Genomic DNA, 144,179 nt, shown 5'->3' on the forward strand with positions numbered 1-144,179 from the left:
GTTTGGCTACGACCCTTGAGTCTATTACTCCGCCTAAGTTCTACACTGTCTTGAGATGAAGAATTATCGGATTGTTTTTCGATACTGTCTGTCTGTGTGTCATTAAGGGCGTTGCCTATGCCTCGAAGAGCAAACAGATACTCACGATTTTCCTTCTCATTTCCTCATTTTTGAAGATAATTAGGTTCTTAGGGGGTCATTTTGAAGGTAAAGGATAGATCTGTGTCGCCTTTTTTGCCGAATTTTCAATTTCGCTTTCAGATTTGCGTAAAACGTACTTGAAGGTACGTTATGTTTGAAGTGAAACACAGCGGACAGTGAATTTTTTTTCGCAATTCGGCGAAAAAGGCAACACAGATCTATTCTTTATCTTCAAAATGACTCTCTAAGAACCTAAGTATCTTCAAAAATGAGGAAACGAGAAGGAAAATCACGAAGCATAAAACAGTAAATTTTTCGCGCAAAAGGCGGGCGGCTGCTAGCGCCACGACTGCGTTGGCGGGTGACCATGCGAATTACAGGCGAGGAGAGTAGACTCAACACCCCCCACTACAATTCCCCTCCTTCGAATCCTCGTCACTCGGCACGTGGATAGTGTTCCGCGCTTTTATTTTTGCTTGTGTTTTTCTACAGTGTTTTTTATTATTTCGAATCAGTATTTAATCCCGCGATGGCTAAGAAGAGAGGGAATGTGTCTTTGAAGAAGAAGAAACGACTCGGCTTAAAGATTTTGGCTAAATTTCAGGAAAAAATGAGGTAAATCGAATTATTTATATGATTGATGGTGCACCCTCTCTGACTTCGAGATTCAATCACTTGAGTACGAACAATCGCAGGGCTTTAATTTAAGAAGGTACTTTCAAGAGCCGATAGTGCTGTTCATAATAGCAGTATACATTCATTCTCTAGTTTTTTTATACATACGAAAATATAAACTAGAATGCATTGTGACGTGTGGTACTAGCCCGGTTTGCATTAGTCGCTAAAATATGTCATCAATTTGTTACGTGTTCAGGTTAAATGATCGAAATCGATATTCGGCAATTAGCATGAGTGTTTACACTTTGTCGATCATAAGGAATATTCTTATCACTTATTGTGACTACCTAAGTATCCAAGGTAAAATTACAATGTACCTGGCCGAATTTTTCATACAAAGTAAATACGGCGCGTACGTATTAGGCCACTAAAATACGCTCGTTTTGTTTTTAGAAATAAACTTGACGTAATTCTGGGGTAATCATACATGCACACATTACTTACAAATCAGCCACCTACAAAACTGTCATCAAATCAGATACTACTGCCAAGTATAATTTATTTAGAAACTAATGATGATTTTGATATACTATAACTAATGATGACAAAAAAAAAAAAAAAATTGAAATCCAAATTGGAATTCTAAAAAAAAAAAACATGAATTTTGATAAAAAAAAAAAAAAAAATTGGAGTACGTGGTACTTGGCGGGCCCATGTTTATATTGCCATTACAACATTGATATAGCTCGACTTGTATTTTCCTGTGCTTGTTTTAAAAAAGCCCGCCTTTACCACTATCTCCAATTTTTTTTTTTTCAATAAAAATTATTTTTTTTTCCAATTTCAATTTTGATTTCAATTTTTTTTTTTTGTCGTTATAGTATATCAAAATCATCATAAGCTTCTAAATAAATCATACTTGGCAGCAGTATCTGATTTGATGACAGTTTTGTAGGTGGCTGTTTTGTGGGTGGCTGTCACATTAATATACTTGGCGAAAGGTTTTTGCAACAGAGGTGCTTTTTGGGGATATCAGTACTTTTTGTGGGATTTCGCTTAAACATTTAAAAATTTTGCTCGCTCGCTGCGCTCGCTCGATAGATTTTTGGGATACAGAATTAATATTTGAGACGAAAATAATCCTTCTCATACAGATTTCGTGATTATGTTTATTAAGTTTAAACGAGTTCAATTTTACCTTTACCATTTTATATTATTTTTCATCATTTTGTATTTGTTTGGTGCAAACCCGATCATGGTTGGGAGGCAGGGACGGGTTAGGCGGGTCTCTGTTTGATAGCAACCTCCACGTGGTGAGACCTGGGAGATTGATGATATTTTCGTTGCTATATCATGAATTTGCTCACAGCTATTCGTTGCATTTTCAATTTAAAATGACCTGTGACGACGTCTGGCCGGTATTCGTAAATAGTTACGTATTATTTTCGAGACTGTATTAGGAACAGCTCTCAGCCGATCAAGCTATGCTTTGAGCTGCCTCAAGACAGTCCTCCAAATCGAACCTGACTATGAATACCGGCTATTAGACTATTACCAGTCACGTGATCGCATTGCGTAGAAATACGGACGCCGGTGAATATAATTTTCGTTGAAATATGAAGAATGTATATCTATATCAACATACGTATAAGGAATTCTACGTCACGTCAATCAAAAAATGACCTCGTATTTTTTCAATCTATTCATACTGTTTTTCACATGAAATAAAGGTAAAAAGAATCGACACGCATTTTGGTGTTCGTCCGAATTATGTTTGTTTTCGAAAGTTACAAGACAATCATTCAATTTTGATCCAAAAGGAGCTCGGATATATCCGGTTCTATTCGACGTAAAGACATCATTTACAGTGCATTCGGAAGGTGAACGAATAAGCTTTCATAAAAAAAATGCAATGTTGAACATTATTGAAAATCCCAATTTTTATAAACAATTCAAATGTTTGACGATTTTTACCTCATTAATGACAAGTTTTCGAATTATAAAAAAAATAGTTTCGGGTTCCTTATTAAATTCTGTATTACTAGTAAATTTTTCAAGTGGAATCTGAAAGGAGTCTACTTTTTTTTTCTGTTATTCATCAGGCGCTGCGTCGTGCCGAGCGCGATACACTGGGCTGTTTAAAAGCATTTGAAACCGAATGCCCGTGAGGGGTGGAAGAGGATAGCCGCGTCACCCGCCCCACTCCGGCGACAGCTCGGCTGCTCCGTCTCACTTGTTTCTTTACCCTCTCTCTCGCCACGGTTAACGCGGGAAGCGGAGTAGCCCGCGCTTTCTAGCTAGGCAACGCCCTTAAGTTGAGGTACTGTATTGTGTGAATTTTCAATACTACTATTACTATCCATCTTATTGTTGTCAAGTCTGGTACTTGGGTCGTCTACTGAGTTTAACTCATCGTTAGGGACTACAGTTTTTCTACCAGAATCGACCTCACCAAGTACTTTTATTTTGGGCCTTGACTCAATAAAATTTGTCTCATCTACAATTACATCTTTTACTACCACATATTTATCATTCTCCACTTCATACACTCTATACCCATTTGGTTCGTAACCTACCAGTATTCCCTTTGATGAATTTTCATCAAATTTATCTTTACTGGTTTTAATATGCGCATATACGGTTGAACCCAAAACCTTTAGGTATTTTAACTGTGGTTTCTTATTATACCACATTTCATATGCTCTATACCCATTTGGTTCGTAACCTACCAGTATTCCCTTTGATGACTTTTCATCAAATTTGTCTTTACTGGTTTTAACATGCGCATATACAGTTGAACCGAAAACCTTTAGGTATTTTAACTGTGGTTTCTTATTATACCACATTTTATATGGTGTTTTATTCGCATTCAATGATTTGTTGGTGTTATATTAATTAGATAAGTTGCAGTTCAAACTGCATCACCCCAAAATACTTCATCTAATTTTGCACCAGATATCATTGTTCGCGCTTTCTCTGTGATCGTCCTGACCATCCTCTCAGATACACCATTTAATTGTGGAGTTCGTGGTACTGTGAGATGATAACTGATACCTTTTTGTATACAATAATCCTTCATCTCATTAGATAGATACTCTCTACCATTATCAGTATATAGATTTATTATTTTTAAATTGAATGATAGTCGCGCTTGTTTACCGTTAATACAAGCTTCACATAAATAATTGTTAGGTATTATTTTACTTACCCGTTTTACGTCATCTACTAATTGCTTATTTCTTATTTTATTAAACTCTTTTCCTATATGGCCTAATCGCTGATGCCATAATTTGTATTCGGAATTAGATGCATTATTTGAATAATTGATAAAGCTTTTACTTACCGAAAATTCCAGAGTAAATAGATTGTTATTCGGCTTACCAGTCATTACCGTCTTACCATTTCGGCTTACTATCACTCCAGGTTTACTGAAATTGACTGAGTATCCTACTTGCTGCATCTTGTATACTGACAACAAATTATACGGTACATCAGGACTGTACAGTACATTCTCGATTTTCCCTTGAACTCCCATATTGCTTGTCACTCCGATGGTTCCCATCTTAGTTGCGGTGATGAAGGCTCCATTCTTCGCAATAGAAATTTTGATGGGTGTCTGTAGGTCAGCAAAGGTGTCGGCTAGGTCCTCTCGATTTATCAGATGGTCAGAGGCACCTGAATCGAGTAGGAAAGAAATTTTATTTCTTTCATTTAGTAACTGAAAGTTTCCAGTCATAAATGCAAATCCGTCTCCATTCAGTGGGTCAGCTTGGACGGACTGAACTGTCCTTGGTCTTTCTGCATTGGGTTGCTTCAAACTCTGCAGGTAGTAACGACATTCATTTTTATAATGTCCTCTCCTTCCGCAATGGTGGCACTTAACATGCATCTTATTATTTGCACCATTGTGCTTAGGCTTGACGATCCCACGATGATTTTTCCACGGCTTTCTGAACTCCTTATTATATCGTTTGACGTCATTGGTTTTCTGCTCCACATGAAGAACCTTTTTACTCGTGTCAAGATTTTCATTTACGAGTTTAACTTCATGATCTAATAATCTGGTTTTCACGAAACTTAACGTGATATTATCTTCCGATAAAGTCTCGATGGCTGTTATAACACCATTGTACGAAGGTGGTAAAGTAAGTAATAATTGAGCCACTTTATCAACCTCCGAGATGGTTGCCCCGGCTGATGCTAACTCCGATATCAAAGAATCGAACTGCATGAAGTGTTTACATAAATCTGTATCACCTTCTAATTTTAAACTAAATAATTTCTTTCGAGCTCCTAGTTGTTTTGCCACACTTTTCCGTTCGAAGATATTGTCTAGTGCAGCAAAAATTTCTTTTGTCGACGATTCCGGTTTCACGTAACTCAAATATGAATCGGACAAATACTCGATTAGCGCATTTTTCGCGGTTGATTCCGATTTCTTCCACTTGCTGTCAGGATTCGCCGGTTCCGGTTTATCGATGACATGAATCACTTCAAGTTCATTGAAAAGACTACGGATTCTAAACTTCCATATATTATAATTTTCACCATTGAAAGGTTGAATGTTTCTTTTAGATTTTATGTTTTCCATATTGTTTATTAAATAGTAAACTATTTTGATATTTGGAAACAATTGTTTTATCTACACTACGAAACACTAAACTACTTAGTTTTAGTTTACACTCGCTAACTTTCAATCGCACTTTAAATGTTATTTTCTTCCTTTTGATAAAATTTGAATTTTGATAATTTTAATTAATCAACAACGTAGCCTGGGCCCATAACCTGTTGGGATTATGGATGTTGGTGTGATTAATTTTAATCAAATAATCAAAGATTTATTTTAGGAAGATTGTTCTTTTTATTTGTAATGGAGTATCGAAGGTATGTCTTTCCAAACTGAAGGATCAGAGTGAACTGACGGAGTGGACTGGCTCCTTGGAGCCATACCACTGCAGCTGTACTGTTAAAAATATATATTTCAAGGGTCTATACCATGTACAAAATTATACCTGGTTATATGGCTCTGTTCGAGTGCTCCCATCCTTACTTCCAGAAAACCATAAAAGCAATCGCTACAGGGCCGACAATGTGTTTACCAGATGTTGCAAAAAGTGAAAACTTTCACTTTTAAACAAATAGACACAACTTAAATATGTTGAAATATAATATCACAAAAGAGAGAAACTTTTGTAGACGAACTCAATATTTCAACAAAGGTTAACAATTCTACCAAGCCAAAAGCATAACTTTTATCACGAGCAAGTTCGATCGGTGGGAAATATTGTGCCTCGAGTATCGAAGAGGTTCCCGAAATCGTTAACGTTAACGAATCATCCATGACTGCGAGTGGAAGACTGACATTGACGAATCACGCACCATGTTTATATAGCTCGCCACTTAGAAATTTCAGACACAAGTGTCCGCATTCAAATGTATCGTAATCCTGGTACCTCTCATGATTGTATTTGACGCTACCAACGCCGAGGTATTTTATGAGGTCTGAGGGTGGTTGAAGGTTGCCGAAACTGTCCAAGTAATCGATATTATTGTCGCGTTTCTTGTATGCAACCCAGTGTGTTCCCGGACCGTCTTTGTCGTCAAGGTTGATTATAGCTGACTCGTTTTTTCGTGGACCGTTTTCGGGCATTTCGTTTCGCATGAAAACACCGCGGAAATGCGGAACCCTCAAGATTTTTGCATATTTCAACAAGTCCCAATCAGTCAACGCTCGACGTGGTAGCATCGCATCTAGTTTTTTGAAAGATGGAGACCAAGACCTGTTTTGTACGGTTTCATGTGAAGCCCTTTGCCCAACGCGATAGCTTCCATAGTTTTGTTGTGTCGTTTGCTTTCCTCCAATTCTCGTTTAGCCGCGCTCGCATCGTTCACAGCTTTTGCTATACCTGCCGCACCACCGGCTAACGCACCCGTAGCGCTGAGACCGGCAAAAATAGGAATCAGAAACGGTAGAAAACCACCGACTTTCGAAGGTACCGGTAGGACGCGAGGTGTTCGCACTTTACATTTACCACCCGCTTTTTTAACGGCGTTCTCAGCCCCCTTCAGCGCAGATTCGACAGCTACTTTTGCATCGTTGCTTGGAACCATAGAACGTTTTGCAGCATTTACAATTTTTCTCAAGGTCACATTTTTTGACTTTCGCATTCCCATTCCGAGTTTTGATTTTACTTTCATTGTATTAGCTATTGCCCAAGCGGCTGCCTTCTCACCCAAATTTGCGTCCTTCGCGAGAACCCGTTTCCAAGCTTTCTCAGCCAACACCCTATCAGCCTCGTTTATAACCTCAAGGTTCTCACGATTTTTCGAATACGCTATATCGTGTTCCTTACACGCTGCATCGAGAGGATTGATACCGGAATCGCCTCTTGCGAGTCTTTTCGTCAACTTGGTGCCAGGACCGCAGTATTGGTAACCGGGAACATGCAACTCGATCGGAAGTTTGTTGATGATTCTATTCACCAGACCCTTGCCACGATGTTGCCGCCTGCTGCTTCGTTCACCTCTGTACGCGATCATGTTCGTGCGTTGACTAAAGAAAAGTGCTTTAAAACGGGGTATTTATAGCAAATCCGATCAGTCATGTCCGAGATGCGGTTTGAGAAACAACCCACCAAGCTTCCCGTGATGAATTTTGACAAACTTTCGGAGCAAAATGTCAAAAGGCACAAACGGCACGGTGAATTACTCCCGAACAGTGTACGTGCGATATTCTGTGGACCGTCGAATTGTGGTAAAACTAATGCGTTGCTCACACTTATAACCCATCCCAACGGACTCAGATTTGAAAATATCTACATCTACTCGAAATCTCTCAACCAACCTAAATACCAATTGTTGAAGCAATTGCTGGACCATGTTGAGAATACGGAGTATTTTGCGTTTACCGAGCGTGAGCAAGTGATTTCACCGGAAGAAGCACGGCCCGACTCGATAATCATATTTGACGATGTAGCGTGCGAGAAGCAGGACAATATTAGAGCCTACTTTTGCATGGGTAAACATCACGACGTTGACTGTTTCTATCTCTGTCAGACGTACGCGCGTATTCCCAAACATCTCGTGCGCGACAACGTAAACTTACTCGTGTTATTCAAACAAGACGATATGAACCTGAGACACGTATACAACGACCATGTAAACACCGATATGTCTTACACAGAGTTTAAAGACTTGTGTGCGGCATGCTGAAACGGTGACAAATACGCGTTTCTGGTGATCGACAGAGACAGTGAGCTCAACGAAGGACGATACAGGAGGGGATTCGATTCTTTTGTTAGCCTGGAGAAGGAATAAAATCTAGCAGTTTCGAGCGAGAGACGCAGTAGCGTTGCAGACTCAGTTGCGTCAACATGCAGAGCTCTGAAATTTCCAAGCAAAAAGATGTCCTACATCAGATCGCTCAAGCAAGTGCTGCGATCCGTCGAAAACACAGATTGCTCAAGTCGGGCAGGGAATCTACGACTCAGAAATTGAGTGACGTTTTCAAACCAGTAGTGACTCCGTTGCAAGAACTGGTGAATGTTACAAAAGATACCAAACATGTCAAACAAGAGGTGGAAGAAATTAAAGACGAAATAAAGGAGATGAAAAATGAAACGAAAAATGAAACTGTCTCGGAAATGGACGATTCCTTTGCTTCGGCGGGGGATGAAACAGTCGTAGAAACACCGGTCGAGGACGAGTATTTTGCACTGATGAGAGATGCGAAGACGAAAGGCGAATTGGACAACGTGTACGGTGTACGCAACCTCTCAAACGGATTGATGATTGGTGATTCGTTGATATCTTTTGAGAGTGACTACGTTCGTATTGGCGACACGCGTTACCCGAAAACGAAGGGTTTGCTGGAACTTTTGTTCAAAAAGAAGCCCGACGGTTCTTCTGTGAGCGTCGGAGATCGGGAAAATTTTAAAAACACAATCCTCGCAACGAACGCGCATAAGAAGTATTACTCATCCGATGGGGCTGTTCGAAACGATAACAGTTAAAAATTTAGAAATGTCATTGCCGAATTAATGGATTATTCCCCATCACCTCGCCGAAAGGGTGAAGGTCTACTTCCGCAAGTTATGATCACTCGACAAGGTGTTGAAACGGAATACGTCTTCTGGGATGATCCAAACGAGTTAGTGGAGCGTCTTCGTTTACTCCTGGCATCTCAGGCAGCGGGAAATCCGAGTCACAATAACGAAATAATCTCCATTATCGAAGAGCTACGCGAAGCAGAAATCATTTATTAAGCAGCTCCCGTCATTTTTGCATTCATTACCGAGATGAGCGTTGACGTGTTTGGACGTCAGCTGAATAAAAACACGACCGCGAGCACTTGCGGCCCTCCGGGTGTCGGGTTTCAAATAACAGAGGACGGGCATTACGATATACGGAACAAGAGACTGTGCAACGTCGCAGATCCCGCAGAGCCGAACAATGCTGTAACTTTAAAAACCTTGAGACGAAAATTCAACATGCTGCAAAAACAAATCGGCAACCTCGATCAAATGATCAAAGCTTTGGAGACCGCCACGAAGAAAGCCTTGGATACCTTCTATACAGACTTTAAAATAGGCAGAGACTTGTCGATTCGAAACGCGGAAATCATTCCCAAATTGGACACCAGACTAATAGCGTTGAAATATGAACGAGGAAAAGCAAGCACTGGTGACGGAACTGCATAAGCCTGCACGCCGGAATTACCCGCGTCGACGTGTAGACGTGCGCGGCATCGACGAGACCTGGCAGGCGGATCTTGTTGATATGACGTCGTACGCTGGACAAAACAAAGGCTACAAGTACATGCTCACAGTCATTGATATCTTTTTAAAGTATGCGTGGGCTATACCGATAAAGAGCAAGTCTGGAGATGATGTTACGAAGGCAATGGAATCTGTGCTTGTCCAAGGACGGGTACCGAAAAATTTACACGTCGACAGATGAACGGAATTTTACAACTCGAAATTCGAATCGCTTATGACAAGCTACGGAATCAAACTTTACTCCACGTACAGTAATTTGAAGGCTTCGATCTGTGAACGTTTCAATCGCACGCTGAAAGGTAAAATGTGGACACGGTTCAGCGTGCAAGGAAGCTACAAGTGGCTCGATATCTTATCCGATTTGGTTTCGGCTTACAACAACGTCAAACACCGAACCATAAGAATGAAACCGTCGGATGTCACCGTTGCAAACGAGAGGCTGTTATTACGCCAGGCGTACGGAGGGCTTCGAGCGATATCTACCGTATCGGCAAAGTTCAAATCCGGCGACAAAGTTCGAATCAGCAAATTCAAAAATGTCTTCGAGAAAGGTTACACTCCCAATTGGACGACTGAAATATTCACGATAAGTCGAGTGGAAAATACTCATCCTGTGACGTACAAGCTCAAAGACTACCGAGATCAACCCATCGCTGGTGGTTTCTACGAACAAGAGCTCCTCAAGGTTAAGCATCCGGATATCTATCTGGTGGAGAAGGTGCTCAAGAAGCGCGGAAGAAAAATATACGTTAAATGGTTAGGTTTTGACAGTACACACAACAGTTGGATAAACGAATCGGACATGTAACATTTTAATAAATAAATTTTTTCTAGAAACGTATGTCCCTCTTTATTTTATATCCGACACACAACAAGTATACGTCTTTATTTTTTAGACAATCGACAGACATGGTACAGTTATAGAGCTAAGGTGTAGGCTTGTAGCCCCACGGAAGCGTGTCGGTTGTATTTTGAAACACGATCCGCTTGTCGTCATTCCAGCTCAGTGCTACTTTCTGCTGTTCTACGGTGTATACCTCGTGCTTTCGACTCAATATCAAATGCTGATTTGACGATGGATTTTCACGTTTCAACGCACAGTCCAAATAATCGTTGAAGGTTATTTTTCTTAACGTTGATCCTCTAACACCTTTGGCACGTTTATTGTCTGTCTCATCTCCCAAGACTCGGAATGCGTACAATTCAGCTCGTAACCCTACAAATTCCAGCATGATTTTCCCGTTATTCTCGTCTTTCATCAAGCCGAGAACTTTTTTGTTCGCTAGAGGCATTCCATAAACGTTGTCAAGAGGATAATCAGACGTGTCGAATTTGTGCAAGTCCTCCTTAATGTGTTCGTATATGTCGGGGACAGTAAAATTGTAAATCAAACTGTCGGTATCCGTGTACAATAATTTTGCTCGGTTGCCGAATTTCTGCTTGATGTAATTGTAATGAAAATCGTAGATATATGTTTGAGCCAGATCCATGATGGAGAAACCTGCGTACAATGGTTCATTCAACTTGACTTTCGTCTTACTCATTTCAACGATAATTATATCTTTGTCGAAAACGGTGCAGCTGTGAAAATTGGGTTTGGCTATGGTAGCTCTAGCACCGTATCTTCCATCCCATTTCGTGATCAGCCTGACATCTCTATACTTTCGCACGTTTTCCATAGTTTTACCAAAAACTGCGTTGTTTATCAGTTTGTAAAAGTTTTTCTCAAATTCGTTGTGAGATTTTTTCCGCAAATCGTTATTTAAATCTATATAATTTTTGAGCCACCGGGTTTGTCTGAATTTGTGAACTCTATGAATTTCGAGTAATTTTAAGCCTAATTGTAAGCATTGTTTCAAAACGCGGTAGTGAACAACGTAGTTTTTCTTGGAAAATAGCGTGGGTGTCAATTTCGGTTGCTTACTATTCGAGATCGGAGGTATGTAGTGCTCCGGACACAGTGGTAAATCCTTATGAATTTCATGCAGTTCCTCAGGATATTCCAAATCCACCTCCAGTATGTAACCAAACTCCGCATCGTCCGAGATGGTAAGAACGTCGCATTGACCGAAGTCTGATAACCATTCGAAGGAACTGTATGGTAGAGCAAAGCTCATAGCAGCACCGTACAAATTATTAACGTCAAAGTACATGAGATAAGATTCTTCGACCTCAGGATCGAATTCCTCTCCCATATATCTATTGTTGGCCTTTGCGTATCTGTTCGAACACTGTGATACACCACCACGAATACCCTTTTCGATAAACATAACCATGTCTATGTCGGTGAGAAGCTCGAGTTCGATGCCTGTACATTTTAACATTGCATCAAACGACAGACCGGGCGCTGTGTAGTAATGTAACGGGTCCAGTTTGTACGTCGTCCAACAGCTCTGTCGAAAATTTTGAAAAACGTCGGCCAGTAAAAACACGTCCGTCTGTAAATACAAGTCCGAATACTCTCCCAAAGTTTGAACGTTAAAAGTTTGCCAAACTTTACATGCATGTGCATAGTCGTCGTCTGATATATCCTGATCATTTAATTTTGAGTAAAATTGTTGTTTGGATGGTAGCCGTCTGTCCTCGAGCTTCTCCCAACTGTCTATGTATTCGTACGGGAACACTCCTTTTCTGGTCAATAACTGAAATTTATCTGAGCTATGATAAAATTTTCGTGTTATTGTTTTTTGATCATCACCGAGATACGTTGCTAATTTCTCAAGACTACTGGGCATGAAACGGTACGAATCTACGAATCTAAACTTTATATCTGTCCCCTCGACATATTTTGTAAAAGAAATGTACTTTTCTTTGTTTACGGGTAGAAGCTCAATTCTGCCCTCGAACGATGTGGCCAGTGCTTTGATCAGAAAATGTGAATCGTAACCCGACAGATTGTGGAATATCACTGGGATAATGTGCGAATTTTGGTAATTTAGATTGCAACCTCGGTGAGCAGCACCACGGTACTTTCCCGTGAAATGGCAGTGATCACGATGTTTCACGTCTGCGAGTGTAAACGGTTTTTCACAAATGTGACACACTGTTGTTGAGTGAAATTCGTTGATTTGATTGAAATTGAGCGGTTCCATCGGTACAACAGTCTTGTAGTATCCCTCTAACGAATGTGCCGATTCCGCTAACTCGTTCACAAACCATTGAACGCAAGTCTCTCCACGATTAATTTTGAAATTCGAAAGCGAATCGTCAAACGCACAATGTAGATAGTAAGCTATACTATACGGAAGATGCTTCTGATAAATTGTTCTATTTTCCCCAAAACTTTCATGTGTGGGTTACAGTAAACATTCGAGATCCGCGTAAATGCAGAATGGAACGGTTTCTTTGTGCTTGAAATTTTTGAATTTCAGTATTTTTTCCTCATCTGTAGGTAGAATAACTTTGGTTTTGTTTAAATTCATGCAATCTACATTGTGCTTTGTTAAACACTCTTCAGAATGAAAGTAAGTCAAACATCTATCGCACAACCAAGTACGACCATTGCGTTTAGAAATTTGTGAACTTGTCAACCGCGATAAATTTCGAATCCATGCAAACTGAAAGATTCTATTTTTTTCAATATTTTCCATACTATCATCGTCATCGTCGTTTTCAGACTCTATTACTAAAAGATGGATCCCAGTAAACATGAGCCGGTTAAAATGTGGTTGAAGAAACGTTAAGGTCGTATAATTATGGTATAGGTAGAAAATATTACCGTGTTCGATATACGGTAATTTTTCAGTAAAATATTAATCGTTGTCTCTCCACAAATATTATACGATTTTCATCACACGTACATTTAAACAACGGTTTCTAGACTAATAATCAACGTTTTGTTTACTAGTTCAATTGCTAATTTAAATTCGTTAAAAACCGGTATATTTATAGATATTAAAATACAAATTTTCTACGTTTCATCGTCAACGTTTTGTTGTGGTAAGCGAGATTCGTAGTATAAACGTGTGGTAAAACCGTTTATATTTCTAGTCTTATGAACAGTTAATATACATGTTTTATTCCTTCACCGGTAACACAAGTTTAACGTTTCATTCACTGCTTTTCTACAACATTTAAACAACGGTTTCTAGACTAATAATCAACGTTTTGTTTACTAGCTCAATTGTCAATTTAAATTCGTTAAAAATCGGTATATTTGTAGGTATTAAAATACAAAATTTCTGCGTTCCATCATCAACGTTTTATTGTGGTAAGCGAGATCCGTAGTATAAACGTGTGGTAAAATCCATTATATTTCTAGTCTCATGAACAGCTAATATACATATTTTATTCCTTCACCAGTAACACAAGTTTAATTAAGTCAATACACTTTTGATCTACTGATCACATGTAATACGTGAAAATTACGTCGTACATAGACTTGTCATATCGATACACAGAATTATATACCTACTCGGGCCGAAACGTAAACAAGATTTGTTTCGTACCTTTCTGACCTTCATATCCAAGAATACTACCCTTTTCAACATAGTGAGGGCAGGAATCAAGTTTTACATCATTTACTTACATATTGCGATGTTTGAATTTGGAACTATAATCATTATATTCAAGTTTTTCTCATGTTAGCAGTGACTAAAATTCAACGTTTTGTTATCCTCCTCAGCACGTTTTTCTGATTACCTTAAATTTTGTAAACAACTGGTCATTCCATTTCCAATCTTTTTTTTCATTCGATAAACTAGTAAGTATCATCGAAAATATGAAAAAATTCAGGTGACGTAACACTAGAAGTGATAATTTCATTCTACGTAATATTGTAAAGTAGAACAATATGTTACCTCCATTTTTTCAAATTCTTTTCCTTGTGTTATTGTTAATTCCCCAACATAGGAAAAAAAGTTGAAAAATCGATGAACAGATTTTTTACAAAGGTCACCAAGAAATTATGTAGTTGAGCATATAAGTGCATCCCTTCGCGGCGTCTTTATTAATTGTAAAACATGCGTTTTCCTATACCATAATGTATATATTGGTATAACCCATGCTAGGAAAGCGAGTGGCCGTAGATGAAGCTCGTGTACCATGGATGTTACATATACGTATAATGAGCTTATGTGTCAAACGACAAGCGGTCGCGAAGAATCGAGAATGTCCTAGCGTGAAATACTCGCGCCTCTTCTTCTGCCTCTGATTGGCTCGCTAGGTCAGCGTGTTGTAACTCGTACGGTTCCTGCACGCTGAGAGCCGAGGACGACGCGCCAGAATGCCCCCCCCACCACCGTTCGCGAAGGCTCTCAGCTCACGCGATCAGTGAATCAGTCTAATTTGACCAACTTCCGAGGTCAGTGCACGTCCGTGTTTATGTGAGCCTTCATAAGCTGGTAAGTACAAATGTATTTTCTATTTGGAAAAATTTATCACGATGATTCAATACAGACGAAAATGACAATACAGGCGTAAATAACCTGACAATAAAAAGAAGAAACAAATACTTTGTGATTGCGTCGTACTTGCTTTTGAACGTCGCCGAAAGGATGTAGGCACAATAGAATTGCTTGTAGATAATGCTATAAGAAGCATGTCTATGGTATGGAATATATACTGATTGCAAATAGAAGCCGCAGATATTTATTGTTAGCTTCATTCTTACTTGTGCAGGCATCGTTTTTCTTTTATAAGGTTATCCAGTGAAATAGATCGCTAACACTTACGTATCATGTACGAATGAACGATCATTTAGTGGCTGCATCTTTTCCCAATAAACACACAGTGGTTGAAATGATATATAATAGACCTGTCAAGACACGTTGAGAGAACGTTGAAATGGCACATAAAGATTATTCTACCTAGAATACAGGTGTTAAATACTATGTATTTTCAGGTATTTGACGGATTAGCAGTGATATCGAGGAAGTGAATGCTCCAGCTGCGGTCGAATAATAATTAAAACTTATGCGTACTGCGTACCTAGACAACGCTTTCTATAGCGTCTGTGTTCTTTTTTGAAATAATGTGCCAATACTTTTTATTATTTTACTTTGTCAGGATTGTGATTTTTTACCTAGTCCCGAGATGAAAGTTAACAATTTTCCTCGTTAGGGTATATTCATTGTATGATTATTTTGTTTCATGTTTTATTTGTTATCAAACCTCTTGTATCGGATATAAGTTTTTGTTTGTTCATGTTTACTTAATTTTACTATTTGCTATACTTCTATACTCTTGTGAGTACATCTGTACAATTGAGGTATGCGTATATGTAAAAGACTGTATGTTTATTTATACATCCCAGTCAACATTCACACAGTTACATCGTTGGCATAATAAAATGTCCGCATCAACGATACAGACAAACTGGTATATAAAAAACTACTGTTATGTTTCTGATACATTGTTAAAGCGGATATTTCGATACGTGTGCAATGTAACTATTGTCATTGTTGCCTTGGATGAAAGTACCTTATAATAAATATATATCATGTTTCGCAAAGGTGTGTGCTTTATCTCATTTAGTTGTCCTGTATTTCTCATAAGAATACATAGGTGTGAATGTAAAATAATTAATATCATTTAATTGGTGCAAGTTACCATTACTGAAATAGCTAAGAATGTGAGCGTTGCTGTATCATCTAACCCCTGAGATAAGTCCATATTGACCATACAAGAAGCTTTTAACAGCTTGTGTATTAATATAGTACATGAAAAATTATACCGAAAACATATTCTCAAGTTGGTTGTTACACGTTTATCGGAACCGCGTGATATTCGATTAAGTGTATTCAATTAAACGTATAATAATTGTTTACGGATATCGTATTTACGTTAAATCAACACACATTAAGTACGTGTATTATTATAAAAAAAAGTTTCCAATGAACACGCTTATTAAACGTGTTTGAACCACGAAAAATGGTGGCTATAACAGGTATATATTAAACGTCTACGTTAACATTTAAATTGCGTTCTTTCATACTTGTTTCATTACGTTTCTGAAAACCGTAATTTCGACGTTTACTTCAACCGTGGAATATCCAGATCATAATCACTAACAGAAAACGTTGATGAGCGCAGTAGAAAAAACCTATATCAGGGCGGACATTTTTCACGAGAAAAAACGTATGTGCTGAACGATTATTCAACTATATACAACGTTATTTTTCGACGAATTTCTTACGATTTATTTACCAGCAATGTTTATTGGGATTGTAGGTTGATCAGACTTGTTTCGACTCGAATAAATGGGTACAATTTCACTGCGCTTTTCCGCACTATCTATACGATAAACGTTAATTGAAAGACCGTTAAGCTTCTCAAATTTTGAAATGGTGTTTTTGTCTAGAGACATAGGAAACTTTATACCATCATACCGTAGCACTGAGCTGAAATGTGAATACGAAGTAATTTTATTGGGATTTTTGTTGTTGGCTGGGAACAGAGCTGCGGTGACCGACCAGAGGAAGCAATACGCGTCTCTGTTACGGATGTTGACGACAGCCTTCTTATCTTGAATATCTTTGGGTAGTGGTGTGTATCTGAAGACACCGCCTCGTAGTGACACGTACTTGTTGATATTCACAGTCAAATTGATTATTTCAGTCAGCGACCAGCCTGAATCCTTTTCCTGGAAATCTTCCACCTTTTTCAACAAACGCTCCGTCGCGTTTTCGGTGAACCATTCGTTGATATCCGTTGTCTAGAGGATGATTTCATTTCTCGTATTAAAAAATTTGATCTCTTCCACCGTGCGATCATCCTTTCTAACTTCAAATTTACAAGCCAGGATAACGTTGGCTTTCAAGCTCCTGTCGTTCTTCAGAGCGTTTTTCAGTCTCGTCACAGCTAGTACCTTTGCGTCTTCTAGAAATCTCTCCAGATCTTTATGCTTCAAATTGACGATGGATCCAGTTCGAATTCTCCGCTCGAAAGCTGATTCCAAATCTTCCCACCGTACTCGATCGCTTCTTCGTCGGCTTCCTAATCCATCACCCACTTTCTGCAATTGTTGAAATTTGACTGTCAACGATTTTAGAATTCCAATTGTAGTCAAAATTCTTGTCTTCTTCCCGATCGTTGAGGCGTTGTTGCGTAAGATTTTGTTCAAAAGCCTGATATTTTGAGTTCCGAGTCGAATCCATTTTGCAATTTCTGCCGGCGACGATTTTTCCGATAAAATCTTGAACGCTGATTCCATAACATCGATCAATCTCAAACACTTCGCGGATTCCATCTTGAGCTCTTTCCTCACGTATGCTTGACAGCTTGTGACGTAATGATCGTTTGCAGTGATGAGCGTCCTTTTTATAGGGCAGCTGTACGGATGCGCGCGCACCTTTTGGCATTCCAACAGCGATGGTCACCCGACACCGCAGGCTCTGAATGTACCGCGACTATCGGTCGACCTTGGATATCAAACCGAGTAAGTGAAAAACAATTCTCGGAACCATTAATTTTGGAATGTCACGTGGTTGATAACGTGGGACAGGAATGTGAGGTGGTTGATAAGGTGGGAAAGGAATGTGAGGTGGTTGATGTTACACATCAGCAGTCCTACCGTGAGAAAGGAATTCGGAGTGGTTCATGTTACACATCAGCAAATTCTCGGAACCATTAATTTCGGAATGTCACGTGGTTGATAAGTGGTTAGACAAAACAATGCGTTCGACAAGTTTCGACGGCGAGCGGCACGCGGTCAAAGGATTTCGGTGCGACGTTGGGACAAACAATTCTCGGAACTATTAATTTTGAAATGTCACGGGGCTGATAAGGTGGGAAAGGAATGTGGGGTGGTTGATATTACACATCAGCAGTCCTATCGTGGGAGAAGAATGCGGGACGGTAAAACAGTTCTCGCCCCCACTGCGCCCTCTACCGTTGGTAGGCGAGCACTACAGACCTTCGGTCGGTAATATTGTCGGTAAAACAGCACGATTTGGACCCTCGATCGATACAACTGTCGGTAAGGTTGCACGGGGTCGGTAAGATTGTAGGTAAAACAGCACGATTTTGACCCTCGATCGCTACAACCGTCGGTAAGGTTGCACGGTTTTGAGCTTCGGTACGGCAGACTGTGACGTCATCGCGGAAAAGGGTTTGAGTCTGGGCTACGCGGAGCGGCGCGGTCGGTAAAGAAGGTGTTTGGACGCAGAACTCTCATAGCCATACTACTTGCGTAAGCATCCGCCTTTGAAATGGCCGCACGAATGTTAACCCCGTATGCATGGAGAGTTTACTCTAGTCTCCATGCCCGTACGCTTAACGTACACGGCGGTTATTATTATTTTGATTTCGGTGTGATTTGTGATTAAACATAAAAAAAAACGGTTTGGATTGTTAACAAGCTAAGAGGTGTATGCGCGCAATTCGATAAAGTATATCAGCAATTTCACAAGGATTGCCGAGATAAATTAGGATTCGTTTTCGTGTACGCGCGGCGTGGTTACATCACAAGATGGCTGACGATGATCAGTCAACAAGGACGGTATAAAAAGCGGTCGAGCGTGCCGTTACAGGCGTTGTGGCATTATTCAGAACAATGCTGGACGCGTCGGTACAGGAAATACGCGAAAGTGTCGCCGAAGATTATGAACAATGTGCGTGTTTAAGACTTTTTCAAGTTATGATTTTGATACGAGCTTAATAATTGAATTTCAACATATTTCATTTGATTATTCGTCACGTTGAGTTGTTTGTTGTTTGAAATGCCTGTACGGCGATATTTTTAGTTTAATGTGAAATGTTGCAAATCATATGGTAATCGAGAGACAACTGATAATAATATCGGAGAAATATATTATGTTATTGTACTTCTAATCAAATCTTTATAATTACGTTCAGTATTAATATCCGTACAAATTAACCTTATATGACGTTTTATATGTATTGTAAACAATTATTATGAGGGTTAATTGATAATGATGAGATTGGTTACCCTACGGCGCAGTGACTAACCTGAATAATTATATATTGAGAGATAATAAAAGAGAAAGATATGATTTTTGGGCGCCAGACGCACATGCGTCAGAAAATAGATAATTAGAGAAAAAGATATAGATACAGACAAGATCAGGTTCTACGACGGTTTTGCACAGCTTGCTCAGTATAGACAAGATAATGGTAGAGGGAAGGGGTTGAATCCAATAGATAAAATAAGAAACAGGTGAAGCAGAAATAGTATCGAATATATTGGCTAAAAAGCGATAAATCTTAATAACAAGCAAACAACTGAAGAGATTGAGATACAATTGAGATAGGTGAGATGATTAATCTACAGTCAGAGAAAAGTTAAGCGAGAGATTTAAGAAATGACAGAATCTTTTCCGAATAAACGAGAGATATGCGTAGGATCGCGATACTATGATTCGAAGTAATAATTAACACGGTTTTATAATAAATGGGCAGAACAGAAAAAGACATACGGTACTTAAATTAAGCATTGATCAAGCAACCCATAAAATATGAGAAGCGATTATAAGAAACATGCGAAATACTAAAATTGTAATAGTTATCACATTACCAGAATTATCAGAGATATAACAGAGGCAGGGAATTATTAATTGCGGGGTAAATTCAAGGAAACAGGTCAAGTAGAGAATGATTATAAGATATAGATACTAACAAATAATACGTAGTCTCTAGTTTGCGATACGTGCGAGAAGGAAGAAAGATAATATTCGGTACGGTAAAAGATAATTTCGGGATTCAGACAATTAATACTCAAGAGAATTAACACGCAACATACGACAAACCAAAGAGACTACGGAAAACTACGATCAGCGGTATTAGCGAAGAAAATAATGAAAAAGATGTTATTCGATACGGCGCGGCGCAATACTCCAAAGTCGAAAGAACGACGAGCGGGACCGCGTGGCGATGTGAGATCGCTCACGCGGTACACTTACTAAGATAAATTAATCAAAGATAATAGGTAAAGAAACAGTATGAATTAATCAGAGAAAGTATAACGAAATAGTAATGCTCAATAGCTAAGATAGGAATTGATCATTTAACAGAACACGCTGCTATACAGCGATATTAGATATTCAGGTATTCTAGAAGAAAGAGATAACAAGATAAAGCAATAGTCACTAACAATGCGTAAGTAAGAGTCAACCAGTCGCGAAGTTACTTGCAATAAGAAATAGAAAGGGAATAAGGTACGAGCCCAGGTGGCTCATGCAGACCAACTGCAAGATAGAGAGAGAGAGAGATAAAGATACAATATATTGCAAGTAATTTCGTGGCTTCACAAAATAGAAAAGGAACCTCACTTGCGTGATAAGAAGATATAACCGGCACCGAAGGTGCGGTAAGAAAGCGATAGACTGAACCTGTTGATAGCGGTAATAATACTAGATACTACGAGAGCACGTCTTTATTAATCGAGAACTGAACGTAGAGTGTCGAGACGAGCGATGATCCTGATTTTCATCGTGCTGCTGTCATGTGATTCTTCCTCAGATTTGCGTTATTCTAATTGGGCCAACAGGTTGCGTAGGTCTGGTCTACAGGTAGGCGGCGATAATCCCTCGCCGCTTGTTTTTCTTCTTCCTCGCTGACATGTATTGAGGTATCGGGACGTCGGAAGGTGGTCGGAAAAGTTTACCCTCAGTTGTGCTGTGTCGTTGGTGAGAGGGGAGGTCGTACCGCTCATGTGTTGCGATATTGAGGTGTGCGATAATATTATGTCACCGATCTTTTGGACTTGCGACCGACTGTACTTCACTCCTTGCTTTACTGGTACTCCCCGTTGTAGCTATTTCGTTGGCGCTGGATCCCGGCCCTCGCTCATTGAAACCCTCATGCCGGAACGATCTGGTGGTGATGATCCTCTATTTGATAGACAACGACTTAGTAGATGTCATGGTCGGTTCAGCTCCAGGCTGATGAGTATCGTCGACGGGGGGCTTTGTTGTGTTTTTAACGCACAGCCCTGTACGCCATCCGGCGATGCATCCGAGCGGTAGAAACATTGATTCGTGGTTCGGCTCCTGGCCGATAAGTCTCAAATAGTTGGAGGTACTGTTTGTGCATCACGCACGACCCTGTTCACAACTTAGATAGGCATCCATGGGGAGTGGTTTCAGCGGTATTCGTTCGTCTGTAGTCGGTGGTGGTCGGTGTTGAGCTGGTATATGACCCCTGTCAGGCAGTGTCCTGGTATCTTGAAGCGTAAGTCTCGTAGATGGTTCTCGTAGAGCGTTACAAAATTAGAAAACAGAATAGAATTAGCTTAATAGAGTTTCACTTAAAGATAACTAGTCGTTCGTTTTGGAGTATTGGCCTCAGACGTGCTTTCGTTATTTTTAGCGATATTCGTACGTAGGAAAGTGCAATAATTAAACCATGTGACGGGGTATGAAATATAACTTCACAATGTGTATAGTTTCGCACGGATCTATCGTATTGTTGAAGAACTATCTCTGTTTGATGATAGGTTGTCCTTACAGCAGTTCTATGCCCTCAGTTCTATCCTATGGTCAGTTCAATATGGGGGTGGTGGTAAACCCCTCAAGGTATTGCGTCTGTTTGTCCAGGTACCAGTTGCATATTACAGTCTTGCCAACTCAACGTCAATTTTTCAGTACAATGGAACTAACTTCATGTTTTTTACTACGTATTAGGCATTGTGGTATGGACCAACTCTTTGTAAGCCTCCCCATGCGAAGCTTATAATCGTTAAACGTGACGGTTTTCAACGTTGCACTTTCGGCATCCTTGACATGTTTGCTCACTTTGATGGTAAATGTGCGCAGTTTTACTTGAATCCTCGATGAATTCGGTCATAATTTTTCCATTATTCCCATCCTTGATCAGAACCCGAGGTGTGAAATGCTCGAGACAAAATAATCAAAATCTTTGTGATTCTTGTGAAGCTCTATAGGATATTCGGATATCTATCGGTTCAGGATGTAACCGATCGGTGGATCGTCCGAGTGAGTCGATATATCGATAGTATTATGCCACTACTCGAACGAACCGTATGGATTGTTTACGTCAAAATACATGTGATACGATTCCACGTTACTAGGATCAAAATCTTTCCCTATAAACCTGTTATTTACCCCAGCGTGTCGATCAGAATATTGTAAATTTACTCCCGCGTATTTGAGTATAGCATCGGAGGCAAGTCCCCGGCACTGTGCGGTAGTGCAACGGATGTAAATCACATGTTCTGAAACATCTGGTCAGATCGCCGTTTTGCATTTATCAATCTCTATAGTTCTCCATTGGTTCTAAATGGAATTCTTCCCAAACATTTTTAGCATGCTTGTAATCGTCGTTTGAAATATTTGCATTACATAGGTGTGAGCAGAAATGCTTCTTTACAGGTAGCTGAGTTTCATCGAGCTTCTCCCAGCAATCAACGTATTCATGGGGAAAACGTCGTTGCCAGTCATCAAACTGAAATGAGTCTGGTTATTGTAGAATTAACGCGTTGTATGTTTATCTGCATCATTCAAATATGTGGAAAGTTTATGGAAAGGATGTTGCTAGCCACAAAAATCAAAACGAATCGATGAATGTCAAGCACATTATTTTTCCATCAACGCATTCGCGAATGAGATATATTTTTCCTTATTTATGGGCAGCAGCGTGATTTTATGGGGGAAAAGTTGATGCTATGGATTTTAATGAAAATTGCGTATCCAATAGGGCTGATGAATTGTGTAAAACTGATGGAATTGTGAATCGTGTCAATGTTTATAACGGCCAGGAATATGAATATTTTTACATACGTTAATTCTAAATTAATCTGTCTTGAAAGACATGTCAGAAATCAAATTATTGCTTTACATAATGTCATCGTACTAAAACAATGCGGATTGGAAAATGTTGTGATGCATACCGCACTGTCGACAGCTCCGCTAGAATCTACTGGATTTGTATTTTCAAACATGAATAAGCCCGGTTACATCACCTATATTGCATGAGAAGTAGTACGTGTAAAAAAATGAGAACCAGTAGACGACAGAATAAGTAAAATGAGCGAATATTACCAAGAGCTTCCCCGTCTATAGAGGAAACGGAAATCTTTTCATGTTACCGGGAAACCTGCAAAAGATTAAATTGCATTAGGTTGGCTAGGTTGTACAATCTCGAGTTGGGCTAGGTTATATTAGGTTGGGTTGTAGTGTCTAGGGTCAAGTTAGGTTATGTCAAGTTGGAGTAGCCTTGACGTAGGTCAGGTTGTAGAAACCTCGAGGCCGTCGCGCCAACCGCGAATTGCTCAAGAATCATTGAACTATCGAAGTTAGCGCTCAAGCTTGATCGAATAAATCATTTCAGAAAGCATTTTATCAATTTAGGTTAGGTTGGGCAGTCTTGGATGAGGATAGGTTATATTAGGTTGGGCTGTAGTGTCTTGGATCAAGTTAGGTTACGTTAGGTCAAGTCCTACCGTCTTAGGTCAGGTTAGCTTTTACTTCGATGGGTTAGGTCGGGTTAGAGCTATGGATGATATAGGCAGGGAGGACTATCTCCTGGTACAAAAAGTGTCCGTAAAGCCGAGGCAAAGAAATTGAGATCGCATCGCTGCGTGAAAAATTGTATCCATTTTTCAAACTTCACTGAGTTGACGAGTTATAAAAGTACATAGTTAGAAAAGAAAAAAAAATGGTTCTCGAATTAGAGAAGATTCCTGTAAGTACCCAGTTTCATCATCTTGCTCATTATAAATGTTTTTATCGTAACATGTTTCAGAGTCTTTGAATCGTTCAATTATTTGTGTTTATATGTGCAAAGAAAAAGTAGTCAAGTTTTGGGAATTGTTCATTTTGATTTATTGTTTATTGTACATGATAGTGTTCTGCGGCACATGGTTTTAGCTCTTCTTATTCGAAGTGTTTGTGTAGCATTTTAATTTAAATTTGGTTATTTATTTTTGTTTACAGTATCTGCTGAGGACTCTAGAGTCCCTAGGGTGGGTCAGTATAAAGGATTTTAAGAAACGCCGTCAAGGTGGGGGGGAAATTCGAAGCAAAATTGCATATTTTCGAGGGCTAGCTGACGACTGCCGATGGCAGGGTGACGATTTCATAGACTTCTTCGGCATCAGATGGTTGATCGATGGGTGGTGGGGGCAACGCTGCCCCTTTCGATTATTGGGATCACCCGGTGTGTCACGCGCCGAAGGCATTGTGAGCGGTTTACCACCCGAATTACTAAACATCTCCCCCAAAGCCTCTTGTTTTAAATGTTTTAAAATAAAAACAAGGGTTATATATCGACCCGTTATATATCATATTTGATTGTGTCTATGAATTAAAACTCATTTCCTCTCCAAATAAATTGTAAGTTAGTTATAGATTATTTTCAGTTTTAGCTGTAAATTTTTTTAAGTATAGCGTCGTTTATCTTAGTTACATAACGTTGGTAAAATTTGGTTCGATGTTGTGTCGTGATCTTTTTGTTTGGGGATTCTTCTGAGAAATTTTTAATGGTATTTTGACTTACTGAAACGTTTGTGCTATTCGTAATACCGTTTATTGTTTGCATTTCCACGTCTTGATTTTGATCTAGTGCTCGTCTAGTATCGTTTGATAGACTCGGTATTTTTACAGGATCGTTAACTATGCATGTACGGAGATTCAATTATTGCTGTTGTTGTTGTTGTTGTTGTTGTTGTTGATATTGTTATTATTACTGTTATTATTATTATTGATGATGATACGTTACACCTGTATGCATAAGGGAAGAGAATGTGGAGATATTTTGTATAATTGAATATTTTATTGTAATTCTTAGACGATTCACAGTTTCCGTGTAAAAATTGTGCATGCATCGGGTTGCAAGCCGGTGTGTTTACCGATCCAGGATTGTGAGTGGGGAGAGGTTGTGAAATTGATCAATATGGCTGTTCATGTTGCTAATCAAAAATCAAAAACCTGAACACCCCTAACCATCGTTGGGTCATGCGATGGGGAAAAAATCGGTCATCGGAAAAGCAGGTAGAGGGCAGCGCGCAGTGGTGACTGGGTGGAAGGCTACAGTGATGGACCACTGCAGCCATGAAAGAATAAAAAAATTTATGACAAAACAAGTCTCAGCCTCTCTCGGATAGACGTGTTTGGAGTTGCTCCGTCAGGAAAGTAAATAAGTGTGCATTTTGCTGCGTAAAATACAAGCTATAATAATAGTATAGATCTTCACTTAATTACTGGTTGTTATTGAGGTGCTTTTCCATTTTTTCTGGGAAGTGGTATTCTTCGGAAACATTAAACAATAAACCCTTCGACCGGTGGAACGGCGTGCATCACCTGGGCTCATTGACAGTTTCATAGTTCGGCTCCTTAAGTACTCTCTTCAACACTTTCTATTGGACGTTAGACAATTTAGCAGGATCGCTCGTTGCCGTTAAGGTGTAACGGCTGACAGTTTGACTTCGGTCAGCTGACTCAATATCATTGGCGCCTAATATGGTGTGCTTGGACTGTTGTCTTGTGTTGACCTTCCTTCTCTTGCTGTGGGCGTAATACAGACTAGTCATCTCTCTGTGTGCTGGTGAACATTACACCTCACACCACTCATTGCTGCTCGACCATTATGAGTCTAGATCAAAATCGGTGTCCTACTTGTAAAAAGTTTACTTCACCGTCTGGCTCCTGCACTTCTTGCCAGAATAGAAACCGAATGCCTGGATCATTTTCTATGCGTAAATCCACGATGGCTGGCATTAGCTGTGGAGGATCGGACAGTGGGGCCAACTCGAATTTGCAGCCTTCGTTAGCGTTAGCCTTCGTTACATCATGAAGGCTATCCAGGCGAATACGGCGGCACTGCACGAGTACAAGGACAGTCAAAATCGACAAACAGCGGAGATTATAAAATCATTTGAAGCCTGCCACGAATCTGCTCAGGCTAACTCTAATAAAATCGCTGGATTGGAAGCCAGGCTGGTGGAATATGATGCACAAGGTAAATCCACTCGGGGTTCTCTGGCCGAACTAAAATTGCAGATGGACGCGCTGGAAGTCGAGAACAATAGGCTCCACCAAAAACTGGCCCTCAATTCGGTTGAGATTAGAGGGATTCTGGTGAAGTCCAATGAGAACCTCTTCAGTATCCTCTATTCAATTGGCAATGCACTTGGATCAACCCTCGATGCTGCAGATGTCAGCTCAATTTATCGGCTATCATCCAAAGATTCAGCTCGTCCACCTCCAATCACAGCCATTCTCACGTGTCATGATACAGCTGTGAACCTAGTAACTTCCATCCGGAAGCGAAGGGGTAAACTAACAACGCGAGACCTGCAATGGAAGGACAACGAGGTTCACGATATATTTTTCAGCGAAAGCCTAACTCCTTTATCGCGTAAGCTCTTTGTTGCGGCAAGGACAGCCAGGCGGGCGAAAACTGTCATGTATGCCTGGAGGAAGAATGGCAACGTCTACGTGAGAAAAAGGGATGGGGCACCACTTATACACGTCGTAAAAATTACAGATATACCTACTATATCTTCATAGAAAATAGTCCTACTCACTCCTGTTTCTGCCAACTTATTCGCTTACCTGATTGTATTAGGAAATGGGCTCTACCTGTTAAACTTTTTTTTTGTCTTGTATTTACATTACTTACGTTGCGCGTTAATCCTTTTAGTCCTTTTGGCTTCCGTCTTTGAGCTCTATATGTATATGTATGATCACTGTGTATACTTATGCCAGTCGGTCTAGCTGTGCTAGGTTGAGCTATGTCTCATCGATTTGTTTTGTTTTTCTTGCTAAGTATTATATTCTGAATGGCTATGTGTAAGTATATTGATATCTGTCACGTGAACGCCCAATCGTTGGTATCTCATACTGATGAGTTTCGGGGTTATTTCTCCTCAAAACAATATCATATCATTGACGTACCGGAATCCTGGCTGAAACCTCAAATAGCTGATCAGGCTGTTCACCTGCCGGATTACAATATTCTTCGTTGCGATCGCACTGGCATTGATGGAGGAGGTGTAGCGTTATATGTACATAGATCATTGAAGGCGAAAGTTCTTGTATGCTCCTCTTCTGCCTATTCTGCAGGGCCGGAGTTTTTAATTCTTTAATTCTTCAGCGTAGTGTATCGTCCGCCTAAGATTGGCTACATGTCAGCCTTTGAGGAAGCTTTCCTGCAGTACAGCCAAGCCTATAAAAGTAATATTGTCATGGGTGACCTTAATGCAGACTTTTGTTCGAATAGCTTTGATGCTAATAATCTTAAGTCATTCTTTTCAAGTGTGAGTATGGATATTGTTCCTTACCGCCCGACGCATCACACCGCTACAAGCAGTACATGGCTTGACGTCTGCGCGGTTAATGACCTCTCCAAAGTCTCGAGTTATTCACAATAACCTGTCGCCTTTTTATCGAGTCATGACCTGATTAGTGTCAGTTTTCTGTTTATTTCTGATAAGATTGAACCACGTGAAATCATATATAGAGACTTCAAGCTCCTTAACTCCCAAGCCTTTAAACTCGACATTGAAGCCTGTGACTGGTCGCAGGTATTTACTGCTACCTCGATTGGCGCCAAAGTTGACCTACTAAATACTTTCGTACTAGAGACAATAAATAAACATGCTCCAGTTCGTAGCGCCCAGCTAAGGAGTCCTCCAGCTCCTTGGCTGGATGACAATATTAAGACGCTCATGAGAGAGCGGGACGCTCTCTAAAAAGCATTCCGGAGAACTAGGTCACTTGTTGTCAGAGATAAATACCGAGCCCTGCGTGGTCGTGTCAAAGCCATGATTTTAGCTGCAAAAAGCAAACACTACATGTCGAAGTTTAGAGTACTCAAAGATCAGAAGTCAATATGGCGCGAACTTCGGAGTATTGGAATGGCCAAATCGAATGAATACAATATGTCTGAGAATATATCTCTAGAAGATCTGAACAACTTTTTCGCTGAACCTTTTGAACATGACAGGCATGCCAGTACTGTGGATAAACTAGCTACAATGACGTAGCGCCTTGTACCCTTCAGAGACGGTAACTTTTATTTTTATTCAGTAACTACGGAATGTCTTATGTGTAACTTGTTCAAGTCAAAATCTAATGCTAAGGGTATTGATGCTATTCCACTTGCCTTTCTGAAACTATGCATGCCTGCTATACTCTTTCCTATACTTAATACATTTAACTTCTCGTTGACAAACAGTGTCTATCCCACACTCTGGAAAAGCTCGCTTGTTCGGCCTGTTCCAAAGATTAAACACCCTGGGAGTAAGCAGGACTTTCGGCCTATATCCATTGGCTGCTCACTTTCCAAATCGCTCGAGCGAATAGTCTTCGACCAAGTTTCTGATTATCTTGACCTTTATGGTTATCGTGATCCGTATCAATCGGGATTCAGGAAGACGTATAGTGCGCTATCTGCACTTATTAGGGTCACTGACGATATAAGGCGTGCCATCGATGATAGGAAATGCACGCACAATTTCGATTTGGTAAACCATCCACTCCTTGTCACTATGCTTGCAGACCTTGGATTATCTAGCTCGGTCTTGAATTGGTTTCTCTCTTATCTATGCGACAGAAAACAGGCTACTGTAGGACATGACGGCAATCTCTCTTCATGGCAAGATGTCTCATGCGGTGTACCTCAGGGTACTGTTCTAGGGCCTCTCCTCTTCTCTATTTTTATTAAGGATATGCCCCTCGCGCTGAAGCACTGTAAGCATATGATGTATGCGGATGACTTACAGATATATTTACATTGTTATCCAGATGAGCTTCCTCAGGCTGTGGAGAGAGTTAACGAGGACGTTGCGATGATTCATGACTGGGTGCTGAAGAATATGCTATCACTCAATACCCCTAAAACGAAAGCACTCATAATTAGCAAGGCTCGATACCGCAGCTCAATTGAATCATCGTATGTTCCTCCTATCGGGGTTAAAGATGAGGTTATCCCGTACGTCGTCCAGGCCAAGAATCTGGGTGTTATCATTAACAATAATCTGACTTGGTCGGAACACGTGCTGTTTATCTCGCGGAGAGTGCATAATACTCTTTAGCAATTAAAATCCAATAAAGAACTTCTGCCAACTCGCTTGCGGTCCTCGTTGGTAAACTCGCTGATTTTACCTCTTTTCGATTACTGTGCATTAGTTTATTGCGATTTAACAGCTGGTCTGGAGTTTAAGCTAAAGCGCGCCCTCAATTCTTGCGTGCGATTCGTATTTGATGTGGACAAATCTGAGCATATCAGCCCATACTACCGTATGTTTGGATGGCTTGATTTGGCTGATAGGCGCAAGTACCTGTTGGGAACTTTTCTGTTCAATACTATGAGTCTCGCGTCACCTAGTTATATCTCTGATGAGTTGGTTTTCTTGTCAGCAATACGTCACCGATTCACTAGAGGTGACCCAAATGATCTGTTTGATCCTTTACACCGAACAACTGTATACCAAAGATCGTTTCTTGTATTGGCTTGTGTCCTCTGGAACTCTTTGCCTACCTCAATTCGTGAATAATCTTCCGTAAATGTCTTAAGGCTAAAGCCTAGGGAATATTTGGCCAGTAATACTGTCTAATTGCTAACTGATACCACCTTCGCCTAATATAATTTAATATGTTGATACTTAATGCATAACTCATACATATATATATATACATATGCTTTATAGGATTAGCTTTTAGCTGACCAGTTTTGGTAAGGCTCCTCTGATTAGTGTATTCTATTTAATAAGCGCAGATTTAATTTAGATATTTTTTTTTACATATTGTTACATGTTCATTTTTTATTTTTGTTTCATTTTGTTTCACTTTATTTTATTTATATTTCATTTTATTCTATTTTTATTTTATTTTATTTTATTTTTTGTTTTTCTTTCACCGAGAGCTGTACATGTTCAGTGCATTTGTGTTGTCCTTAGGGGGCACATTGCTTCCGGACATTTTGAATAAACGCTTCTCTCTCTCTCTCTCTCTCTCTCTCTCTCTCTCTCTCTCTCTCTCTCTCTTCCTCTCTCTCTCTCTCTTCCTCTCTCTCTCTCTCTTCCTCTCTCTCCCTCCCTCTCTCTGTTCCTATCTCTGGTAGTTAGACGTGTCACAGTGAGCTCCGCGTTTTATCTCACATATTAACCAAACTACGTATCAGAAAAATTCGCGGCGTGTACCATTCGGTGGTTGGAGTCTGTGTGTTTCAACTGCGTAGATTTCTTGACCCTACGCAGTGCAGTTTTACATAATTTCTGCAACTAAACATCTTCGTATAATTTGTGGCATTTTAACGGGCCATTGATGTTGTTACGACGCTGACTGTTTGTGTGTAGAAGACTATCCGATATAGGTGTGTTGTGTATTATTGTTTAGCCGTCTATTAACGGTCTGTGCTATAATAATCTACTGTTATACACATCTACACTATCTGACCGTCTCACTCCTATTTGAACTTTGGACTCGCTATATCTTATTTTCGTGCTTCTCTCTCTACGTGTGCGTTTGCCTCTCTGTTCGTGAGCTTCTGCCACTGTGAGTGTGTGCACCATACGTCTCGCTCGAGCCTCTCGCACTCCTCCGCTGTGTATACGCTTACCGCTGTGTGTATACAGCAATACGCCAGCTGTCAACTGTGGAATCTGCTTGAAGTTTTTTGGGACGGATAACATCGTACGTTTGTGCTTGGTGGAGACGCATGGCGTCCATGGGGAATGCCTTGGGTGCAAACTCGGGATCTCGTCCGTGTCTGTACTACCTCCGGCCTCCGGTGTTACCTGCTTTTCGTGCCGAAAACGGTCAACCAGTGTGTCTAGTGTCTCAGACGGTCCCCCTAATACACCCGAAGAGCGTGACATACCGGCTCTTAGTAATCAAATAGCTGTGTTCTCAAATCTAATCACCTCTCTCACTAATAAGCTTGTGGGCATTGAATCCACTATCACAGTCATTCCAAAATTATCGGAGAAGCTCGACAAAATCGAAAATGTTTTCGGGGATATAGCATCCATTAAAGAACAAGTTTCCGATTTCGACGAATTCCACTCCGATGTTCGCGATTGTCTGGTAAGACTGCATTCTGTCTCGAACCGACTAGATAACATCGAAGGAACTACAGCCTCACTGTCCGAATCAGTTGACACCTTGTCTCGGCGTGCAGGTGAAATTGAGCAGCGTCCTTCTCCCACAGGTGTACCGCCCCTGGATACCCGAGCTCTTGACCGTGTTACACAGCTGGAATGCGCTCTACACGCCTCTGATCTCATTATCACGGGTCTCCCTGAAGGTCATGTAAACGATCATGACCAGACTGTTCTGGACGTCGCGATTGACCGCACTCAAATTTTGGAAGTAAGGCGCATGCGTTCCACAAAAACCACAGAAGCTGAGCCTTTGCTATCGAAGCGTGAATTTATAAACCAAGCTCCCCTTATCGTCATCGATTGCTCCAAGCAGGACAAAACATTAAAAATTGGACCTGTGGACATTTGATTGGAATTTGACTCTAGCATCACGTTCCCACCACACACTTCTGCCACTGCATGATCTTGCATGACCGCATTGTTGAATATAATCCGATTAGTGGTACTGAAAAAAAATTGGTATAAGTCAGTTTTGGAATAATAATATGTTCAATTAATATGGATATTGAAAATATTATGTATGTATAATTTCACTCGTTAAAATTTAGAATAAGATAATTTGGAATAGAATAAGAAAACTAAGTGTAATTGATGTTGAATAAAAAACTTGTTAAAAGCATTCAAAACGCCATTTTAAACCTTCCTTCAGGGGTCATTTCCTGGAATTTTTTCAATAGATCTAGCGGGTTTTTACCCTATCCGATTTATGCACGGCTTTCCGGCGCCAAACAAATCTCGACAGGAATTATTTTGTGTGTGTGTGTGTCAAATCCTGGGGGGGGGTAGCGCCGCGGTTTTAGGGGAGGGGGTGGCTAGGGGGGGAGCTAGGAGGATGCGCGCCATTGTGTGGTCCAGAACTGTCATATATACACCACTCATACAAATGTTCAAGAATTTTCAGACGCTCGAGTTTGCTACCGAAAAATCTGAAAAAATCCTTGATATGTGCGCAGATATGTTCTGTTAGATTTACGATTTGTTTCATAATTTTCGGAGTTAAAACGGCTGATTTAACGTGAAAAGACTGAATTTCGATAAAAAAACAGTTTCGTTGAAAATTATCAGCAAATTTATATTGTTATAAACAATTAAAATGTTTAACTCGATTTTTAACAATTCATCCCACCACGTAGCGCGCTCTTAGTATAAACATCGTATTCCACGTAAAATTTTCGATCAAAAAGGCATTTTTAGTTGATGGATAAATTGTTATTACTATTGGAAAAAAATTAATTTATCTAGCGCGGCACGTCACATCGCCGCGCGGATTTCATTGCACGCCTCATTTTCTTGCTTCGTATCGTTTGTATATGCAATATAAATGCTAATTCTATATTTTTAATTAAACAATATTATTTATTAGCAAAGAAGAACAATATATAATATATATGTGGCTTTCCACGTCAGATTGACCTGCGGAAAAGTCTCTTCGAATCTGTTTAAAATTCGTGAAAACTTTCTGTTACTTATCGAGAGTGTTTGTGATTTTTTTTAGATTTTTACTCCACAACACTTATTATTAGACGTTAGTATTCGGTATAATATCTGCGGAAATCGGAAACGTCCGAAGAGTAATTAAGTATTACTCGTAAGCTATTGATTGTATAAAAAAAAGTTGCATATGAAAAAGTTTCAGTTTTGAGTGAACTTCAGCGCTAAATTATGCAAAAAGGTATCGTGGCCGCTGAAACCCCGTAAAAGCTCAAAGAATATTAGTTTCTGAGATTTCTCAAAAGCGGCATAATTTCTTTCGACAAAAATTTCAGAGCATATTCCTTTCTTACTGTTCAAAAACTTGTGTAAAATTCATCATGGGCCGGGATCTGGTTTTCAAGGTATGATTTTTTTTCAGAATTAAAAAGATAAAAAAAAAAATTGTCTTTATTTTTTTGTTCAATCTTTTATAAAGTCTTATTTACTAATAAATAATATTATTTTATCAACAATATAGAATAATCATTTATATTTATATTACAGAGAAAAACGATACGAGGCAAGAAAATGAGGCGTGCAATGGAATCCGCGCGCCGATGTAATGTGCCGCGGTAGATAAATTAATTTTTTTTCAACAGTAACAATAATTTCTCCATCATTCAAAAATGCTTTTTTGGTCAAGAATTTGACGTAGAATACGAAGGTTATACTAAGAACTCGCTACGAGGTGAGTTAAAGATCGACTTAAATATTTTAATTATTTATAACAATATGCATTTATTAATAATTTTCAATGAACCTATGTTTTTATTACATTTCATTCTTTTAGCTTTAAAATGAAAAAGAGAACTATCTAGCTCAAATAGAACTGGAGTTATGAATTTTTTAAAATGAGTCTCCCCGCCGAAAATCACCAGATTCTCAAATTTTCGACCCCCTCTATTTTCCGAAATATGTGAAAAAAAAATCCTCGAATACGTATCTCTTTTTTTTCGATGTAAAACCAGTAAAAAAAATTCAGCTAAATCAAAAATGTGTCGGTCAGAAAGGTGTTCGGTTTGCAAATAAATGTCTCAATGCTTAGGCAGATGTTGACCACGATGCAGTAGATAAGGGACGAAATTACTGCATTACGGTATCAAATGGCAGAGTTGGCAGAGTTCACCGAGAGGTCAGAAAGTTGAACAGAAACTGGACACATCACTCAAGACGAGACTCGAGTTCACAATTGGAAGAAGTATTCGAGGAATAGCACAGAATGCCTTGTACGTGTTGGCGCGGGTCGGATGGATAGGTGGGAGGGAAAGCGCCATTTTTATAACAAGCAACTTGATAATTCTCGATATACGTACTTAAAGGAAGCGTTTAACTGGATGCTTGAGAGATAAGGGAAGACTATAGTACCGATTTTTAGCGCACCCCAATGAGAAATGGGATACGAAATGCGCTCAGAAGAAAAAATAATTATAGATCAACGAAAGAAATTGAAGAACAAAATGAAAAACTGGAGAAGTTTTTGTGATCTAAGGCAGCTGGTTACATAGATAATTGCATCTACAGGGTGGTTGGGAGCAGAAATGAAATACGGCAAGGATTTATGTATTCAGATTTTTATTGAACATTGTCATATGATGAAAAAGTAGGATTATGTATGGTGGCTAAAACAAATATGTACATATAAAACTCCGAAAGGAGAGTTTGACTGAATAACTCGTTATTATTATTTTCGTACATGCATAACGACCGTTTTAGCGTTTTCTTAACTAGTACTTAAATAGTACTGACTTCCAGACACAGAGAATTCAATTAGTTGTAAATAAAATCTGGTGAAATTAAGAGAACTCGTTACACTTATTGTTAGCTGTAACAGAACTGGGTTGAAGTCAAAAATTGTTAACGAAAGTCAGGTTATACTATACTATACTTGACGATGGAAATTACAAAGAAATGGCCTCAAGTTCTCAAACTTCGACCTGATATTTTGATCAGCACCCATTTTTAGTTTTATTTACTGCGTTGGATTTGAGATGAGTTCTTAAGATAGTAAAATTATCGCCAGAATCGAATTTTATTGTACAAACTACAACCTGCGTCTAATTTGAAATATTTTCCTCTTCATTTCATTTTGCTCCGTCATATTATATTTTGACTATTATAAAGCAAATTTTAGTGGAGGTGTTAAACTTTTTTCGAAATAGAAACATGCAGTTCAGTTTTATCCTCATAATTCTATAAAAGTATTGGGGGTTCAACGTTTTAAAAAAATTTCGATTATTGCACTTTATTACCTTACTTGAATAAATATTAGAACGTTTGGTTGCTAATTCTGGTTGATAGCTTCAGCCGCGTCAATAATAGTTGTAAGAGATAATTTAAAAGGTCAGCAAATCTAAAGGGATTCCAAATTCTTAGGTAAAGATCTTAGTACTAATAAAACAGCAATCAAAATTTGAAGTAAGTGCACGTGATTTTGAAAATAAATCAGCAAAATGCAAAATTTGTTACCTGAAAAATCTCGCAACGTCGGCTAAGTTCATTTTGACGTTGAATTTGAGACATGAGTCGGTAAGTTATAATTAAGGTTATAATTAATGTATTTGAATATCCCGAGGTATATTAATAGGTCGCTAATAAGGCGGACAGTTTGCATCTGTAACGCCTGCAACAATGCAATCATGCTCACGCACTCTATCCGACTTTGCTGCAATGAGTCCGCAGAGCAGAAAACTAATGTTTTGACGTGGTCTATTTAATTGTAAGTGGAGTGTCTCGTCAAAAGGTTCAACAGAATAACCTGTCTCTAAAATGGGGGACTTTCTGGCATTGAATAACGGATGCGGCCAGAATATTTTACAGCTTGTTTCGCGTGGAAATGCTATTATAGCTGAATTGATGCGGCTAAAGGATTACGTGCCGCCAATTTTTAGGTTAGTATTCTCTGTTCGTTTATACCTCTTCATTCTCATATCGTCATTCTGCATATGCATGTAAAACGATATCACGATGGTCATGCTCATATGGAACACCTTCAGCAATTTCCAATTCACATAAATAATACATCCACATTAAGTTCTCATTGAGGCGTCAAACTGCAAATGAGGTATTCATTATTCTATAAACGTCCGTCAATCTCACTATCATAACTTGTCCCTTACACCAATTTATAGGCAGGCGGATCAACGTTACAGCCAAATCATCTTGGACTTCTCCTATTTCAAGGCTGCCGATGCGTATGAGCATAAAATAGAAAATGATTCTGTGAGTCAAAATTGTAATCGAAGCTATAGATGGATGTATTATATCAGAATATAATAGTTTACTCACTAACCAAATGGTCTGACAAACCCAGGTATCGCAGGAACTGGACGAAGAGATGCGTGATACATTTTCAGATATTCTGACTAGATTTTATTTGGCTTTTGAAAGCATTCACAAGTATGTTACCGATTTGAATGCTTTTACCGAAGAATTGGAGGATGGAATATACATACAGCAATCTATCGAAACAATAATGCTCAGTGAAGAAGGAAAGCAGTTGATGGTATGGACATATTGTATGTGTCTGGTCAGCTATGTTTACTCGATATTAAGGAAGTTAATCAACCAAATATGCGGATAGTGGTCGCAAAAAAGGAGAGAATTTTATTTAAAAATATTTGCAAAAAAGATGCTTACTCATTAGAGATATAATGTAATTTAAGTTCCAATAGTCGTTAGCTTTCTGCTGTATTCCAAAGCAAGGTTATATTGCTGCATGAACTCAATTCTGAATATTATTTTTAAAACATATGTGATTTAATTTTGTCTGAAGCATATTTTCATGTGACATTTTGGAATAATGGAGGAATTATTCCTGGTGATTAAGAATGTTAATTCCAATGGATACTATGCTGAACAGCTTTCAGCTGTGTCAACTTTTTCAAACTGCGCTACAATTTTTTGAATGTGTTATGACTCGATTTGCAAACAACTTCACTTCATCAGATTATTATAGCATGTTCTTTTTTTGAAATTCTCTTCAGAACAAAGAAATCAAAAACGACTTTTTAAGCTATCCCACTTCAAAGAAATTTCGTGTTTACTAGAGAAGTCGGAGAATCTTTTGAGTGTCTAAACTTGATCATAGTTTGTAATAATATAACAATCTTTATACAAAATATTTATTCTGATCTCTTTTCTACAACTAAAATTCCATGATTTACTTGAAAAAAAAGTAGTAATTCATATATCGAATATGAAAGACGAAAGCAGGATTGCAGAAATTACTTTGAACTCACATCTGTTTCACATAGAAATATCTGATACAGTAAATTGTTGAAAGCAAAAGTTTCTGTTAATTCCGAATTTCACGAAACGAGCGATGTTTTTCATTCCTGGACGCAGTTGGTTGCCCGCAATAAACAGCCAGACAAAGATCAAGAATATAAAAATTCAAACCTTTCGTAATCCCTGATAAAAAATTTCAAAAACTATTTGCTTTCCCACTCATGATCGTACATGATGTAGCAAACTGAGCAATAATATTGAAATCGTCCTTGTATCGCAGTGTGAGGCAGTGTATTTGTACGGAGTCATGCTTTTGTTGGTTGATCTGCACTTCGAAGGACCAATTCGAGAACGGCTGCTTGTTTCCTACTACCGATACAATGTACAGCATATATCAACGACAAGGGTAGATGATGTTTGTGTCCTACTCAGATCAACAGGATTTAGCAATGCACCTTTCAAACGCCCTGCAAACTATCCGGAAGCATATTTTAAGTAATATTTTCCCTCTTTGATTTGAATTGAACATTCACAAAATTCTAGGTTAAAAACTCACAAAATAATTTTTTCGTATACAGACGAATTCCGCTCAACACTCTTCTTGTTGATCTCGTAATAAGTCGCCTTCGCTCGGACGAAATATACAATCAAAGTCTGGCTTTTCCTTATCCAGAACATCGGAGCATGGCGCTAGCCAGTCAGGCTGCTATGCTAGTCGTGGCTCTAGCCTTCAGCCCGTCTACGCTTCACTCTCAAACTTCGATAATGAGAGAAACAGTCGATAGATTTTTTCCGGATAATTGGGTGATCAGTATATACATGGGGCTAGTTCTGAACTTGTGGGACTGGTGGGAGCCATATAAAGCTGCAAAAAATGCTCTCAATAACACATTTGAGGTTTCAAACGTGAAACAAATTGCTCAAAAGTATGGGCAGAAGTTAAAGGTATGCATACGATGTCTGTACGTTATTCTTATAACAAAATTCAATGCTAACAAAAAATGTTGAGTAAGTTTCTACCTGTGATTTTCAGAAACAGGTAGCCGATACCAAAGAATTCCAATTATCCAAAAGAGTGGAGGAAAATGCAATCGGAAATACTGTCAAGCTTGTTCGTGACTGTAATGTTACTCTTCATTGGATCCTTCTCCACACCTCAATGCCTGGTATGTTCAGCGAAGGATCCAAACGATCGCGGAGTATCCGCCAACTCGTTATACAGGAATCCAAATACATCGCCATTGAATGTCTCTGGCTTTTGCTTAATACTGCTCAACTAGAGCAAGATGTTAAACAGATGTACAAACAGGTGAGACATGTTAATGGCGCGTATTATTTCAAATAATGGTTATTGAAGAAATGAAATATCTCAGTTATAATTTTCATCCTGCACTTTATTTTACACCAGTCTACTTTTACTTAGTGGAACATTCAGCATCTTTGAAATGTTGTACATTGTACAATAGAGTGAAGTGAAGTCAGATTGAAAGTAAATTTCCCAAATAAACTAAGTAGGTGTGAAATGATATTTTAAAGGCATTCGAGGATAATGAAATTGTACGGAAGGATTTGCTAGGTCATATTTATTCTACTTGTTGTGAATCTTTTCACTTTGAAGATGTCCAACTTTACAGTTTGTCTATTCGGTTTAAGCACAGCAGATGCTGGGGTTCTTAAGTAGATTTGTGGTTATAAACTCTGGCCTCGGCTTTTAAAAAATTGAAATATCCAGTAAATTTAATGTTCTTTTAGTGAGTATTAATTTTCTACACAGCATTATTTTATGCAATGCAAGGTGAGATTGAAGCGAATAGATATAATGCAGCTGGTGCCATTTCCTCCATCCATTTCCTTATACTTAGACACTGTAATACTAATGTAGAGTTTTAAAGAAAGCGCATCATGAAAAAATTAGTTGCCCTAACTGCTTTGTCAGATAGTCACTTTGTTATCTTTACATTTTGTTTTAATACTAACTATACTTGAACACCTACGCAGCTGCTGACTGACAAAGAAACAATTTGGACTCGTCACAAAGAGATTTGCGTTGAACGTATTTCTGGTTTGGCAGAAGTGTTCAGTGGAAACAGGCCGCTAGATGGGGTAGAAAAGAACGAATGCTTGCAGATATGGTTCAAAGAGATAGGAAAACACGTTGATTCCCTACAGCAAGACGAGGGAAGAAAGATAGTGCAGCTGTTTCAGGCCCTGGAAGAAGTTCAAGGCAAGTTGATTGTCTATGGTTTTTTGTTAATTGTTCAGAGATTGTTGTAACATAAACTTACAGAGTTTCATCAATTGGAGCATAATCTACATATATCTCAGTACCTCGCTGACACTCGTGATATACTGCAGCGTATGCTTCGCACCAGTAGCATAACTGAGGATGTAATGATCGCCTTAAACATCGTAACAGACTGTAGCTACGCATGGAACATTATGGAGTCTTTCATAAGCATCATGCAGGAGTGTATTAAAAAGGATCCACCGATGGTTACCAAATTGAAACCCCTTTTTTCGAAGGTATTATTCTCACTTCCTGATATTGCTCAATACTCATTTTATTAGTAAAAAATGGTAATATTTCGCATTGATAATTCCTAAAAAAAAATCGTAAAAACGTTGTGAATTATGTCCACTGAAAATTGACACACACACGGTCAAAAAGTAAGAACCATGTTATTGGTGAAATGAGGTTTTTTTTCTTAACCTTGAATCCATATCTCAACTGCAGTTCCCATTGAGTTCAATTATTTTTTAACTTCTTGTCAAAAATTCCACATTTTCTATTTACTGTTTACTGATACAGTAAAACCTCATTTAAACGTTAAGCACTTGTACGTTTTTCTTGTTTATACCTTAAATTTTTCTTCATCGAGGCCATTTGTGCCTATGAACCATGTGAAAATATCTCACTTGCAGGTTTCGCGTTTAACGTTTGGCACATATACTCTACGTTAACCGTCTCATAGCACTGTTCTCTAACTGTTAAACATTATTGCAGCTGATTTTTAAGTCCAGTCTTTCGATTTGATGTTTGCCTACCGCTAATTAACGCACGCGTTTTGATATTTCGTGTTCTTATCTACCGCTGGATGACGCAGGTTGACCTATGTGGCTATTGCTATCCCAAAGACGTTTTGGCAAGTTCAGGTCAGCACCATATCTACGGAGAGATAATTTTTACTTACCGTCACTATATTAACTTTAACCATTCGACAACTAACTTATTTTTTGGATTATGAAGAACACTCTGGTTGAAAATGACCCTGTTCCATTTTTGACGTGTTACCTGTCAAATGTATGAGTCCAATCTACCTCAAAAAATTCAGAGATGTAATTTCACTATCTTAGAATGTGATAGTGTAGTTTGTATGTATAAATATAAGTCATAAATACGAGAAAAAATCTGGAAGAGGAAAATTTTTGAGAAGAATTACAGTTTTAGAAGAAAAAGGTTCAAGTTAGACCAGCGCAGTATATTTTTGAATGTTTAAGCTAGCTGTGAAATGCTCGAACTAACTCTAATTAGTCACTTGGGGTGAATATCACCAAACACATTATTCAAACTTCTCGTAGAGTCCTTTAGTATCATAACTTTGCCGATGTTTTACAATATTTAAACAATCAATTGTGATTGGGAAAAACTAAGAAATCTTTTTCTGCGACCCTTAATCAATACCTGGATATTTTTATTAGATTTTTAGAACTCATTGTTGAAGCAGGATATCACTTTTGGAGCTAGGGTGAATTTCAGCCTGTGTGACTGTTATGCGATTTTACTGAAGTGTTACCAATTAGTGTTAATAATATTAGTTGGCAACATTACATGACAGAATAATATTTATAAAACCACTGGAAATCATGAATTTTTCATCTGCTAATCATGAAGGTTTGAAATATTTAGATATTTCGCTTCAACGTTATTCGCACTTATACGTAAATATTGCCATATCCCTTGAAAAACGTATAACTGAAGTTTCACTGTATTTGAAAACAATGAACTATTTAAGATCAATACTTACATGAAGGAAAAGAAGTGAAAAGTTCAGGTACACACAATATATATAAGGGGTACGATTAGGTACATACTTGATATATTTTTAAGACAAGGACTAGTGTGAAATATCATAAAATAATCAAATTAATTAAACGAAAGCAAAAAAATTGTTATGAGAATATTACTCCTTGCAGATGGCATCTGCATTGGAAACTCCACTACTACGTATAAATCAAGCTCACAGTTCAGATTTGTCTTCAGTATCACAGCATTACAGTAGAGAATTGGAAGTATTTGCCCGACATGTTCTTCAAGTTATTCCAGAAACAGTGTTTGGCCTACTTGCACAGATTGTCGATTTGGAAACCAATCATCTCAAAGAGATACCTTTGCGATTAAGCAAGGATAAACTAAGAGAATACGCACAGTTGGATGACAGGCTCAAGGTACAAAAATTAAATTGTCCTCATCATGATCTCCTTATTAAGTCCCCTTTATTGCTACAGGTAGCTAAGTTAACGTACACTGTATCAGTTTTTACGGAAGGGGTGCTTGCCCTAAAGAGTGTTTCATTGGGTATTCTTCTGGTCGATTCTCACCAGCTACTTGAAGACGGAATAAGGCAAGAGCTCGTTGAAAAAATAACCCTTGCCTTGCACAGTGGCCTTACATTCGATGCAAAGTCAAAGGTAATTAAACAGTTTCATTTTTATTTTCCCAGATCTAAGTAGGATCAAAATTAATTTTTTACGACTTATTTTCTGATAATCTTGATTCTAAAAGACTAGTGAATTGCTCAAAAAATTGGAAGAGCTCGCGGTGGTAATAGACGGCTATCGCAGATCCTTCCAATACATTCAGGACTACATAAATATCAACAGTCTCAAGATATGGCAGGAAGAAGTGAGTCCAATATCTTGAATTGCGATGACACACTTTGCCCTATGTATTCAATCGTAATCGTAAATCGTAATAATAAAGATTTTTCTTGCAGATAACTTTTATAATAAATGATGCAGTTGAACAGGAATGTAAAGGGTTAATATGGGTACCGGGCAGGAGAAACTTGCGAAAGAATAAAATAAACAGTCTGCTAGTATCAAACGATTCCAACTCTATCAATTTCATGGGAAGAATTGTACGCGAATTACTACGCGTTACCGATCCAAAGTAAGTTTGAAACAATTTCAGAGATACAGGTATTCAACATTGTAACTAATACGTATCAGTATTAATTATATAATTATTGGTTAATAAAAATATGTACGTATTATTCTATCAGGACCACTGTGTATATTGAACATACGATTGCATGGTACGATTTGAAGACCCAGACGGAGGTTTTGAATCATAAAATCTTCTCCGGCATATTAAAAGCAATGGGAATACCTGGTTTAACTGGATTAGATAAGCTGATATCCTTTTTGGCATTTACCGAGATTGAAAAGTGTATAAACTACTTAGAAAAAGGATTTCAAGATAAAGTTTGGATCGATGTGTTCAACGAATTTAACAACATCACAGAGAATACAGATACACCAAAAGGTGAGATATTCATATTTTTTACACCTGTGCTCCTGTTAAACTGAGTATATATTCCAAAATTTTTCAACCATTTACACAATAGCTGATATTTCTTTTTTTATTTTAAGGGAAACACTATCAGACGATTTCATCACGCTGCGCGAAGACTTGGCCGCCAATGCTGGATTGGGTTTTGAAAATCGGACACATGCAAATGCTGCGTAAAAAAATAGCTTATGAATTAAACATTGCTTGCAAATTCAATGCCAAACAAGTAGAAATGTCATTGAGGACATTCAACAAGTATGTCCGTTATGTTAAATTACTTGAATGGTTCACAACATCTACGTGTTTCTCGTACACATTCTCCTAAAAAAATATGTGACTATTATTATTAATCTTCGGCATGAGGAGGAAAAACATATATAATAACATATTTGGCTTATTGCAGCGCAATTATATCGGAAATATGCAGTAATCGTGACTGGGATCAGCAGGACCCAGTGCGTAAAGATCTTTTGCGTAATTTGAGCACCAGATTGAATTGGGCAGGCATGAATGATCCGTATGAGAAACAATACGTTAATGCTACGAAAACCAACAACATTGAGATGATAATATTTTTACTCACTGTATCGCAGCTGCCGAAAATTTACTATTCCAGAAAACTTGGTAAGTACACGGTACTAATTGCACGTAAACAATTTATTTCGTTGTCATTATGTATGGAAAACTACACCTATTTTTTATTGCAAGCTTGGATCTATTCGAATAAAATCAGGAATATTTACCGCTTGAATGTGACCTTTATTTCGTATCCGTAAGGGATTACATATTTTCTATAATTAAAAAAAAAATATGATCAAAAATTATTTTAATCAATCTTGAGGTATGTGAGAGAACAATATTTGAACTATGTTTCATAAACTTTTTATCCAAAAATGTTGAAAATTCAGTCGTTCTGAACTGGTTTTCGGAAACCCAGTATTTCCGCGGTGGACACGACAGTTTCTGCTTGCTTCATCCGAAATCAAAAAAATATAATATTTTCTGTTAGTAAGTGAGTATTGCTAGTGAATGAACGAAGGATTTTAAAAATGAAATTTGAATTTCTGGCAGAGCTTTTTGCAAAAAAGTGCGATCTTCGGTACACTTTACACCATGTATTGCTTTATAAAATAAGTTGTCATCGAAAAAAAAAATCCTTCGTTCATTCACTAGCTATACTCATTAACCAACAGAAAACATTTAGTTTTTTGATTTCGGATAAAGCTAGAAGGAGTTATCGTGTCGACCGCAGAAATACTGGGTCTCTGGAAATCAGTTCAGAAAGACTGAATTTTAACATTTTTGGATAAAAGTTTTACAAAATTTAGTGCAAATATTGTTCTTTCATAGACCTGAAGTTAGATGAAAATAATTCTTTTACTACATCAAAAAAAAAATTATATAAAAAACGAATTTTTTTAAAGTTCAAGCCCCATGCAACTACTTGGGGGGAAGGACTCTGCAAAAATTTTGATCGTAGTGAGTTTTTCATTTTTGACATGATTAAAAAAGATGTGATCTGGTTGGAATGAATTTTTGATCACATTTTTAGTAATTTCAGATTCGGAAATCTCAGTGTTATCGAAATTTCACCTGACTCTCCCCTCAAGTTAGCAATTAGATGAATAGGTTATTCTAAGAAATTGAGAATATGATCATTGGGATGAACAGTTTCTGAATTTGTTTTCGAATTTTTTGTCCAATAAAATTCCTGGTTTGTTACAAATTTTGAATACAGTTTTCAATTATGATTCATTGTCTTACTGAGTCAATGCAGTGTCAGAATATTTTATACAAAAAAAGAAATATAAGTAAAATGGAGATGAATACATAAATAAATAGAATACCTGAAATACACACCTATCGTTAATTGTAAAAGTGATTCACTTTTGTTACTTTACTCAGCTAGTCTTTTGAGCAAAAAGGCTCAAGATCCCGTTGATGCAGTCGTTTTCGTCATAGGAGTTCAGACCATACTACATCAATGTAATGCTGCCGCAAAAGAGGATTATGTATCACATCTTTGCCAATATATCCTGTCCTTTGAGATCAGCGATGGGTAAGTACTTTTCTTCGTCATTACACTCATAACTCAATTGGTGATTTACGTATCTAAATATTGAAATGATGTTTTAAAACTTATTCTCACCAAAATATTCAAAATACACTTGGTTTGACACGATAAGTGACTCTCAAAAAATGCTATCGTTATTTTTTCCAACTTGATCGTGAACTGTGTAATGATTTTTTTAATAACTTCTCGGAGATTCGTGCTTTCCATAAGGCTACTCGGTGGAAATGTATATACAGGGTGTCCCTAAATTGCCTCCCACGGACTAGCCAGCATGATACCTCGTCCGACGCATAGTTTTTGAATTATAAGCGATAGCGCTAGGCCAATCAGAGTGCACCATGTCATGTAAATTTGCCGCCACGGAAATTGCTGTTTTGTTCGTCTGGGTGAATTATTATTATTCGTTTACGAATTAAATATCGACACCTCCCCTCTCTCGCTGCTGTACCCATTATGCTTGAGGATGCGCTTCTGTTTACACACACAAGTGTGCCGCCCATGGATGTGCGGCCGGCAGCGTGTGCCGCGGCAACAATACCGAGGTCAGCGCCCGAGAAGGGGTACAACAGGGAGAGAGGGGAGGTGCCGATATTTAATTCGTAAATGAATAATAATAATTCACCCAGTCGAACAAAACAGCAATTTCCGTGGCGGCAAATCTAGATGAAATGGTGCACTCTGATTGGCCTAGCGCTATCGCTTATAATTCAAAAACCATGCGTCGGACGAGCTTCTGGAAAATGAATTCTCGGTTGGATTTCAACGAGGTATCATACTGGCTAGTCCGTGGGAGGCAATTTAGGGACACCCTGTATATTAGGGTACTTTTTTCGGACTATTTTTTTTTTGGAGTGTACTCCTTAAGAAACGATTTGAGTTATAGAACCCGGTACGGAAATTATGTGAGGAGTAAAATCAGGTGTAACACGAAAACTTGAGGCGTTATAGAAAGAGACAAACATATATATTGAACGTGCAAAAGAATGAGATGGAATACATTACACAGCGTATCCTATACTCGGAGTCTCCTGTTTGTGCGGTGCTTCGTAGTCTCACTGTGTAGTTCACTACCTCTGGTCTGAGAGTTGAATGTGTGCGTATGTTTGACGTGTGTGTTGTGTGCCTGCGTATGAATTCATAAGACGTGACGTTATCACATCAAAATATTTGAAAATATGGGAGAAATTGATTTAGATGATAATGAAGAAGAATCCGAAAAACACATCGATGCGGTTAATTGGTAAGCTTATCGTTTACATTTATGAATAATATACATTTAAAATACGAACAACTAGATCTTTTATTCAGTGGTTTTATTATTTTTGATTAATTGGTGTAATATATTTTATTCAACGCATGCCCGATTCTAGCGCTTTCTCATATCTGCAAAGTAAACCTCTAAGTGGTTGTTTATCGACCGGCGCTTAATAATATTAAAAAATCAAAGTAGATTTCGTCGTTTTCCACCGAGGTCGTATAATAGTGCTATTATAGGGGCAGTAGGAATAGCTTTAAATTTACGTGCGTCCAATAATGGAGACTGGTCGGTTATCTGCGCTCTACAATTACCATACAAGCAAGTTCAATTTCCTGTAATTTTTACCAAGAGTGTTTGTAGAACGGTTAGTATAATAAAAACTAATCAGTGTTATTATCAAGGTGCACTATTTGATTTAAATAATATTATATTTAATAGTAATTGAAGTAACCTGTTAATTATTAAACTTACTCTATTAAGTCCTAAAGAAATCTAGACGTTCGCGCCGTGACGCTAAACAGCCACGGACTTTACTTTGCAGATTATAAGAAATCGCTAAAATCGGGCATTTATTGAATAAAATACAGTTCACAGTAGCGCACTTAGGTAGTCATTATCCGGCCAGGACAATTGTTTTAGCACTCATCTCCGGGTTACATGCACGGGCCTTAGGCTAAAAACATTGCCCTGGCCACATAATGACTACCTTAGTACGCTAACTGTGAAACATACTATTATATTTATATATTATTTTCATTACGTATATTAACCCTTAGCGGCACACATGTTTCCTTACTTACTGTCGACTTGAATTTTGTACTCGAGGGTTTTTGGGGTCGCTGATTATGAATCTGCACTCAAAATTTGAAAATTCAAGATGGCGGATTTAATATGGCAGACCAAACGTGCAAAAACTCGTTTGACGAGAGCGACAGTTGGTACTCGGGGGTTTTCAGAGTCGCTGATTACGAATCCGGACTCAAAAGTTGGAAATTCGAAATGGTGGATCCAATATGGCGGACCAAAACGCAAAAAGTCGTTTGACGAGAGCGAAAGTGGGTACTCAGCCGTTTTCAGGATCGCTGATTACGAATCCGCACTCAAAAGTTAGAAATTCAAGATGGCGGATCCAATATGGCGGACCAAAACGCAAAAAGTCGTTTGACAAGAGCGAAAGTTCGTACTGAGGGGTTTTTGCGATCACTTATTACGAATATGCACTCAAAATTTGGAAATTTTTGAAGTAATATAAATAATCCGAATAATTACAGATACATGTTTGTTTCTCTTATCACTTTGCAAGATGCGTTCATTTACCCTCCTTTCTATTCAATATATATCACAATCATCGGTCGTAAGGAGTAAAATCCAGTCGTGCATCGGAGCTGACACACACACTTTTTTTTATTAAATTTTATAATTAAATTTCCTACAAATGTTCTATTAAATTTTTTTTTTAAATTAACCTGTGGGTTGAGCTATCAATAAAATAACAAGAAGAAAACAAGAAATTTTGACAAAATTTGACTTTATTGATCTGTACTGCCTCACCGGTGTAAGTTACAGTTAAGTCGTAATGGGCACGTTTGTGGAGCGCTTAAGCCTGAGTAATTTCCAAGTTCGGGCGATATGATAGCACAAAATGCGGCCAAGTTATAGAAATTTGAAAAAAAAAATTTAATTTTACATGTAATTTAAATGAGAAATCTTCTCACGTTCTGGGAGAGTACTTAGTACTAAAATTAAGGGCTCAAATTTTGAGGAAATTTTTTTTAAGCATTTCCAACAAAATTTCAGGTCGAGAGCAGGGAAAAATAAAATAGTCCCAAAAAAAGCACCCTAATATATATATTAGTGTTTCAAAAAAAAATTAAGGGATTTTTCTTAACGCTACCTTATAAAATGCCTGTTTGGGACCTAAAAAATAGGCCGAGGAGCCAGGGGCCCCGTCAGCTGCCGGCAGGTGTGGATAAACTATCTCTCTGAGTGAGACTTTTTTGTCACACTTATTTAAAATCTTCATTCACGTCAGGGGGTTGTTAAAAACCGTTCAAACCGTCTGACAATTGACATATATTTTTTAAATTGTTTATTGAATATACCATAAAAATTTTAGGATGTCTAAAGTATATTTTTTGGGTATAGTAATTAAATAAATTCGGGGGGAGGGTCAGGTCATACTTTAAAACTCAAAATCTAGTCTGGGATTGTTATTTATATATTACAAAGCTACTAAAACAGAAGATCAAAAAAATTCAACTTGCCCAAAAGATATTTTTTGGGTTCATTTTTTTTCAAATCTAATAGGTTGCGCAGTAGCAAAATAACCACAAGACCTCTACCAGACCCACCATTCCAGATGCAGCCATAGTAATAGTGTTGTTTTTTTTATTATTTTAACGTGGGCAAAACACCTTCTCTAAATTTGTCATCAGCTCTTGGACTATTAGTGTTTCTGTTTCGAACGCTATGGCAGAAAAGTGGAAGTTATTATATTCTCTACGTGTTTCAAAGCATGTGGTATTTCTTTTACCTCGCAAACAATTTGGTGCAACTGATTTAAACAGTTACGCCTGCAAGCTCCGGTTAGATCAGCAAAGTATACATGGCATTCGATCGATGTAAATTTTTTGTTGGCTAGATTCATGTAACTCATTTTATGTGAAGTACCTAATTGTTTTTGTCAAAGAACACGCGACTTAGAGGAACAATACATAAAATTCGAATGAATTGATATTTAGTTGACTCAATTTCGGAAACACATCAAAAGGTTCATTTCGAATCAATAATTAATTTACTCTATTGCGATAAAAAAGACACCCTTAATTTCAAGATGGCGGCCGAATGACAACACCCCCCGTCCCGAAAACTCGGTTTTACACTCACGGCTGACCTTACGATATAAAAAAAAAAAGAAATCGTTGCCTACCCAAAATGCACGGTCAAAAATTATACACAAAATATTTATTGACAATTTCAAAAATTCGCCATTCTATAACAGAAAGCAGTAAGGGTTTGGAAAGTCTTATAAATCATCTTGCTTTCGACTTGAGCAAGAATTACCGATGTACATATTTTAGTCCAGTCAATCCGTGATTTTTGAATTTAAATTTTTTTAAAAATAATTTTTGAATCACGGATTGACTGGACTAAAATATGTACGTCGGTAATTCTTGCTCAAGTCGCAAGCAAGATGATTTATAAGACTTTCCAAACCCTTACTGCTTTCTGTTATAGAATGGCAAATTTTTGAAATTGTCAATAAATATTTTGTGTATAATTCTAAATTACAGAGGAATAACTTACATTATTTGGACAGACTCTTAGTGATACATAAAGTATTCGGTAGAGAAGTGTCATAAAAATTTTGAAACTTCTACATTTGCGGTTGCGTATACCCTGCACTCCGAATCGATTTGATTGCAATTTAGGAAAGAAAATGCACTGTTCAATGAAAATTCGATACAATTTTGTTGATTCGCTGGAAGTTCGAACTTCTAAAAACATTTACAATTCTGAGAATTTTCCACTAATTTTTATAAAATTTGATACACGAACTTTCGTTTCCAATGTAGGTGTATTTGTTTCTCTGTCGGTATCATTCGCCACTTGGAAATTTTACACGTACGATAGTTTATCCGGGTCTCTCCTGTTCGAACATCTGATAAACTAAACCGAGTTATTGAGGACTAACATCACCTGGAATTTGCCTGGATACGAAATGTCTATTTTCATTCGGAGTATGCGAAAATATATTTTTGAATTTCAGGACAAAATTGAAGATTCTCAAAACACACTATTTTTGATATTCAAATTCTTTAAAAAAAACACCGAGAAGAAACCGCAAATTTTCACCCTTGAATCAACATGAGACGAAATTTATTTGATTTATTATTATTTCTCAAACAGAATTTACACATATTGTAGTTGAATTTATTTTTGACCGTCATGATTGTAATTGCACTGACTTCGAATCTCGCGTTTTTCTTCCTCCATCCTTTCATGCCACAAGAGGAGTGAATTAATCATATTCATCACATTCCACTCCATTTAGACGAAGATTTTATACTGGGGTATACAAACTATACAACTTCAAGAGCAATTTATGCTATTAATAACGACCAATCGTTTTGTAATATTCTAACGAACTTATGAAGATATAATTATGAATGATTAATTTGATATAATGTTGACGATCCGTACATTTCACTTACCAGATTATAAAAAGTTACATACCTATGCTCCTGTTGTTACATACAATATTCATTGTATCGAATTTACAGTTCGAAGAACGCTCAAATCCTGGAGGAAGAAGGTATCACCGGACTGAACTACTTAGAGGAGTTCGTAAAGTACTCCAATTTACCAAAGTCAGCTATACTGAAGCACATTCCGCTCATTCTCTTGGATCAGTATCACACGAAGACTATGAAGTAGATTACGTATAGATCTTTAACTGAATGCGAATTTATCCAAATATTATTGTACAGAGGTGTAAAAAGTTTCCGATGAGAATAAGATCTTAGAAAATAATTATACACGTGTACAGTATAGACATATACATATATCGACCCATATTTGTGCAAAATCACGCATATGTGTAATTCGCATTAGAATGATGATGCTAATGCGATCAGTCGAGCTGGAACAATAAACGTGTTGCTAACAGTTCCTAAGGCTGTTGGTCTTATATAAAACGCACTACCCATCCTTGAACCAACTTTTAACGTTCTAATGCCGCACTATGACAAGGGGAGTAGTTTTTCTCGTCTGTATTCCAACCTCTAGTCACGAGCACGAGTTGATTTACGGTGTTCCTATCGAACGGGGAAAACCTATTAATCCGAAACAGTGCAGTACCCTGTCACAACCAAAACTTGACCTGGATCTAAGGCACAAGAAAAGTCCCAAGGATCTTCCGTCATTAATCAGTAAATCGAGAGCTGATGTACATGGTGAAGCCATCAGGAATACCTCTGAAAATGAGTTCATTTCAATGGAAACGGTAAGTGACACAGCTTTTACTCTTTATTACACTCGTGATTACCATTGTTACACGTTACATTTCAATCTAGAGGAATGGTGAAATATCTGGGAAAAATATGTTTCGTAAAAAAATGTGTTAGATGAAAGTCTTAGGGTTTTGAGGAAAGCATAAGATTGTGCTACCAACAACCTTCTTATTGAATTTTTCAATCAGTCAAAGAATTTTGTTGCGATATGGAATGAAAAAGAATGAAGCTTCCCCCGTGAAACAGAAAGTATTCCGAGAATAATTTTTATTCTATGTGCTCACTTTCACAGCCATTGAATAGATCATAAGTAACGTGTTTTTGAATACTGATTGATTCAGAGCTGTATTTATTAAATACTAAAATTAGTACTACGAGTGCGGATTTGCGTCAGGGCAAAATTACCATTTTTTGGGAAAAGTCTGGAAAGTCAGCAAATTTGCTCTGGCTTTGAGTCAAATGAAAAAAAAGCAAAATAAAATTTTACTTTCAGTTTCAAAAACTCAGAAGTTATGGTGCTTGGTTTCAGAGTTGAGGAGTAACGCCAAATTCCAAATTCGAAATAAGCGAAAATCGATTCTTATCGTTGATCACCCTACATTTCAGTACAATAGCGGTAATTAAAGCCTCAAACTGAAGATTTCACGTCATTTGGTACAAAGATAAATGCCCTCATTTCCCTGTTTCATTTACCAGTAAAATATGTTTGTAACCTCTTCAAACTGAAAAGAACCTTAACTTTAAAGTTATTAAACTTAGTAGCAAAAAATTTTTTTCCATTGGTCTCAAAATCAGCCCTGATCTTATGTAATAAAACCAAAAGTTTTCTTATTAAACAATCCAATTGTACGGCGGCCTTCACGGCACCTTATTGCATTCACTAATAAGTAAGAAAGTTTCTACTGGCGTCAGCTTGTGTCGCCTTCCATAGTGTAAAAATAGTGTCAGAAATATTTATGTATGAAACCTATTTTTTCCCGAGATATTTGGCCATTCCATTTAACACGGGACAACCACATGTAACTCTTCATTTAAGTTGTACGGCACTAGCTCATTCTAAACGCTTTCAGGTTTTAGACGAGCTTTTGAAACGACTGAAAGTAGAACACGTCGTTTGGTGCAAGGATAAAGGAAATTTGTATTACGAGGTGAATAGGTATTTTTTACTATTTATTCTGTTATTTGAATGGAAATAGACTCAGAAAAAAATGACGGTAAGGTATCAGCTTCTTATATCCTTCTTTTAATCAATGTACGCAGGTTATTTTTCCCATTCCATCTGGTGATCCTTGCGAAAATTGTTTGCATTCTTTGACTGAGCTTGGGATTGGAGTGAAGATGAATTCCATAGTAAGGTAAACCAGAAAAAGTTGATAGAATTCGTGATTTACTCCTTCGGTGTTAGTAGTCTCATCTGACATAAGAAATCGTCGTGTCCCTACTACTAGGCATCACACCATACGATGCACATCGTTTTTCCGCGATTTCAATGAGAATTGGTATTTGCACATTTCTTAGGTCAGGGATAACGAATTTGAGGTCACATTTACAACATTCAAAATGCTACAACAAATATAGACGTTTTTTTCAATATCAAATTTTTTTAGTTGAGGATTTTAATCCTGTTCTGGTACTCGCAGATATTTCACAACGTAAATTATAAATTTAAAGTCTGACTTCCAAATCAGCTAAATTTTGAAATAAATATACGTTAAAAATTTGAAGTCTGGTGAATTTTTATATATTGCATTGTATGGGCACATTGCAGTTGCTACTTTAGATGTCTCAAATTTGTATTCAAAATTCCTTCAGCGCTTGAAAAATCCGTAGTGTACTGTGTTCCAGTAAAGTTTTAACAAGTTTTCAGATTTTGCATTTTCTAGAATTACAGTAGTGATTTCACCATTTTGAAATGAAATTTGGCATCAAGTTCTTAATTGGCGATTCAAATGACGTAGAGTGTCTTAGAGGCACCAGATTTCATCAAAATGCGATAACTTTTACCTCGTGTTGACAGTGGAATTCCGTTTACCACCGAAAGGGTTAATGTTAAGGTACAGCTTGGATAATCAAAAATCATACCTATTTTTAGGAGTTTTTGTAGACGAAAATGAAAAAACTTACAGCAATTTGAGTTTGAAGGCTTTGTGATTTATGGTTTGAAGAACATTTAAAAAAAAATTTATTCAAATTAATAACAAAATGGCGGTATGGCGCATATAAGTAGCAAACGACTTCGAATTCGAGAGCTTTTGTGGCGCATCTCCTGTCATTACTGCTCAACTTGTAACAGATAAAAAAAAAATTTTTGAGTCAAAAACACTTTTTCGAACTTTCTTCAAATATATACGATTATTAACACAAACTTTCATTTTTCGACCAAAATGAGTGTATTTTTGTAAAAAAAGAATTGAACTGAAATTCAAAAATCTAACCTCGAGCTTAAATCGATAAAGTTTTAACCTCTCGTCACTTGCGCTATGAGCGTGATGACGCTAGACAAAAATCGCAATGTATATAACTATATGGGTCATTGTGACTTCATTTTTTACCAATTCTCTCTTTGAAATCTTTACAATCGCTAGATATACTTTAATTTAATAACTATTAATTTAATGTACGAGTATAAGAAGAGTATATTTATATATTCAACAAGATCGTGAAAAAGCGGCACAGTGCTCATTATAGCGAGTTGAATCGTCGATTCACTTTTTCCCACCACCCGGCCAAACTTCACTCAGAACCTCTTAGCTGACAGTAAAAATGGCCGATACATGCAGGGTGTTTACATAGTCTTGGATTCAAAGGTGAGTGTATTCGATATATTTCTTTTCAAAATGAACGATTAAGCTATTGAATATAAATATTTGATTCCTATATGGTGTCGTGGCAACGTCACTTAAGGGCGTTGCCTAGCTAGAAAGCGCGGGCTACTCCGCTTCCCGCGTTAACCGTGGCGAGAGAGAGGGTAAAGAAACAAGTGAGACGGAGCAGCCGAGCTGTCGCCGGAGTGGGGCGGGTGACGCGGCTATCCTCTTCCACCCCTCACGGGCATTCGGTTTCAAATGCTTTTAAACAGCCCAGTGTATCGCGCTCGGCACGACGCAGCGCCTGATGAATAACAGAAAAAAAAGTAGACTCCTTTCAGATTCCACTTGAAAAATTTACTAGTAATACAGAATTTAATAAGGAACCCGAAACTATTTTTTTTATAATTCGAAAACTTGTCATTAATGAGGTAAAAATCGTCAAACATTTGAATTGTTTATAAAAATTGGGATTTTCAATAATGTTCAACATTGCATTTTTTTTATGAAAGCTTATTCGTTCACCTTCCGAATGCACTGTAAATGATGTCTTTACGTCGAATAGAACCGGATATATCCGAGCTCCTTTTGGATCAAAATTGAATGATTGTCTTGTAACTTTCGAAAACAAACATAATTCGGACGAACACCAAAATGCGTGTCGATTCTTTTTACCTTTATTTCATGTGAAAAACAGTATGAATAGATTGAAAAAATACGAGGTCATTTTTTGATTGACGTGACGTAGAATTCCTTATACGTATGTTGATATAGATATACATTCTTCATATTTCAACGAAAATTATATTCACCGGCGTCCGTATTTCTACGCAATGCGATCACGTGACTGGTAATAGTCTAATAGCCGGTATTCATAGTCAGGTTCGATTTGGAGGACTGTCTTGAGGCAGCTCAAAGCATAGCTTGATCGGCTGAGAGCTGTTCCTAATACAGTCTCGAAAATAATACGTAACTATTTACGAATACCGGCCAGACGTCGTCACAGGTCATTTTAAATTGAAAATGCAACGAATAGCTGTGAGCGAATTCATGATATAGCAACGAAAATATCATCAATCTCCCAGGTCTCACCACGTGGAGGTTGCTATCAAACAGAGACCCGCCTAACCCGTCCCTGCCTCCCAACCATGATCGGGTTTGCACCAAACAAATACAAAATGATGAAAAATAATATAAAATGGTAAAAGTAAAATTGAACTCGTTTAAACTTAATAAACATAATCACGAAATCTGTATGAGAAGGATCTCATAGAAATTAAATTGAAACAGTACAAGTGAAACATGACAGTAATCTTGATAAAGAAAATTGATATAACAAAGCATCGAGCATTGTATACATTATATGGCTAAATAAATTCTATAGAAAGCGCAAACTATGGAAAGTAGTACGTCACGAGTGCAGGTCACAGATAGTAATGAAAAAATAGGCTATAGAATATTTACATAATATATAGGTATACACGCAGTCTGGTCCGACTGCAGAAAGTATTCCTGGAATGAATAATCAGATATATAATTATAACGATATGACTAGCAAATTTTTAGCACAGTAATACATATAACTAACTAAACATAAATCACAGAAATATTGCACGTAAGCTATATACAAAGCTATTATATTTATGTACATATGTACATATATTTAGATTATTTAGACAAGTATAATTTATTTAGAAGCTTATGATGATTTTGATATACTATAACGACAAAAAAAAAAAATTGAAATCAAAATTGAAATTGGAAAAAAAAATAATTTTTATTGAAAAAAAAAAAATTGGAGATAGTGGTAAAGGCGGGCTTTTTTAAAACAAGCACAGGAAAATACAAGTCGAGCTATATCAATGTTGTAATGGCAATATAAACATGGGCCCGCCAAGTACCACGTACTCCAATTTTTTTTTTTTTTTTTATCAAAATTTATGTTTTTTTTTTTAGAATTCCAATTTTGATTTCAATTTTTTTTTTTTTTTTGTCATCATTAGTTATAGTATATCAAAATCATCATTAGTTTCTAAATAAATTATACTTGGCAGTAGTATCTGATTTGATGACAGTTTTGTAGGTGGCTGATTTGTAAGTAATGTGTGCATGTATGATTACCCCAGAATTACGTCAAGTTTATTTCTAAAAACAAAACGAGCGTATTTTAGTGGCCTAATACGTACGCGCCGTATTTACTTTGTATGGAAAATTCTGCCAGGTACATTGTAATTTTACCTTGGATACTTAGGTAGTCACAATAAGTGATAAGAATATTCCTTATGATCGACAAAGTGTAAACACTCATGCTAATTGCCGAATATCGATTTCGATCATTTAACCTGAACACGTAACAAATTGATGACATATTTTAGCGACTAATGCAAACCGGACTAGTACCACACGTCACAATGCATTCTAGTTTATATTTTCGTATGTATAAAAAAACTAGAGAATGAATGTATACTGCTATTATGAACAGCACTATCGGCTCTTGAAAGTACCTTCTTAAATTAAAGCCCTGCGATTGTTCGTACTCAAGTGATTGAATCTCGAAGTCAGAGAGGGTGCACCATCAATCATATAAATAATTCGATTTACCTCATTTTTTCCTGAAATTTAGCCAAAATCTTTAAGCCGAGTCGTTTCTTCTTCTTCAAAGACACATTCCCTCTCTTCTTAGCCATCACGGGATTAAATACTGATTCGAAATAATAAAAAACACTGTAGAAAAACACAAGCAAAAATAAAAGCGCGGAACACTATCCACGTGCCGAGTGACGAGGATTCGAAGGAGGGGAATTGTAGTGGGGGGTGTTGAGTCTACTCTCCTCGCCTGTAATTCGCATGGTCACCCGCCAACGCAGTCGTGGCGCTAGCAGCCGCCTGCCTTTTGCGCGAAAAATTTGCTGTTTTATGCTTCGTAATTTTCCTTCTCATTTCCTCATTTTTGAAGATACTTAGGTTCTTAGGGAGACATTTTGAAGATAAAGAATAGATCTGTGTCGCCTTTTTCGCCGAATTGCGAAAAAAAATTCACTGTCCGCTGTGTTTCACTTCAAACATAACGTACCTTCAAGTACGTTTTACGCAAATCTGAAAGCGAAATCGAAAATTCGTCAAAAAAGGTGACACAGATCTATCCTTTACCTTCAAAATGACTCCCTAAGAACCTAATTATCTTCAAAAATGAGGAAATGAGAAGGAAAATCGTGAGTCTCTGTTTGCTCTTCGAGGCATAGGCAACGCCCTTAACATGGGCGGTACAGTGCTCGCCGCGCGATGAAATTCTACCAGCAAACAAGCGCGAATAATGATAGGTAAAAGAAAGCGTCAAAATTTCAAGTCGATCGGATAAAACTTAATCGAGGAATCTGCGCCACTGGATTAAAAACGTGGTCTCACGCTACTTATATACACCATGCCGCTATTTTGTTATTAATTTCGATGTTAAACTTCTAAAATATGCTTGAAACTATGAATAATAAAGCCTTCAAACACAAATTGCTCTGATTGCTTTCATCTTAAGAAAAAAACTTCTATAAATAGGAATGATTTTAGATCGTCCATGCTGTACCCCCCTCCTCTTAAGTACATGTTTAGTTATTCGACAGGCTAATGATATTATTATACGTCATTTGATTTGGTTTCAGCGTTATACCTACCCAGTGCACTTACAATGGAATGGGAAATATGCTGGCGACAAAGGAAGTCACGAAGCAAGTATTTTTTCTGGTTCATGTTACGTATAATTTATCACAAACTTTCTCAAATATATTTTTCAAGTATATATTTGATTCGCAGTATCGCATGATCCTTCAGAGAATTAATTAAGACCCGATTTATTTGCTGTTAATGACAAATAAGAGTATTTGAAAGGCAATTTCGGAATTTCTTAAAGGAAAGTTATTCATATCTCGAAAATCGTCAAGAAATGTGTGCTTTTTTGACACGTGTTACTATGCCGACGTTTCCCGCATTTTAGGGGCTAAGAAGTGCATAACTGAGATACTTTGCGCAATTTCAGAAAGAGTAAGGAGTGTAATGAGCCGTCGTGAGACTGTTTTTATGTAATACTGAGGTCGCTAGACAAAAACTACGAATTACAACAATTTTGTAAATAAAAGATGCTCTCACGATTAGCTGGGCGGTTTATTTAATATAGGAGGAAAAGTGAGTTTACTCGGTCGGTAAAGTTAGGAATACTACATGCCCTTAAAATGCGAAGCTTTGATAAGGAGTTAGTGAAATAACAAAAAGTCGAGAGTCATTCGGTATCTTATGGTATTTTGCCTATGAGGTTAGGAGAGCCGTTAGCTAGGACTTCAGTCATGCTGAAGTAAACAATGAGATAGCTACACTCAGCAACAAAATTAACAGCGCACCCGTCACTCGGCGAAATAATACCGATTTTCAAACTGCTGTAACTCAATGAAATATTGTCGAAAAAATCATTCAGGGGGGCATTTTGAAGGTTTAAACTTCATGTTCAAGATGGTTTTTGAAAATTCTCCCCACGGTAATTTTTAATCTCGTGGCGTAGGTTTGAGTGCCGGGTTGCGAAATGCCAGAAAAAAACAAGTTTTTCAAACTTCTTTACGGGGCGTTCAAAGAATCGCCGAGAACTTTCCAGACAACCATTTTGTAGTCTGGAATATCCTTTTTAAAATGGTTGCTGCACATTTGTCGCATAATTTTTTTTCGCTGAGTTATTCAACTTTTAGTGACGCAATGTCAATTATGGTATAGTCCGGGAGGTAGCGTTGCATTTTAGCTAGTGTTTTTACGCCGATCGATTACCATCTTTTTCAATAGATCTCGAATCACTAATAAGTGAACCGACTGTCAGCTGACGCACCCGCGGTGGGTGTGGGTGTGGGAGGTCGCGAAAGTAGTAAAAAAAAAAAAAAAAATCAAGCAATAGTACGCCGGCTGAAACTTTGTTTAGAAATAGTTGACATTATACTGAGCTGAAATAGTGATTTCGATACTAATGCGCGAAGGTGGCAATGCCCGCACAAGCGTGAAGGCGCAGCACGAGTCCGGAGACGAGTTGACGATCGAGTGTGGCGCATTCACGCGAGATAGGCATTGCCAACTTTCGCACGTGTATCGAACTCTATTTTTTGCTACACCTGTAATGGAAAGTCCATTTTTATGCACCATTTACAAAGAGTGACAAACTATTCCATCGGTGGCGCTAGTGCAGCTGTGTGCGAAATGCGCAACTGTGGATAAAAGCGCGACCGTCTTTTTCTCACACCGCTAGCAATGCGCGAAAATTTTTCCCGCACATGTGTATAAAAGACTACTTTCCGTGCTTGTAAATGGTGCATAAAAATGGACTTTCCATGCAGGTGTTGCAAAAATAAATAGTCAGCTGCATCGTGTAGAGGGGACTATGCGCCAGCTGCTCGCCTGAACTTGTTAAAAAAACTCATAAAATAAAGTTATAGTAAGCCGAATGAAATTTAACTGGGTGATCGTTTAAAGAATTACAAGTACAAAAACAATGATCAGCTGCGTGTTTAGCAGTGGAAAGACCGTCAGCTGACGCAGTAAAGTTTAAAAATATAGTCCAGTGAAAATAGGTTTCCACTTTGCATGAATTCCGTTTTCGTTTTTTCTTGGTTCAATCATTGGGGGGGTCACTGGGAGTCCTCAAACCAAAAGTCGACCAAATCAACCCCCTGCTATCGCCACAATCTTGAATTTTATGAAAAATGGTTTTTCCTGAATAACTCCGCTGTTTTCAATTTTAACGATAAATAGTGAACACAAAAGCTGTAGGAAATTCAATTTCCTACAACTCTGGTTATTGAGTCTTTTTTTTTAAAAAATGGATCTTTTTCGAATTAAACCTGAAAATAGCGGTGAAGTAAAACTATTGTATTATCTTGTTTATTTTTGACTTTAGGGCATAAATGAACATGAACAAACTTTTCGAGAATTAAATTTTCAACAATTTTTGTCCCTACCGTTTTTTTGCTACGGCCAATATTTAAGGTAGTACGCCAACGGCAAAGAAAAAGAGGACCGTCAAAACTTTTGTTTCGATGTGTGAACGTGTCTATTTGCGCGCGCGCCCGCGTGCTTGCGCGTGTGCGTGTGCGTGTGCGTGTGCGTGTGCGTGTTCGTGCGTGAGCGTGCGCGTGTGTGGTGCCGGTACAGAATCCAAGATAGAAAATAAAAATAGGTTTAAAATGAAATAAAATGAAAACTGTTGAAAATTTAATTCTCTTCAAGTTTGTTTGTGTTCATTCATGCCCTAAAGTCAAAAATAAACAAGATAATACAATAGTTTTACTTCATCGCTATTTTCAGGTTTAATTCGAAAAATATCCATTTTTTGAAAAAAAAAACTTGATAACCGAAGTTGTAGGAAATTGAATTTCCTACAGCTTTTGTATTCACCATTTTTCGTTAAAATTGAAAATGGCCAAGTTATTCAAGAAAAACCATTTTTCATAAAATTCAAGATGGCGGCGATAGCAAGGGGCCGATTTGGTCGACTTTTGGTTTGTGGACTCCCAGTGACCCCCCAACGATTAAACCAAGAAAAAACGAAAACGGAATTTATGCAAAGTGGAAACCTGTCTTGACTGGACTATATTTGTAAACTTTACTGCGTCAGCTGACGGTCTTTCCACCGCTAAACACGCAGCTGATTATTGTTTTTGTACTTGTAATTATTTAAACAATCACCCAGTTACATTTCATTCGGCTTACTATTACTTTATTTTATGAGTTTTTTTTACAAGTTCATGCGAGCAGCTGACGCATATTCCCCTCTACACGATGCAGCTGACTATTTTTTTTCAGCTCAGTATAATGTCAAATATTTCTAAAAAAAGTTTCAGCCGGCGTACTATTACTTGATTTTTTTTTTTTTTTTTTACCACTTTCGCGACCTCCCACACGCACACTCACCGCTACTTGTGCAGCTGACTGTCGGTTCACTCATTAGTGATATAAGATCAACTACCGATGTTAATATCAGCCGGCGTACTATGACTTATATTTGCAACGCTACCTCCCGGACTGGTAGGATCGACGAGCAGGCCTACAGACTGATTTGGCGTGATCCAGGATGCACCGCGAGGAGGTACAGTTTTCCATGGATCCCGTGTGTGTGTGCGTATGTGGGCAGCAGTGACCAGGACCCATAGCTCGTCACTTCCACGGTATTATGTAAGCGGTGATATGAAGTAGGGGTGGCAATACCCGATTTTGCACACACACACGCACGCACACACACACGCGCGCGCACACGTCCTAACTTACACACACAGACACGGGATGCATGGAAAACTGTACCTCCTCGCGGTGCATCCTGGATCACGCCAAATCAGTCTACGCCTACTCGTCGATCCTGTCCTTATTGACATTGCGTCACTAAAAGTTGAATAGCTCAGCGAAAAAAAATTGGGCGACAAATGTCCGGCAACCATTTCAAAGAGGAGATTCCAGACTACAGAATAGTTGTCTGGAAAGTTCTGTGCGATTTTTCTAACGCTCCGTAGAAAACTTTGAAAACCTTGTTTTTTCTGGCGTTTTGCAACCCGGCACTCAAACATACGCCACGAGGTCAAAAATGGCCGTAGAAAGAATTTTCAGAAACCATCTTGGAGATGAAGTTTCAACCTTCAAAATGCTCCCCTAAATGATTATTTTTGACCATTTTTCATTGAATTACAGCAGTTTGAAAATAGGTATTATTTCGCCGAGTGACGAATGCGCCATTAATTTTGTTGCTGATTGTGAGTGTAGTTATAGTTTTGCTGTGAAAATGGCGACATAACGAGAAGTAGCATGGGAAGATAAGAAAAAATTGAAATGACACGTTGTTCATTCAAATAAAGATTCGTTCCATAATTTCAGCATAAATGAGAATTTATACATCATGACTGCGGTAGAGACCCTGAACGAGTTTTGGCCGTGCAGTATTTATTCGAAATATTTTACAGAAAATATTTTGAGGACAAGAACGCGTGGAAGGCTTTCGTGGAATCCATACGGTCAAAGTTGACTGTACAACAAGTTGTCGACGGTGTTCAAAGCGGTGGAGATCTAACGTTTGACTATATTCTCCTCGTTTTAACAGCTGAGTATGTGAAAAAATTTAAGAATTTATAATATACAAGATTCTTGGAGAAAAAACCATGTTTTATATTCGTGTTTCTACTTGTTTCACACATTTCGTCACATCAGTGGACACAAAAATTTATATATTTATTTTCAACCATTTCGAAGAGTCTGAGAAAAATACAGACACCGTAGCCAAGAATATTCCCTTATTTGAGGTTAAAGTGGGCGACAAACTTTCCCAATTTAGAAAATGTTATTCAGCTTCAATAATCAAAAAGTTATTAACAATAACATGCAGCGTTGCGCATGGTGCACCATTGAATGTTGAACATGACTCCAGTGAAACGATTCATTTGAAACAAAAAAAAAAACGGTTCTACAATCTGGAAGTAATTCACTAAAGCATTGTGGGAGTACATCTTCGAAAAAATTAATTTGAAACCCGTTTTATCTCGCCAACTTCGCTTTGGTCCTTTTTTCCGTCGCAAGAGTTTTATTTAATTTTTTTCTTTTTTCAAAATTTTTTTCCGCAATGTCGCTCTTAAGGGGACCTTGCAGTCTAGCGGGTGAAAATTTGACTGCTTTTCAACATTTTTTTTTCAATGTAAGAAATGAACAATGTTATTTAAATGTTGTAGGTATGTTTTATTCTTATAAATTTTACGAAATTGGAAATTAAAAAAAAAATTTTCTTTTCCATTATTTTGAATATGGTGCTGAAGGGCCCTTCGAAAAAAGTTGACCTTGCTGCTGTTAATTAATTTGGTTCTCCACTTATCTGAAATCAAAAAATTATTATGAGTATATTTATCGCAGGAACTAAAAGGATAAATAATTTTAAAAAATGACAAAATGGCGTATTGTCAAAATTAAAAGTCGGAAAACAGCCTGATTTTAACAATGTTTTGCATATAAAAAAATTATTAATATTTGATGGAAAATTTTCGTTTTAGTCCCTGCGATAGCTGCCAGTGTACTTAATAACATATTTTAATTTGAGATGAATCGGTCGAGTATTTTTTTTTTAATTGATCAACATAAGACAGAAAAAAGTAGTTTCGAGATAAGCGCGTTTAAAATTTCAAATAAGTATTTTCTCAAAAAAATTAGATTTAAACGTGTACTTACATTAATCTGCAATTTCAGCACCATACAATATCCCTTCATTCTTCTCATACTCTTCTCTCATATTTTCACTACAACTCAGGTAGACAACTCAGGTAGCAGCTGCTATTCTAGCAACAATAGAACTATTCACTGAGCGGACCGACCCTTCTACTTACTTTGGCGCCGACCTTCAATGGCCTGTAAAACTTGAAATACTGTGAATATCATTACCAAATTTTCACAGTATATTCTTAAGATACTATACTTTCGAAGTATTGAAAAAAAAATCGATTTCTTGAAAATTCTAGACCGCAAGGTCCCCTTAAGGTAGTAGTCCGGTGTGACGACCGAAATTTAGACGTTTTTTCATGATTTTTTTTTAAAAAGTAAATAAAATGCTATCGTTTTAAAGTTTTTACATGTTTTTATTGGTGTTTTGAAGTATATAAAAAAATTTTTTTACAGTTAATTTTACATTAATTTGTTTAAAATTTTTGACGTCAATATGGAGTCCTCAAAGAAAAGATGAGTTGGTTCGGGGAAACACACAGCCTTCCAAAGTCATCTGAAATAAAAAATTCAAAGAGATTATTATTCTGTAGACTTCATTTTAGGTCCCGAACCTTAAATATACATAAAAATAAAAAAACAAAAACAAAATGGCGGACTTGTGAAAAAAGTTCTCAAAATCTAATTTTTTTTCTTCATAAATTGTTTAAATAAAATAGTTTATAATTAAAAAATTAAATGTTTTAAAGGTTCGGCATCTAGATATGTGTGTCTAGAATAACGGGTTAAATTTTTAGCTGAATCGGTTGAATAGTTTTGAATCAGTGATTCCCCGAACTTTCGAAAACATGGTTTTGAGAAAAACGCTTTTAAAGTTTTGACAACAGATTTTTTTCAATAAAATTATACTTACATTAATCAGCTATGCCTGGTGCATAGAGCAGTCCTTCCGTTTCCTCAAAGTTGTCATTTTCAGCAGCTTTTAGAGCTCTACGTAAAGTTCTGGCTTCTTTGGAGTTGGCTTTTTAAGCACAATATTAGCAACAGATTTGACAGCGACGCTTTCATACACACGCTTTCATACACACTACGGCGCGCTCTCTTATTTTAGCTATAACTTTAAGAATAATTAAAATTTATGTCTGAAATTTTTATAGCATATTTTTAAGATGTTTTTCTTCCGAAAAATGTAAAAAAAAAAAATCGATTTTTTGAACCCGTCACACCGGGCTACTACCTTAAAACGCTGTAGGAAATGTCGCTATCTACCTTAGTTCAAATTTTCATCCAATCGTTGCAGCGATTTTCGAGATTTCATGTTCATGTTCAATCCTACACCGCGCTTAACGCTGCACGTTATTGTTAATAACTTTTTAATTATTCAAGTTGAATAACTTTTCCTGAAATGTGAATAAAATGGGTAAATGGACGATTCAAGTTAAAAAAAAATCAAGTATCTATCGTTATTCATGACCTCAGAACCACTGTTCGAAAAAAGGCCTATTTTATGGCTCTCAAGGGTAATTAACACCCTCAAATACAGAAGGGTGTCGCTGTACATTGTATTTTTTTCTCTTAATTTCTTATAGGGTACGTCTTTTTGGCAGATATTGATTCAAGATTTTCCAAGTTACGAGTGCCTCCTTACAGATAGACGAGAGTAACATTAGTTAAATTTTTATTTCTGCGGATTACACATTTCTTGCCGTATTGTGGAAGAATAGAATCATACATCCTTCTGGCCGAAAGATGCTGTACTTGTCGCTTGTGGAATTTCAGTATTAAAGTTAAAATGGAGATACGTTTTTATGGCAGTAGCCCCGTTTTTGTAGGTTACGATATTTTCGTCTTTGACCTGTGATATAATTTTCAGTTGACTGTTATCCGAATGAAAAAATTTGGAATATGTATACAAAACGCCGTCGAGTACCAAAGTTACTTTATAATGAAAACCTTATTGTCAATATTTGAAATCAGAACAATGTGGGATATGGGAATATTTTCGTGTGCGATCGAACGTACGCTACGCATGATTGCCATACGCAACGGCCAATTTCCAAAAGCCACGGACCAAACGTATGCACAAGGAAATCTATCTTATCAGCCGTTTGCCTTAAAATCTGCCAAGAACTGAAACATGTTGTCATTGAGTCAGTATCCTGATTCCGAGGCCTAAAAAGGGTGATTTTGGGTGATTTTCTTGATAGTAAGAGAAACAATGAAGCTTCTTAAAATTTGGAGTGCATTGCGGCGGACAGCATAGCTGTCCGGTCCTGTGTCGTCCATGTTCTGTGCCGCGACAGTGGGCGTTGGCCTTAAAAGGTCTAAAAGTCGTATGCGTCTTTTGACTTTGTAATCCTGCTGCAACAGAAAGACTTTGTGATTTCCTGTCTCTTTGAAATTCGATACCCAAACATCGTTTGACTAGATCAAGATCTTTAATTTTAAATGATTTAGCCAGAGACCATTTAATTTCGCGAATCCATGCTGAATCTTCCGACGAATTCAATAAATCATGAACGTATGTAAATCATGATCTCGTCACGCGACAATTAAGCATGAGTCTTATCGTGATAATTATAGTTCGAGCTCGCGTAATTTATTGCCAAGTCGTTGATACCATTTTAATCCTGGTTGTCGCAGTCCGTAAAGCGCTTTCTTGAGTAACGATGCATGAGTTTTGTTGACGTTTAATGCTTGCTGCCAACGCGCCGCCGTTGCTTTGATATTTTCAACGCGGCTTATCGATATATTCGATCCCACCGATTTGCCGAACAATGTCTTTTCTAAGACTGTTGATAACTGCTCGGGAACTTCCATATATACGTATTCTTCGAGTTCATCGTTTAAGGGGGTATTCTAGTGTAGAGGCATGAATTTGAGGTGTTTTTTGAAGTGCTATAAACAAAAAACAAAAAATATTTTTACCATCCATTTTTTTATCAGGCGTTTATTATTATTTCACGATTACAAAAAAAAAAAAACAAGTCCAAAAATACAAAATTGATAGTGCTATGAGTTGTTGAAGTGGGGGGTACAAAAAAAATGGCGCGCCAATGTTGTCACGATTGCAAGCATTTTCAAAATCAGAAGAAAAAAAAAAAAAAGATTATTAATCTACATAAATGCAGCTATCGTACTAACTAAAAAAAAGTCGAAAAAAAATTTTTTTTTGTCAAATTACGGCTGTCCGAAAAAATAATACTTTTTTTTTACTTTTTTGGACGTTTCTGAATTTTTTAAAAATAGTAAAAATTATTATTTCGTTATAATAATAGGTCGTGCGATAGAGACATGTATTGAAAAGATTCTCACCAAATTTCAAGTAAATCGGTTCAATAGAACTTGAGAAATCATGTCAACCGTTTTGAAAAATGTAGTTTTGAGAAAAACGCGTTTAAAGTTTCGAGTAAAATTACGCCCGATGTTAACCATTAAATGACATTCAAAGATCAATCGGGTAACCTTGAATTATATACACATATATATTATAATACGACTAAAATAAAAGGGTACAATACAAAAGTATGAATGTATAGGTATCTGCAACCGAAGGAGACCGCAGGTGGTCAGATTATCCCCAACGCCTTTTGTTCGATTCGTTCCAGCCGAGCCAGTATTGAAGACGTGTCACTAAAATAGCTATATCTCTGAAAACAATTGAAATTTTGACTTGTCCTTTTAAGGACACATTCTTAAAAGGTTAAGCTTTGAAAATATAAAAAAAAAAAAATCGATTTTTTCAAATTTCTACACTAGAATACCCCCTTAAATACGTAGTTACCACGTCCATTTGATGAATTTCTAGGTATAGTTCCGTGGATAGCACTGCTAATAAGCGTATGGAGGTTTTATGTACCACTGGAGAGCAGGTTTCGTGAAAGTCGTCTCCAGGTCATTGTGAGTAACCCTTTGCTACAAGCTCACATTTTTCTTTGCGAGGTCTCCTTCGTCTTTCGTGTGGAAGGTGAATCTTCTACTGCTCACCTTGCGGGAGCTCGGGCGTTCTACAATTTACCACGTATTGCGCATTTGCACTAGATACTCGTCCTCTGCGACTTTTCTCCATGCTTCCGCCTCTTCGGTGTTCATTGCGTCTTGCCAGGTCGCATGGTGTTCAATGATCACTGCCAGGTCCGCGGCTTCACATTCTTTGGAAACGTTGTTCCGCTTGATTTCCGTGCCTTCCATCTCGGTTTCATCGTCGTCGTCGGTGTCGTACGTTATTGACGTACTGTACATTTTCCAAGGTCTGCCAGCTGAACCTCTGAGCTCTAATCTCGGTTTGCCTCTCTCACGTTTTGACGGATCTACACGCAGTTCTGGGCCGGTGGTTTTTTCCGTAATTCGCGTACTCGATCACGTTGCGATAATACACGAACCTCTTGATCTTCAGCGCGTCTCTCGCGTGTACCGCGTCTTGCGTTATCGGGAAGCGGGTTCGCTATCTTAATCTCGATTTCAATGTTTTCACTGAATTGTCTGTCATGTCCTTCATACCGACCATGGGGGCTCATGTGCTAGCACTCGTGGTTGTGCAGCGGGAGGACTTGGGTTCGAATCCCCGGCCTGTCAATTAAGTCCTAAACGGCAGCTTGCAAAAATGTAAGACGTGTCACGCCGTTCAGGCGCCGAGTTCCTGGATAGTGCATTGGACTCGGGTTTTGCTACACCTGGACAAGATTTTCGGCAGTTTCCCTTGTCCCACGTGCAAATGCGGATGTTTCTACTGCTACTACCTCCCCCTGCTATACTCATTTCTTCTCTTGTACATTGCAAATATAATTGTGATAAAAAAAGAATTATTGTCATTATTATAATTTTTTTCATCGGAAGACTTATATTTATTTTGAAAGCAAAATTCATCTACAAATTTCATATCTCGACTCACTATTAGTTTTCGCGATTTGGGTGACCACAATCGATATGCTTTCGATTCGTTTGAATATCCCACTAGAATACATTCTTGTGATCGCAAGTCGAATTTACCTTTTGTTTGTTGTTAATTCAATGCTTACGCTTTAGTACTTAATGTTCTCAGGTGCACTAACGTCGGTTTTTTGCCTGCCTATGCTGTGTATGACACTCCACCGTTTAGAGGTTTCGCTATGCATTGATTTCTAATATAATTCGTTGCATTTATTCCCTCGGCCCAAAATATTGTGGGAGTTCCCGCTTGCCTCGTCATGCCGTTTCCACGAGTGTTCTATTATTTCGCTCGGGTAGGCCCTTTTGTTATGACTTAAGACGCACTGTCAAATGTCTTTCAATTCTGTGTTTTTGCAAAAGCGCGTTAATTCATGGTTGCAATATTCTCGACCATTATTCGATTGTATTGCTTTCATCTCTTTCCCGATAAATATTTCCGCGGCGGCTTTGTACACTTGAAACGCGCTCAGCATTTCTGATTTATGTTTTATCATATACATATCGGACCATCACGACTTATCGTCTATAAATCTCACAAAGTATCTAGCTCCGTCAAGTGACATGTGCCTCATTGGAACTTATGTCACTGCGTATGACCTCGAGCAATTCACGCGTGCGTTGCTCTTCACTTTTCGGCAAACTATGGTAGCTTCGTTTTTCACATATACACACGTCACACGTTGATAGCTTTGCGTCTGATTTTACCTCCAAGTTGAAAACTATACCGCTATTGACCATTGCCCTTAGGTGTCTCATTCAGGTGGACCATTCGGCAGGGTGGTGACAGACCGGGAAAACCGGGAATAGTCAGGGAATAGTCAGAGAATAGTCAGGGAATTTCGTCTATCGGGAAGGGTCAGGGAAAAGTCAGGGAATTTTGATGCACCACAGGGAAAAGCCTACTTTTTTTGTAAATTGTTTTCAAACTTCAAGCATGCTTCGTAAAGGGCATAGCCGGATAAGCAGGTCGAATCGGCCCCCGCTGAATTTTTTGTCGGTACTTCAGGGATCAATTTGGACCCGAATGAAAATAATTCAGTGAAAATTTCAGCTATTAATCTTGAACGGTTTCGGAGTAATTGAAAAAAAACCTATTTTTAGTATTTATTTTTTTTTTAATAGTAAAATTAAAAATTTTTTTTTGCTGATTTTTTTTTAAATACTTACGAGTAAAAGCTGTGAAAAAATTTTTTTTTGATGATTTCTAGACTAATAGCCGATTTTTAAACTAAAAAACAAAATTACAATTATTTTTTTTCTTGCCTATTTTAAAACATGCAATCACCAAATTTGGACAGAATACGTCTTTTATACCCCTCTGTACTCAGGAATTTTTTCAATTTTTTTGGTTTGGTGCAACGTCATGAAAAAAATTAAAAACCAATTTTTTGTTAATTATTTTATATTTCAACTGCTTAGAACACTACTTACAACTAATTATAAAATGTATTCAGTCATAAAAATATTCATCAAAAACGTAAGTGGTCATCAAAATATTTGTTAATATTTTCGTCAATCTTCATCACTGTCTTCATTAATAACTACACAGCGCCCGGTATTATTGAAAAATAATTGTAATTTTGTTTTTTAGTTTAAAAATCGGCTATTAGTCTAGAAATCATAAAAAAAAATTTTTTTCACGGCTTTTACTTGTAAGTATTTAGAAAAAAAACAGCAAAAAAAAATTTTTAATTTTACTATTAAAAAAAAAATAAATACTAAAAAATAGGTTTTTTTTCAATTACCCGGAAACCGTTTAAGATTAATAGCTGAAATTTTCACTGAATTATTTTCATTTGGGTCCAAATTGATCCCTGAAGTACCGACAAAAAATTCAGCGGGGGCCGATTCGTCCTTCTTATCCGGCTATGCCCTTTAGCTAACATAAGCTTGCACTTTTTCTTCTTGTTTAATCCATCAGATATTAGTCATTGGACCATGTCTCAAGTAAGCTCGTTTTCGGAAATGGTATTATTCAATTTCTACTCCCCCCACGCGCTAGCCCGTCACTTGCGCTCACTGATTGCCGACTCGCGTACCGGACTGACAATCAGCGTCGTGCTGCTACATGTCGAATATTGCCGAGTCCTGCCGAATTACCGCATGCCGTAAATTGTGTATTTGTGCGGTGTTAAGTTTGAACGGCACTTTTCCGGGTCTAACGCGGTGTGATCCTAATTCATTAGTGAATTCTCGTGCAACAAAAAGTAAGTTTGTAGCCCTTTCTTTCAATAATAACAGTAGCCATAACATACGCAGCAGGATCAACATCGTTAACATAACTAAAGTCTTATATTTATTAGTTTTACAGCGTTGGATGCTTTGGGCGTGAATTTAATGTGATACATAGCATGTAAAGAACGCATCAATTGTTTCAAAACATTGTTCATCATCAAATAGGGTAATATTAACAATCTTCTGTAGTTGCAGTTTATTTTATACAGGCGTGCAGTTCGTATTTAAAATTTTTTTCACTTCCGAATGAAAATGACTCATCGAAATTATGATGATGAAATACTATTTTCTTTGTAAGAAAATCAACATCCGAAATAAATTGATGTTGAAATTCATACGGTTTTTAATCGAAACTTCATAATTATTAAAATCAATAATGATTTCACATACATTGCTATTTTTTCAAATAATGATTTGATAAATTACCTGATTATTCGGTTTATTGGTACACAAATTTTTCTTTTGAAACAGATGAAGGTGTAACATCATGTAGTCGCTTGTGATCTTAGACCAAAGATGACCTTGAAACAGACGCAGTTTCGGAAGAAGTGGCTGCAAGATGCAGAATTTTCTTTGTAGCTGCAAGAAGAAAAAGGCCCACATCGTGCACGCTGTTCGATATGCCGATATTCCTTTAGTCTCGATAATATGGGCAAACGTGCCCTAAAATCTCATTTGGTAAGCAAAAAACATCAAGAAGCTGTATCCATATCTCGATCAACGATGTCACTGTCAAGTGCATTCTTGCGTCCATCATCTATAAAGTTAGTGCCAGCTCCTGAAGTATCTTCCACTGCATTATCTTATATTGGCTACAGCATCTGCATCTGCTGCCCAGTCTTCACCCGTTAAAGAAATTCTTGTGCCTGTGACGAAACCGCCGGTTGTTTCTCCTTCCTCAACATCCATATCCACAGTTTGCCGTAGTACATTAAAAACCTACCTTTCAAACGATAAGGTAACTGAAGCTGAAGAGCGCTGGTATCTTTAGAACGTGACGAAGCATCGGTCATTGCGATCTGCTGAGAAGGTAGAATTATTCGTATCATGTTTAGCAATAGTGAAATTGCAGCCAAAATGAAGATGCATCAGGACAAAATGGCGTACATTACCGCGTATGCATTTTAGCCTGAGTTTCAAAATCAGTTCCTTCATACACTTCGGCAATGCGCTCACTACATTTTGGGTTTCGATGAATCCGTGAACAAGATATCGCAAAAACAATAAATGGACCCAACGATCTGGTTCTGAAATTCGCAGAAAAAAGAAGTTTGTGCCGGCTATTTACATCAGCTTTTCTGCAAAAGACTACTGCGTTGGATTTATTGGCAGCTTTCACCAGTGTAGTCTCGTCTCTAGGACTACCTTTGACCAAGATAGTGCAAATATCGATGGATGGACCAAATGTGAATTTTAAATTTTTCAAGGAGCTACAAAATAATATCCGAAAAGATGAAACTGATGCTACTGTTCTCAACATGGGGAGTTGCGATATTCACACTATCCATTGCGCTTCCAAAGCTCGAATCAATGCAACTGGCTGGGAAATCATTCAATTTTGGAGGGCCATACATAATCTTTTTAAAAATCTTCCTCCGTGACGTGGAACATACACACGATTGACTTCATCTACAGTATTCCCTATGAAGATTTGTGCTGTAAGGTGGCTGAAAAGCAACGCAGTTGCACAGCGGGCCCTGGATATCAGTTCACATTTGAGAAATTTTGTAAAGGGCGTCACGAAAGAAAAATTACTTCTTCTTGCGAGAGTTTTAAAATCATCCAGAAAGCTCTCACGGATAAGCTGCCTCCTGTCAAACTGCCTTTCATTTACACATTGGCATCCGATCAAGATCGGAATCATTGGATCTTGAACTATTTATGCGAGAGTTTCAAACGGATATTCTTATGGCGCCATTCCTACACTAGCCCTTGCATATATTCTTCAAAACGTAATGGACCGTTTTGTAAAACCAGGAATACTGAACGAACGTTCTTCTTTGGAATCAGTGAATTTGAAAGAAGAAAAAAATTTATTACCTATATAGAAAATCATCCGGGAAATCACTAATAATCATCTGGGAAAGTCCGAGAACTTATCTGATCTTGACGTTCTAACTTTCCGGAAGAAATGCAAAACTTGCCTGTTCGCTTTAGTAACAAAGTTGATGGAACGATCTCCTATTAAATTTCGCCTGACCAAATCAGTTTCGTGCTTGGACCCAACCGTTGCTGCTCAAACAACTATTGCAAACAACCGGCTACAAAATCTTACCATACTTGATGGCAACAATTGGATGTCTGGCCAGAATGCCAATGAAACTTCCCGACAGATTTCAGCGATCTGCTTATTACCAGAAGTTCAGGATGAGCTAAAAGATTATCATCGACAAAATGAGTAGTTGGATTATTTCTCGGTCAAAATTTTTGATTAACAACAAACTGTTACCATCACTAAAGTAATGAAGGTGGTAAGGGTCTTTTCACACGCAAACGCCCAGTTGGAACGAGGATTTTCTATTAACGCAGACTGCCTCTTAGATAATATGCGAGAAGAAACATTGGTAGCTAGGCGCGTTACTTGCGACGCCGTTTCTGCGATAGGTAGCGTTTTCAATGTTCCTATAACAAAATCTTTGCTTCATGATGCTCGAAATGCTCGGGCGCGATTTCAAGAAACAAAAGAAAGATGTTTAAAAGAGGACAAAGAGAACAATGAACAGTTTCAATGGAAGAGGCAAGCAGAAAAGCAAATGAAGGAGTTGAAAGAAAGAAAAGCGACAATTATGGAAGAGACTCGAAAAGAAGTCAACATGATAGAGAGTGAAATAGAAGAAATAAAGAAAACAGTAACAGTAAAGAAGTAACGACAGCAAAAAGATTTCCATGTTGATACATACAGATTATGTTTGTACTGTACCTAGTATATTATGTACTGTATGCCTAGTATATAATGCAGTCAACCATGCTTTTGGACATTTCTTGATATAAATGTGTCTAGTTTCTATTTTTATCTAGTCTGCAATATTTCTTCTTATCATTTCCGTACTTTAATTGTATATATATGATATGTTCCTTGTTTAATCCGCCAAGTAATGGACAAAGCATAAATTGTTTTATTTTGTTTGAAATTTATGTATCATCTGAGCCAATAGTAAAATTAATATTATGTTATGTTAATAAATATTTCTGTAAAACGAAGCAATATTATTTGTTCTTGTATTCAAATTTATATCTTAGAGATGCACAATTTCTGGAGCTTTCTGAAGTCAAGAAAATCGCCTAACATTACCTGAAAAAAGGTCAGGGAATTCTGGAGTTTTTGACGGGAAAAAGTCAGGGAAAAGTCAGGGAATTTTATTTGGCCAAAATTTTTGCCACCCTGTTCAGCAATGCCATTTGTTTATTTCACTTTGTGCATCGATATTTGTCTCGACCACATTTACCGAGTCCGCACACGTCTTTACATCATATACATAGATTGACCACTTTTTCCGCGCGAACAACTACAACCTTGTCTTTGTCCATCAATACATTGTTATTTCGACGGAATATTACTTCATAGACCTCGTCATTTATTTTCGACACCGATAGTAAATTTGCTATCAAGTCCAACACATACAACACATTTTCATTCACTGTCTTTTGGCAACTTTATACGATAACTGGCAGTTTAAGGTCTCCAGCGCCGCTTATCTTCGTTAATTCATTGTTCGCAAGATTCAATGTTCTATTCACTTGTGATATATTTTTAAATAAGTTTATATCCTCGCTCATATGCGCCATACACCTACTGTCCAGACTCCAGTCGATCTTTTTGTCTTGCTCTGGATTTGACATGACCATCACCATGACGTTCAATGTATAAGAATTGTTTAATATTTATATTTATTTAATTTACCAATAAATTTTACGTTTATTTTATAAGGTACGACGAAAATAGCACGATTTCTTTTATTTCTCTCTTTATATACATATATAAAGAACACGAGCCGTCCTTAAGTTTAATATTCATTCGTTCATCCATTCCATCATTCTTCATTCCATGTGTCAATTCTTTAAAAGGTTGTATATTGTTAAAACGATAGATAATGCTCTTTTCATCGATGCACTTGACTCTTGGATTTCACTTTATTTATTTTGTTTCCTCCTTTTAAATAGTCTCTCTTTAATTTTGATATGGTTTTTGGAGTTTTTACTTTTTGTGTATGAAATGTCTATCTTGATGGTAACTGTGCTTTTATAACACGTTAGTCGATCTTTGGTATCTGATGTTCTATTACCGAGACTGGAACCTCTGTACTTTGTTCTTCCAAGAGAGTCGTTGACCAAGAGACCCGCTTCTTATGAAGATAGTTGAAACTGGTGAAGAAACACACCACGTGTTCCACTCCCATCGGTTATACTCTCATCAGCTTTCGTTGTGACCATTTATCGGGTATATTCAAATCGTTATAAATGCTTTATGTTGTCTGCAGTACGATTTCGTTGATACATTATCATTTTCTTCTTCGACTTATCTCGCACTTTGCTGCGCGCTTATTAGATATTTTGATCTACATCATTTCGCGATATGTCCATGTCTCCCACACCTGTAAGACGCAGTTTGGCATCTCTGTGCATTTATTTTGTATTGTCCTTCATGACCCTCATAATTTTCTTCTGATCGCTTCACATATATAACGTCATGCTCCGCTCGATCAGCTCTGGCCTTGCGCGATTCGTATTCTTACAATATTTTTGCTCGTAATTTGTTTGGAGCTGGAATCTTGTCTTACGTTCTCAACGCATAACGGAATGTATCGTACGATTCCAGCAAACTATACAGAGTGTCCCATTTTAACTTATACAGTTGAATAACTAAGAAAATTGCAGGCCAATCAAAAAATGTTCCAAATAAAAGTTGTCGGGTATCGAGGGGCTGACTAACTATGACCTTCACTTTGGAATTGACCTTCATTCTTGAGGTTTTTTCGAAGTCAACTTTAGTTTTTCATGCTGCAACACCTACTTTTGACTTCGGATTTCGAAAAAAATACGAAAATCTACATTCAGATGGGCATCTATGATAGGACTTAGAGTGACCCCAGGGGTCATTTAAAGGTCAAAGGACCCCGCACGTTTCTTATGGGAAGTGGCCCTTGGTGAAATTTTCTGAAATTGATATACGTTATTCTATTCGAGCTCCCGATCAAAAGTCTCCATGGGCACAAAGTGTAATAATGGACAGATTTCGAGATATCGTGGGTAGAAAGTGAAGTTCGGCATGACCTCCAATGTAGAAATCGTCGGCCCTAAAATGACTTCTGGCTTTATGTTTGTGACGGACAGGGGGTTTTTGTGATTTCCAAATTCTAACCTAATGTCGGAAATGACAATTGTCACTTGATAAGTGATATCCACCCTTTTAAATGCATCAAAATCACTTAAAAAATACTGGTAGTACGCGCGTTCCAATAGTAAGGTTAGATAGTCCTTTGGCTGCGGGCAGTTCGTTGACCATGGAAAGGTCCATTGACTTTTATGACGATATGAGGGATATTTTGGGTCACTGTATACGAAAAAAATGGCCTTAGAGTCCAAATGTGGTCCCATTGCTTTCATTGGCCGTTTTTGGTAATTTTTGCTGTTTTTCGTGCTTTTCTCTAATGAATCGACTTTCCTGGGCTGAATACTTTACACAAAAGTTATAGAGAATTCAATTTCGCACATTTTGGATTTTTTTTCTCTGTCAATATAGTCAATATAGATTTATTCATACCCTGAAAATATCAACAGACTTAATATCGAAAAAGCACCCTAATTTTCAATCGAAAATTTTCACGTCAAAATATCTGCTTTTTCGAAAAAGTCGGTGGGCTTTTTGTTCGTTTAAATCTACTACTCCAAAACTTTCTGATGATGTAAAAAAAAAATATACCCTACTATGGTAAATGTTCTCAGAAAATGCAAAGAAACGAAAAACACTCGAATCCGAATTTTTTTTTTTAATCATTATTATGTACAATTTTGAGCTATTTATTAAAATTTACTCTTTAATTACTCGAAAAACGTAAGATTCCATGTTACATTGATAAACAAAAAAATTGCAAATCGAAATATACTACTATAATTAACAACCAAATAAGTTAATAAAGTTAATATGTAATAAGACATCTACAATATTTTGAGACAATTGTAGAATCTTCTTTAAATTATATGCGTAGATGCCTATTTATTGTTATTTTAAGATAACTTATATATCTGAGTGACCTACGGAAATTTTGTTTTGGAGGACATCAGATTTTTTCTCATGGCGAGAGTATTAATGGATGAAAAATTTCCCTGTTCATCTGATCTCGGCGTCGTTCGGATGATTCCGCTGGACGGTAGCGCCCATGTTAGTTTACATATTTACACAAATCTACTTATCAGTGTAAAGGAATGTGATCAGTTGTGTTATTCATTTAAAAACACTATTTATTAAGAAAAAAAATTTATTATTTAAAAATAAATAACTTTTTCTTGTTTTTCAAAACTTATCTTATTGTTATAAATAATTAAAACGCATTACGATTTTTACAAAAAAAAAGACTTCAGAAACTGTGATGCGCATGCGCAGAAGCCGTGAGATTTTCGATAAAATCCTCTTTAAATCCTACCTTTAATATTTGGAACAACTATTTTCGCATGTTTTTTGCAGTCTTTATGTTTCATGGATTTGTAATTTTTTTGTTTATCAATGTAACATGGAATTTTACGTTTTTCGAGTAATTAAAGTGTAAATTCTAATAAATAGCTCAAAATTGTACATAATGATTAAAAATTTTTTTGTAAAAGATAAAAATAAAAAAAAAAAATGAGAGCTGTCATGGGACAGCCGGTACGAACGAAGTTCCTTACGCTACAAAGAGACGCTATACTGATGCCGCTTGTTTTCTTTCCGAGCGCTGTGTGAGAGAGAGAGAGAGAAAGTGGGAAAGCTATGAGAAAGAAAGAGAGGCAAAGTATAGACGTACGCTGTGAGAGAGCGCGCTGCGGCCCAAAGTATAGTTGTACGCTGTAGGAGAGAGAAAGAGGGGCGAAGTATAGTCGTGCGCTGTGAGTGAGAGAGACCGCTGCTGCCGTCTCCCACCCCAAGCGCTGAGACAGAGAGAGAGAGCGCGCGCACACGCTGGAATAGAGAGAGAGAGAGAGAGGGAGATCGCGCGCACTATAGCAAACGAGCACTATAGCCAAAAAGTGTCGGTTTTTTGGTGTCGTTTTTTTCCGCCTAGCCCCTACGGTGAACGAGCGATAAGGAACTTCGTTCCAAAACCAAGAACTTGGTTATTTCAATTTTTCACATAAATTTTTAGGTTACGTGAAAAAATGCAGACACAAAAGTTGTAGATCTTTTTATTACCTGCAACTTTGCCATTCAACTTTTTTCCATAGGACTTGTAGTTTTGTCGGAAATCGAGATAAACCGTTTCTTACCCTTAAAGACTCACCCCCTACCACTTCCCGACCTCAGATCGCCCGTAATATATTTTTTCTATTATTTTTGGTATATTCTCTTCCTTTTCAAATGGGTTTCATCCTACTATTATTTTTTTTCACTTTTTACCATTTTCAAAGGCTTCAGCCCTGGTCTTTTTGTCGAAATGGCATAAAGATTATATTCCGTATTGAACTGACCATAATATAAAATGAAAATTATTTGTACCACATTCGTAATGTATTGCATAAATTTTGCTTCACCTGGATGCTTGCAAATTGAATGATACCTTATGGCGGCTTCAAACCTTAGAAACTGATATGCATGTATACGTCATGTGTGAAACTCTATTATTACCCCGTAATACCTTATTGGCTATTAATACAGCATAAACTAGCTGACACGGTTGAGTAAAGAGTACTATTCACTTTCAGTATATAATAGTTCGTACATATTCGCACGTAGTAAAATTGTGATCAGGTTAGGCGGCGACAAATGCCGAAGTTGTGTAGGGTAATTAATACTCAACTGACGCACGCCGCGTTACGGACATTTGGCGGCGATTCGATATCGTGTATCTTTATTTTGAAGTCTATTATCACAAAGAAACTGTGACCTGAAATTGTTTTAATAATACATAACCTTCTTTTGAGATTGTGTCAAATACATTTAATAATATTCGTAGCAAATTTTCATGAAGACTTTGATCTACAGTGCATTTTCAACTTTGCGATTCTTACTGGATTCATCATAACTGATCATGATGACATTTATTTGCCATCACCAACAAAGAACTGAAAACTTCATCCAGATTTGATTTATGTCTGTTGTTATCATATCGATTTGATCTACTCCTGGTAATTTATTTTATGAACAAAAGTGAATGTTACAAAAAATGGTGAAACACGGAAAATCAGCGTATTCTTATCATCTAAATGAAGAAAGTTTTCTTTTTCCTTTGATTCCAATCTCGAACTTCGGCTCATAAAAAAGTTGTATCAAAACTTCTCACCGTTGATTAAAATGTTTTTCAGTTGTCTTGCTGGTCTCGGCCTGGTAGAAAATAGTGCTACAAATGTTGTGGCGGCAATGCTGGTCTCACCATTGATGGTTCGTTATATTCAGGAAAAATATCAATAAAATTATACATTCATGTCTAATGCAACTTTATATTTCTTCAGATAAACAAATTTCTACATCAGATCATCCTTTTTTTCAAGCATTTTCAAATAATTCTCTCATAATTGGCTATTCCTAACCCATATGCAGACCGAGTGAACACTTCAGTCTTTAACCGATTTTACTGACTTTCTGAAGAGGTCTCTTTTTTATTTCATGTGTGATTATACATGAGTGCTTCAAAAGTGTGTGAACAGATAATTTAAAAAGGTCAGAATAGTATCCTAAGTGACCTACAGAATCTCTTCAATATGTTTCTTTACTTATCGTTAGTCTTGCAGAATCCGTGTAATATGGGATTACATATGAATTCGAAAATACCTCTGTGGATACTCATTAAAATAATAACTCATTAAAAACGGTGTTCCACGGTTAGGCTCCTACCGAGATGTCACAATAATGTTTTTGTCCTTCCATTTACTCTCAGGGTCCCGTGATGTCCTTAACTTTCGGGACAATAATAGCCGACAGACACTTGCAGAGCATTGGCTTGAAAAGCTTAATGGTCGGTATATTCGTGTCCATAGTATACGGTTTTATATTTGGTCTTGTTCTGGGAACAACCGAGATGCCATGGGGGTATGGCGACTGGCCAACCGACGAGATGAAAAGCAGGTAAATTTTTACGATTGAACGAATTTATCTAAAGTAAAGTTTAATCCCAATTATGTGAGTTGTACCGTCCAAACAGATGAAATACTAGTTACATTATTACTGCTTGACCGTGGTACAGTCTATTTGAATTGAAAAAACTTTTAACATCCACTATCTGAGCCGATATTTCTCTTAGTCCTCTATGCCACATCAGCATTACTTTTAACTCTTGGTTGTCACACAATCTAAGTATTACGTAATTGTGCCAGAAGGTTTATTAGACTCCAGTGTGGAAATGTATGAATTGTTGCGAAAAATGCCAATGTTTTATTACGAAAATTCTTCTTTATATACATGGACACATTTTCTGACAAGTTGCATAGCACTTGAAATGGAATTTCAATTTAAACTTCTCAAAATAAATGGTTGAAAACATGTTTGAAATTTTTTTGACTTCTTTGTGACGGGATAAATGACTGATCAGGATTAGCGGCTATCAATGGCTGCATCCATACCTAGCCGCGATGCTATTACGGCATATTTTGGGTTCGTAACCCATCGCCAGGTTATACGGTAAGAAACTGACTAGTTACAGTTTACCATATGCCGTGTGCAACTGGTAGCGAGAGAGCACCGCTAAAATAATTGCGGCTTTTTGATACCGACACCTTTGAAGAATTACTAGTAATCGGATCTTCTCTCAATTCTTGATCTAGTATTAATGAGAACGCAGGACAATATGAGCTAAAGGTCCAGTTTAAGTTTATTCTAGGACGGACCTCGATTAAGGAGTAACACCGATGTAAAGACAAAAGAAAAATGGTTTGATGAAAAGGTAATAAGTTGACCATATTTAAGGAAGCTATTAGGCGTATATTTAAGTGCAATACAAAAAATGATGATGAACAAATATTAAAAAATGGCAATAATGGTGCCGTTCTCGCGAATCACGTCATCCATGCAGGATTACACTGATTTAATTTGCTGTTAGGGGGCATCCATTAATCACGTGAGACTCACGATGGGGGGGAAGGGTACTTGAAAATATCACGATTGATCACATGGGGAGAGGGAGGGGTCTCGGGCAATATCACGTGTATTTTTTGGTGCATTTTTTCTAAAAACCCCGAGTATATTTAGAGATTTTTATTGGTTTGATCACATTGTTAATCCATGCAGGCAAGTAGTCGATCGGCGAGAAAAATCACGTGATAACGGGCAAGGGTGGGGAGGATTTACCAAAACCTGATGTGTGATCACGGAGGAGGAGGCGGGGGGGGGGGGGGGGAGGGGGGTCTAAAATTGATTATAAAGGCATCACGTGATTAATGGATGCCCCCTTAGATGCTGTTGAAAGGAAAAGTGGTATCAACGATCGAGGGACATCCTTTAATGATTATGCTTGCCGGACAATCTCGTTGCAACTCCAGTAAGGTTCCTCGACAGAAGATGGGCTTCTCTGAGAGGAGAAAGTTTCTGGACCTAAAGATATTGGTTTTCCAAACCACATGTCTTTAAAAAGTAGACACCAGGGCTAGATTGGTCGCAAAAGAAATACCAAGACTCTCTGTGCATGGTTACCTCCAATTTTTCTCAGACTACGTAAAACTAGAAAAAATAGGGCGAAACAATTTTATTTTAATTTATTTAAGACTGTGTAAACGCATCATCAGCTCTTGGTCATTTTTTATATAAGCCGTATATGTCTTGCTTTCTTATTGAAATTTGGAAATTGCACTCAACTCATTTTGTTGATGTAGACTATAGCGATCGTGTTGTCTACGTGTGTGAATTTTGTGCAAAACATTCTAGTGCATGCAGTACCGATATTGAATTCACATGAAAACTGCTTTAACAAACTTCATTAACTGTTGCACCGTTCAGCGCGGCAATATGCTTCCCATCCAAACAGTGCAGAATCTCAAAAAATTTCTATGATATAACTTTCATGCTAAATAAACTGCATAGTTAAAAAGATATCACTCATCTACAAATTCAGATCCAGGATCATTAGTTTGGAAATTTGGATTCTCTTGAAATAGCTACCATTAAAATTTTTAAGGGGTGATAGTTTTATTCTTTAAAATTCTTTAGTGTGTAAGGTGCCATACTCTATTGCTGAGCAGCCTACGATCAACATTCTAATGAGGTTACCCAACAGTCTGATTCTGCAGTTCTCTTTTTTAGAAAAGTTAGCTACTACCTGACAGTTTATTTGCCTATCTACCTAGACGTATCTGAGTCATGACTGTTTATCATAAACCCTACTAATTTTATGATTTGCGGGTTAAAATTAACATTTATTCAATTTGAGTACAAAGTAAGATGACTCTATCAAGCTTCGCGGTTGGATTATGTTTTTCAAGCAATTCCTCCGAATTTGTCCTGACATCAATATGTCATGAAAGAAAGTAACAGATTCCAAATCCCCAGATTTAAAAAAATGTGCCAGTGTAAGTTAAAGGACGGTCCTCAAACGGGCCATGGATATTAAAAACACGAATCTTTCAAATCAGTTGTGCCTATAGAACATTTAGGCGTAACTCAACGTAAATCCATTTTCAAATCTTTCATCTTAAAATGTGGACGAAGCAGGAATGCGTTAAACATCTTGAGGATGAGAATAAATTTCCAGCCCCATTTGGCTTGTCAACTGAATATGAGGGTAGAAATTGATCTTCGCATAGTTTACACCTTGTTGCCACTTTTCTTGTAGCGAAGTCATCTGTTAGGTTTTTAATGGCTACTCATTCTGTCAAAAAAAGAAAAGGCTTCTTTGGGGGAACTCTTCGAGATGGTGTATGCATCAAAGAGATCTTTTACTCTTTGGCTATTAAGAATACTAAGGTGTCAGAGGTAATATCCTCGAGCTTATCTAAAAAACAACATAAGCTCTCTACGATTCTTACTTCCAACATAGAGCTTGACGAATATTCTGGTTCTGCCCCCCACCCCTCCAGCATAAGTCCTGAACCTGTAATAATCTTCCTGAGAATCCTAACTTTTGGTATTTGAGTCATACCGTTTTCTCCAGAGGCCGCTAGAGTTTAAAGTTGTCACCAATCGTGGCTTTGTTGGTGCGTAATACGACGATTCTTTAATGCCTGCATCATATTCGAACTGGTTCCTGCTGGTGAGGTTTCTGGAAAATCTCGCAACATTTTGAGCAGTCTTGAGTCCCTCATTGTCAGTAAAATCCTCCCGAAATAGAGGAGTAGCAACATTGTTGCTCTTGGCTAACCTTCTCACTATAGGATTCAGTGGTGTGGTTACGGCTGATCGCCTTGTCAAGGCCACGTCGTAATGTAAATCACTCACGATTATTGATGCGTCGCTAAAAGAAGTGGAGATTGTTGAAGTTTTTCTATTTCAGATGTTGCATCCTTATTCTCAAAGAGCTACGTTGAGGCTGTTCTAATTTTACCTATTGCGACTCCTCATTGGTTTTTGCAAACTGCGGTAGAATAGTCTTTTTTGATAATGAATAAATCCACTGCGGACTTTATTTCTGGATTCATCGTTTGGGCCTCAAGACAAACAAATAGTTTTCTGGAGCTAGATAATTTTTAGTAAACTTCAGTCAATACTTCTTCGCTTTCCTATACCTTCAGAAATCATGTTCTTTCAACGTTCAATTAACACTTCTTGTTGTATAGGGCCTATTGGGTCTTTCCTCGATAAGACTTCACCTAGTAAAGTTGAAATACCTAGCTCGAGGTAGGATATCTCTGCCGATACATTTGTTTAATAGTGCACTTGTTATTGTAGCATCCTTTGCATCGCTTATCCGCATCCTCGTCTGTGTTGCTCGTTAATATTGACAAACTAAAATAGGTATCACTGTAAAACGCATAAAAATTTTACATAACTTACAACATGGTATTTTTCCTCATCCTGAGACAGGGTTGGTTAATCTGGTGAGAATTCGAAGCTTAATACTATTCACGAACATGATCACTTATTCTCGAGACTCTGTCGATAATAAAGGATCCGTAATAATAGCTGGACTACTGTAACGTCCCATTTTTGCTTCAACCGCAGCTGTCTGGAACGGATGACGTCCTTTTTTTTGAGCGGAAATATTTGTCTCGTTTGGATGTAGAAACATCTCTACATTCAATCGTATTACTTATATTGCTCCAGGTTGCGAAGATGGGAGGACAAATTGGTCATGGGGTGTCTCAGACTGAAGATAGAGATTAGACGGATAGCGCTTCCAATAAAGTGTAACCGTGTCTCTTTCTAGGAACTAAGGCGTTCTTCGGGTTATACGCCCGCAACCCGAAATGACGCGTGCACGCACGCGCGCGTGTGTGTGTGTATGTGCGAATGGGTATATATGTGTGGATGATGTGCAATTCTCTCGAGAAACTCCTGCGAGGTCGCACTGATCGAGACCAACGCTCGGTTCGGGTTTGCAGATCAACGCGTGGGAGGGACGTGATCGGTCGATACCAACTCTTATCAACGTGCAAGCTTGTGGTGGCGGAGAGTCGCTCTCGTGGTTTGATTAGTGAACGCTTTATACAAATTCCCAGGTATCGCGAGTGTCGTCGCACTGAAAGCCCTAAGCACCTGAATACAATTTGTTAAGCCGAGTGACCGAACCCGACCAACCATTATCACCCACCATGCAATTATGACAATGTGATAGCCGGCCGTTATCTAGGTCTTTTGTGGGTACGGTTGGCATCAAACCTCCAAAGATCACTAAAACAGTTGCTCTGACGATGCGTAATGAATGGATAAGGCCTACACTAGAGTTCTTCAAAAAAAAAAAAAAATTTTGGATTTTTCTTAACGCTACCCGATAAAATGCCTGTTTGGGACCTGAAAAATAATCTCTCAAAATTTGAGCCACGTAGCTTATGCGTAAGCACTAGCGCAATTGATTGTTCGTTTTTTTCACTTTTTCCTAAAAATCTCCCAAAATATAACATATATGACAAAAAGTTTTGGGACATCTTTTATGTGAAATTCAATTTACCGTTAAAAAAGTCTCTTGTGATTTTTTCATATATTGCGTATTTATCAAAATATTTACAAAATGCACAATTACAACTTCAAATATTGACTTTTCTTTTCCGAAACAATTTTTTTTTTGTCAATTCAGAGTCAATCAACAAGAGGGATTCGATATGAAATTCTTTTTTTTATTGAGAGTTGAAAATTAATATATGAGATCTGAAGATTAAAAAAAAAAAATTGTTTTGGAAGAGAGAAGTCAACATTTGAAGTCATAATTTTGCATTTTGTAAATATCTCGATAAATACGCAATATATGAAAAAATTACAAGAGACTTTTTTCACGGTGGATTGAATTTCATAGGAAAGATCTTCTTAGACTTTTTGTCAAATATGTTATATTTTGGGATATTTTTAAAAAAAAGTGAAAAAAAAAACGAAAAATCAATTGCGCCAGTTCTTACGCATAAGCTACGTGGCTCAAATTTTAAGAGGTTATTTTTAGGTCCCAAACAGGCATTTTATCGGGTAGCTTTAAGAAGAAACCAAATTTTTTTTTTAAACACTAGTCTACACCTTGGTGTCGTATATGTATAAGTGGAGACAAGTCGTCTGTGCACCTTAATAGTGCATACCCATGAGTACTCTTGTAGTTATATAAAAATATAACACAAAGTTAGTTTTATATTTAACATCGTGACTGTAGCGGAGCATTACGAAAATGAACGAAAAATATAAGTGCGAAAACACATAAGTAATGAAAGTAATCATGAACAAATTGTAAACGGATGGTTGTATAAATCAAAAACGAATAAATGTAGCTTGATATCGGCGCCAACTACCGATGTAATAAAGTGAAATAGATAAAAACAAGTGTAAGTCATATGTGCTAATAAAACGATAGGTAGTTATTAGATTTGTTAATTGACATTTGCGAGAGAAGCACTAAGAAATAATGAGAATCTCTATCGAGAATAAAGGCATGGAGTAATGAAATCAAATGTTCGATAGAAGAATTATAATGTTAGAACAAATCAGCTGAGAAGCCTCACCTGATTGTTTGGATCGGCGGATTAGCACGAATGCCCAACCGAAACTTCGGCATCGGCTACCTTCGGCCGCATCTTTAGCTTCGACTAAAGATCAGCCGAGGGTTTGGCCAAAGCTGAAATTTTTTGTCAGCCGTCGAAAACAGACGAACTTGTAAAACGCGCGCGAATTGCGTGCCAAGTTAGGTACTGTTATCTTATTTCGTTTCAATAGAAAAATAAATATATAAATCTTACTGATTATTTCTTCTATTACTACTATCATGCATAATACCAAATAATTCCCACACGATTTACATCGATATTATTATGGTGTTTATCCAATATTACAGAATTTCTTACTAAAATCAAACCTTTAGCTTCAGCTTCGGTTTCGGCCGAAGGTTACGGCTAGGGCCGAACAATCGGCTTCGGTTTCGGCCAAAATCTTCGGCTGGATAGTAATTAGCACCTGCAAAGAAAATTGCGGAATGAGAGTTTTCTACTGTCGGGCCCGCGCCTGTTTATATGCCGATATGGCGTATTCCTCTCTTTGTCAGCATGCTAAATTTAGCTCCAGGTGTGCTATAGTTATCGTCGAAACTTCTTTTGTATTCCCGGCTTTCTCACGCTCCTTTATTCTAATCCTACTTGGTATTTCGGCCCACGTGCTTATTTAAATAGTTTTCATTCGTTATCGTGTACTTGGTATCTAATGTATCGGTGCTGCAGTAGGCTAAGCCATACGCTGGTCTTGACTAGAGGATTGCTATTATCACAAGAGCTGGATGACGACTGGAAGGAATATGTTGATATCATTCTAGTTGTCGACGGTTTGTTGATTAATTTGAGAGAGTAAGGATATCATAATGCTTGATATGTTTCGGGTGCTACACCTTGATGAAAAATCTGAACTTAATTTCTGCGGTCACAACCTCCCTTGTCTCGGCCTGTCAACCAAGTACTATCTTATACGCGAACGACACTCGTCATTACCTCTGCTATAAGATCGGCTGTGATAGCCAGGTGGGGTACGGTGATGCGAAGGTCGCTTTACAGATCCCGTAGATCACCACAAGTACTGCTTGTCCGTACAAAAAGCGATTTATGATCTATCGTTTTTACTTCACGCATTTATCGTTGGCGGAAGGCAACAATGCTAAATGTTCTTTTCTGACCTTCATGTTTTCCGTGAATAGAAAAATCTTTTTCGCTTGTGATGACAACTTTTACTCGCACTCGAACTCAACATACAAACACGGCCATCTACTTACAACAATTCTGCAAGAAAGAGGAAATTCGTGACACCGTAATCACGTTCCTGTGAACAGGACTGCACAGAAAAGCTTACCAGTGATGTGGCATTGAGTGATTTTTAATAACGACTGGTTGCAGCTGGTCGCTGCTACTGGACGCATGCAATTGGTCATCTATTTTCGCAGACGCAATTTGATTGGGCCCGAGACCAACTGTTGGTAACCCAGTGAGATAAATAAAAATCAGCTATCAGGAAGTAGTGCGGCTCGAGTAGTATATGGCGTTAGAAGTTTTCTCAATTTAAATAGATTGTGACAGGACTAATCAAGAAAAAAGTTACTACCATTTAATCTGGAGGATGGGACGACGTCAATTACCTTCATTAACTATGATACCCGTTATGAACTTTTTCACGGTTCAGAGGCAACTACAGATCTCTGTGGATGGGTGTACTATGGGCGTTACCATCAGGTACTGGGGTTGCTGTAGCTCTTCTCCAAGGCAGCAACGGACCTTTGATCGGTGTTGCCATTTCTGCCTCCTTGTTACCGCCGGTTGTCAATTGCGTAAGTTTTCCTACGCATTATGTTTCTTATCAACCGTTTCGTAGACTTAATATTCCAACATCGTCGCGTGTCAAACGTTGTTATAACTGATTATGATCTATATATGGTGTCCCGTAACAGTAGCATAGCAAAGGGGGGTCTACACGCAGATTCCTGGTAGCGACACTTACTGACATTCTCCCCAGACTCAAACCCTTTTCCGCTCCGCGCACCCCAGACGCAAACCCTCGAAAATTACCCCCACTCTCGTCAGATAAAACGTGCTCTGCCGTACCAACTCGAGGTCAAAACGTGCAACCATACCGACAGTCGTATCGGTCGACGGTGAAAATCGCACTGCTTTACCGGCAATTCTTATCGATCGAGGGTCAAAATCGTGCTGTTTTACCGACAATCTTACCGACCGAAGGTCAAAGTCTGTAGTGCTCGCCTGCCAACGGTGGAGGGCGCAGCGGGGGCGAGAACTTGTTTACCGTCCCGCATTCTTTTCCCACGATAGGACTGCTGATGTGTAACATTAACCACTCCAAATTCCTTTCCCAGGGTAGGACTGCTGATGTGTAACATCAACCACCTCACATTCCTTTCCCACGTTATCAACCACGTGACATTCCAAAATTAATAGTTCGAAGAATTGTTTTTTATCCACTGGGATATCGCTGATGTGTAACATCAACCACCCCCACATTCCTTTCCCACGTTATCAACCACGCGACATTCCAAAATTAGTGGTTCTGAGAATTGTTTTTCACTTATTCGGATGTCGGTTTCATGTCAACCACGTGACATTTTTTGGCTTGTAACTGCCGTGTGAACTCAACGATGAATTTTGAACGGGTTCGGTCAAGACCAGAATGCAAGGTCGACCGATAGCCGCGGTACATTCAGAGCCATGGATCTGCGGTGTTGGGTTACCATATATATATATATATATATATATATATTATAGAGTATATTATAGATACATATATATATATTATAGAGTCTTGGTGATCGGTCAATTAAGAAAACGTATTTTTAGTTAACGTTTCGACCCGGATATGGGCCCTCCTCAGAACGATTTATTTAAAAACTGTCAAAAATAACAAAAAGAATTTTATAATATAAATAATGGTACTAGAAGTAATCAGACATAAATATTGTAGATGTAATACTCTTAGAGCTATTAAATATTGTTGATAGTAAGAACCTTATGATTAATTGAGATAAGGATGTTTTTTAGTGTTATTTACCTTTTGAATTAAGTAAGTGGACTAAGCTGTAGTCGAATTCACAATTACAATTGGTGGAAACAGTGTTCTTTTGAGTGACGGTAGACTATGTCAATCTTCAAGTTATTTTATATGTGGGAGTTGAAAGTTGGTAGTCATTAATTAAAAAGATTAAAGAACTATGTTTCTTCACAGTTAGTATGTCATTGTGTTAAGAGGTTATTGAAGAAGGTCGTTTTAGCAATGAAATTAATTCACAGGTGTCAATGAAGTGGAGGTAGGCTCTTTATAATTAAGTTCTACATGTCTAACGAAATATTGTTGGTTGAACCAATTGAGTCAACAGGTGAATAACGACTGATGGGAGAAAACAACGTAATCCAGAGTGAAGGTGAACCTATTATAAACAATTATACAGAAAAACAATAAATATTTTGTAAGAAAAGTTATGTAGAAAGGACTGTAAATGGGGACAAAATAATTTTTTGTATGTAGTTAAGGTTAAACAATATTTGTTGTGTGGGCGGAGATTAGAGGTTTGTGAATATTGCTTAAATGTTCAACATCTTGTCTAAGATTAACAGAATTGGTATGACCTACAATGTTGCACATTTCTAATAACAGTCTTCTATAATAATTGCGTTCTTCGCAAAGGATGTTTGTGTTGTTGTAATTAAAAGTGTGTTGTTTATCAATACTATGTTTCGTTAGAGCTGTATGCCGTTCTTCAATCTCATGTATGTTGCGTTGGTGTTCCCTAATTCTAGTGTTGAGATGTCGACCCGTTTGACCTATGTAGACTTGATTGCAGTCATTGCATGGAATTTTATACACGGCATTAGATCGTTTGCCTATGGGGATCTTGTCTTTGCCTGTATCAAAAACTAGTTGTAGATCTTTTGAATTTTTTCCAACAAACTTTACATTATATTTGGCGAATAAACGATTAAGTGACTCAAAGAGGCCGGCTACATATGGAATGGGGATATATGTAGTAGCAGGTCTATTGCTATCTTCAGCGGGAGTAGAGTCAATATTATGGTCAAGTATGTTGTTGATGTAGGTACGTCTCTTATTAATTTGTTGTTGTAATAGGCCGTGAGGGTAATCATTCCATCTTAATACGTTGTATATGAGCGCCAGGTTTTTTTCTTGGAACTCTGTACCTGCTAATTTGATAGCTCTGTCAACAAGATTAAAGATGGTGCCTATTTTGAAGGACAAAGGATGGTGAGAGTTAAAATTCAGGTATCTTTGTGACCATGTTTTTTTGTGAAACCAATCTGTCTTGATATTATTATTGTTGTGTATCAACAATACGTCTAAGAAACTGATGGCATTATTTTCTTCTGTTTCGATAGTGAATTGTAATCTAGGATGGTATCCGTTAAAAATATTAAGAGTGTGATGTATTTTTTCATTTGGAACGGCAGTAAGAATATCATCCACCAATCGAAAGTAGAACGGTAAATTAAAACCTAGATCGTTAATGCAAGAAGTTTCCAGGTCTTCCATGACGAGGTCTGACAGGATTGGGGAAAGAGGAGATCCCATAGGCAACCCAAATTGTTGTGCATAAGTATCGTTATTAAATTTAAAAATTGCGGAGTCAAAACATATTTTTAAGGCTTTTTCAAGTTCACTAAGAGGAATTGGGATCTTGTTTTCCAAAGAAGCCCAACGGTTGATTATTGCGCGCAATGCGAGATCTGTAGGAACGTTGGTAAACATAACTTTTCTACAAAATATTTATTGTTTTTCTGTATAATTGTTTATAATAGGTTCACCTTCACTCTGGATTACGTTGTTTTCTCCCATCAGTCGTTATTCACCTGTTGACTCAATTGGTTCAACCAACAATATTTCGTTAGACATGTAGAACTTAATTATAAAGAGCCTACCTCCACTTCATTGACACCTGTGAATTAATTTCATTGCTAAAACGACCTTCTTCAATAACCTCTTAACACAATGACATACTGACTGTGAAGAAACATAGTTCTTTAATCTTTTTAATTAATGACTACCAACTTTCAACTCCCACATATAAAATAACTTGAAGATTGACATAGTCTACCGTCACTCAAAAGAACACTGTTTCCACCAATTGTAATTGTGAATTCGACTACAGCTTAGTCCACTTACTTAATTCAAAAGGTAAATAACACTAAAAAACATCCTTATCTCAATTAATCATAAGGTTCTTACTATCAACAATATTTAATAGCTCTAAGAGTATTACATCTACAATATTTATGTCTGATTACTTCTAGTACCATTATTTATATTATAAAATTCTTTTTGTTATTTTTGACAGTTTTTAAATAAATCGTTCTGAGGAGGGCCCATATCCGGGTCGAAACGTTAACTAAAAATACGTTTTCTTAATTGACCGATCACCAAGACTCTATAATATATATATATGTATCTATAATATACTCTATAATATATATATATATATATATATATATGGTAACCCAACACCGCAGATCCATGGCTCTGAATGTACCGCGGCTATCGGTCGACCTTGCATTCTGGTCTTGACCGAACCCGTTCAAAATTCATCGTTGAGTTCACACGGCAGTTACAAGCCAAAAAATGTCACGTGGTTGACATGAAACCGACATCCGAATAAGTGAAAAACAATTCTCAGAACCACTAATTTTGGAATGTCGCGTGGTTGATAACGTGGGAAAGGAATGTGGGGGTGGTTGATGTTACACATCAGCGATATCCCAGTGGATAAAAAACAATTCTTCGAACTATTAATTTTGGAATGTCACGTGGTTGATAACGTGGGAAAGGAATGTGAGGTGGTTGATGTTACACATCAGCAGTCCTACCCTGGGAAAGGAATTTGGAGTGGTTAATGTTACACATCATCAGTCCTATCGTGGGAAAAGAATGCGGGACGGTAAACAAGTTCTCGCCCCCGCTGCGCCCTCTACCGTTGGCAGGCGAGCACTACAGACTTTGACCTTCGGTCGGTAAGATTGTCGGTAAAACAACACGATTTTGACCCTCGATCGATAAGAATTGCCGGCAAAGCAGTGCGATTTTCACCGTCGACCGATACGACTGTCGGTATGGTTGCACGTTTTGACCTCGAGTCGGTACGGCAGAGCACGTTTTATCTGACGAGAGTGGGGGTAACTTTCGAGGGTTTGCGTCTGGGGTGCGCGGAGCGGCTCGGTCGATAAAGAAGGTGTTTGTACTCAGAACCCGCCTTGCTATACTACTCGGAACTTGCGTTTACTAAGCCCGTTGCGGTATCGTACATGAAAAACAAGCATGACAAAGTGTAAATAAAACTTCTCCAGCGCGCATGTGAACAAAGCTCATGTAATGTAACGGAAATGATTATTGATTAATCTATTTCGAACATAAATTTTGCCCCACTACTGATTGACTTAAGTTTGAATATAGGGGGTTTTGGGGTCACTGATTATGAATCCGAACTCAAAATTTTTGAATCTGTAATAGCAGATCCAGTGTAGCTAAAGAAAATACAAGAATTATCAGTTTTTTTGATTTGGATGAAACTTACAAGGTAAGTCTTTCTGCTGACATCTTTCGATTCCAATGAAATTCATATATGTTATTCTACATGAAAATCTCAGAGATACGTATTTTTTTCATCGGCGGAGAAACGTTTCTAGGAGGTGAAATAATCTTTCGAAGTTGAGACCTTCGAGGGGTACTTTTCAGGTTTCACCTGTTTTCACTTGAGATAATCGAATGCACCCAAATGGATAACTACCATAATGATAAACGATGATAAATGCAACTGGTTTTATATTGGGGGGTTGCATAAGAAAAAAGTTATAGGGGTCGAAATTCATAAAGTCGTTATAACAAAAAAACTATTGCACCTATCTCGATGGATTTAATTGCACTTTGAAGAGCGAAAAAAAATAATACATATGGGTTTTTGTGTTTTTCTTGTAATCCAAGTCAAGGGGGTGAACTCACCCGATGTATGTTTACATTTAATCTCAATAAAACGGCAGTAATTCTCTTTTTTCTTATTTCTTTTCTTAGTAATACGTTTTTTCTCTGAATCCTCAACATCTACGTACCAACCGATGGACAGATTTTTCTTATAATTACATTTTCATAATAGGTGAAAGTGACAGGACCAAAAGTATGTATCCAATCTTAATGGTTTGTTTTTTATTCGAAGACGATTTGAGACTTTTTTAGTTATACTTGGAAAATTCCATTTAAAATTCATTTAAACAATGGATTTTACCTAATTCAGCGAGGAAGATTGGAAGAAATCAAATTTTTCCGCTGAAAATTAGTCAAAAAATGGGAGGAAAGAGGTGGTGCGAGAGCGCTTATTGCCCGGGCAAACTTTCAGAGCTGCACCGTATTTGGCGCTGATATGGTCATCATTGAAATGAATCGTGTCAAAGTTCACTTCGCTAAACTTATTTACGTCGGTGCATCGATTCTAGATTTGTCAAAAATCATTCTTTACGATTTCCACTATAATTATGTGAAATTCGACTTTTCGAACAGCGAGGTCAAATTGTTGTATACCGACACAGACAGCCTTATTTATCATTTAAACGTATCGAACGTCTACGATATTATCAAACGTGATGTAGATACAATATTTGATACCTCTGCCTATCCGCCCGACAATGTGTATGGCATTCCGCTTAAAAACAAGAAACGACTAGGGCTAATGAAGGATGAAAATAATGGTAAAATTATGACAGAGTTTGTGGGACTGCGAGCAAAGCTGTACACATTTACTTCGATGGGCGGGGATGGGGAAAAAGTGAGAAAGCGCGCCAAGGGTGTAAAAAATTCTTCGATAAATAGCATCACGTTTGATGATTATAAGCGCTGTCTGATGGCTTACCAAGAGTTGACACTCCCCCAGTGTTTGATACGAAGTAAGAAACATGAAGTAAGCACGATCGTACAAAAAAAATTGGCTCTCAGTTGGCAGGATGACAAGCGGCAATTGATACCTGGACAGACCGAGATCCTACCTTGGGGGTTTGTCCCAGCTCCCCAATAGCTATAGGATAAAACTGTGGACGTAGAATTATTGTGAATATTTACGTTTGACACCTCGGGCGATCCGCCATCATGCGGAAACGATATTGACTGGATTTGAAAATGTGAATTCATATACTTAACATTTATTTATTTGTTTATTCATTAATCATCAATATATTGAGGAATTATTCATTTTTATTCGTTCACCTCGAGAAAAGTTTTCAGAATACGAAAAAAAGTTTCAGAAAATGAAAAAAAGTTTTCCGAAAACTTTGTTCCCATTTGATCAACACGTAAAGAAAGTTTTCAGAAAATGAAAATAAGTTTTCTGGAAACGAAAAAAAGTTTTGCAAAAAATAAGATGTGTAATAATCGTATTGAAAAATTGCAGATTATTTTTATTATTATTATTGTTGTTATTGTCGCTGTCGCTGTCGCTGTCGCTGTCGCTGTCGCTGTCGCTGTCGCTGTCGCTGTCGCTGTCGCTGTCGTTGTCGTTGTCGTTGTCGTTGTCGTTGTTGTTGTTGTTGTTGTTGTTGTTGTTGTTGTTGTTGTTGTTGTTATTACTAGGGGCTTTGCCCCTGCGCGCTTTGCGCGCCTACCCCTCCTCGGCGCTACGCGTCTCACTATTTCCTTACGCACTGTCTAGTAGACAGGCGAATTCCTTCATGTTGATTTGATGACAGGTCTGCACTTGCTGTCCACTTCAATTCCTTCTGTGCTTATTTTTCTTTCTTTCATCAATCTAAGCTTCCATATGATGGTTGAAAATTGGTGTTCCTTCTCTATTGATATCGATCTATCTCCTTGACTTGCTGAATTATTTTTGCTACCGCTCTGCCCGTTACTCTCCAAAATCACCTTCTTTAAATTATTTTTTGCTCTATATCTGTGTTGCTGTTCACTCCGCAAAACACCTCTTTCTCTTGTGGTTAACATAGATCCTGGTCGTCCTTTTGCCTGGTTATAGGAATATTTGTTTATTATTATTCTCTGGCTTATTTGGTTATTCGCACTTACAATTTTATTTTCCTTTTTCTTTTGTTATACGTCCGACCATCCACCGTCTCCATCGCCTTGTCTGCTGGTTGAAACTCCTCCTTTCTGTTCGTTGGTTGAAAAGCCAGTATGATATTTTTTGTTCGCTTCCCTATATTTTCGCTGCTGTTCTCGTCGTCTAATTTTTCGCTCTTCTATATCCATCACATTGGACGGTTGTCCTCTTGATTTATTTTCCAAATCAATAATCACAATCGTTTCTTCTAATTCTTCGACACCCTTCGTTGAATTATTTTTGCTACCGCTCTGCCCGTTATTCTCCAAAATCACCTTCTTCATATTATTTTTTTCTCTATATATGTGTTGCTGTTCACTCCGCAAAACACCTCTTTCTCTTGTGGTTAACATAGATCCTGGTCGTCCTTTTGCCTGGTTATAGGAATATTTGCTTATTATTATTCTCTGGCTTATTTGGTTCTTCGCAGTTACAATTTTATTTTCCTCTTTCTTTTGTGATACTTCCGACCATCCACCATCTTCATCGCCTTGTCTGCTGCTCGAAACTCCTCCTTTCTCCATTGTCCTCGTAAATCCTGGCTGTCCTTTTGACTGTTTGGTGATATATTTAGATTTACTATTATCTGATTGTTACTTTTCATACTTACTACTCGCTATCTGAATTTTATTTTGGTTCCGCAAAACATCAAAGTGTCCACTGTCTCCGTCGCCGGTAAAGAGTAGCGAGAATTGTGTTTCATTTTGTGATCCGATCCGGTGTGGATGAATTTGTTCTTCGCGATACACGATTAAACATATCTTAAAAATGTCCGCAGCTGCAGCTAATTCTGCTTCTCCCCCGTATATTCCATTTTTATTCATATGTGATTTGTAATCACCAGGTGACCTAATCACAGCACCGTTTGACTCATGACCTGTAATAAAACCCGCAAATGTAGACCAATTATCCATTATATTTGAAACGATACTCAGTCTCACCTCTGCGTGTCGATCTTGAGTGCTGTATACACAATACGCCAACGCGCGAAAAAGACAATTCCCGTCGGGAATCATCTTGATAATTTTCGTTTGCATGTTCATTTTTCGCGCGTCAGAAACAGATACCTATAAAGATATTTGTCAAAGACTGTCATAAACAGCCGATGACAGTTGTCAAAGTGTTTGCTAGATGCTTTTTGTTTTGTTTTCGGGATCTCACCCCACCGGAAACTTCATGCGTATACTATTGTTATTATAATCTTTTTTATACTATTGTTATTATAGTCTTTTTTTGGCTATTGTTATTATAATTTTTTTCTTCTTGTTCATTTGTTTGAAACTTTTTTATTAGATAGAGATATTATTATTATTTTCATGGTATAGAGTATGGCACATGTGCATGCAAAGGAGATAGGTGTGGAAATATTTGTATATTCAAATCTTTTATTGTAATTCGGAAAATAAATACAAATTATGTCACATGTCTATTTTATTTATCCTGCTATTGTGCGAACTATCAAAACCCAACCACATCACATAGACCTGATTCCCCCGTTTGCGTGATACTTTCTCCACAAGATAGCCGTCGGGGTATTTTACTTTGCCGAGCTCCTCCTCGTAGAAGCCGTCGATGGGATGATCTTGATAATCGGTAAGTTTGTACGTTGGTGGATTGGTATTTTTCACCTCACTCACAATGAATATTTCAGTCGTCCAATTGGGTGTATAGCCTTTTTCGAATACATTCTTGTACTTGCTGATTCGAACTCGATCGCCCACACTGAATTTCCGCGCCCGATCACTTCGTTTGATTTGCCGAGGCTTGTACACGCTACGATACAGCTGTTTTTCATTCTCTGTGCTAACATCCACCGGTTTTATTCGAATCGTGCGATGTCCGGTGTTGTTGTAGGACTTCATTGAATCATCCAAAATATCAATCCACTCGTACGATCCTTGGAGAGTGAACCGCTTTCACATTTTATTTTTCAATGTTCGATTAAGACGTTCGCATATCGACGCCTTTAAGTTGCTAAATGTCGAATACATGTAGATATTGTGTTGCTTCACGAGGGCTTTGAATTCGCTGTTTTAAAATTTTTTGCCCCGATCAACGTGTAGATGTGTAGGTATACGGCTCTGTGTCACTACAGATTTCATGGCAGCAGTAACATCTTTCCCACTCTTGCACTTTATCGGCACAGCCCACGCGTACTTGGAAAATATATCGATGATTGTTAGTAGGTATTTGTATCCCTTGTTGTGCGAGCTGTATGCGGTCATATCGACGAGATCAGCTTGCCAGGTCTCATCCAGTCCGCGTACATCTACGAATCAGCGCGGATAGTTGCGTCGAGCCTGTCTGTGAAGTTCAGCAGCTATTACAGCCTTTATTGTTCCCCGCTCTTCACCTTTCAATTTTTCGAATTGGCGCTCAACCACTCTAGTTCATCAATCGATACTAATTCCCCGCGGGCTTGTTCCAGCACCGGTGTTGCTTGATCCCCAATATGTTTGATGCGACTCAACGTGTTTTCTACGATTTTGTTATTTATGCGTAGCTGTTTCAACTCTTCGTTGTGATTACGCGCGAAACTCTCAAAATTTGATTGAAAAGTATCCACAATATCCACAGCCATAGACTGTGAAGCAGTATTGAGAACTTTTAAGGAAACAGCATCGGTGGAGTGCTGCGGATCAGCTATGTTACACAATCGTTTATCGTCCAAATCATACTGATTGTTGTTGGTGGTTTTGAATCCAACACCCGGAGGCCCTCGAATAAGTGTTTTACTTCCACCACGCTCCGAGTGTCGCCCGAATATGTCTATGCTCATCACTGGACGGTCACTAAACAAATGATGATTCTATGTTTACACGCCGCTAATAAACGATTTCAGCCTCGCGCAACTCTTCAACGATGGCGACTATTTCGTTGGAATGGTTGGGACTTTTTTATTCAGTTTAATTATCGACCATGCCCTGCCTTCAACGGTTTTCTGCAACGAATTCAAATCGCTCCTGAAACTTTTGATACTTTCAAGCATAAATCTTATAACCTCGTGAATTTCTTCGGCATTATTTGAAATATTCACCTCAATGATACGAATTTCCCCCTCGATATCGTTCTAGAGCCCATCATTCGCTCGCTGTACACTCTGGTTGAGTACTCTCATAGAAACGGCATCGTTTTTCATCTGCGGATCGGCGATATCACACAATCGTTTGCTGTCTATATCGTATTGGTTATCGGTGGTGGTTTTGAATCCAACACCCGGAGGCCCTCGAATAAATTTTTTACCCCACCACGCTCCGAGTGTCGTCCAAATATGTCTATACTCATCACTGGACGGTCACTGAACAAATGATGATTCTATGTTCATCCGCCGCTAATAAACGATTCCAGCCTCGCGCAACTCCTCAATAATGGAGACCATTTCGTTGGAATGGCTGGTATTGCCTGCAGCCTGTGACGCCATAAGCAGCCGGAGACGATCTACAATTTCATTCGGATCATCCTAGTAGACGTAATCAACATCTTGGCCATCCTTTCGCGCAATCTTATAGTCGGGTAAGCCTTTACTCGATTTTTTCGGCGAGCCGACGTGTTTTGCAATGAAAGTTCTATACTTTGCGCTTTTTAAATTATCTCGAAGGCTTCCATCGGCTTGGTAACGTTTTCAATGCGCATTTGTCGTCGTTACAATTTTTATGTAATTATTCTTGTCCGCGTCATTTGCAACCAATGCATCGGGTGATTTTCTAAACAATAATTCAAGTAATCCTGGTGTTTTCTCATAACTTTCATCTCCCACATTGACCGGATTATCAGTGAAATGGATCGGCGTATCACCAATCATTATACCATTTGTCAACTTTCGAACACCGTATGTGGTATCCGAATCCTTTTTTTTGCTTGTGCTGAACATTTTAAAATATCGCGCCATGGAATTCCTTTTTTTCTTCACTGGCGTACTTGTAGTAGAAATTTCACCAAACTACAGTGTTTTATCATTTGCATCCATGAAATTCCCATCGTCCACATTCTCATCCTCCTCATCATCATCATGATCATCTCTGGTACTCTCGCCATCTTTTTCTTCTTCTTCTTCTTTTTTCATTGTAACATTTGGTAGTTCCGTTTTAATTTCTTGTTTAACAAGCTGCTGCTGCTGCTGCTGCAGCTTTGAAGTATCCACCAATTCTTGCAACGGCGTTATTAACGGCTTGAATACCTCTCCCACAACTTGTTCGGTCGTCTCCTTGTTCAACTTGAGCATCTTGTGCTTCCGACGTATGACATCGCATGCTTTCGATATTTCACTCAATGTATCGCTATGTTTGCGAATCTTGGCACTCTCCATGTTGCCGGACCGATTGTTGCAATAAAACTGTACAAGTTTATGTTAGTTTATGCTAATGAAGCAGTCAAACCCCTTCTTATATCGTCCCCCATTGATTTCGCTATCCTTGTCAATTACGGTAAAACTGTATGGGTCATCATTCCAGCATGCCGAGCACAAGTCTTTGAATTGCTGATACTTCATGTCTGTGTTCACATGATCGTTGTAGATGTGTTTCAGATTCATATCATCCTGTCGAAATAGCACCAATAAGTTTGCATTGTCACGCACTAGGTGTTTTGGAATGCGCGCATACGTTTGACTTAGATAAAAGCTATCGATATCGCGATAACTGCCCATGCTGAAGTATGCTCTGATATTATCTTGCTTTTCACAGGCTATATCGTCAAAAATTATAACAGAGTTGGGGCGAGAATCTTCTAGTTTTACAACCTCGTCGTTCTCACGAAACGGGAAATAACCCACACCATGCACGGGTTCTAGTAACTTTTGCAAAAATTGATACTTTGTCTGAATGAGAGATTTCGAATAGACGTAGACATTTTCGAATCGCAATCCATTGACGTGCGTGATGAGTGAGAGAAGAGCGTTAGTTTTACCACAATTCAATAGCCCGCAAAAAATTGCTCTCACGATATTTGGTAGCAATTTTCCATGTCGTTTTTCTATCTTCCTCTTTGCGCGTCGAACCATTTTATCGAAATTCTCGATAGGTAGTTTATCGGGCTGATCTTGAAATTTCATGATGCTTCGTGAGCATGACAACGAGAACTAAAATGACGGTATATAAATTCACCCTTTCTATAGAAGTCACGTTAGTTGTTACCCGAATATGAGGACGTGCACACGGAAGAAACGCGGTGGTTGTTTGTTAAATAAAATCATCAATCATGTCCCAGTTGAATTGCACGTACCAGGGTATCAGTACTGCGGACCTGGAACGAAATTAGCCAAGAGGTTGGCTCGTGGCGATTTGGGGATCAATCCGCTTGATGCTGCGTGCAAAGACCACGACATTGCATACGTGAAGAATCGCGATATTGCAGCGAGAAGTCTTGCCGACAAAGCGCTCGCTGAGAAGGCGTGGAATCGCGGCTTGGCCAAGGACGCTAGTGTGGGCGAGAAGGCGGTAGCCTGGGGAGTCACCAACACCATGAAAGCTAAATCTAAACTCGGTATGGGCGTAGCTGCGAAACTGTCGAAACTTGGAGTGGCTGCGAAGAAGAAATCTAGAACAGGTGGGAAGAATAAACATCGGAAGAGAACGGTGAATCTCAAGTCGATCATCACAGCAGCAAAGGTTGCCATGCGACCGGATTATAAAGCCGTTGAGTCGGCGTTGATGGGTGCTCGTGCGGCTGCGCGTGGGATTGTGAAGAATGCTCGTATGCCTCGCGTTATACCTGTGCCTGATAAAATTGGCGGCTTCCTGCCGTTTCTCATTCCAATTCTGACCAGCCTGAGCGCTACTGGAGCTCTTGTGGGCGGTGCTGCGGGTATAGCTAAAGCTGTCAACGAAGCTAGTGCCAACAAACATCGGTTGAACGAGACTCAACGGCACAATACAACAATGGAGGCGATTGCTTTGGGCAAGGGATTATACCTGTGACCCTACCGCAGCGGAATGGGCCTGTACTTACGTCCGGCAAAAAACTGATAAAGCTACCACACCGAGCTCTCACCAACATTGATTCACTCACATATGCTGAAAATAAGAAAATTTCGCGTTTTCGCGGTGTTTTTATGCGGAATGATCTGTCTAAACCGGGGGCAAAAATGCGAGAATCCGCAATTATTAATCTTGACGATAAAAACGGCCCAGGGACACATCGGGTTGCGTACAAGAAAAATGGTGGCCATGTTGCGTATTTTGATAGTTTCGGTGATTTGAAACCGCCTAAGGAGCTGATGAGGTATCTCGGTGTTGGTAGCGTTGAATACAATCATAAGAGGTATCAGGAATATGATACTGTGATTTGCGGGCACTTATGCCTCAAATTTCTCAACGAACAGTTATGAAAAGACAAGTGCCGCAGGAGCAAGCGTCAGTCATGTCGGAATCATTGACGTTAACACTGTCAGGCACATCCTCCGTGCTGGAGGCTCAATATTTCCCCCCAATCGAGTTATCACCGGAGAAAAACCATGTTCTCGGACTCGTCGAGTTCCTGACATTCAATTCAATACCCAATATTCATGAGACATGCAATAAATTTTACCTGAAACGGGCGGACAACAGCAGAGAGATCATTACAATACCCACGGGGAGCTATGAAATTGAGGATATTGAAAAATTTCCGCGTAAGGAGCTACCCTCCGACATCACCCTCAGTCTGAGAGCTAACGACAACTAGCTGAACAGTGAAGTCACGAGCAATCATGTGGTAGACTTTAAGCCCAAAGATTCCATCGGCTGATTATAGGGATTTAAAGCGGTTGAGCTAGCACGAGACGTTACTCATAAGTCTGAATTACCAGTGGCTATACTGAAGGTTAATATTTTACGCGTTGAGTGTAACGTAACCGCTGGGGCGTACATAAATGAGCGTCGAGCTCACACGATTTATGAATTTTTCCCAACCGTTCCATCAGGATATAAGATTGTCGAAGTGCCTGCCAGCATCATTTACCTACCAATCGCCGTACTATCGATACAGCATTTACAGCTGAGAATAGTTGATCAAGACGACGAGCTGATTAATTTTCGCGGTGGAACGATTACTGTGCGTTTACACGTAAAAACACTGAAATAATGGGGATCGTGTTTGAGACGAGGAAGTTGGGTAAGAGTTATAAAAGTCAGACGTCATGGGCACAAATCATCAGTCGCCCGACACCTCTGACAACGTTTACATCGCCCACAGGACTGACACCGCTGAACGTTCGGTTCCTCCAGAGCCTGGGTCTTCGATTGCGCGGAAATTTTGGAAAATAATCATTTGTGTCCGCTGTATCCCGCGTGTGTGTTACCATGGAAGAAATAATAGGAATACAGAAATCTGTGGTATTCGACGAATCGATTGCGCACTCTGAGATTCATACTCATCAGCCGTTAGCATCATCCACCTTCCAGAACAACTATGAAATCAATATTGTTGTCCAACATCAAGACTTGTGTCTACTGCCCAGTAAAAGCTCTCTACACATTCATGGAAAAATCACAAAGGATGATGGCGTGGCTGCGGTGACGGTTACGAAATTGATCAATACGGCCGTTTGCCATTTGTTTGAGGAAGTTCGCTATGAGTCGAACGGTGTAGAGATTGATCGGAATAAAAATGTTGGCATCACCAGCACTATGAAGGGTACGTATCCTTGAGTCCAGGCCAGCAATATAGTTTGGAAAATACCGGGTGCTTAAGTGGGGATAACGAACTAACCGATGCCGCTGGAAATTTCGATGTTGTTTCACCGTTAAATTATGTGCCAGGCTTCGCCGAGGATTACTGCCGAGTTGTTGTTAATGCTGAACATGAGTTAATTCTCACACGTTCCAACACTGATTTGAATGCCGTGATTCAGGCCTCGATCACGGAAAACTTTAAAATCACTCTAAATAAAATCCAGTGGTCGTTGCCATACATCAAACTGGCAGATAAACCGAAAATCCAGCTACTTAACTACACCGCCGATGCTTCCGTCAACAACGCGGCATATACGGTCAGTCAAGACATCGACGCAGCTTGAGAAGCCGAGATATGCCTTTCTAGGATTTCAAATTGCAAGGAGAAACGAGCCGCTGAAAAATGCTGGCGTATTTGATCATTGTCGGATCAGAGATGTAAAACTCTTCCTCAACTCACAGTGCTATCCCTACGGAAATATGAATCTTGATATATACAATAATCAATACGCCATTCCCTATGGTATGTATGTTCGGTTTCAAATGACTTCCTACATCAAAGAAGCTGAGCCTTTGCTATCGAAGCGTGAATTTTTAAACCGCACCCCCCTTATTGCCATCGATTGCTCCAAGCAGAACGAAACATTGAAAACTGGACCTATCGACATTCGATTGGAATTTGACTCTAGCATTGCGTTCCCCCCACACACTTCTGCCTACTGCATTATCTTGCATGATCGCATTGTTGAATATATTCCGATTACTGGTACTGTGAATAAATTGGTATAAGTCAATTTTGAGATGGTAAGTTTAATTATTATTACTATTATTGCGTGAATAATGGAAATATGTGTAAATTTATTTGCTCAATTTAAAATATGATGATCTATCACCATTATTATGTATAAGCTGAAAACAGAATGTAATTGTTGATCAATAAAAAACATCTATTCAAAGCATCCAACCCCTATTGTTTGAAAAGTTCACCCACCCACCCACCCACATGATAAATAAAACAATAGAAAATTTCTACCCATTAATGGAATATTCTTTTCTTTAAACTATTTGGGGATTTAACTTCAGGGTTATGATGTACCGTATGACAAAGCTACGAAATAATGCTAATTATGCCATCAATAAACTGTGATTAATAAGTATTTTTATTTCTTTGAACAGATGCTGCCTTCAACAATACATTCACATATATATATATTTATTTTTTTATATATATATATATATATATATATTTTACATTTATTTGAATAAATTATATTACTTAAAATTAGGTGTAAATGTAATTCGAAATATATATATATATATATACAGGGTGTCCCTAAATTGAGGGACACGGACCAGCGAGCGTGATACCTGACTGAAATGCAACCGAGAATTTCTTTACCGGAAGCTCGTCCGACGCATAGTTTTTGAATTATAAGCGATAGCGTTAGGCCAATCAGAGTGCACCATTTCATCTGGATTTGCCGCCACGGAAATTGCTGTTTTGTTCGTCTGGGCGAATTATTATTATTCGGTTACAAAGTAAATATCGGCACCTCCCCTCACTCGCTGTTGTACCCCTTCTCGAGCGCTGACCTCGGTATTGTTGCCGCGGCACACGCTGCCGGCCGCACACCCACGGACGCACACTCGTGTGTGTGAAAATAAGCGAATGCCCAGCTACAGAATACTACGAAACACACATACACGAGTGAAAATAAAAATAAATCTCGGAATAAATCAGCGGATTTAAGATTTAATGTTATAAAACACTTCCAATCATCGATGTATGCATAAAACTAGAGATTTTAGGTGATTGATATGCCGTTAGGGTTCATAATTAGTCATTCAATCAACCTGAATTATGCTTTCCGAACATTTTTTGTGTCTTTGCAACATAACTTTTCCACTAGTTTTAAATTCATCATCGACATCCGATTTTTCAATAATGCGAGGAAATAACAACTCGCTGAATTGACGGGTCGATAGGTTTGTAAATCAATTACAATTCACCTGAGTTAACACAAAATAACTGAATAAATGAGAATTCACTGAATCACTAAAAATGATATCTGAAATCATGAGAATAATTTGAGATATAACTGAATTAGGAAGAGTTGTAATAAGTCAAGTTACTTTGAATAACTTTAGATTCGTGCGAAAATTTTATGTTTAGAGAGAAAAATAATTAAATTCAAATAAAAAAGTAATTTTAAATCAAGAAGAAGAAAATTTGCAAATACCTGAATTCAAATGAAGCAATTTGAATTTAATAAATCTATCCGAATTTGAGGAAAAATAATTATTATTATTTGGACCAAAATATTTTGAATAAGACTAAGAATTATCAAAATATCTCCTCTTATATTAAAACTACACGCAGAAATTTACCAAATCGATTAATTTTTACCAATTCAATCGAGCCGTGTCCGATTATTTTATTGAAATCGATTAATCGATACATCGATTATTCTCAGATAAGTGGCCATCACTAGCATTGATCTCAACAATTTGAACGTTACTTGCCACTCCAGACCCACATTAAATCGACGAGGAAATAACTGGGAATTTGAATGACACCATATTTTTTTGAGTTGAATTAATTGAATTTATTCATGTAATTCGACTTCATTTTTCTGGTCCAAATAATAATGATTATTTTTCCTCAAATTCGGATAGATTTATTAAATTCAAATTGCTTCATTTGAATTCAGGTATTTGGAAATTTTCTTCTTCTTGATTTAAAATTACTTTTTTATTTGAATTTAATTATTTTTCTCTCTAAACATAAAATTTTCGCACGAATCTAAAGTTATTCAAAGTAACTTGACTTATTACAACTCTTCCTAATTCAGTTATATCTCAAATAATTCTCATGATTTCAATTATCATTTTTAGTGATTCAGTGAATTCTCATTTATTCAGTTATTTTGTGTTAACTCAGGTGAATTGTAATTGATTCACAAACCTATTGACACGTCAATTCAGCGAGTTGTTGTTTCCTCGCATTATTGAAGAATCGTATGTCAATGATGAATTTCAAACTAGTGGAAAAGTTATGTTGCAAAGACACAGAAAATGTTCGGAAAGCATAATTCGGATTGATTGAATGACTAATTATGAACCCTAACGGCATATCAATCATCTAAAATCTCTAGTTTGATGCATACATCGATGATTGGAAGTGTTTTATAACATTAAATCTTAAATCCGCTGATTTATTTCGAGATTTATTTTCATTTTCACTCGTAGATGTGTGTTTCGTAGTATTGTGTAGCTGGGCATTCGCTTATTTTCACACACACGAGTGTGCGTCCGTGGGTGTGCGGCCGGCAGCGTGTGCCGCGGCAACAATACCGAGGTCAGCGCTCGAGAAGGGGTACAACAGCGAGAGAGGGGAGGTGCCGATATTTACTTTGTAACCGAATAATAATAATTCACCCAGACGAACAAAACAGCAATTTCCGTGGCGGCAAATCCAGATGAAATGATGCACTCTGATTGGCTTAACGCTATCGCTCATAATTCAAAAACTATGCGTCGGACGACCTTCCGGTAAAGAAATTCTCGGTTGCATTTCAGTCAGGTATCACGCTGGCTGGTCCGTGTCCCTCAATTTAGGGACACCCTGTATATATATATATATATATATATATATATATATATATATATATATATATATATATATATTTTCTGTTTTTCGAAAAGACAGAACGATTTCGTGAGAGACCCCGTGCACTCCTTGACATACCACTTCTTCAAACGCTGAACATTTTCGAAGGCGCAGTTGTATCCCGTTGAAGCGTTTCCATGATAATCACAGCACCAACCCATCTTTTCCAGATGTTTCAGTTTTTCCAGTGATGGTGGTGAAATGTGTGAATCTTCCATGTTTGTTACTGGTTTTGTCCCACGAAGGATCTTCAGCCACCGTTTTTTCTCCTCACCTTTGACATAAACATAGCATGCATATTTAACAGCCTTTTTTACAATTTTCTGCACCTCAGGATAAGGTTCGATTCCCGCATTCCAGGGTATTCCGTGAAAATTGCGTGTTAGCCAAGCGTTAGTAGCTTTGTGTTTAGCTGGTAGATCCGCCCAAGCGGACGGCGGTTTGAAAAAAATGCGGCTTAAACCCGATGAGTTTATGTTTATGATGCAAAGTTCCTTGGGTATAAATTTATCGTTGGGGCCAACGAAACTTTGAATGTCCATGATCATCTCCATATTGCAAGTCGGAACAGTGCTTTTTGTTGCGCTCAAATTGCTCATCTGTCACACGAAAATTCAAATTTGTCGTATTCGCCTCCTTGATATTTCATTCGTAGAATGCCCTCGATTATCGTCTTCTGCATCGCGTTGAATTGGACCACATCATTTTCCATGAGGCTTACAATTCGTGGGGGTAAAAATACTTCGAATTGTTTATTTAGCGCGAGAAGAATACTTGTGCTGTACTTAGTATTTACGCGTCTTACCCCCGTCACGTTATACTCCTCCCCAACCTCCAGATCTGACATTCTCTTGGTGGGTAGCGTTTCCAGGTGACAGACGAGGTTGATTTTATTTAGATCCATCACGTTCGATGTAGATTTTATAAATTTGACGTACTATGGATACTGAAGTTCACAACAGGAAAACTTTGAGAACAATATAACGTGTTGAATGAGCTCGCGATTTATATACCAACTAACCACACTCTCCCCCCCTAATAAATTCTTGAAAGTGGAAGTTTACGAATCATCATCAACATCCCCAGCTTATCTAAATGCGGTGTAGCCATCCGGTCAATTAACACAAAAGAATGTATTCGAAGTATGTGGAAAATATTATTTTTCGCCCTGGGGGTAAACTATTAGCGTGAAAGTTTACGGATCGTCATCAACATTCCCTGTCTATCTAATTACGATGTCACCATCCGATCGATTAACACAAAAGAATGTATTCGAAGTATGTGGAAAATATTATTCTTCGCCCTGGGGGAAAACTATTAGCGTGAAAGTTTACGGGTGATGGTGAAAAAATCAAAATGTCCGCTCATCCAGCCAAGAAATAAATCACATTATCAAACTGTCTGACGATAAAAATCAAAATGGCTGCTCATCCGACTAAGCAAAAATCAAAATGGCCGCCATCAAAATGGCCGCTCGTCACACAGCAAAATCGAGCGAGTATACGGGTTACGTCATGTATGTTAACCGCTGGTAGCAATATCATGGGTATTTTTTGATTTAGAACTGTCATATCCTATCCACTATCATGAAGCTTCAGTCACTTGTTCATAACCAACTGTCGTCACTACGTTAGATCGATCTTTTCAAATATTCTTGGTACAAAAGTGGTTACATAGAGGAAAAACCAGCGAATTTTGTTTGAATCCTGTACCCTTTGCACTTGGAGATTCCTGCAACTCACACTGTAAAGTTCCAGGATGTAAAAAAGTTGCTATTGTTTGCTGTTTCTGGTGTAAAAAGTCGTTATGTTTTAAACACTTTTTCAATGACTATCATTACTGCAGTACTTACAACGGCTAATAGAGCATATGATTATATATTCGCTTCTATTTATTGCTATGGTGATTATTTTGTTAAACTGTTGACATATTATCAATAAAAGATACAAGCATATTGGACGCTCTCTTTTTTTCACTTGACTACGCAGTTTTTCTGTGCGTCATCCCAAAACTTGGTCTTATCTACTGAAACGAATATGCGTAAGCGCTTATCGTATGCTTATGTTATCTCATTGCCAAATGTAAATCAGTCAGACTTATCGATAAGTCAGATATAAATACTTTTACAACGAAAGATCGATCTATAAATAAGTTGGCTCCTAGATAAAACCGTTCAATAAATGCTATATACGTGATACGGTTGTGGTAAATTTAAAAAGACATATCACTAGGAGATGGAATAAAAAAAAAGAATTACTGCCGTTTTATTGGGATTAAATGTTAACATACATAGGGGTAGTTCACCCCTTTAACTTGATTCGCGAGAAAAACGCGAAAACCCATATGTATTATTTTTTGTCGCTCTTCAAAGTGCAATTGAATCCATCGAGATAGGTGCAATAGTTTTTTTTGTTATAACGATTTTATGAATTTCAACCCCTATAACTTTTTTCCCATGCAACCCCCTGATATGAAACCAGTTGCATTTTTCATCGCTTATCATTAAGGTAATTAGCCAGTTGGGTGCATTCGATTATCTCAAGTGAAAATAGGTGAAACCTGAAAAGTACCCCTCGGAGGTTTCAACTTCAATGGATAATTTCACCCCCTAGAAACGTTTTTCCGCCGAGAAAAGAAATACCCGTCTCTTAGATTTTGATGTAAAATAACATAAATAAATTCCATCAAAGTCGAAGGGTGTCAGCGGAAAGACTTTCCTTGTTAGTAGGTACACGGGACATGCTGAGGTCAATAATTATACATCAGAAGTCAACACTTACAAGGAGAAAAATATGTATTATAATTAATAGTTAATAATACTAATCCGAATTCATATACGGTATAGTGACAGTTGAATTTACCCTCGCGGTACGATAATTTTCCGATTCTATAATACAATACTTAGAGTCATGTGGGGCAAGTGTGCGCAGCGGGTAAGTGTGCGCAGGCTCATTTTTTATAAAACTGTTGACAGTAGAGTAGGGGAACTTACTGCCTTTAATAGTCACTACGACGTTGGACAAAAGACTGGAGTCTTGTCTGACAAAGTTACGTAGTTTTAGTAATATTGGTAAGTAAAAATTTTGGTTATAATTCTTACGATTTTTCTCAAGTTGTGATCGAAATACTTTTATATTCATATTACGGTAATCAGTATTTGTTGTATCTAAGTATACTCGTTTATATATCTAGTTTTACTAATTACATATCAAAACTTGGTAGAATGACGCAACAGTGTTTAAATTTAACCTAATTTTGTACAGGCGGTTTGGGTTAAGTGTGCGCAGAAGGTTATGGGGTAAGAGTACGCATATTTCAATGCGTACTTTTACCCCGATAGTCACAGTTGTTTGTGTATTGACATTTCTTTTTATTTGTTTCAGGTTATACTTATATATTTTATAAAAAAAATCGACAATGCCTCGAAATTATAAGCGGAAGGCTCCACATAGATCCGTCGTTTCAAGTGATCAATTTGATGCTGCTAAGCGATTAATTGCTGAAGGCTTAAGTAAAAGAAAAGCAGCTGAACAAGTTGGAATGAAGGAGAGTACTCTGAGGAAACGTTTGAAATCTGACTCAACTGCAGCTAAATTAGGAAGATTTACTCCAACATTTACTATTGAGCAAGAGAATGAGATTAATAACTATTTGAAAAGATGTGATGATCTCTATTATGGCCTTAATATGACCACTCTAAGAACACTGATCTACGAGTATGCTGAATTAAATCATATTTCTCATCGTTTCAATAAGAATTCAAAGATGGCTGGACGTGATTGGGTATATGGTTTTTTAAAAAGACACCCTGACTTAAATCTACGACAACCCACGCAAACTAGCATAGCTAGAGCAATGGGATTTAATCGTATTCAAGTTAATCAGTTTTACGACAACTTACAGAGTCTTCAAGATAAATATAAGTTTAAACCTTCTCGAATTTATAATATGGATGAGAGTGGTATCAATACTGTACCAAAGAAGATTCCTAAAGTTATTTCAATTAAAGGTAAAAAATTAGTAGGTAAAATAGTTTCAGCTGAGAGAGGTCAGACAATTACATTGGTTTGTGCCATGAGTGCTACGGGGAGTTATGTTCCACCAGCTTTTATATTTCCTCGTAAGAGAATGAAGGGTTATTTACTGAATAATGCACCTTCAGGAAGTATTGGAATGGTTTCTGATTCTGGATTTATAAATACCAATCTGTTCTTGGAATATCTTCACCATTTCAAAGAAAACGTACAGCCGACTAAAGAGAATCCAGTGCTGTTAATATTAGATAACCACAGTAGTCACCTTTCTTTGGCTGCTGTCAACTTTTGTCGTGAGAATAGTTTCCACTTACTTACGCTTCCACCACACAGTAGCCACAAAATGCAACCCTTAAATCGTGGATTTTTTGGACCATTAAAAATTAAATTTGCTTACGAGTGTGACAAATGGTTAAGTAGCAACCCAGGGCGTGCCATTGGGCAAACAGAGGTGGCCCAACTAGTTAATGAGGCTTTTAAGAAAGTCGCGACAGTTAGTAATGCTACTTCAGGTTTTAAAACTTCTGGGATATGGCCTATCGATAGGGAGATTTTTTCAGAAGAAGATTTCACGGCAGCGTCTGTGACTGATATTAACCTTCCATCTACGTCATCAGAACAAAATATCTCACAGAATATCATAACTACTATATCGACAGCACTTTCCGTATCAGAGTCTTTGCCAAGTACTTCTAATGCTTCAATGTTACCAGAACCTCAACCAAGTTCGTCTCCAAAATTATGTACGCTACCAACTTCATCACACTCGAGAACTGGAACAGATTCAGCTTTAGCTGTTGTGACTACACCATTAGGTTCTCCATCAGCTGTAGATCCACATTCTAATGAATTTACTCCACTCTCATCAATACAACCGTTTCCAAAAGCAAAAGTACAAACTAGACGAAGAAAAGGCAAAAAATCAGTAATTGCTACTGATAGTCCTTTTAAATCAGAGTTAGAAAAGAAAAGTCAAGAAGAAGAAAAAATAGCTAAAAAAAAGCGACGTTTAGAACTAAAACAAGACAAATCTGGTGCAAATAAAACTGCCAAAAATTCTGAAAAAAAAAAAAATAAGATTGATACTACTAAAAATAAGACTGTTAAAATTAAGGCTAGTCAAAAAAAAGTAGAATCTAAGGAAAATGATTATTTTTGCGCGTTGTGTGGCGAAAAATACGTTGATCCACCTACAGAAGATTGGATTCAATGTAGCTCATGTCATAGCTAGTGGCATGAACAGTGCACTCATTATCAAACAGGTACTTTTATATGTGATATATGTATAACTGATGACTAAGATTTTATTATAATTCGTTGAAAATGATCTCGTTTTAATTTATCTCGATACAAAAATGTTAATTACTTTAAGCCTTATTTTCGATATAAATTGAAATAAACAGTATTTATGAGAGTATATATTTAATGCATAAATATTAAAAATAAAATAAATAATGATAAATGTTGATAAAAAATGATATTTATGACATTAAATATAGTTTAACTATATTTAAGAAGCTACCGTTTAAGTTATTATAAGTGCGTACACTTACCCGCAGTGCTGCGCACATATACCCCGATATTGGGGTAAGTGTACGCATTCTGACTAAGTTTTATTTTGTTATTTTTCTAAAATTACCATTAAGTAAATTTGATTTCATGTTATGTAATTGTTAAATCAATAGTGCCTTTAAATGAATAACTTTTTTTAAATTTATTTCATACGAAAATTATAATTTTATAATAATTGAAAAAAAAATGCGCACTTTGCCCCACATGACTCTACAACAACTATAGCATAATATTCTACAGAGTTATAAGACTTTGGACTCACATTGCGGTGCCAAATCGACCTGTTATATACTGTACTGTAACAAAGTTTTAGTACACCCCATTATCCGTGTAGAAATTGGAAATGGTTATGGCTTCGGATCCGCTATTTTGAACGTTTGAAGTTCTATGTCAGTACGTTATCAGCATCCTCAAAAACGTTTCATCTAAATCAAGTAACTCCTTGTATTTTCGTCGGCTGTTTTAGATCTGCCATTTTCAACTACAAATTTTGAATTTAGATTTGTCATAAGTGACTTTAGAAATCCTAGAGTCTTCGATTTCGAGTTAATCGTATAGGTAAGGAACAACGTATGTCCCAAGTACAATTTCACTTCTACGTATTACCCTTGTTTTTCATGCACAATACCGTTGAGCTGATATATTCTCAAAAATCCATTTTCGTGTAAAATAAAACGAATGAAATTTGATCCAGCCGAATTTGTTTATTTATAATCCAGTTACTGTTAGTTACTGTTTTATCGAATTAATGAAATCTCTATAACTGGACATTCCTGACGTTACACTCAATTACTCTCGGTACTTTTATGTATATCTACAAAAATGCCGCAGTTGCAGAACTAAGTAATTTTCTAAACATTGATTCGCGATCTCGCTTCACTCGTCAGTCTGTCTGCAAAGTCCCTTAACATTATCGATGAATGAATCCTATTTCGAAGCATAAACGTTAACAATGTCACAACAAAATCTATGGTATAAAGGTTCCATCATACAATGAGATATACTGTGTAACGCAAAAAGCGATTTCAAGATGATCGAGTTCATGTACCCTCGGACGAGAGAGGAACAGAGGGTAAGGTGGGCCTACGAATAATCTTGGCCTCCTGCTGAATGACAGGTTGTAGTCAGTCAGATCATAACATCACGAGCATAGTGACGCATTACAGATTCAAGTGTCCGTGGGCCAAACAGTGTAAGTGTGTGTGAGTGAATGCGAGTGGGCAAATGCAGCGAATAACAGGTCATCAATCAAATAACAGGTGACCATGTTAATAAACAATTACTGGTGTCGAATATTAATTATACCTACGAGTCACCATTTATTTCTCGTCCTCGAGATTATCAACGCGATTTCGTTCTGTAATCGTGCAACCAGTCGCGAACACACGATCCTCGGTACATACGATCAGCTACCTACCGGGTAATATCTTAGTTTCGTTTGGAGCTAGGTAACGCAATTCATACCCGACCTAGCGCTCAACATTTAGAGAAAAAGGTGAGAAAAGCTTCGTGTTGGTGACCCGTGAGTCGCTAGCGCATATATTAATCGGCCTACTTGCGACCGTGGACTCCTGTAAGTATTGCCTGCTGGATCACGGACAAGGTGTTTTCATTACACTGCTGCATAAAAAAAAAAAAAAAAAAAAAAAAAAAAACTTGAAATATTCAGTACATTAAGTAAATTTTTTCCCCATAGGGACTTTTTTGGGCACTAGGATGCATATGGCTGATATACAAGCCAGTTAAGATGCCGCACATGAAGGGGGAGTCGTACACCGACTTCAACTCTTCCTATGCCTACGTCTACACGGAGTATCTGCCGTTGGAATTCTTCTGCAATGGGATAATTAGCGCTTGTCTGACCTTCGTCAACGTTATATGCATCTTCATCACTGCAATTATTGTCTTGAAGGTATATTACTGTGCCAATTGAGTAACGATTATTCATTTTCACCGCGGAATGCCTTTGATATTTGATGCAGAAATAAAATGAACGATCTATAAATCGTAATACTATACAAATTTTGCTCAAAAATTTCATTCGTTATTGATTCCGATTCTTAATTAACAAGCTTAGGTTTTCAAGAAAATCTTGAAAACGCTAAGTAACATCTAACTAACAATGAAAACAGAGTGCTTTTAGATTCGAAGAAAAATGAATAAATTCATCTGCGAATCGAACTTACAGTGAAGAAACGTGGTGCAGAACTTGAGATCAATTTTCATCAAATCGTTTTTCCACTTTTGTTGCGTGATCCTCGAAGGTTAAATTGGACCATTTTTGCGGGTCTTTTCAGATCAAAGAAGTTGCTGCGCCTTACACATCGACGCCCGAATTGCGCAGGTTCTGGGAACATGATATCCGACTTGTCCGTGGTGAAAATATTTCTCGGGATACAAATAATTATTCATCGCTGAATTCAAGGTGATTATAAAATACCGTTATTGTATGTACAATTTTGGCTCAAACTATTAAGCCTAATATTTTTTACACTGCAGGCAAGAGACCATTACCATACCGCACTCCGGTAACGAGGGTGACGCAATTTAAAAATTGTCATTTTACAGTAGAAGCAAATAACTATGAGTGAAAACTTTGCTGCTTATGGAAGTTACCTGTCGTTCTTTGCTCTGTGACGACCAATTTGTTAACTACAGAAATAACGCATTTCAAGTTTATAGATTCGAATATTATGCAAAAATGGTCCCAATTCAAAAATGATAATTTTTGAATTTTGTCACCTTCGTCATTGGGTGCGATATACTTATCATTTTTATCAATGTTGTAGTTACTACGATGGTTTTAGCACTACGAAGCAACGCTCCTTGGAACATGCTCTAACTGAAGCAGTTCAAGAAGCTATGGACGACAAAACATTCCGAAATGTCCAACGCTTCAGCTATGGGCAATACGCACCTGAAGAAGTGAGTGAAACATGTCACCAGTTTGCCATGTGGTTATTTTATACAAACCAGGGATTCAAAAATGTCGACAGTTATTACGTCCTACTCATTGTCAGTCATTTTGTACGTTTACATTAGAAAAAAAACTAAGCAGTAAATATACTAGTCCGGGGATTTTTATCGTTTCGTAAATAACACACAATCGTCTCATATTTGATTTACTGTCGGTAAAAAAATCGAGTAACCTAATTTGAGATGGACATAAAAGCGTAAATACGAAGGTCTACCGATGGAAAAAATTAACCGGCCCTTCCATTTTTTACCGAAAAAAGGTTCAACTTTCAAATATTGTAACTTTGCATAAATTGCAAATATAAAGTTGAATGAAGAACGATTTTGAAACTGAAAATCTTGGCTTCAAGTTTCATTTTTCAGATGTAGTCTGTACCCATTTTTTCGCGAGTAATCCTATCTTTAAGTAACTCATCTCAAGTTTAGTGAACCTGTCAATGGTGCGGCCATACGCGATGAATAGATTTTTTGGCTGAAAACGGGGAGGCTCACTGATTTTGTTCGACGAGTGTAGTTGAAATTATGTCACTCATAAGCTTAGGAATGACTAATCAATTGTTAATTCAGAATTACAGTTGTCTGCAAAGCGACACGTCGTTGACATAAAATAATTGAGAGGAACTTTGCAATTTTGATAACCAGCAGATCTTTTTGATTCTACTATATACACAATTGTGATTATTGTACGATATCTATTTTTTGTTCTGAATTTCTCATGCACTTGACATGCTCGAAGTTGTTGTGGACATAAGCTTAACAATAATTTGACACAGCTTTGACCTCAGGCTTATTTATCGTTCCTGAACATCTAAGGCAAATAGTCACCATTAAGTCGACTTTTAGTTAGTTTTCAAGTAAAATTTTTCTTATGTTGTCTTTATGCCGGCCTTAAATAGTCCATTCATAGTTAGATCTGAACTTGTGTGCAGCTTGGGATGATTACTAAAGTTTAGCACACATATCGGGTGGTTGGATCGAGCCAAAAATGGGAGTTTTTCATTTTGGATAGCAACCGCGTATACCCTGATGATATGAAATCTAATCATCAGCTGTTTTAGATGCTTATCGGTACATGGGACGATCTGACAAAGTAGGCTCGATTATCTCCGAAATGGCTGAAGAGAGACAGTGTGTAATGAATCGTCCTTTTCTGAAAGCAGAAATATTTTGACAGTTGACCCTTTGATTCACCTTGGGACGCTCACTCTTACTGTTTTTTTTTTTTAATTTATTTTTTGAATTTTTTGAATCTACATGGTCCCCAAAATATTTTTCCACGTCTACAAAAAGTATTAAATTTATTTATTGCATAAATAACACATGCAAACAAATGGTCGATATTTGTACTTTTCCACGCCAAACAGCATTTTCTGCTAATCTATCATGAAAATCCGAATGCCAATTTTTACACAAACTTCATACACCTTAAAAAATTTTACAGAATCATTTCAAAATTTTGGTTCTTGTTGTTTTATTTGGTCCGTTATATTGGAATCGCCATTTTGAACTTTAAAATTTCGAATTCAAATTCGTAATCAGTGACCCCATACAATTACGTAACATGAAGTTTTATAAAAATCAAGTAACTTATTCACCTCACATCTACCATATTGGATCCGCCACTCTCAATTTTTGAATTTCGAGTTCAGATTCTTAATCAGCGATCGCAACAGCCCATACATGCAAAATTTCAAGTGAATTGCATCTAGGGAAAAATGTATACCTTCAACGGTTAAGGGACGAAAAAAAACAGACATCAAATCTGCTCACGCTTTTTCCGTAATTGATTGGATAATTAACTTTTCACCATCTTCTGGGCAAATTGGATGAGTACTGGGAATATTTTCGGGAAGCATTAGGTGTAAAATGTGGAGCATCGTTTTGAAAAAAGAATCGCATGGACTCGATTCCTGATTTTACAGACGACTGAAAATAAGACTTGAGCCCAATGTACCACAGATAGTAAAGAATTGGCGCGATTCGTAATGGAATCCATTTTCGATTGTTATAATTATACATTTTTGAATTAGTTGGTTGTTTGAATATCAAGTAGATGTGGATTTGTTCCTCGTACATACCTCAACATTTTTACGGAGAAATAACAAAAATATTTATTCCCTTTCTATCTTCGTTATTAATTAAGTATTCAAACATAATATACATCATTCAGGCTGACCATCTTTCTAAAAAAAATTATTATGAAGGATATGTTATCTCAGACAACTTTTGATGTGTTTTGTCAAGTTTCGCTTATGTGAAACTTGTATTTTCTAACCTACTCGTAGTATTTGGCTCATGGAGCATGGATGCTGGTCAAACTTTTAGGGTCGTTTCCATGGCCTAAAATATGCAGCCTGTGATATGTAGTTTCATCCAACAGGCCTCACTTGACTAGTGTTACAATTCATTGGACAATCAGTGTCACAAATGGAATACCGTAACAAATGAAATCTGTAGTGTATATTTTTCTGAAGTTATGATTCTCATTGTTGTTCAACGAGTTTTAAATAATACGACCTCATAAATTCAAGTATAAACGGGTATATTCATTATTCCAGAGCACCAGGCAAGTAACTACAAATTTTGAACATCTTGACCTATTGTGAAGTAACCAAAGCGAAGTCTGTTAGATGAAACTACACATTAGCTGCGCGATATGTTGGGCAAAAAAAAAAACAGAAGTCTTAGTAGAATTTGTGATTTGGAGGTCTGATACTTACCTTACTAGTTTTATTCTTCTTGAACCTTCAATTGAAATTAGATTTACGTCAATGTTAAACCTTCAAAGATTACAAGTTATTACTTAGCGACAACATTGATAAATAATTGTCTTAAAGTTCAGCAGTTAAATTTATTCGGGTATCTAAAAGATCATGTTTCTTCAGTGAAATGAAAAACAAACACGGGCTGCTACTGTAACCAATTGCAACTCGTTGTGCAAATCTGTTTGCTCTTACAAATAGTGCAAGGTGAAAAAATTCTACAAATATGACACGTATCGCATGTTTCACGTTAGAGAAGTTTGGAGCACGAAAGAAACTCTCACGTCGTCTTTTAACGTAAATTTTTGTTTATTGTAACAAAGAAAAAAACTTGGCCTGGCTTCAGACGAATGAAAAGGCGCTACAAAAAATGGAGAAGGTCATAGATTAAAACAATATGTGACATACAAGTCATGGCTCATAACAGTAGCTGTATGTCTAACTGTTATGGCTATGTTGTTGAGAGATTACCCTTCCGGTAATGGCACTCCCAACATTTCAGGTGACTCAAAAACTTGGAGCTTACGGCCCGTCAGGGAGTGGTCAGCAGACATCGGCTATTGGGAATAATGGTAGTCTAACGGAGGACCTAGCTGCGTTGGATAAGCTGATTACTCTGTTACTCGGACAGTCGAATGCCACGTCGGGAAACAAACATGGCTCGAGATCGGAATCGTGGAGACATTCGCAAAATTCGAACCGGATCAGAATGAGCGCTCGTTCTGGTTATCAACCCCTGCAAGCACAGGCGACTTTGAATTCCGTTACTCACACAACTCGTATGTAGATAGATTCATGCTTGTACGTCCTGATATAATTATAACTTCCGAAGGCCTTGAAAGGTAACACCGTGCAGAACTTTAGCACATGTTCTCAACCTTCTGATTTTTTTGCTACAGTAAATGTATTGTACCAGTACTTTAGTGTTCATAGAAAAAATAAAAAATATAACATATTTTCCCAGAAATGCTCTTCGTGAAAGCTGCCATTACATTCATCCCTATTATTGCACCAACCCCCTTTACCCTCTTCCTCCTTGATACTATGGTTATGTTGCAATTACAATCAATAATTTAGTACATACGAGTAGACAACTGAGAAAGTGGATGAACTTTGGTAGTATATCTCTCGGCAACCTGTACTGCTTAATTCGATTGGAGTTGATTTTATTAAAAAATTTCTAGAGCTTCATTTACAAATGTTAAAAAATTGAAGTTGGTTAACAGGAAGCAGCATTATTGAGGTCATGTAGTACTTTTACCATTACCGAACGAACAAACTCACCTTCTTTCTTCCTATATTAAATAAACAACCGAACTGAAAGGGTTCACGTTCCGACGGCGCATCGCTCTTTTGTAGCATATTTGAGAAGTTACTCATATCCCCAAAATCGTCAGAAAATTGTGTGGTTTTCCGCATTCCCGGAGCCAAAAAGTGTATAGCTTATGCGATGCACTATCGTAATGTAAACCCTTTTCATCCGTTTGTTTATTCAATATAGGAAAAAAAAGAGTAAGTGCTCGTTCGTAAAGGTAGAAATCCTACATGACCTTAACAATAACGTGAACTATTGCATTCGGTGACGTGTTTCGCAGTATCCTCGTTAACTTGAAAATGGCTCGACCGATTCACTTCAAACTTGGAAACAGTATTCTTGGATAGCCTCTTCGACTTTGTCAGGATTGAACTTTTTTGAAATGATTATATTTATTAGCTGAACAAAAAAAACGCCAAGTTGCACAAAAATAGAATTTCAATTTTAGATGATCGCTATTCTGTTTGAAAAACGATTCTGAAATAATTCAAATCGCAACAAAGAGAATAAAGTATCCAAGAATACAGTCTTCAAGTTCAAAGTAAATCTGTGGGGCAGTAGTCATATAGGAGGGGTTCTGGCTCAAACTGACTTACCGACCTCAGCGGGAGCTGCAGGACGCGCCTCGCCTGTAGTCGGTTTGTTACCGACCCAACCAATGCAAACAACAAGATTGCTGACTAACTTGCAATATGGCGGACTAATCCGCAAGATGGCTGACTGACTTACAAGATAGCTGACTGACATGCAAGATGGCAGACTAGCCTGCAAGATGGCGGACGAGATAACGGAGCATATAGTCGATGTGTTACCAACCTAAGCTAACTCGATCCAACTCAACCTAACCTAACGTAACCTAACCCAACCAATATAAACAACAAGATGACGGGAGCAAGATGGCTGACATGATATCGGAACAGGTTGCTAACCTAACTTAACCTAGCCCAGCCCAACGCATGTAAACAACAACAACATGGCGGACAGGATTGAAAAGCAGGATGACGATGCAGGATGACGGGGCGGTATTGCAAAATGGCTGGCGGTATGGCAAAATATACCGTTTCAAAAAATAATAACATTTTCTGCATACTTCGAATACATTCTTTTGTACTAATTTACCGGATGACGACACCGCAATTAGATAGACTGGGAATGTTGATGATGACCCGTAAACTTACACGCGCGAGAATTTATTATGGGGGAGGGTGTGGTTGGTATATAGATCGCGAGTTCATTCAACACGTTATATTGTTCTTATAGTATTCCTATCGTGAACTTTAGTATCCATAGTACGTGAAATTTATAAAATCTACATCCAACGTGATGGATTTAAATAAAATTAACCTCGTCTGTCGCCTGGAAACGCTGCCCACTAAGAAAGTGTCGGATCTGGAGGTTTGGGAGAATTACAACGTGATGGGGTTAAGACGCGTCAATACTAAGTACGGCTCTAGTATTCTGCTCGCCTTAAATGAGCAATTCGAAATATTTTTACCTCTTCGATTCGTAAGTCTCATGGAAGATGATGTGGTGCAATTCAACCAAATGTAGAAGACGATAATCGAAGGCATTTTCAGAATGAAATATCATGGGGGCGAGTACAACAAATTTGAATTTTTGTGTGACAGATGAGCATATTCAGCAGAAGCATAAAAAAAATATCCCAGAACAGTATGCTCTCTCGGGGTAATGTTAGCTGTTCGTCGGTGTCGCTCATGGCTTGGAAAATTTGTTTCCCCCCACACTTTCTATTGAAATTCCCGAAACATTGGAAATAAAGGCGAACGTGGCAGAAACCGAATCGTCAGTCTTGCACTAATATTCATACAAGAAAAATCAACACTGTCCCAACTTGCAATGTGGAAATGATCATGGACATTCAAAGTTTCGTTGACTCTGGTGATAAATTTATACCCAAGCAACCTTGCATCATGAACATAAACGCATCGGGTTTGAATCGCATCCTCTTCAAACCACCGTACGCTTGGACAGATCTACCGGCTGAATACAAAGCTACTAACGCTTAGCTAACACATAATTCACATGGAATACCATGGAATGTGGGAATCGAACCTTAGTGACCATACACAATCTTGAGATGAGTTGCGGTCTTTAGCTTTCTCTCAATAATTATGAACAATTATTGAAAACGTAAAATTAACTAAACTGTAAGATGCTGGTGCAAAAATTGGAGTTCTGGGTTTTAACGAGGCCCTAATATTAGTAGTTGTGCCCCCACACAATTTCGAGAAGAGTTCCGGTTTCAGCCTTCTCTTAATAATTATAAACGATTATTCAAAACGTAAAAATAACAAAATTGTGAAACAAAATTATTTGAAACGTAAAAATAATAAAACTATGAAACAAAATTATTGAAAACATAACAATCACAAAACACGACGTCCAAGAATTTTGTAAAAAATGACATCATTCTTTCTAGAAAACGGGTAGGTTTAAAAATAAAAAATAAAAATACCAGAGCATACTTTCATAAGGTATTACGTATCCCTGAAGTTATATATTAATCGTCGACCCGAAGGCCCAAGCGTGTCCTGTCTTTCGGACTTTTTACCATTATATAAAAAAGTTAATAACAGTGCATGTCAAGTCTTTCCGAAATAAATTCCCAATGATTAGCATGTTAGGACGCTGGCTACCGTAGTATAATCCACCATATTCGTACCACGAGAAGCTCAATACCAATTTGCACATGTAAACTACTCTTGTCAAAATTTTAATAATCAAAGAGGTTGCCTACATTCGTCAAAATAATAAAAATAGATTAAAATTTTCCAAGAATAGTCCTCCATAGGGCCGAATACCGGCAGACACTTTGGTATTTTTTAGAGTTGAAAAAAGTGTCGACTTCATTTTATTCAGAATTGTTTTTCGTTACTTATTGCATCTGAGAAAATTTTTTGAAAAATATACGCATCATATATGCGGAAAAATATCGGTGCTTCAAAAAGAATTCTTAGGACATACAATTTCAATTTTTTAGGCAACTTTCAAACACAATATTGACAATCAGCAAAACATTGAAACTCGGTGAGTTATCATCAAACATAGACGAAAATACTGTTCTTGGGCTAGTATGTCATCATGAATATTGTTAAAAATTGTATAGAATATTCTATTATTTGTGCAGAAGCACGATAAATTATTATACTGGTGGATCGAGCTAATGTAGAAGTGTGATAACTACTTATTTGCAACAGTGTGTGTAAAATTCGATTTTACACCTCGATATTCCGAGTCTAAAGTGCTAGTTTTTTCAACACTGAGCGTAAAATTCGATTTCACACCTTGCGGGTGTAAAATGAAAGCATCGTGTTTTACGTTCAAATATAATGTAATATGCGGGCGTAAAATAATAAGTGAAAATGTTTACGCCAGCATTTTAAAATTTTTTTTTTTCACTTTTCTCATCCGGTTATCTTTTTTACACTCCAAATTCATGAAGGTAGACGAAAAAAAAAAATGAATATCAAGTAGTGCCTCAGTAGAAGAGAAACTTTTCCAATCGTCGCAGTGTATTTTGTATCCACACCGACGAAACCTGGATAACTTTGTTCTATCACATGCATCACTACATGTAAATATGTATATATTAGGGTGGTTCAAAAAAGAGCCTTTTTTAGATTTTGCTCTTCTCCGAGATTCTTGCACTTTTTCACTAAAAAAATAGCTTACGCGAAAGGGCTGGGTTGAAAAAAATTTTTTGTTACTGCCTTGACGACTTTGAAATTTCGAAAATAGCGGAAAAATTTTCGGCAATTTTCGGGAATTTAAAAATTGAGATATCCTCAAATCGTTCAGTGGCTATGTTCTTTATGGCTAAAAAAAAGTTTTAGTCACACCTGAGATGCGTGCAATTTTTATTAGTAGCGAAAAATCTATGTTGAAGTCCGCAAAAGCTATTTTTTTGGAAAAATGAGTTTTTACGCGTTTTCAAAAATCATTAATCTACGAGAGAATTTTGTTGAAAGAATGTAAATTTGAAAACTGGTGAATTCGAAAAATTAACGACGGAGCCAGGAATCGAACCTGGTATCTAGAGATGCTTGACCGGAGCCTTACTCCACTAGACCACCTAGCCGCCCTGACTCTGTTGTCGTTAATTTCTCTCATCACCAGTGAGTTCAAATTTGTTTTCCTGTGCCCGATTTATGTATGAGTTAAAACTTTTTTTTTTTTTTTTAAATTAAAATATAAGTTTTCAATGCCCTTCTTCTTATTCGTACTTCGAGAAGCCTAGATGCCAATTTTATTCTTTAATCTATTCGTAGTGCCTGAGTAATAAAATTATTAGTTCGACTGTACATTAAAAGAACATTTTATAAACACAGTTGCAGAGAGAGGCACAAAGATTTGAAACTTATAAATAATTTAATCAGTAGATATTTTTTGAAACAGCTCTAACCGTTTTTTTATTAACGTGGTACGTCTTGGCCTCAGCTTTAGCAGGTTGGGGTTTTAACAGTCGGTTTATTGTACGATATTCGGGTGTATTGTTGTAATTTTTTCAGCTCAGCGTCGAGAAGGTATTGTGTCTCTTCATCGATATAGAAAATATATAAAATACGTACAGCATACGTGCAGACAATACAGCGCTTGCCCTTCTGTGTCGTACGACTTAATCTTTTTTCTTCTTTTTCGCTTTCTTTTTTTATTTTCCTTGGGCTCGTTGAGTGTAGGAGAAAAAGTGCCGAGCTGCGTTACTGTGCCGGCCAATACTATTATTGCGCAAAGGACTGCTCTTGCCCCAGTATTTTGCCGCAGCGCTCGCTCGCCTCTCCAACTCGCCCAACTCACGTGCTCTACGTCTACGTTTCCTCTCACCGGCCAAACATCCACAAAACTGATCGCTACCACGTTCGGCGATTTTACGCCTCAGGCAGGGCTAATACGCTGCGCCTTGCAGTTGCGAATATTTTGTTTTTCTGTCTTTGATACTTTCGACTTTACAACTACAATTTGATACTTCGACTTTACGGCTCCCCATCCCCTCAAAATATTCTTACTCAACACAATCGCATCGTATATGTGGTCTTGGTGTGATTTATAAAAATGATATACATGATCTCTTATTATACACCATTGCTCGAACCTTGAAATACCGTAGACTCTGGCACTGATTTGTGAATGGTCGTAAGTCACGATTAGCAATAATCGAATAGCTATGGTAATTTAATATATGTCCGCAATAAAAATTTTTGGAACTGTCCGAAATATTTCCTGAGTACGTTCTGAAGCTATACTTCGTTTGAAGTTTATTGTTCTATAATTATTATTTATATATAACGTATTATGAAAATGTCTTACGACAATTTAAAACTGGAAAATATTTTGCTGGAAAGTGACTGCCGAACAATCGATGACAATGCACATATATTACCTCCGTCAAGTCTCGTATATCATCGTATTGCTAACCGTATGGCACTCGGTGGTTCACATATCGAACCACATTACGTTTACACAATCATAAATGACGATCGTAACAGGTTCAGGCAGCTTATAGAAACAACATATAAGATAAATTCAAAGGGTAGCAAAGCTACTGATATTAGCGATTGTTCTTTTAGAACAGTACCTGCAGATGTAAGTCATAACGCATCGGACAGTCTTCTCGCTAAAAAAATTAATCAGGTTTTATCTCCAAAGAATTGGCAGGACATGGCCCCGAAAAAAAAATTTCTTCGGGTAGAGTATACTGCAAATTCCAAGAAGGGTGGGTCGATATTCTAGCTGAAAAAATATGCCAGCAACATAAATCAATCGATTGCGTATTCGTGTTTAAAAATAATATGACGACTCCTACCGCCAATGCGACGAACTATTCGACTTTCGTTGGGTATTACCACACAGGTATTAAGACACGACAATGGAGGAGAAAACGCCGGGAAAAAATCGCTAAGCAAATGATCGATCAAAAAAACAAAAAAAATGCAGTCGTCAGTAGGCGAGAGATGGCGTACCGTTTAAAAGATTTTGGAGGAAAAAACCCGCCGGTAATCCCAAAAGGTGACGTTCTACGTAAAGCAAAGGAACAACAGTTACTTAAGATGTACGGGCTGGAGTTTGCATTTGCTCCATTGAACTTGCTACGCGAGTCCCAATTTGGAGCTCATGCGGGTTTTATTCACAGTATCGGTTTGCTAAAATTCCACTGCATGTATTGGACACCGGAGCAGGAAAAAATATATATCGCTCGGTTGGAAAAAGAATCAGGCGCCATTTTCACGATCGATGTTATCGGAAGTATTGGGAAACGTGATCACAAAAATGACCCGCACGTTTTCCTTTACCAATGCATGGCAGTCACTAATGAGGGCAGTGTACCGGTATTCCAAATGGTGACCAGTGACCAACGGTCGTTTCAAATTGCGAACTTTCTTCGGGTTATTTTGGCGAAAGCTGTCCCGCTACCTTCTATCGTCGTGTGCGATTTCGGACGCGCTTTGGTGAACACTGTCGCGGAAATCGTAGGTAGCTGCAGCAGTTTGGCCAACTACTTACAAAGATGCTATACAGCTGTTATGCAGACCCATACTAAGATGCCGACTGCATATATACGATTGGATGTAAGTCACGTATCCGCCATGGTAGCACGATGGAATTGTCTGAAATCAACAATTAATGCAGGGCAACAATTGTACCAACGCTGTATTGCGCAGGCCTACCAAATGAGTGATTTCAAAGAGTTGGCTTACTTTCTCGAATCGGTCTTGATAGTATGTCTCTGCGAATTTCTCGGTAATACAAAAGATGGGTTGCCGTTGCAATCGGAAATTCGCATGCAAGTTCTTGACCAAGCTATTGAAGGAGTTGATTTCACTGCGCTTAAGGACCACGGAGAACTCAGGATAACAGACGAAGATAACGAAGTTGACGTTTCAGAGGACACTACCAGCTCAAATTGGAAAGAGTGGGCTGATGAACTGTACGATTCTGCTGATGTCATTGCAAAAACATGCGTAGGAGGAAATCGACCCAACGCATGCTTTAATCGCGCTTTCGCTCTTCGTCTGACGAAGCAGTTGTTGCCATTTATTCCACTGTGGACCGGTATAATGCGACCACATTTCGAAATAGGTTCAACTATAGCAACGTCCTCGTCGGTCGAAGCAGAGTTCTGTGATCTTAAGCACCGCTCATTCGCTACCAAACTTCCGATGCGGATTGATTAATTCGTGCTGCAACATCTAGACCATCTCGACGGCGAAGTAAAATCGGCCTCAAACCCAAGTGATGTAGCGATACTCGACTCCGTCTCTGTCCCCTCCAACAAAGGTGATCTGCCGATAACCAATCAACCTAAAGGCTCCGAGCTTTCTCTAGGAAACGTTAGCGTAGAGTCTAGCAACGACAAATCGGTAATGGAATCTGCTGCTCTAAACACGGTTTCAATGAATGGAACTGTCCCTGGAGAGATCACAAAAACTTCATTGAACGAGCAAAATGCATATTGTTTCGGTACTCAGACTTCACAAACGATTGCTAAAGGCAAAGGCCTGCAAGTGATAGGCTATCCTGAAGACAGTGTAAAGACGAACATCAGCGACGACATCGACTCACATAAATACGAGAATCAGATTTCTCGAATTATTTCTTATCACGAAAATCTACAGAGACAAGTAACTAACAACTCACAGAAGACCAAGAGATCAACAAACTATGAGTCTGATAGTTTCACCGGGAACAATTCATCCGTAGATCCGTTCATGGGTAAATGTATTCGGTCAAGCATACCTGATGAGTGTGACAATTGGAATACATGTGAGGACTCGCGCGGGAAAGCCGCAAAAGAACAGCAGATAAGGTCAGACCCAGAAGAATCTCGGAATAAGGTAGAAGTTGAGCAGAAAACACATTCGCTTAAAAGGACAGCCGAGTCTATTAAAAGTCCGGTTAAAAAAAGACGTAAACCCACGATGCTCGATGAATGCCCGGAATGGAAATATATCAAAAACGTAAAGTTCGGTAAACTTCCGGTATTTGAAAATGGTAATTCTTGTCCTCCTGTGAATAAGGGACAATATTTGCTAAACGTGAGGAATACTTGTGCGTTCGATTCGATATTTCAAGTGGTTTTAGGCGCGATCGCTTCGAATGAACAGTACTCCGAAAAACTCGAAGATACCCTTAATAGCACAATAGTTAGCTCAGAACTTAATTCAAAATAAGCGACAACTCACGACGATAAGTTACAAAGAAAGAGCCAATATACATTCTAAATTGTCACTTTTTAATATTGTACAATTTACGAGAACGATGAAACGCCTAGATGCAACATGCAATGTTGTACACCTAGCGCAATATCTATTTGTGAATGTGCCAAGTCATAAGACAAGAGTTTCCTGCCAGTGCGGATATCGCTTGGACACCCAACACATCATGCTCAGCATCAACGTTGGTGTATTATTGTATGAGGGGTTCAATTTCATACAAAAGGCAATAGACGAGGGGCACTCAACAAAAAGATCGTGTCGGAAGTGTCATAGCGCCATCGAGGATGAAATATAATATGGACTACACGTAATTATTGATACTACAGTTGTGACAGATGCTACTTACAGGGCCAGGAATGACGGTCTTCACCACACTCTTGAATCCATCGCTAAAACTGTTGAGATTGTGGGTATAATCTATCGACTAGCCGGTCCCATGCAATATATTCCGGGTCACTACATGGCCTACGTAAAATCAGGTATGTATTGGTACGAGTACGACGATATACGTGCTACGCGTGTTAATGTTAAGTCGAGCAAAGAAGTGAAGCCCCATCTACTGGTGTACACGTACGCAGGCAATAAGCATTAAGCAGACACCGCAATCATTACAATATTTTTGTTAAAAGTCTACACTATCTCTAAACGAATTTCAATCTTTTCCGAGAAGAGCACGTTTGGAAAATTCGAATCTTGGAAATGTGAGGTCTCTGGTTCAAATCTCGCTGTATTTTTTTTCTTGATTTTTTCAACCCCTACATTATGCACAAGTAATATAAAGTAAATCTATCTGAATTAATAGATACTTCTTCCTCATACCCCACAAGAAACATTTTTATTCTCATCACCACTCGTACGAAAACCGTAAATCATCAGCCAGAAATCTTAATTTTCGTTTCTAAAAGCTGATATATAACAACTATAAAAAATTACGGTTTTCGATGCAAAAATCACGATTTTTCAAGTGATTTTTCATTTTTCATAAGAATAAAACATTTTGCGTTTTTCGTACAACATAAGTCTGAACAAAGGATTAGTTCTTATAATTTTGATATATTTTGCATGTGAATAATGTAGGGAATAGGAAAAGTAAAAAGAAATCTATAGCGAGATTTAAGGCCAGGGTGTATACGGAAACAAAAAAAAAAAATTCCCGGGTTTGTCCCGGATTTCCCGGTGAAATATTTTTTTCCCCGGGTATCTTGTCATAGATTATCGGTAGTAGTTTGCATATGAAAAAAATAACAAGCCTTTTATATATTTTTATATGACCATGCGTTAGTCTTCATAAATGTTGTTTTTAGCTTGCGAAATATAAAATTCTATCAACGAAATCCAAGATCATAGTAATGTGTGCATGAGCTTTTCATCACACCATGTAATGTTAATAACTTCGGGGTACATTAATAATTATAATTTAAATACATAAAATATATAAGAATTTTTATTCGACATCAGGTACATATTATGAGCAGATGAGAACCCGCAGTATGTGGGACTAAAAAGATGACCAGATTTGATATTTATAATCGTTGGAATAAAGATTAGGATAATAATTATGTTATATTACTCTGTAATATGTAGCTTTACTTGACTAGGTTGACTACAAGATATTGCAGCATACTATCCGAAATATCACAGTATACTAAGAAATACTAAGAAGTTAGTACGTTATTTTACGTTTTAGAAAGAGCAATGATCTGCCCTTCAATGATCTCTTTCTCTCTTTGTGCATCCAGAAATGCACTGTCCAATTTGACTTTTTTTCTGTCAGTTCCCTTACTTGAGCTTTATTAATTTTTCGTTGTGTGCTAGCATCACTTTCTTGCAACTCAGCTGCCTTGCGTTTTTTGAGATACTCGTGGTAACGTTCACGAGAATTGCGTACTGAGTGAATCAGAGACTTTGAAATGGGAAAAAGTTTCACTCCGCCAAAATTCTTAACGGTATCATGGCATACGATCCTCCTGCTTACTACTGTTTCTTCTCTCATGTTTTCAAAGATACACTCGCCATTTAACGAAAATCCTCGTTCTAGTGCAGACTGACCATGAGACAGCGTAAGGGCGATTTCTTTCACCCTTTTCAAATCATTGGAACTGGAGGTTTCATTTTTCAAACACTTTACCCAGAAATCATCCAGGCGTTCTTCGTTTATCTTGAACTGAGGGAAATTATGTTTGGCTTTCAGGCTTGAGCAAACTGAATTAAATTGGACTTCTGCTCTATCGGCACACTCTCCTTCAATCCAATTATGTTCCACCAGAATTTTCAACAAAAGAGTAAACCGCTCGGACTCCGGTCTTAGCTATGCGATTGTCGGATCAAAGCAGCTGACAGCTTTTGTCAACTTGTGTTTCAGAGGAGATCTTTCCATCATCTTTGACACGAACTTGATCAGAGCTTTCTTGCAATCTTCACGTAAGAGTTTGATTTGGAGCTCTGTAGGCGACTTGCACTTCTTAAATTCACTCTCCGTGGCAAATCCAATCTTAATATGATTCCTGTTCAGAAGATTGGAACCCTTCTTAAGATCGACGAGCGACGAAATGAATTCGGGCTAGACGAAGCGTCTCAATACGGTTTGGACCACAGACGTCAGAGCTGAATGAAGAAAAGGTGCGAGTGGCCAATCCGATTGGAACTGTCTCAATAATGGCTCCAAGTCTGTAGCAATGGTCTTGAAAAATGCAATCTTAGGACCAAGCAAGTTATCCTTCAGGTGATCTTCAACAATCTTGAAACTTGCACTAGTAGGCTTAGTTTTTGTTTCATCCATAGTTTTGACAAATGTCTTCAGGAAGGGAGGCATGTCAAGAGCTCTCTGTGCAAATTCTTTATTTTCGAGCCACCGCACAGCACATAACTTCAAAGGAAACTGGTTCAAATTGGTGATTGACATGTACAGCGCCCGTCTGGTCGGAACTTCCTTGAACAGATTGTACAAAGAACGGAAGAACGAAACTATCTCCCACGAAGTTTCAACTATTCCAGCTTTGAATACACCGTGAACAACGTGAAGACCGCAAGAACCAATATCCAACAGTTCAGAATCGACCGTATTGTTCTTCAGAAAGATCTTCAAATCTTTCAGGAATGAAAAATTCACATTCGGACCATCCATTGACAGCTGAAGCAGCTTTTTTAATACAACAGGGGGAAGGTGATCCTTAAAAGCATTCATCAAATGAATAGCCGTAACTCTACCCAAAAAAGCAGACGTGTAGTATCGTGTGCATACTTGATCCAAATTAATGTCCCAATACCAAACTTGAAAGTCCATTTGATTTTTATTACACACCTTATTCAAAGATTCATCAAAACTGACAACAATACGTGAAGCCTTAGCAAGATCATCATCTAGCTCACGTTTGAAGTGGGGTGCTAGACCGTATTGCACAATGTAGCCAATTTTGTCCTTTTGCAACTGCATCGTAGCGGCTATGTTACTGTCATTAAACATCACCGAGAAAAGATTAACGTCACTGGCAGCACTACGCACAGATTTATCTGTAACAATGCATTGCAAGCACCACATTATTTCGGCCTTGGTCACGTCATCGTGCAGCGGCATCTTCTTCAGTCCTCTTGAACCGTCTTGTTTCGCCACTGATGCAGGTGCATCATCGGTTTCGCACGCAGCAATAATGGAGACATCGTGGTGTGGTGTAGGTATTTCTCCCACGGCCGTTGCAGGGGCTGTATGATGCGAAGAGCTTGTCCCAGTAGTACTGGAGGGGAAAAAAGCTGGCAGATCTATGGATTTTTTTATAGCAGCACCTTTGTGTATATGCTTTTTGGATTTCGTCATGTGACTAACAAGAGCCGTTCTTCCCATTGTGCGTACATTTATAAGACTTCCAGGGCACAAAGCACATTTAGCACTATGACGATCATTCCCTGGAGCTCGTAATAACCAATCCTTGAATTCTGGTTCCGAAAGCCACTTGTCTTGAAATAATATCGGCATTGTCCATCAAAAGACACAAAACAACCTGGATTGAGAGAAAAAGTATGATATTCCTATTTAGTCGGCCTCTGACCTCGATAGCGGTGTAATATGTTAAGACCACACAGGTCTCCTCAATTCGATTATTCTTTGTCGCTTTTGAAAAAAGTACCAGACTGAATCAATTTCGGAATAAATTTTCTGCTTGGGAATTGCTCGGATTTCAATACAGTAGAATCTTGATGATTCGGATTGAAGGCCAACGCCCACCGTTGCGGTACAGCGCGGAATCGGCACGGGGTCGAATCGGCTCCGCCTGGCCGCGGCTGCCATTGTGAGCTATCGCATCAGCTCAACATTTTTTCGACCTATCAAATTTTCAATCAAATCAACCGTATAGTTCAAATAACGCAATTGGTTGATTTGAACTGACAGAATTGATTATGTTACCTACGGTATCTTCATTTCACAAAATAATGATCGAAGCAACAATTTTTCATCCAACTAAATCGACTCGGAAAAGACAGAAAACACGCTTAAACATGCTGGAACACGCGCAGTTTTGGCAAACCACAGCGACCAACAATGTATATTTCATGCCAACAATACATTTTTTGAGCAAACGTTCAGATAATTGAGCATTCAGATAAATCGAGTTAAAGTTCCAATAATTTATGGTTCGGATCACTGAGGTTCGGATAACCGAGGTTCTACTCTAAATGAAGTGCACTTGATTCTATATTTATCAAAGAATATTCATATTTGCAAAATATAAGACTTGTATTCTTAATTCTATATTTTTTTCTTTATTTGTATTATTAGAATCAAAGTATGTATTATAGCACGGCATCATTTTCTACACCCATCAGTGTATGCTGCATTGCAGGAGGGAGTTGAATACCTACCTGAGAAGAATATTCCCTACCGAAGAGTGAAGACAAAAAAAAACAGAACTTTCTTTCCTGCAATAGTGTATTGTGATCGGGACAACCGTAGCTCACGGCCGCTTAGACGGTATAAACAAACAGGACCAAGCGGGACGAGTCCCCACTCTGTCCCCCGCCCTGCCGTGTCGGTACCACTCGCTAGGAAGCGGGAACGGCCCCCTTCCCCGCACCTCCCGCATACAATATTATTCAGCCGTAATATTATATTGTAACGTTCCTTGACGTTACGGAAATAAAATATGGATCCGCGAGTTCAATTATCAGGTCAAAAATCAAGAGCGTGAATAAAATGTTGTGAAAAAGCTTTTATTGCATAATATGTGTTTCTCGTTTAAAGTCTGAATTAAGACTGTTTTTACAATAATGTTGGTTGACGCAGCAACCTTATTCTTTTGAAAGACATAAGAGGTTTATAAACGTCTTTTATCCATGGTGACTACTAGATCATTAAAAGGGGGCAAAACGGGTGATTTTACCCTTTGTAACACTACTCCCCCCCGAGGAAAAGAGGCGTCCCGACTCGGAAAAGATAAAACAATCATAAAAGTGATCTAGCAGTCAGTGCTCAAAGGTGAGTTGGAGTTGTGGCTCTAAAAATTTAAAGACTCCCTTTTTTACTATCTGGCATTTGCCCACAGTCTCAAGGTAAACCACAGAAAACCTTGAGCAGATAGTTGAGCGTTAAATAATTTCAAAAATTTATGTGCCTTGTTTTATAAAGGTTAGTATTATTGAGTGTTGTGTGGCTTCATGAATTCGAAGTTATCAGCATTGGTCCAGATCGATGTCGAAAGAAATCCTCTTCTTGAAGGATTGCCCAAACGAAACAGGTTCGAGTGAAAACATCGAGGCGGGAACCGAAAATTCCAGGACCAAACGGAATAAAACCAGACTCCTTTTCATAGGAAATAAGGAAATAGATGGGTGACTGATCCTAATCTTCCTAAGAAACAGCTCACCCTAGAGTTTTGGAAGGACAAATGTGAGTGATGGTATAACAATTCAAATTCACTAAGTGAATTTGGGAGAATACACGAATAAAATTAATTAAATATGTATTCAAAAGAAAAGAAACGATCTTATCTGAATCATTTCTGCGTCCTTCTCCAAAATAAGACCACCAGTCATCCTCAGGGATCGGGGAAAGATTGGATGGGAAAAGGCTGTGTCAAGTAACCTGAAAAAGTACTCACAAAAACTGACACTTAAGGTTAATAAAATGTGAAAATCAAGCAATCGCTCATCGACCTCGAAAAATAATCGTGGCTCTTTTCACATCAATAAACCAAAGCCTATCCGACACAAAACTCGATTCCGAAGAAGTTTCTAGAATGAAACAACCGAAGAAAACAAATTTCAAATTGATTAGCAACTCAGAAATAACAAATCATTATAAGAAAAGTCCTCATCAAAGACAGTCCCCGTATAACTTTGTCGACCCCAATGAACTCGAAAGAACACACCTCATTAAATGCGGCGGCATTATCATATAAATGTCTCCCAAACAACCTCGAAAATCTTTCCGAAAGGAAACCTCTGATTTTTCAAATTCCAAGTGGGAAGAAATGTCGTGTGGAAAATTAGAGGGATTCTTAGAAAAAGGCAGAACAGACTATTTTTGCCAAACTTGCTTCGACCTCCAGTAAGTTCACCATATCAACTAACAAAAATGAATTATAAGAAACATAAAAACATTTTTTTTTTTTTAAACAGCTCAAAACACGAGTTGTTAGAACAAAAAGTATCTTTTCACTTCACATTCCACGAAGAGAAGGCAAAATGATGGTTCTGCGGTCAAAGTTTGTTCGTTACGAAAAGAGGGACGAATGGATGTAACGGATGTGAGAAGGTCAAAGATGAAATTAAGAGAATCAAGAATGTTGCCCGTTACTTCCTTCCTTAATTATAAGAATCGAATTCTATCATAATGATTATTGAAATTGGAATAAAGCTTCTTATTCAATAAACCCTTTTTTAAACGCCAAACAAAAAATTTCTCTAACCTAGTCCGTGTGTTATTGCAAAACAGAAACTAGAATAAACTTGGTCGGCTGTAGCTTCTGCATTTATAATAAAGACAGGAGCCGATAAATAAGAAAAGGTTTGTTTTACTAGCCAATCTTCATGAACTTCATGAATAGTTCTGAGTAGCTCTAAAGAAATGCTCGATTCCTCCTCACGGGAACGGGAACTAACTCGAGCGGAAGAAGTTTCTGGGGAAACTCGTAAATAAACAATCAAATCTACTCTGAGCTCAGACGAGCGAATGAGAAGATCGAAATTTTTCATCAATAGATGAGATTCAAAGTCGCGAAAATTACCTGACCTTCGACGAGCTTCTGCGAAACAATTGCTACTGAATATCGATCTTTCCATCACCGTTACAGGCAATAAAGTCGTCTGAAGATGTCTATCTAACATAACCATCTGAGCGAAATGCTGAAAATAATAGCAATAACGATCTGGGTCCTGACACATCAAATCTAAGAGATTAATTCCAGCTACATCTCGATATTCCTCAAGCGGTTCTAAAAGTGTACAGACCTGGCGATCTGCTGAAAACTTTTTGGTAAAAGTTGTTTTTCCGCATCCGATATTCCCTTCAATAATGATGGTAATCGGTCCAGTTTCACTCAAATGAATTCCAAAAGGCAAATTCTTCTCCTAATCGATGACCGACTGTAAAGAAGGTCAAGTCGATCACAGTCGTCAAGGGTGTTCGTTTGAAGATCTAACCTCGAAGGATGTTCCTGGTCTTGGAGAGACTGTTCCAGTTTGATCTTCTTCAAAAGGAGCAAGACGATCCAAGTGAACCACTTTCTGACGCGAATGAGAAGATCTTCGGATTCTATAAACAACATCATTTATCCGGTTAACCACTAAGTAAGGGCCTTCCCAATTTCTTTGTAGCTTTGGACATCGTCCTTTCTGTCTTTGAGGTTGAAAGAGACAGACAGAATCTCCAGGATTAAATTTTAAATCTCTGGCTCGAATATCATAACAAGTTTTTAATTTATCTGAAGCCATAGAAATTCTATTCCTAGCAAAGTGATGAATTTCTTCTAAACGTTGTTGTAATAAAAAAGCATAATCTGTTTGATGCTGTCTTTGCACAGGAACAGGGCTTTTCTCTTAATCTGATGGAAGTCGAAGATTTCTTCCAGTAAGCATGAGAGCTGGCGTCTGCTTCGTCGTCTCGTGAATCGCAGATCTGTAAGATAAGAGGAAGGAAGGGATCCAGGAGCCCTAGTCTCTCTGATTCTGCTCTACGAAGGACGACAAATACTAGTAGTGTATATATGCCGGTTCTAAATTAAAGATGGCGGCGCTCCCCCCCCCCCCAGCTGCCCCCCCATCCGCGGCACCCCCCCCCCCCCAATCCGCGGCACTACCCCCCCTATCCGCGACGCTACCCCCCCCCCCCCCCCAATCCGCAGCGCTACCCCCCCCCCCCCCCCCCCCCCTCGAATCCGCAACGTCGCCCCCCCTCCCCCCCCTGAATCCGCGGCGCTCGCTTCCTCTCTCTCTCTCTCTCTCTCTCTCTCTCTCTCTCTCTCTCTCTCTCTCTCTCTCTCTCTCTCTCTCTCCCTCTGAGAGTGACGTGACGTGCTCGGTTCTGCTCTTAATTTCTTCAAAATATTTGCGCGAAACATTGTGACATTTCGGTACGTGAGTGTAGCCAAGTTCTTGCTCTGGAGCCGACTTACCTTTGGTGCATCCTCATGGGCAACTATTGATGCTGTGTTCTGAGTTTTCTGCAAGTTTTGCATATTCCGCAAAATTTTGTGCTCGAATTATATACATATAACGGTCAAGACTTTGGTGATTACCAGTGATGCTAGCTGGCAGTGTTGACATTCGTCACGCCTGACTGTATCTTTCTAAGAAGAAAAACTTTCTTAAGAAAGTATGTGCCCTTCTTTGTGTGCGTTCACACGCCTCTGTGTATATTACACTTCGATCTCTGGACAATTCGACCAATTTATGATGGTAGAACCGTGTGTGTCACTTGGACTATTCTAAAGCATAAATCTAAATCTCACTCTGAACGTAAATTTTCATCTTATTTTATCCTAATTTATAACATTATAATTTTAAAAATATTAATTCATTTTCATTCTTTTTAATATTTCCCGCGGACATCATGCCCAGCAAACCTATTTGTGCTCTATGTTTTGGTCTCGTGGAAAAACCTTCTGATGCGCTTACCACAGACGCACCGTGTAAGCATATTTTTCACACCACATGCATTAAGACACGTTTCTCGGTCGAATCGTCGCGCGCTGCGCAAAGTGCGATACGTGAGGCGTGTCCTGTATGCCAGTCTCAGATCCTGTCTATATTGGAATCAATAGACAAACGGTTAGGCAAGCTTGACGGAACAGCTGGTCAAGTCGATACGCTTGTAGGTGAGGTCGAGCGTCTAAACAAAAAGGTTGCCGCCTTAGTGTCTGAAAACTCTACCTTCAGGCAGGAAACGTTAGAAATGCGTGGTACCATCGATGCCCTCAGAAAGGATCTTGACAATGTGGTCCAGAACGTTTCTGCGCAAGTGGATCGGGTGAAAAACTGCGAATCCGCGCTAGCCGCACGGGCCACTGAACCCGTCCGCGGTACCAGCGAGTCCACCAGCCTGTCACAAGGTAACGAAACCATTCTTTTGCGTATGTTATGTCGCGACATGGCTACACAGCTCGTGGTTTCTGGTGTACCTGAGGCCTCCGATGGAGTAGAAGACCCCCATCGCCTTGCACTCAAACTAGCTGAAGTACTGGATGTGCCCCTGTCTGTCGCAGATATTGTTACGGTGGAGCGCATGGGCAAGAAGCGGACTCAAGATCCAGGCGCTAATCCAGCTATTGCCAGTACTCGTACCGTTCTTCTTGAGCTTACAACTAAGGCGAAGTGCGAACAGCTCATTGAAGGGAAAAGATCGGTACCTGACTTACGGGCCGGCAGGCTCAACGCTAAATTTGGTGATCGCAAGGTCTACGTAAACCATCGCCAGCCTGCTCAGCTACATCGACTGCGCGCTCGGATTCTCCAGCAGTGCCCCTCTCTTCTGCCTAAACAAGTATGGATCACAGATGCGGCCGTTTTTGTTCGCAAAGATCCCTCCTCAAAACCTATCAGACTTCTCCCTTCCACCGATCTGACTCAACTCTCTGAATGACCATCTGACTCAAAGAACTCTCGCGCGCCCCCTCCTTCTACCACCTGTGATCCGGTACTCAACGCTTGCTGCCTAAACGCGCAGTCTCTTCCGGCGCACATCGACGAGTTTCACGAATTTTTCAGACTCAATCCGTATCACCTCATCGCTGTCCCAGAAACATGGCTGAATGATCGCATCAAGGATGACCAGATTGCACTTGCCTCATATTCCATCCTCCGGATAGACCGCAGAGGGCGACATGGTGGTGGCGTTGGCCTTCTTCTGCGCAAAGAACTCAGCGCGAAGATTGTTGCCTCCTCAGCTTTGATGGCGCGAGACGGAGTCCCCGAATTTCTTATCGCTGAAGTGTGGGCTGACGGCCGGCCTAAGATCTTGGTGTCCGTAGTCTACAGACCGCCAAAGGTCGGATTCCTGAATCTGTTCGAAGCGGAACTGGTAGCACTCGCTCCCCGCTACAAATTAGTTTGTATCTTCGGGGACGTCAACGCCGATCTACTGTCATCATCCTACGACTCTACTCATATCAACGATTTCTTCTCATCACAAGGCCTCCGCATCGTTCCCTTATCGCCAACACACCACACACAGTCATCGCATACATGGCTGGACGTCTGCGCTGTCAGTGTACATAGCTCCCTGGCCACCTGGGGCCAATCTGCGCAGCCATTTCTCTCAGGCCACGACCTTATATATGTGTCCATTAGGTATGCGGTGTCGCGGCTCGTGCCGAGGTCTTTTCGTTATAGGTGCTGGGATGCAGCCGATCTAGATGGCGCTGCTGGTGTAGTCTCTGCACTAGATTTGACGCTTCTAGAACATCAGCCAAACATTAACTGTAAATTATCTGTATTTAACTCTCTCATGAATAGCCTTATTGAACACTTTGTGCCGATAAAAGAAGTTGTCGCAAAGCGCCCAGCAGCGCCCTGGATCTCTAAGGACTTACGATGCTTAATGCGTAATAGAGACGCATGTTTTAGGGCTTTTAAGCCATCTCGCTCACCACTACTACATGAGAGATATGTCTTGCTGCGCCGGAACGTTAAAAAAGAACTATGTATAGCTAGGTCGGCCTTCATTCAATCGAAATTCGTTGCTTCCGGAAATACTCGTTCTTTCTGGCGGGTAATAGATCGGCTAGGGATAATCAACCGTAAATCTGCAGACCGTGTGCTTCCGTCTCACCTTTCCGTATCGTCACTGAATGAATACTTTACGTCAGTATCCTCTCCTGATCTCTTTCCCAGCGTTCTACATGCCGCCGTCTCTCGAAGTCTCGCTGGGGTGAACGGGCAATTTTCCTTCTCTCGTATAAATGAACAGTGTGTTGGTGATGCTATGGCTAGAGTTGTTACGCGCGCGCACGGCCCAGATGATCTGCTTATCCAAGCCTATAAGTCGTTTAGTCAGCTAATTATGCCTTTCATCGTGTCTCTCTTTCACACCTCGCTTCGTGACGGTATATACCCCTCCCTTTGGAAGTTCTCGTACGTGACACCTCTCCCTAAAGTGCGTAGTGCACAAGTATACACTGATTTTAGGCCTATCTCACTACTTTGCGCTATCTCAAAAGTTTTAGAGCGTGTAGTTTTTGACCAGGTAACGCGGTATCTCGTGGTAAATAACTTACTCGACCCGCGTCAGACGGGTTTCCGGAAAGGTATGGGGACTCAGACCGCTGTGCTGCGACTAGTGGATGACATCCGGCAAGGTATAGACGACCGTAAGGTCACTATCGCTGTGTTTTTCGACCTTAGCAAGGCCTTTGATATGGTTGACCACTCATTACTGCTCCAAAAGCTTCGAGGCTTGCAATTCTCGGAGACTTCGATCTCATGGTTCTGTTCGAATCTAAGCGGCCGCCTCCAAGCAGTTCGCGACGGTGAGAATGGTCTCTCTGATTGGCTCTTTATTCGGTCAGGTGTTCCGCAGGACAGCGTTCTGGGTCCTCTCCTGTGCTCGCTCTTTCTAAACGACCTACCCTCATGTCTTCGTCACTGCTCGCACCTACTTTATGCTGACGACCTGGTGATCTACCTTCGTTGTGTGCCTGCACAGTTCGCCGAAGGTATGCATTTGTCAAATGAGGATGTTGAGTCTATCGTATCTTGGTGTCTCGAAAACCATCTGCGCTTGAACGCGGGTAAGACCAGGGCAATGACTTTTGGTAGCTCTAAGTTTATCAACGACTTTGACTTTTCATCACTACTGACACCTCACTGCGTGGAGAGTCTATTGACTTTGTGCCAGTGTTTCGCTACCTCAGGGTCATGCTTGACAGTACCCTGTCGTGGACTCTGCATGTGGCACAGGTGTGCAGCAAGGCTGCATGTGCCCTCTATCGCGTTCGAATGAACGATAATCATCTTACTCTAGAGTTAAGGCGTCGCCTGGTTGTTGCCCTGGTCCTCCCTCAGACTACTGCGTGGCTGCGCTCACCAATCTGTCAGAAGAGCTGGAACTCAAACTTCAGATCTCACTCAACAACTGTGTTCGATTCCTACTAAGGGTGCCTCGTCACGAGCACATTTCAGCTTACCGGCGAGGTCTCGGCTGGCTCAGACCATTCAACCGTCGAAGGCTTCTTATTGGCTGTATATTTTTTAGAACGCTGTGTCTGGGTGAGCCGGGACTCCTCGGTGACCAGTTTCAACTTAGGTCTGACCTGGTGAGACGCCGTGATTTGACCCGGACGGACACGCTTTATGTCCCCTCTGCCCGGACGTTTACATTCCAGAAATCTTTTCTGGTTACTGGAATCCAATTCTGGAACTCCTTGCCGCCAGAAATCACTTGTGCTTCCATACTTTTAACTTTTCGCCATCTTGTTTTTAAGTATCTGCTATCCGAGGAGGAGCGCAAGGCTGGGATGTCCGTGTGATTGACCGGAGTGTAATCTACTTTTAATCTCTATTATAACCTTAGTTTGAAGTTTAATTCATTTTTTATATTTTAATATTTTTGTATATTTATATTTCACAATTTTTTATATTTTTATGTACATTTATTATTTTTATATTTTTTATTTTTATTTTTATATTGATACTATCTATATGATTGCATTTTATTTTATTTGATTTTATGATATACATGTATTCTTTGCAATTTGCCTGTGGCCCTTGGAAAGCATTGCTCCAGAGTCAAATAAATGTTCTCTCTCTCTCTCTCTCTCTCTCTCTCTCTCTCTCTCTCTCTCTCTCTCTCTCTCTCTCTCTCTCTTTCTCTCTTCTTTTCTTTTTCTTTTACTCTTTTTCTTTACACTATTTCTATGTTTTATTTACACTTTTGTGTTCGCGGTTTCTCTGCATTTTGATTTTGTACGCTTTTTCTTAGTTTTAAGCTCTTAGGTTAAGTTTTATTACACCATATTTTCATGTACGCATTGCCCAAGGAGTCTTTCTCCAGGGCATAATAAAGTATATTCATTCATTCTCTCACGCTCACCCCCCCCCCCCCCCTGTTCCCCCCTCGCTTCCCCCTGTCCCGTTGATCATTTTCGCGGTTTGCCGCAAGATGGCCATTTTCAAAGGATATGACACACACACACACAAAATAATTCCTGTCGAGACTTGTTTTCCGCCGAACGTCACAAACGTAGGTATTCGGGGCCCCGATTTTTTATACCTGCACCGCCCACTACCTGCTTTTTGTTGACTGATTTCCATTACATGCTTGGGAAACTATACATTGCTACTTTACTCACAGCATTTGCGCAGATTTTTGTACTTAGGCGGGCATCCATCGTAGGCGGAGGTGGGTTCGCAGAGAGGGGGAGAGGGTGAAAACCTGTTCCAACACGCTTTGAGGCAAGATGCAGCTGCGGAAGCGGGTCACTTCAAACGAGCAATAAAACCCAAAAATTTGGGGATGGGGGGATGGGTAAAGGCTGGGCCCAGTCGTCTCTGACGCCATTTTTCCTTCCGATATGCGCAGAACGCAGTGCGCACCGTTCCCAAATTCTTGCGATCCATCGGCCTGTATATAAGCTCAACGCATCCGATACAGACTCATCAGTCTTACACGATACGTGCAAGTCAAAAGCCTATAATTTTCATTTCTCTGACATACAATTGTTACCTATAACCGTCAAAGCCATGGCAGTCGAAGCGTATATGGGACTTGCGGAGCAGATGGAGGGGACGTACAATTTGCTGAGAAAGCAACCACCCGGAGAAGAGAATGACGCTGTCATCAATCATTGGGTTGATATTGGAATCGCGAATATCCAAGTTCTGCGCGATATTTCCATGCAACGAGGAACAACCGTTGGTGCGAAAATACGGATCCAACATACGATCGCACTCCTGCAATCTTGGGTGACGAAGATCAAGCATTTGCAGCAGCGCACAGTGGTGACGGGTGGAAATATCGGTACTCCTGCGGGTGTACAATGGGACGACGTGGATAGCGCTTTTGCCAGCCGAATCAGAACGGGTGTTGTCACGAATCTCCGTCATAAAAATTTGGACGCCTTCCGGGACGATGTGCAGCGCGTCGTCACCGAGAAGTTGGAGATGATACTGCACGAGGAGGGAAATGTGAAGGTTAACATCATATTATCATGCAAATTCGAAAATGCCAAGCACGAAGAGATCTCCACCGAAGTCCAGTGTTTCAACACCACCAGCGTGGCGATTCTCCTCCCATCGAGCGATATAAATGGCTGGTTTATACGTGCACGGGGTGATCTGCTGTCAAAGGTGGAAGATTTCGAGCAACGCGATTCCGGCTGGAGTATGATTGAGATCCTTAACATCGCTGTAAATATCAATCGCTACCAGCCTCTCGCCGCGGGGGCTTCAACATTCGTCGAGCTGCCCCAAGGCATTCGACGGAAGAGAGCGGTTGTGAACGTGAGGTACGAGGACGAAAGATGCCTTCTCTGGTCCGTCATAGCAGCCCTCCACCCGGTCAAGATCAACACCGATAGGACTCCTAACTATCGTCGCTATATTTCCGAGTTGGACTGTACAGGTATAAAATTCCCTGCTACTCTACATGATGTGAAAAAACTTGAGAGATTGAATAATTTGCGCATCAATGTATATGGTATAGAATCTCAAACTTTTTCGCATCATGCAAAATCAAATAAAAGCGTCATCGTGCCAATTTATTTGAGTCAAAATTTGCATAGCGTAAACATTGACACGATCCATCTTCTAATGGTTGAGAGTAATCCGGAAGACGATATGACCGGTGAGTTTGCACCGAGATTCCACTTTGCTTGGATTAAAGATCTTTCCCGATTGGTGAGCAAACAATTGTCCATTCATGAACACAAAACATTTTTATGTGACAGATGTTTGTGCCACTTTAGCGCGAAACATGTCTACGACGATCACCGACAAGATTGTATTACGCTTAATAAAGTACGCATGGAGTTTCCCAAGTGTAAAGATTTAGTATTTTCCAATTTTCAAAACAAAGGCACCGTTCCATTTGTCGTATACGCCGATCTCGAATGTATATTAATCCCTGAACCTGTGGATGAATTTGAAACTCGTAAGACTTGTGAAATTCAAAAGCATATCCCGCACAGTGTAGCGTACTATGTACATTGCGCGTACGATGAGACTTTATCGGAGTTCCACGGTAAACGCGGTGTCGATTGCATGAATTGGTTTATGAAACAGCTTAAAGATTTATCAATTCAAGTAGAGTCACGCATCAAAAACATAATTCCGATGAAGTCTCTTACCCAAGTGCAACGCGATCGTCACATGCGCGCAAAGAATTGTTATATTTGTGGAAAACCGTTTACCCCTGAGGAGAAAAAGTGTTACGATCACTGTCACTTCACGGGTGAATATCGTGGTCCTGCTCATAATCGGTGTAATTTGAATTTGAGAGAGTCGCACACAATTCCAATAGTTTTCCACAATTTGTCCGGTTACGATTCTCACTTTTTAATAAAATCCCTCGCGTCAACTTTTCCTGGTAAAATTACACTACTACCCATAAATAAGGAAAAATATATATCCTTCACGGAACGCGTCGATGGAACAATGATGCACTTGAGATTCATCGATTCGTTCCGATTTATGGCTAGCAGCATCGATAAACTTTCCACATATTTGACCGATACCTATAAACGCATAGCACGCAAATTTTATAATAACCCGACTCAGTTCAGTTTGATGACCCGCAAAGGCGTTTTTCCCTATGAATACGTCGATTGTTGGGGGAAACTCGATGAACCGCGATTACCTGCAAAGAAGCATTTCTACTCGCACCTCTGCGATGCAAATATTTCAGACACCGATTACGACCACGCGAAAACTGTTTGGAGGGAATTCCATTTAGAGTCATTGGGGGACTATTCAGATTTATATTTAAAGACCGATGTTCTTTTGCTTGCCGATATTTTCGAAAATTTCCGCGCTAGCTGCTTCAAAACATACGATTTAGATCCGTTGCACTACTACACTGCATCGGGACTTGCTTTTGACGCGATGCTCAAGCATACTAATGTAAATTTGCAACTTTAAGACAACCCTGAAATGGTGTTATTCATTGAAAGAGCCATTCGAGGCGGCGTAGCGCAATGTTCCAATCGACACGCTCGGGCCAATAATAGATTCATGGGAAAAGATTTTGATCCAAACAAAGCGGAATCGTATCTCATGCATTTTGACGTGAATAACCTGTACGGTGCAGCTATGAGCGTGCATTTACCAATCGGTTCGTTCGAGTGGGAGTATCAGCACATCGATATAACGAACCATCCGGACGATTCGCCGATCGGCTACTTTCTGGAGGTAGATTTGGACTACCCTGTGGAACTCCACGAGGATCACAAAGACTTACCTCTTTGTCCCGAACATTTTACTCCTCCAGGTAGTAAAAAAGCCAAACTCGCGACCACCCTTCACCCCAAAACAAAGTATATATTGCACTATAGAAATTTGAAACAGTATTTGAGTTTAGGATTAAAAGTAACGAAAGTGCATAGAATTTTGAAGTTTGCACAATCTCCATGGCTCGAGCCTTACATCACGCTCAATACAGACATGCGTAAGCGGTCTAGGAATGAATTTGAGAAAAACTTTTACAAACTCATGAATAACGCTGTGTTCGGCAAGACTATGGAGAATGTGCGAAATCATAAAGATGTTAAATTGGTTACAAAATGGGAGGGAAAAGGTGGTGCGAGAACGCTTATTGCCCGAGCAAACTTTCACAGCTGCACCGTATTTGACACTGATATGGTTATCATTG

At 38.4% G+C, this 144,179-nt stretch overlaps 2 protein-coding genes and 3 long non-coding RNA genes across 7 annotated transcripts; 3 read left to right on the forward strand and 2 right to left on the reverse strand.

Moving 5' to 3' along the window:
• The first annotated feature begins 14,621 nt into the window (after positions 1-14,621).
• On the forward strand, positions 14,622-15,987 carry LOC124175875. The gene is made up of 2 exons (XR_006869261.1): positions 14,622-14,878; positions 15,379-15,987. It is a non-coding gene; the product is annotated as an uncharacterized LOC124175875 (long non-coding RNA).
• A 19,702-nt stretch (positions 15,988-35,689) lies between these two features.
• Positions 35,690-50,840, forward strand: LOC124175221 (WASH complex subunit 5). Of its 3 annotated transcripts, none has more exons than XM_046555243.1 (17): positions 35,690-35,921; positions 36,162-36,252; positions 36,344-36,535; positions 37,541-37,755; positions 37,839-38,205; positions 38,300-38,569; positions 39,259-39,484; positions 39,548-39,783; positions 41,455-41,706; positions 41,767-41,949; positions 42,044-42,163; positions 42,255-42,430; positions 42,543-42,805; positions 42,913-43,087; positions 43,236-43,456; positions 44,738-44,891; positions 50,448-50,840. In XM_046555243.1, exons 1-17 carry the CDS (start codon positions 35,800-35,802, stop codon positions 50,599-50,601), a joined length of 3,417 nt encoding a protein of 1,138 aa, XP_046411199.1. In that variant the 5' UTR covers positions 35,690-35,799; the 3' UTR covers positions 50,602-50,840. The 3 variants fall into 3 exon arrangements, with proteins under 3 accessions (XP_046411199.1, XP_046411200.1, XP_046411198.1); XM_046555242.1 differs by having other exon boundaries at positions 35,691-35,921; positions 38,294-38,569; XM_046555244.1 differs by lacking the exon at positions 42,044-42,163 and having other exon boundaries at positions 38,294-38,569.
• On the reverse strand, positions 39,787-40,557 carry LOC124175223. The gene is made up of 2 exons (XR_006869123.1): positions 40,119-40,557; positions 39,787-39,860 (listed from the first exon to the last, which is right to left on the reverse strand). It is a non-coding gene; the product is annotated as an uncharacterized LOC124175223 (long non-coding RNA).
• A 32-nt stretch (positions 50,841-50,872) lies between the features above and the next one.
• On the forward strand, positions 50,873-118,218 carry LOC124175222. Its single transcript, XM_046555246.1, has 12 exons — positions 50,873-51,169; positions 52,247-52,324; positions 52,437-52,531; positions 57,637-57,702; positions 61,951-62,091; positions 78,845-78,920; positions 79,417-79,604; positions 87,255-87,399; positions 113,302-113,517; positions 113,903-114,030; positions 114,395-114,530; positions 117,846-118,218. Exons 1-12 carry the CDS (start codon positions 50,909-50,911, stop codon positions 118,128-118,130), a joined length of 1,815 nt encoding a protein of 604 aa, XP_046411202.1. The 5' UTR covers positions 50,873-50,908; the 3' UTR covers positions 118,131-118,218.
• Positions 69,933-76,038, reverse strand: LOC124175224. Its single transcript, XR_006869124.1, has 3 exons — positions 76,027-76,038; positions 73,991-73,993; positions 69,933-69,995 (listed from the first exon to the last, which is right to left on the reverse strand). It is a non-coding gene; the product is annotated as an uncharacterized LOC124175224 (long non-coding RNA).
• Positions 118,219-144,179: the final 25,961 nt, after the last annotated feature.

This window comes from Neodiprion fabricii, chromosome 2, assembly GCF_021155785.1.
Source record: "Neodiprion fabricii isolate iyNeoFabr1 chromosome 2, iyNeoFabr1.1, whole genome shotgun sequence".
Taxonomy (NCBI): Eukaryota; Metazoa; Arthropoda; class Insecta; order Hymenoptera; family Diprionidae; genus Neodiprion; species Neodiprion fabricii.

Bases quoted from the DNA above. Each gene is read 5' to 3' on its own strand.
- LOC124175222 (XM_046555246.1), top strand. From the start codon at position 50,909: ATGACAAGGGGAGTAGTTTTTCTCGTCTGTATTCCAACCTCTAGTCAC. The intron at 52,325-52,436 runs GTGAATAGGTAT...CAATGTACGCAG, and splicing joins AAGGAAATTTGTATTACGAG to GTTATTTTTCCCATTCCATC. The intron at 114,531-117,845 runs GTGAGTGAAACA...CCAACATTTCAG, and splicing joins GGCAATACGCACCTGAAGAA to GTGACTCAAAAACTTGGAGC.
- LOC124175221 (XM_046555242.1), top strand. From the start codon at position 35,800: ATGGGGGACTTTCTGGCATTGAATAACGGATGCGGCCAGAATATTTTA. The intron at 41,707-41,766 runs GTACAAAAATTA...TTATTGCTACAG, and splicing joins AGTTGGATGACAGGCTCAAG to GTAGCTAAGTTAACGTACAC. The intron at 43,088-43,235 runs GTATGTCCGTTA...GGCTTATTGCAG, and splicing joins TCATTGAGGACATTCAACAA to CGCAATTATATCGGAAATAT.